Source organism: Caloenas nicobarica, chromosome 1, assembly GCF_036013445.1.
Source record: "Caloenas nicobarica isolate bCalNic1 chromosome 1, bCalNic1.hap1, whole genome shotgun sequence".
NCBI lineage: Eukaryota > Metazoa > Chordata > Aves > Columbiformes > Columbidae > Caloenas > Caloenas nicobarica.
In genome coordinates, this window is record NC_088245.1 from 65,272,906 (window position 1) to 65,406,921 (window position 134,016).

The 134,016-nt window shown below is 36.5% G+C and overlaps 4 protein-coding genes across 6 annotated transcripts; 1 reads left to right on the forward strand and 3 right to left on the reverse strand.

Annotated features, from left to right (window-relative positions):
* Positions 1 to 910: 910 nt before the first annotated feature.
* WASHC3 (WASH complex subunit 3) lies at positions 911 to 17,770 on the reverse strand. Of its 2 annotated transcripts, none has more exons than XM_065644357.1 (7): positions 17,610 to 17,770; positions 15,663 to 15,761; positions 13,275 to 13,340; positions 11,822 to 11,950; positions 9,999 to 10,109; positions 6,014 to 6,078; positions 911 to 2,700 (listed from the first exon to the last, which is right to left on the reverse strand). In XM_065644357.1, exons 1-7 carry the CDS (start codon positions 17,658 to 17,660, stop codon positions 2,616 to 2,618), a joined length of 606 nt encoding a protein of 201 aa, XP_065500429.1. In that variant the 5' UTR covers positions 17,661 to 17,770; the 3' UTR covers positions 911 to 2,615. The 2 variants fall into 2 exon arrangements, with proteins under 2 accessions (XP_065500429.1, XP_065500420.1); XM_065644348.1 differs by having other exon boundaries at positions 9,999 to 10,106; positions 17,610 to 17,748.
* Positions 17,771 to 26,670: 8,900 nt separating this feature from the next.
* NUP37 (nucleoporin 37) lies at positions 26,671 to 52,098 on the reverse strand. 2 transcript variants are annotated; one of them, XM_065652065.1, is made up of 10 exons: positions 52,043 to 52,098; positions 50,480 to 50,606; positions 48,012 to 48,136; positions 47,005 to 47,077; positions 41,596 to 41,690; positions 32,241 to 32,331; positions 29,548 to 29,729; positions 28,962 to 29,012; positions 28,467 to 28,560; positions 26,671 to 27,027 (listed from the first exon to the last, which is right to left on the reverse strand). In XM_065652065.1, the coding sequence occupies exons 2-10, from the start codon at positions 50,540 to 50,542 to the stop codon at positions 26,914 to 26,916; spliced, it is 888 nt and encodes a 295-aa protein (XP_065508137.1). In that variant the 5' UTR covers positions 50,543 to 50,606; positions 52,043 to 52,098; the 3' UTR covers positions 26,671 to 26,913. The 2 variants fall into 2 exon arrangements, with proteins under 2 accessions (XP_065508137.1, XP_065508126.1); XM_065652054.1 differs by having other exon boundaries at positions 50,387 to 50,606.
* Positions 52,099 to 53,591: 1,493 nt separating this feature from the next.
* Positions 53,592 to 97,029, forward strand: PARPBP (PARP1 binding protein). Its single transcript, XM_065637951.1, has 10 exons — positions 53,592 to 53,741; positions 58,645 to 58,875; positions 60,175 to 60,282; positions 61,691 to 61,861; positions 64,134 to 64,288; positions 75,852 to 76,035; positions 81,329 to 81,507; positions 85,848 to 85,929; positions 95,891 to 96,041; positions 96,695 to 97,029. Exons 1-10 carry the CDS (start codon positions 53,592 to 53,594, stop codon positions 97,027 to 97,029), a joined length of 1,746 nt encoding a protein of 581 aa, XP_065494023.1.
* A 365-nt stretch (positions 97,030 to 97,394) lies between these two features.
* PMCH (pro-melanin concentrating hormone) lies at positions 97,395 to 98,656 on the reverse strand. The gene is made up of 3 exons (XM_065626727.1): positions 98,408 to 98,656; positions 97,708 to 97,909; positions 97,395 to 97,444 (listed from the first exon to the last, which is right to left on the reverse strand). The coding sequence occupies exons 1-3, from the start codon at positions 98,654 to 98,656 to the stop codon at positions 97,395 to 97,397; spliced, it is 501 nt and encodes a 166-aa protein (XP_065482799.1).
* Between the last annotated feature and the right edge of the window lie 35,360 nt (positions 98,657 to 134,016).

Consider the following 134,016-nt stretch of genomic DNA (forward strand, 5'->3'; position numbering starts at 1 on the left):
TCAGATTGAACTTGGCTATGACCTAAGTGCACAGGGACCTGTTTAGCAGATGAGACTGGCAGCAACAGCGGAGCTTAATGCGGTCAGAGGTTCCGACAGCAGTGGAAGCGTTATGGCTGCTGATGCACTGAGGGTAAAAAGGGAAGGTTTTATCTTTTTCTCCCTGGCTCCTCACAGTTGAAACACTTGGATTTTTACTGTGCAATGTCCCACCACTCAAGCAGGAGAGGAGACAAAGTGGCAGGATTTTTCTTAATGTTTCTGCAAGCCTTCCAAGACTGCACTATTCCAAAATAAAATGCTACCCTGAAAAAAACCCCCAAGTCTTAAGCAATTAAATTCAGCATGCCTACTATTGAAATTGTTATTCTGCGACATACATAATTAGCAATTAATTATCCCTCATTTTAACAAGTGCAGTAGGCTAGGGGCTTTCCTTTTAATTCCACATACAAAAAAGATCTGTAGTGGTGTAAAGACAATTGATTTTAGGTTTTTCAGACTAAAAGTACACAAAAACCTTCTTCAAAACAATGAGCAATGGAAGTCCTACCTGCTTACATGCATTTTGGAAACCTGGTTTATTTCTTTAAAAAAAGAATTAACTACTTCCTTACATAGGTCAATATCAGTTCAAGAGTATTGAAAATACAGTCCTCATTAATTTCAGTCTTCCTTAAATGTTGGTGTTAGAATAGCAGCTATGGGATGTTCAGTTCTCCTCCAGTCAGAGTGTGAACATGGCTTAGGTTAAACTCCAATCCCCACTTTCCAAAACTCTCCCCTTCAGCTAGCGGATTGACCCAACTTTAGTATAACCAGTTTTGGATAAACATGAACTGCAGAGACTTCAGAAGAATTTTCATTGTCTTGTTTAAAACAACCTACGGGAATAAAATAGAAACACAACTTTGGTTTACAAAACATAGCTTTAATTATACAGACTGCTTCAATGAGTTTTCAAATATAGATTTCAAGAAGTCATCAGTTTTTTAATATATGCTTTCTGAAATAACGTTATAACATTTACTTGCGAAATAATTATTGCTAATGTGTTAGTATTTCCCTAATTTTACCAAGTGTTAAATATAAAATGCTTTTGTTTAAGTGTTCAATATTAATTAACTCATCATTGAAATGCCATCTCTAGACATTTGTTAGTGCCTATATGCTTTCATAGGGGTTCAGGTATTACTCTGATTTACAGGTTATGGAGAGCTTAAATACGCCTGCTAGACTCAAATAGGAGCCATGCTTAAATTACAGAAAAAAAAAAAAAGCAGCTAACCTACTTAAGTAGCATAAATAACTAAGAGAGAAGATAATGACTTGGTCATAAAATCTAACAAATTTATATACTTGGAGCTTCAGTTTTAAGTCTTTTTTTGGTCTCAGGCAGAATGTCAAATACCAGAAAGTAAATGATTGCCTTACCCACAGCATTCTGGTATAATCACAATAATCTGTGCAACTCAAATAGATTGTGAAGAATTTCATGTGAAACAAATTATGTTAAAGAAGATTCTTGAATATAATGTCATTTTTGACTCACGGAGTAGATTAAGTACTTTGGAGGGAAGTCTTCAGGGCCATTCAGACTCCAAGTGGATTTCCTCATATTGCCTCCCAATGCAAACCTCAAGAGGTAGCAAGGTAGTTTTATCATTAGTCAAGCTGAATTTTGGTTTCTTTGCTGAAATTATCAGCAAAGGCACAAACTTGGAGATGATTTCTTATCCTATGCAAACTGCTCAGTCCCAGTTCCTTTGGAATAAGCCCAACAGCACTCAGAAAGTGGCTTCTACTGACCCACGTGACAGTGAACATGCAGTGAGAATCTGGTATTCCAGTCATAATCTCCCAGACACTTGCTTCTTTCACAAGGTCGTTTTCAAACCAATCTTGCAATATTTGTAGCTTTATACAACACTGTAACCTGAATTTGAGAGATCAACTCTTCTACAGATCAAGAATTTCTTAAACAACTTTGTACAGACTCTAACATAAAATTGAATAGCCGTATATACATTGAAACCAGATTCAGATTGGTTTTTAATATATTTTTCACTAGCATTTTAGTTTCTTTCAAAACAGTGTTACTAATTTGCAATCACCATAAGATAGCTGACTTCTGTGTAATTATTTTTGAGTCATTTGAGAATATAGTACATTAGAAAAGAATACAGTTCATCAGATTAAACAATTTCACTTTGAAAAGTTACTTTTCCTGTATGTTATGGGACCGAAAGAAGGCAACTTAGGTTAAAAGTGTTACACAGAAAATCCAGTAATGATCAGAATGCAGTCTTACGACCTGGAGGTTTAAAGGTGTGGAATTTTTAGAGTTTTACAAAGTAACTTCAGCAGAATCAGAAAGGAATCTGAAATGATGCAGCACAAAATTTGCAAGGATCTCACAATTAATTTTCATGGTAGAAAGGTTCATGTTGAAATACGCTGCCTGTTCAAACTTTCTGGGAGAGAACACGGAGAATCTGAGTTCTTAAAAATGCTGTCAGATAAATCACGTCACCCATGTGACCCACAACAAATCATTGTCTGCTAAAGCTTCAAACACATTAGCACTGAAGAGAGGTTTTCCAAAATCAGTCTCTTTAGTCACTAAATGAAGATTCACTATCAGAACTGTCTTCTGCTTTCCCGTCATCTCCCCAAGCAGGCACAGGGGCATCTGGGGTCCTGCAGGCAACAAAAATATTGCATGTTGTAAATCCTGGAAGGCGGCTGAGAACACAAGCAATGTAGCATGTAATGCTAATAATGCCCTTTCACTGCAGTTGCGTGCAGTTTATATCCACAACATTTAACACATTAACTGTTTACAAACTCACACCTTATTGGTATTGCTTCACTTACAACTGAAAGATAAACCCTAGAAACTGTAACTTACTGGACATCAAAACTCTGTAGACATCGGTCTGAATGCACACCTTTGAGATTATTGGAAATAATGACAGATCACTAAGAAGTGGAGCTGAAAGCAGGCAACACTGATTAATTCAATTTTTTTCAATCTTCAGAGGTTCTAGGGCTGAAAGGAACATGCTGTACACCATTAAGTACATGAAAAAAAAAGACAGGAAATGAACAATATTGTATCCAACTAAAACTGCAGGGATAATTTAGAGAAGCAAAAAAGAATTACTCAGAGCGGAATTTGGCTAGAACACTGGGATTTTTATTGACTATAAATGATCAGATCTCTTGTGTTTAGTTTTGAAGAGAATATTTAAGATGGATCTTAACATCGTGTCAAAACATTTGCTCAGAGAATCTATTGGGAATGAAGTGGGAGAGAAGCAAGCCATCTAAAGAGTAACTAACACTACTGACTGAAAACGTTGGCTCTCCCCGGAGTCTCCGTCCTTGGTATGTCATGATTTGGACAATACAAGCAAGACTAGTAAATTCTGAAACCAAGGTAAGAAATATACATGCAATTGTACTTGGGGAAGAGGAAGAATGATCTGCACAGAAACTAGCTTCCTGTATGATACTTAACTGCTCTTTTTGGTAAAATACTATGTTTTAAACTAAGCTGACAATCATATTATTTGTCCCATTGTTATTTATCTTAGAGCTACCCCTTTTCGTCATGCCACAGAATTTATTTTCCAACTTTAGTTCTGTTTACTATAACTTCTCTGTTGGAAATCCCTACGGCACCTTGACGGTGTTTCTGAACATTCTGGGTGCAAAAATGAGAAGTGCCTTAAAGAACTGTAAGAGAGCCTTCTCCCTTTCCCCCACTGCACACCTCCAAAATAAATTAAGAAAGCATTTGCTTTCTCATGCAAATACCACTTCACAATATTATTGCTTGTTGCTGTGGTAATGACAAAACAGAAGAGCCGTGCAAAGACATGTGATCTGGAGAGACCAGTGCGAAAACTCTCCAGTAGTAAGGAGAGGAAGACGGCAAAAAATTCCTTTAGTTCATGAGGGCAGGACAAGCTCCCTGGGAATTGCAGACAGGCAAGAGAGGAAGGATAAGAATCAAAAGTTAAAAACAGATAAATTAGGAGCTTGATAGAATAGGCAGTTTTCACATTCTGTAAAAAGTTGAGAAAAGAGCGATAACAGAAGCAGAACAGTCAAAAGAAGAGACTATAAAGACCTCTGTATTATTAGAATTACCATCTCTGCAGCCACAGAAAAATGATGCTCAGTCACTGGCAAGTAGCTGGAAGAGTCTGCAGTAAGCGACTGAACATACAGCAATATCTACATTTCCCCAGTTTCCACTGGGACTGAGCAAGCAGGCCTAAGTAATCTGAAGACCCAAGAAATATGGTGTGAATGGCAAAATACATTTTAAAAAGGAAGTCGCTGATATACAGACAAGAAAGCAGTAAGATTAAAAGAAAGGTCACCCCTGAGTCCTTAAAATACTAAAAAACTAGTCAAAATAATACCAATTCTTCGAAGAGGCATTATGCACCTTGCCGCATCATTAGCTTTTTTAACCTGGTATATTTTCTATACAGTTTTCAAATCAATAATGTTTTAAAGAAAATCTGCTTCACACAGTTCTGTGTTGCACAGAATCTTTGAAGATGGACTTTGAGACAAAACCTCAAACATATTCTGTGAGCCCAAATCCAAAGTAATAATGTTTCTGTCTTAACCCAAAACAGACAATTCAAAAGCAGATACTTTTTTAAAAAAGCTTTTGAAATTTTAATCTATTTTCTTCTTTTTATCTACTATAAAAAACCATCCAAACACAAAGAAATAGCAGCATTTGCAGAAAAGTATGGACTAAAAATGCACATTAAGAAATACAACACATTTAACACATATAGTAAAACCATGTTTGATAACCCTGTCTCAGACTTGCACAGGTTCTTACTTGTGTTCTTTCTGTTATTTCTCATTTGATCAGTAGAAGTATCAAATGAGGAATAACTGCTTTAGGCTTATTTAGACACCAGGAAGTACCTCGGAGATAGAGAGACTCAACATATTACGATACTTCGGTTTTCCTATATTCATTTCATTAAACAAGTTGCTAGTTTCAGAATAAGCGTTTCCAAAATGTAAGAAGACTTCACTGGAAAGGAGTAGCGGGCTTTCTAATACATTGACAGTTTCTGAAGAGGATGCACAAGTATTTCAAACAGTTTAGTGGCTACAATGTAAGAATGAAAGTTCGTATTTTCATCAGTTTAACAAATTCTGTGAAATACTACAGTAAAACTAAATTACGTGTCAAATGTAAAATAAGCTTAAAATTCACACTTAAGGCCAGAAAAGTAGCTTTGAAAATCAGCATCTATTCTTAGTAGTCTTCACATCAGTTTAGCCCAATCAAAAGTCACAATTTCGAACTGCTGACTTCAATTTACACTGACAATGTTGAAGTCAAGTTGTACGCTCCATCTACTGGAACCTGAAGACAACTATGTTGTCTCTCATGCATCTAGCAAAATACATTTTGTTCTTATTATTCTACAATGAAGACATTTTGTTATTGATGCATTGGAAGAAAACATCTGGGAAAAACCTCCTGCTCTAAACAGTACAGTGAAAATGGCTACTGACGTACTATTTGATTCCTCATCACTAAATGCACATTGTCAAATGCTACGTTGTCATTGCTACATCCTTTTCCTTGAACTGCATCACCACTGCTTGGCTTGGAAGAAGCCCTTTCCTTTTCCTCTCAAGTCTGCAGCTTTCTGTTTGGGAGGGTGCAGTACCTACCCATTTATGTTCCAGTCTCTGTATTTCCCTGACCTTGCCTTGGACTAGACAATACTGAAAAAACAGCTGAGGCTTGGGACTGCATCCCTCCTCCTTTGGCACTGATGGGTCTCTTCAGACCTATAAAATGCTAAAAACGCCTTTCACGGAAGACTTCAAAACCTGTTTTAATGCTGATAATTTAAATTCACAATAACACAAACAAGCTTTTCTAAACACTTTTTTTCTCAAGTTTTTTAAGCACATGGTTGCATTCCAGCCCTACTGAAAGTTACAAATTACTTACTCAAGAAGATCTGGATTTAGCCCTTCAGAAATCATTTTGTTTCGTATTGCCATTACAGGAACACCCTGTGTAGGAGGAAAAATAATATGAAACTACCGGACACAAACAGGTGAACTAAAATCTACAGGTTCTTTTAGGCTACACTTTCATACAAATTTATGCATGTCACTTGTTGAGCAAGAGCACTTGCCATCAGTATGAACCTAGAAGCAAGAAATGACTGAGATCAAAGGCCCTTTTAATCCTTATATTTACGGCAAAATATCTAGAGAAAGGTGCAGGGAGAGAATCAGGAATGCACAGATATATTTGCAATTCATGCAGACAAAACCAGGAAGCTGAATTTATGTGTATGGATGAGAATGTGAAGAAAGCACAAAGCAGCACAAAGGCAGCAGAGAACAGTTGTGCTAGAAAGACGAAGAAGACTCGGACACGCTAAAGATATAGTCAAAGAGGGAGGAACACCAGCGAGTGCTCCTGCTAGAACTCCAGAAGGATACCTTAAGGTAGTGCTAAATATTGAAAAAGTCTTTAAAAAGCATGCAGAAAAAGGCAAACAGGACGTGAGAACAGAAGCACAATTTAAAAGTGATTCCTCTGAATACAAGTGCTTGTACAGTCGGGCTTGAATCTTCGATGACTTGTGGACAGAGCTCAGCCAACTATGTACACGTTGAAAAAAATTCCTTCCTTTCACTGCAAGTCCTTCCACAGCTTCTGCACTTTATTTTATTCAGCAACACCTAAACATCCCCTCATCTTGGATCGCATCTTACGAGATACATTCCAACAAACTGCTCCTGTGTTTCCACTAGCGCTGCTCAAAGACAACTTGTTGCCTTGCCATCCCCCACTGCAAACCATCAGAAACGCCACCTGCACCACTGTGTGGCAAGATAGGAGGGGGGAAGAAAAAAATATATATATACGATTTCTGATTTCCAAGGGACAAAGCTACTGGTGGTCTAGCAAAGTCATGAGAGGTGTCACAACCTAAATGAAGAGTAGTACAAGATTCTTTCAGCACAGGACAAATACTTTTTGTTCAAAGTAAGTAAAATAGGGATAAAATAAAGGGCAGCCATGACTATAATAATATTCCAGAGAAGCATGTGGTACGAATGACATTTGCAGTAGCTGACCTGTCAAAGTGAGAGCTAAGCTAGCTGTCTTACTGTGCTTTACTTCAGCATTTTCACAAAGAATCACAATTGAGTCTTTTGTTTGAAGATTCTAGAATAGCACAGAGAAAGGTGCATAATTTAGGAATATTTGCAAAAATGTGACTCAAATAGTGGTGAGGTATTACCTTGTACTAAAGAATTCTTCAGTAATTCACAACTACTGCACATTACAAAGAGAAAAGCATTTGAGTATTTCATGACAGTTTAAAATATTCACTTACTCTAGTATAGATTTGAACACCAGGGATCGTGTGTCTATACACTGTCTCATACTATCTAATGTTTTTTCTCTCGTTTGATTGCTCCTGGGGTTCCTTTCCCCAGATTAGAAATCACTGATGAAGTGTTTATGCATCAACTCAAGCCAAGTGAAAATAATATTGAGTCAGATCAGGCAAAGCAAAATTCATATTTCCTTTCGATGAAAGGGAGCTTGGTATATGAACTTCTAAGAATGGATTGGAAACTGTTATGTTTTTACATTCACACTTGGAAAAGTGTTTTATTCCAAAACTGTATGCATCAACAAAAGTACCTCTCAGTACGCTCATAAATCATAGATTTATAAAACTCATCAGAAGTTTAACCAAAATACCCTCTACCGGTGCACTTTTTTCCTGAAGGAAAATAAATAAGATTGTATCTCTGTTTATAATACAATTAAGGCATTGCAAATACTTTACCTCACATACTTTCCTAAATTTTAATCTGGAAAATCAGAGCCAAATACTGCTGTGACCCTAAATCTTACTAAAATAAACGAGACAACTACTTTTAAATCCAAACAGCAACTACACTGAGCATACAGGTCCACTGAAATGGCACAGGCGTACTTTGCTAAAATGGGAGCCAATACTAAATTTCCACCTCATTTATCTCTGCCCAGTTAAGATTTGAAATAATCCAAATCCCTACACATTCAGCTCCGCATACCCCAGCGCTGCTCCCAGCCTGGTCCTGCAGCTCGGGAAGGTCCTGGAGAAGCCACAGTGCAAGTAGCAATCTTGTGGCAAAATAGGTTTTGGTTCTCCATAGTGCAGAAATAGGTCACATTCCATCAGTGCTGGCAATCCCTGAAAACCAGTGCACTCTCCATGTTTGATTTTTATTTCAGTCCTTTAAAGCAAGGATCAATCTGTATCAGGCCAGCCAGTATCTTGGTGTCTATGAAGTCACGTTTGGTATTTAGAATGAAGAGTATTTGTACTTTAAACATTAAGTTTACCTGAAATCGTAGACTGCTTCTCTCATGCTGCCAATAGAAGTGTTCTGAACATTCATTGTAGCAAATATGATACTGCTTTTGTGAGGCTTCCTTGAATGTTATCGTTGTATATTTTTAAAATATTAATGTAGTATGCTCGACTGCACTCAGTTGAAATGAATTTGCTACTATTTCACAGAACAGCTATCTTTAATGTAAAATAAATACCTCTTCATGGTGCTAGTTCTTAAATCTACAAATATTGTGAGCAATAAATAAATGATCACTCCAAACAAATCTTCAGCTAGAAACTTAATTTGGGCAAATAAATGACACTAACTGAAATACTTGACTGGACAAGAAGACAAGTTTGGCAAATACAAAAATACACATTAACTTCTAGTATGTTAGTTTGACTTTCCTACCACAGTGTTTACAACTGGCAGAGGAGTCACTAGCAAGTGCCAGTACAAAGGATAAATGTGGAAAGTGAGATCTCACTCCTTTAGCAGTCACCGAAAAAAAAGTCCAAGTAATTAGACCATCCAGCACTTTCACATCCACTTTGAAGTCTGGCATGAAATCAAAACACTAACACAGTGTTCTGCTCTCTGCTACTACTCCACTGCTAAGTCTTCCAAATCATTTGTAATAAGCTACCCACGATGTGCCAATTTCTGATTCAAATGTAAAATAAGGTCTGGAACATCATCCAAAGTACAAGCACACCAATTGTAATAATTGCTCTGAAGAGGGAGTGAATCCACAAAGTTAGTTTTAACGTAAGCAACATCTTACTAGTACTATGACATAGTAATATTTTCCAGAATTATAACATATATTTCAGAGGAAAATTTCCACTGACAGCTTGAAAATAGAGACAGATTTTTTTATTTGTTTCCAATCTCATTTTTAATTTTGTGGACATGAAAAAAGAGCTCTTAAAAAATGTCACCGAGAGTCTCCCATTCACTTTTTCACCCCTTCATTAGTTTTCACTCATGTTAATATTGAGATCACATTCATTTATTTCCTATTTAGCTGTAGAACAGCCCACAGATAAAAAGGTAAACAAAACCTGCATAATGAATAACAGGAAACTGAAGTGGAATCAAGTAGTGAAGCAATTCTTGCATCTCTGTTTTGAACCCTACAGAAATATTAAATACTGCTGGCTCAGGATTATACTAGCAAAGCTGCATTTTGTACCCTACAACAAAACCAAACTGTAATCATGTCTGTTTGTAGGGAAAGATACCAATTCTGCCATAATAACTACACTTCCAGTGGCATCTTCTATGACTCCAGCTCATATCACTCTGCATTTACACATCTTCACACCTTCAGCTCACAAGTATATTATCAGAATTTCATAGAAAGATCTTGCCTGAAGATGTCTGAGGGAATATATTGCATCAACTCATTTATTAGAGAAGATGTGCTAGAAATATTGTGATGTTATCCTAGTTTACAGATTACTGATTCAATATATGTCTTCAAGACTTCAAGACATTTAACGTTCACTTAGAGCTGTGTGTGACATTCCACCTAAAAATAATGGAGCACCTAAAGAATGATAAGAGAACTGACTTACCACTTGTACCATTTTGAGGTATCTGGCGTATCTTGGATCCTTGGCCACAGTTCTGACATTTTCTGTTACTACGTCTGTTTTCTGTAACCCTTCTTCATGTATGTTGTTCTGCTGTATACGAACAATGTAACACTTCAATGGTTAGGTATGCAGACCAGAAGGATGGAAAGATTTCAATCCATAAAATTTGTAATTTAAGGGTAAAATGCAACTCTTCTTACATCAAGGTAATTCTCATCTACGCTCATACTATTAGAGACTTCCAGCATGTATGAATACACAAAACCCAGCTCTTTCTTTATTGACTATTACAAGTGTGACTTTCTACTTTTAGTCACAATTTTAAGTTATTGCACAATATGTGAAACAAAAATGTCTATAATAGCCCCATTAAGTTTATTGCGTTTAATGAATAAAACAGAACTACGTTTAAATGCTCACTTTATAAAAAATAATTTAAGTATTTTATCTATATACCTCTAGTGGTCCAATGCCTTTTTTCCTCAAAATATTTCATTCCCTGACAAATGTTTCATACAGATCATACGACTTTTAAACTATAATTTTTAGTATAAACCATTAACCTAAAGAATAACATAATGAAATCAAAGAATTCTTGAGGGTAATTAATTAAAAAATGAACAATTGCAAGAAGCTATAGTACTGTTTAAAGGACAACAGACAACTGCATATTTGCTGTTAAACTAATCATTTGAAAGCAGCATTGGAAACCTCCTTTCAGAAATACCTGTTCCTAGTGTAATATCTAAGAGAAGGAACATTTTAAAGAAAACAAAATAGCCAGGACTCATTCTCTAACATGACTGAATCACGCAATGTTAACTGTCTGTGCTGTCTCCCAGTTGCTGGCTGCAAATCAGAGTTAGAATTTTTAAGAGGCAGGGGAAGGCAGCAGAGTACTCCAGCTGTTGCTGCTCCACAGCAACTTCTACCAAATAAGAGAACGAGCAGAGACTGGAATTGGAGATTCCAAGTTAAGAAACTATAATAGGAAACTGGGGAAAGAACTCCATCTACAAATGAGCCAAAAAGCCTCACTTAGTGAAGTAGTGATCACAGGATCTAAGTCTGGGCTAAATCCTCCCCCCGCCCCCCCAAACCCAACCAACCAACCAACCAAATTGCAGGGATAGGATCTTAATGTCGATCACTTATAATAAACTGGCATTTTCTGTACATAGATGATAATATATAGAAAACATTCACTTTAACAACCTCTTTAAAATAAAGTATGCTAGAAATTCCAACTTGAGCTGAAAGCTCATATTTATAAAGGAAGGAGAAAGGAGTTAGAATTATGTGCTTCAAACTGTTATTTTCATTCACGACATTCCCAGTCTCCTGATGTAATTCACGTTAATATTTTACTGTGATTGAAGAATAGGAAGGAGTCATTTACCATTAGATTTGTATTAGTTTTAATTATTTAAGCCCCATATTCAAGAAAGGGTATACCCTTTTTTGTTTTAAGTCTCTCATTAGAACAGGTTCACTAGTGAAAAACTTACATTTTAGATCAGGGGTGTCAAACGCATTTTCGCCAGGGCCCACATCAGCCTCACAGTTGCCTTCAAAGGACTAAATGTAATTTTAGGACTGTATAAATGTAACTACTCCTCGGACAGGAGTAGTAGGAGGTAAGAGTAGTTACATTTATACAGTGTTTAGATCCTGGTTTAGATCTTTACAGTTGATTGCTCTCTTCCAATAGACTTGCTTCTTCTGTCTATTTCAAATGAGACTAGAAACTCGACACAGAGAGGTATATTCCTTCAGTCTATTACTTATGCTTCATTACTTACTCCAGATTGAGGTGATACAGCTGTGTCTTGATCCGTAGTACCTTGTGCCACAGGACCATTTGTAACACTATTCATATTTGCACTGGACACTTCAAATTTGACATCTTCTAGGCCAGGAATAGAAGACAACTGGATGTACAAAACAATATCAAATAAGCAATGTGAGTATCTTAAGTCTATGTGTACAATAAAATCTGCAGTATACTGCTTATCACATATTCCACAGGTAGTACGATTAGTAAAATAATAAAAGTTTTATCACTAGTTTTGGTATTTTGATTGGAAAAAAAACCCCTTCTATTCAGGTGGCTTCTACAAGAAAACCCCCAGAACACTCTACTGGATCTTTCACTGTTAACGCAGGGTTGCAGTGCAGGAAAGGCTTCAACACCTTCTCAGCATTTTGCTACTGCGCTTACGAGCCACACAAGAGCCAGGTCATCTTCCCTGCTACTTCGTCCGCAGCAAAAGAAATCATGAGAAGAATAGCTCTGTTACCTGACAGACGGGCAACTGGCTGCAGATTTTGCAATTTTCTACATCTTTCACTCTATTAAGGAAATGCTGAGAGTGGATATTAAACATGCTGCATAATTTGAAGGAAATTCTATTTAACATGATTTCTAAATATTTTGAAATAAATAAGAGTTAGTAATCACTGTTGTACTACTACAGTATTTTTGTCACAAAGATCTCAGTAAATGGTTTCAAAATGTCCTGCCACTGCTCTCAGAAAACCCAACTGAAATTGCTTCCATCATTATTGACAGAGGATTGGTTAAAACTGTACAGTGGGTGTTTTTTGGTTTTATGGTTTTTGTTTGGTTTTTGTTTTCTTCTTTCGTTTTTGTTTTGGTTGTGTTTGTTTTGTTTAAATGATAATACCACTATAGATTATATCCTTTTGTCATTTTAGCTAAAGAAGATATATTTGTATTAGTTTAGATCCAATTCAGGTCACATTACAACATCAAAAGGTTTCCAAGGCTTTTTGCTTTACAAAGGGGGCAAAAATTAAGAGTTTGCATGGCAAATGCAATTTCATACTGCAACCTCACGATAGAGGTTGCATATTTTAATACTAGAAAACTTCTCTCCATTTTCTTAAAACCAAACATTGCAATAAAATCAAGACAAGTAAGCTGCCAAGTAGTTCAGTTGCCCTTTCAAGGTCCAAGTGCTTCTTTTGTGTTCAATATGCTTGACAGAGACAAAAACAACATTTCCACTACGTGCTCTTGGTTCCTTTCTTCAGTGCCAACTACATGTTCAAATGTTACACAATATAAGTGGCGAGGCACGCAAAGAGAGAATTTGCCACGAGAGCATTTTGTATATGCCTTCAAATCACTGTAAAAACATGTTTGCTCAATTCCAACTATGAAAATGAAGTTAGTTAGTGTAATCTGGGAGGCTGTCACTGTTAGAAGACAAAGTCTGTACACATACAAACCTTTGCATCCAAAATGTTGAGTGTTGTTTCAATTTGTTGGATACGGAGAGAGAGTGCTGACAATTTCTAGAACAGAAAACAATTAGGATGTGAGAACACTCCCCTAGTCCACTTGCACATATGAAACAGTTCACATCTAGATAAACAAAATTACTTTTGTCTTCTACCTGTTGAAGGCAGAATAGAGTGTAAATGGGATAACATTATGAAATAAATGAAGCCATTACATCCCTTTTTAATACAGCATCAACAGTGGTTCAAATTTTAAATAATTTTACTAGGTAGGTAGTTTCCCCAAATTATGACTGACAGAAATTAAGGCAGACTATGTGCAAGGGAAGTCAAAGACAACAGGATATTACTTTGAGCAACCAGGGAATAATGGTAGACATATTGTACTCTTGCAGTTACCAAAACATCTTTCTTCAAAGCTTTTTCCAAATGTGGAAGATGAAAAGAAGTGATATGTGTGTGCGTGTAACTGAGCAAATAAAAAGTAGAAAGATCTGATAAAGAATACAGCAGGTGTTTGAAAGTCCTGTATAGTCAAAATGCACAGTGAATCAGAACTAACCAGAAGCTTTATGTGCTCCAGGTGCATCTCAATAAAACTTTGACACTTTTTTTTTTAAATACAACTTAGGGTTTTTTTTTTTTTCTTTTTCTAAATTACTCTAAAAGAACTGTCACTCTTTTAACCAATCGCTACCATACTCCACCGGACCTGTCTAAGAGAAGCTGGCTAGCGCGCTGGCTGGCAGGTATGTGCCACCCTGACAGTTTTCTGGCACGTTGGCAAGATTCTGCCTGGCTCTGAAGCAGAACTTTAACACCCTAAGAAAATGGCAGTTGTGCCAATATGCTAGAAAAAGTAAAAAGAGCCCAGCAGGAGTTAAGTCTTTTTGGATAGTGCACTGACTTGTTTACAGATGGTTCTTTGTTCATGAAGAGGAGGTAGCTCCCACTGAAAGGAACTATGAGCCCTGCATGTATTTGGAGAAAGGGCAGAAAAGATGCACAAAAGACAGTTATGTAACTTTATGGGTCAGTTTGACTAGACAGAAGCCAAGAAATTTAGAGTTAAAGATGGTGTCTGCCCTAATTTTGAATTCCTTGACTTCTGTTGATTTACACTGGGACCTTTCACATTAAAAATACTTCTGTACTTGATGAATACAAAAAACTTTTCACGGAGTTTATAAAGTGACTATTTAGTCTCTTGGGTAACAACACATTTAGGTTAACTAATAACTGTTTTATTAACTAGACTTCACGGCATTTCTGCATGCTTAAGATGGCTTTAAATGTATGAGTTCTGATTTCCATAGTGCCTGTGTAAGAGGTAATACTGAGATCACGTGACAACAGTTTTGGACAACTGACAACAGAATCACCAGGCAGTTAGACCATCCCACATATCAAGTTACAGTAAGTTCAAAAATGCAGAAAAAAATTACTTTTTTTTTTTTTCCTCTGAAGCTCCATAAGTTGATGTGGTAGCCAAATTTTATACTTGTCACTGGTCTGGCTCTAAACTTTAGTAATAAATAACAGAATTTCTCAGATTACACAGTTTAGTCTAATTGGACTTGACTGCTGCCCTAGCCCTGCTGGCTAGGGCTGCATAATAGTCTTTGTTGAATAAACTAGTGAACAGTTGCAAAAAACCCACTAATGACGAAAAGGTTAAGCTCAAACCACATTAGAAAGCACCCTTTCTACAAGGGAGGAAGCACTCTTGTCCTGTTCAGTGGACAATTCTAGTCCTGTCAGGCTGATATATTTCCATTGACAGTAAAGTCACCATAAAAACTTACTAACACTACGTATTTTTATTTTTGTCTTTTTTACAAGGTACTAAAATTTACTGCTTCATGTTCCATACCAATCACTTGCTAAAAATGTATTTTTCTCCACATCAAAATTATTTACATTCAGAGCTTAGTCTATCACGGTTTTAAATTAAAGATGCTAAAATCTGAAAGCAAGTTTTGATGCAATATCCTAGGACACAGATGCGGGGGATACTGACTGTCAAAATGAATTAACCACCATAGGATTATGGCATCCTTCTTCCAAAACAACACGATATCCACAGATGGAGCTGCTCAGAACAAATTCCATGGATCAAAAAGTCCAAAGATTGTGCCAGGCACACAAGTTTAAGGCAACAAGATTAAATGTGGTATAATCAGCAATTCATGTGGGTATCTTGGGGGAAAAAAAAAAAATCTGTCTTAAGCACTTACTCAAGAAAACTTTGAACAGAAAGTAGACTTTTGGTTTAAGCTACCAGTATGACTGCATCAAAAATATTGAAGTGAATGGTTCTCATTTCTAGGATTTTTTTCATTGTATAAATTGAAGCCAGGAAAATAACAAACATACCTCTTCACAAACAGTAGAAAAGCGGTTGAGAAACTGCACTGTATGAACCACAAACTGGTTCAGAAATGCTACCGTTCTTTTCTGCTGAATAGCGGGAACCTGCATTAAATAATATAAGAAAATTAGATTATACATAAATGTCAATTCTCACATTTGGATTCAAACACCTGTTAAAAATCCAAATGTTTTGGAAGAAATTATTTTAGAAATCTGCCTTAAGTCTGCTTGCTATGAATACATATATATATACACAAACAATTTAATAATATTTACAGGTATACATGTATGCAAATAATGTTTCACTAAAAATCTACTAACATGACAGCTGAAAAGTTGCAGGATATACAGAAAAGGCAACAAGATCCACATAAATGAAGGACTGTTACCTTACTTAAGAAAACACTTTTAGATGAAATTGTGAACATTCCTGAAAATCATTGTTAAAATTAAAAAAAAAAAAAAAAAAGAGGAAATCAGAATCTTTCCTTCTGAACCCTAGGAAGGAAAAGAAAACTTGGTCATCCACACAAATACTCAGTTAAAACCAACATCATCATCAAAACCAAGGAGCAGTAGAACTGCTGTCTCAGTCATTAGTGGCTACCTATACTTTTTCTTATTTGCAAGCCCAAACTATCCTAAAATTACATTTTAGCGTGTCTCCTCCAAGTCATATCCGATGCACACATACTTTTCAGACTAAAAGGTAGAATGTTATCTTTGTCAAAAAAAAGTTTGGTGCCCATAACATGACAGTTGGTATTTTTATTTAAACCATTATTCAAGACTGGAATCAGGAACAGTCACACAAATGTTTATTTATAAAATTATAGTGCCTCATTGCTAATTACCTTGGACAGCTGTTTAAGTCTTAAAATTCACACAGGAAATTATGGAATCATAATTGGTTAAAGTGAAGAATTTACAAGGAAAAATGTTTGCAGCTAAGTTTCAGCTGCACTGAAGAACAGTTTGTGAATATAGTGACTCTCTGGTCTTCACCTCTTCTTTGGTCTTCCATTTGCCAGTGTAGCCACTCACTACACTTTGCCAATCTTAAGACATCCTGATTTTCTGTAGGACTTTTGTTTCTTCTCTCTCAAGTTTTCAGTTTGTGCACATGTATAGCAGGGTTTGCTGAAGTTCAATTCTGTAGTCCCAGACCTGTCAAACTGTGCTTATGGCCTTACCAGAAATTTACAGGGTAGCACAGAGAATGGAAAGATCATTGGGGCAGCTGGAACTGTCCTATCATAATGCTCTATATTTGAGAAACAAAGCAAAAAAAAAAAATCTTTTTGCATCATTAAAAGATGTGAATGAGCAGCTTTGCACAAGATTTGCCTCATGGTTCTAAGGCTGAAACAGCTTGGCCTTTATGTACAATGTTATCATAGAATCATAGAATGTCCTGAGTTGGAAAGGACCCACAAGGACTGTCGAGTCCAACTCCTGTCCCTGCACAGGACAACCCCACAGGTCACACCATGTGTCTGAGGGCTTGTCCAGGCTCTTCTTGAACACTGTCAGGCTTGGGGCCGTGACACCTCCCTGGGGAGCCTGTTCCAGTGCTCCGCCACCCCCTGGGGAAAGAACATTTTCCTCATGTCCACTCTATCACAGAACTTGTAGCAAAACCCTTTTGGAAAACACCAACACCGCACTCCTGGAGGCACAGCTGAGGACACAACAAACCGCCTCGTCCGCCTGCGACCCCCTTGGCCGGCGCAAAGGCAGCGGGCGCTGCCGGCACCGCCCGGGCAGCCCCCGGCACGTCCCGCAGCCGAGCGCCCGCCTGCCCGAGGGCGCACGGGGTCCCCGGCGAGGCCGCGGGCGGGCTCAGGGTCTCGCCGCCCCCCCGGGCCGGGCCGCGGGGTGAGGCGGGAGGACACGGGGCTCGCCCAGCACCAGGGCCAGCTCCGGACCCCGGGCGACCGCAGCCCGTACCTTGGTGAGGTCAATGCCGGAGCCCACAATGGGCAGCCCGTCCTCGTCCATCCCCGCGGGGCCGGGGCCGGGGCCGAGGCCGCGGGACGGAGAGCGGCCCCGCACCCACCGGCCGCCTCCCGCCGCACCCCGGAAAAACCCGACGCTCCGTACGCGGCCTCTTGACCTTGGCCCGGAAACAAAACCTCCAGCCCGAGACGCGCGGGAGGGCGGGGTGTCGGCATCCACGGTTCTGCGCATGCGTAGTCTCCGCCCCCCCCAGCGCAAGGCATCATGGGAAACGTAGTCCGAGGACGGGAGGGCCGTGTCGGGCTCTCGCCGCCTCCTCCGGCCTCTGCAGTGTGGCTGGCGGGTCGGCAGCGGCGCAACGTGCGGAGCCGCCGCTCCGGGGCCTCAGGGCAGGGCCCTGGGCAATGCAGGTTGTGAAGACACAGTGTCTGCCCCAGCGCTCGGGCATCAAAGTAGTAAGGAGAAAAGCCGGTGCTGAAACTGCCCGTGTGCTCTTACACATTACTTGGGTGGTTAAGGGCTGCACTTTGAATACGAAGAATAGAAATAACAGGCACTGAATGACCCTGAAAGACAAAAGCATGGCTGTAATCACGTTAGGAAAGGTTCCTGTACCTTAATGCTTATGCAAAGTTAAAAAAAGGGGGCATGGTAAACCTAGCTGTGGCGTGTTGAACATTTTTGTTTTGTTCAGCGATACCCATCAGTGCTTCCACTTCATCCTCAAGCTTAGGGTATGAGCAGGTCTATTCCTTCTCAGCTGAGAAGCCTCAGAGATACCGGGCTCCAGGAAAAGGGGGAATAGTCTGTAGGTTTGCCAATGTTCCTCTGAAAGAATGCCCTAATTGGAAAATAACCAACCTGGGTTTTTTATCTTGTGAGTGGTTGCTTGTATTATTTTTCTCTACCACAGTTTCAAAGGACTGACCAGACCATTTAGAAGGGAGGTCCCAATACAGCAATAAGTTGAACAGCTCTAACGGGTTGCATCATCAGAAAGGATTTCCCATCTCTCCGTCCCCACTTAACATTTGCCGGCTGTAGATCACCGTGGTCCCTCCCGTAAGGCAGTTCAGGTTGCCATCTTGGCAGAGAACCAGCGTTAGAGGAGGGTCTGTTTTCTGCTTGGTTCATGTGTAGAATCAAACCAGCCACAGTGTGTGTTGAACACCAGAGCCTGGTGAGGAGGGTTACAGAGTAAGACCTTGCTGGCTTTGGTACCAAAAATACAGATAACTCTGCTACCTTGTGCAACTCAACCCATGACATTTCAGCAGAATGGCTACAGAAATACTTTGTCAGACACATCTGGTCTTCTGCGTTGTGCTTGATTGAGTTCTACTGGCTGAAACTGGTAGATGCCGTCAAGGCTTAGGAAAGAGAGCTCATCTCCTGGTGCTGCCCATTTGTCTACCATCTGTGCTGACAAAATTTGGAATGGGATATGTACAGCTATACACAGCTACGCGCAAGAGACTCTGAGCTGAACAGAAAGTACCTTTGGTGCCATCTTGTATAGTATTAAATAATCTGCTTTCTGCATCTTCAGGAGGTGTTCTCTGAGCCAAGACAACTATTCTCTGGGAAGCCAGACAACTGGTTGGGATCAAAACCACTGAAGAACATGTCATTAAACATTTCAGGACATGTTGCCTATATGGAGAGTCAGGAACAGCAATTGCATACAGATCATGCATTTAAACCCCAGGCTGATGATTAACCATGAATTAAAGATGAGAAATGACCTTTAAATCCCCAAAGACATGGCTCCAGACAGACCATTACACACATTCGCATTTGTTGGTAAACCTCAACTCGAACAGTATGTGGAAATTGCATCTCTTGGGTTATTCCATGAAAACTATTGTTGACTCTCAGAATTCATTCTCACGTTAGCCAGGAATAATCAATTCAGAAGAGAATCTGTCCTTTGAAAAAGGGATGGGATGTCAAACTGAACATGGAATTCCCAGTCCTGATATTTGGGCTAAGTTTTGGAGAGTCAAAAAATCCTAAAACGATGATGTGTGCTATGTTTGCTATAATATCAGAACGAAAGACTACCAACAGCTCAATCTGTTAAGTCAAACTTTACTTCATTTAAATTATAAGGCTGTGTAGTACTGGAAGGCAAGACAAATCAGGGTGATATGAGGTCCTTGTTTACAGCAGTGAATACAAATAGAGTGTAGTGGAAAAATATTTGGTGGAAATTCTTCATGGCTACATCTAAATACTGCTACCTTTAATTTAAAAAAAAAACAATCTTAAATTTAGAGCAGTTAAGAATCTGTCATACCATAGTCTGAGGCTATCAGTAGGAAGCTTCTCATGTGATGAGATGAATAAAAATGCACTAATTACTTTAATACCTTGAAGATTAGAACCCAAATGTGCTATGTCGTTTTTGGTTTAAAATTTCAAAATTATGAATTTACTTCCAAATTATTTTAGTTTGCTAAGCATTTTACAAACCCATATATGGAACCATGGTAGCTCTGCACGGAGCACTTAGATCTGCTACTCAAATTTACATAAAGTTCTCCTCTGTGTACTGAAGCAGCTTTTCTTTGATTTTGTACTTCTTACTTTCATGATATATTTATTAATAACCTGCTGTAATACGCACATAATTCTTACTCTCTTACTAAAATAGCATAGCAAAGTAATTTTGCCCACGCTGTTCGAATTATTCAACAACCTGTGTTTCATACTATGTTTTGGAGCAATGACATGTAGTTGGCGATTTCTCATATCTCCCAAAGGAAGGACAGGGGATTAGTTCAATAGGTTTAATCTAGTTTATAGCAAATGTGCCAATTTTTGTTGGGCAAAGGAGCTGTTTGTTTGAATTATCTAAATCATCTTGCCACCTTATTACCTCAAAAAACCCTCCTAAATTATATTCAAGAAGAATTAATCTCATTTACCAGAAAATGTCCATAATATAAATTTTCCAGGCAATGCCACAGAAATTTAATAATGCAAATGCTTTGTCAAATCTTATCTGAATCTCTTGGTCTGTAAAGCTGGACAAGAAATCTCACAATATGCCCTTCTATGAACTTTCTGGTACTTCCTGCTTTTAATTTGGCCAAAAATACTGCATAGAAAACTGCAACACAGCACTTTTCCTCCCAGCTGGAATTAGGAAATGCGGGGTATGAAAGTGAAAAACAGAGAGTAGAAGAAAATGATCCAAATTTTTCCAAAACCTCTTAAAAAAAAGTTTTAATTCAACAGGTTTGTTGAACTGGAACTATTAATGGCTGAACCCCCAATGGGAGGATTTATTAAAAAATATTTGAGTGATAATATCCAGACTTAGTGTGTTCAGTTTGAAAATGTACTTTGTACCAGCACCCATACCGCTTTATAAACGTCAAATTAAGGAATAAACACTGTACAGTCCCTCACTGCTGGCAGTTTATACCCTATGCATGTGTACATGTATGTGCAGGCATTTAAAGATACAGTCATGTAGCTCCACCTTTCAGTGAAGGGAAGATCAAAGACTGTTTAACAGTTACTGAAATGCAGGTCAGTTGAACATTAGCATTTTGAAGGTGTTAACCTTAGAGATGCTGAGGCCAACTTGGAGTGGAAAAGCTGTGTGTACAGAAAGCTGGTCAAAGCTTTTTCTTCATCATTAGCAAAACATATTTTGTCTTGTGCTTAGCATACGCTAAAAAGTAGAGGGAACAGCACGGGCTTCAAAGCACTGAAACTGATCTGCTACATAGATTTTTATACTGCACAAAATCAGAGCCTCTTGTCAACTGCAAAACAAAACTGCACAAGCTCAAAAAACTGGCAAGTGCTACTGTAACTTATAATGTTGGTATGCATTTTGTATGCTTATATACTGTTACAGGTCCCAAGACACAATATCCTGTTAGAATCAGCACAGAACTCAAATAGCTATACAATTGAGAGGCAAGTTAAACAGAAACAAAAAGCTGATCCAAAAAAAATTCAGACATAGTGTCACCTGATCCTCCATAGAGGCAATAGTTATTTTCACTAAGGTGGTCCAATGAACAGCTGAAAAGGTCAGAGCGTGGATTAACATATTTTTGATTTCCCATGGAGTCGTCTAAATCCACGCTTGCAAAGGGTACTCTGGCAAAGCTTTCTACATGAAACTGATATTGAATGCCTCAACAATTTTTCTCTCAACTGAATTTAAAAAAAAAAAGTCTGTCTCAATAATTTAAGTATGTCAGAATATGTACGAATTTAGCAAACAGAAGGTTCAGAGAATTATCAACCCTTGACAGTTAAGTAGACTGAGAAATACAAACGTCAGGTGTTATGTAGGTTCATTTAAAAAAAATACGGAAATTAAATGATAAATGGTTTGCAGTTCTCTGAAAATGGCTCTTCGAGTTTCACTTTTCCAACTACTTGTGCTAAGGCAACAGAACTAATTATTTTGTTCTGTATGGAAGAACATGGGGAACATGCTAAAAACATTAGCCACTCTTTTTCTTTTTTCCTAAATACCCATTTTATACTGGAAAGAAGTAATATGAAGAGCCTTGAACTTGGCAAGATTATTCCAATCCTTGGTAAATAGTTTTAAGTAGACCTTAAAAACAGAGTATTAAAAACAAGCATCCTGGCTTCTGAATTAACTACAGAACAAAAGAATTTCTGCCCTCTCCCCACTTGGGTTTTAAGCAATTCTGGAAAAAAAAAAAAAAGCACTTGCACATACTTGTGTCATGGGTACTGAGTATAGTGTATGACATTCTGCACAGGTACGTGCTATGTAAAGCTTTGCTCTGAGAGTGGGCAGAAAAAACACCAACCTGTCTCAGTTTCACTGCACATCCAGAAGGACAGGACAGCATTACCCCAGTCCAAGCCTTCTCAGACCCACGAAGATTTCTAGCTCTGTCTACAAGCCAATTAAACCTCCTGTTAAGCCTGTACTCTCTGGTCAAAATATGGATATGAGATAAACAAAGTGCTGTATCTTGAAACATTGTCCAGTCTGCTTATTTTGCAGTGTAAGCACACACCAGTCAAGACTGGAGTGTCTTCCAAACCCATCTTAAAAGTTGACAAGTTGTAGAAGTTCTAGCGCAGCATTTTCTAGTTTCCTACACACTGGGATTTCCTTTTGGTTGCATATAACTCAGGCAGTTGCTTTTAACCCTCTACCGCCCAAGCCAAAAAAGGGAAAACTTACTTTACAGCTCTTAGTTATCCAAGTCCAAATGGCAAACACTTTGTTTCTGGCAAACAGAACACACACAAGTTCTACATTATATGGACTCCAAGGACCTGAGTCTTCTAGTAACACCAGTTATTTGCACCACCCTGGAGACGGTCCCCAGGATGGTGGCAGAGAGGGGACGAGTCGGACCCCTGCTCAGCACAGGGAGTGTATTAGACACAGTAAGTCCATTTGCTGCATCGCAAGGGAAGAGCGGTGAAGGTCCCTACATCACACGGCGCTTACCTGCGTGGTGAACACTTCACCTGTACGCCGGTGCATCATTTGTGTGGGTTCTGCACCAAATAGCCAGCCTTCTGGATGGAAATAGTAATTTCAAGCACAAGTAATACATTTCATCTGGAAATATCTGTCTGTATTCATCACACTCACCTGTAATGAAGATTTCCACAGAACACAGGGCAAGTTCAAGGAGCAGTGAGCAGCTGGAGGCCTCCCATGAAAGGACGCCTCTGGCACATAGCAGCTAGAAGAGGGTGGTTGGGCCTGGTTAATTCATATTTGTTAACTGAAAGCTGAATGTAGTGGAAATTCCATCAGGATAATAGGAAGAAGCAGTCCAAAGTTTTCATCAGATATCAGACCAAGGCATGCTGTCTTAAAGTAATTTAAAAATATTGAAAAAAGGGTTTTACTGGGATTACCACCCCTTCCATTTTACAATGTAGTAATTTGAGACGGTTTTAGGATGCAATCTTTGCATTAGTTTTGGCCAAGAAAATGATCAGAAAGTTCTGAAATAGACCACTAAGCAAAGATTGAATAAAAACATTTTTCAAGTATTCACGTGCAGCTATGTAATGAAAATCAAATGAAGCCTATTTTTATGTCTCACTCCATGATGAAAAAATGAACATGTTGTTTCTTTTACTTCAGAAATCCTTCCTGTTCTGAGGGAGGAAGACATCTCCCCAGGAGTCTCAGGTGAAAGACATACACAGGTAAGGGAAAAGCTCAGATGAACTGCAGTGTGGTATTTTGGCTCAAAATTAATGACTAACTGGAAAGAGGATGAGATGTTGGAACATGATCAAAGGTGAATTGAGAAGATGATGACACCAAAGGCACAATGATGCTATTCGGGAAGATGCAGCTCCTAGCTCTTGCTCCAAGACCACTGCTTGTAAGTACAGCCCCCCACAAACTACTACAGGATAAAGCCAACAGGCACTGGACAACCCCAACATTAAGAAAATCAATGAGATTCTAAGGGAGGTGGCAAAGTCAAATGCAAACCACTCACTCCCATCCTGTACAACCAAACTGTCCACAGAAAACACGACAGCAAAGACAGTGATAACACTGCTATTCAATTCTTGGTTGCAGGCTAAATAGTTACTAACTTTTCAGACCCATTTGCACTTTTATCAACTTTTCTGTGCTCCTTTGCTTGTTCTGCACCTTTGAAATTTTCTTATAGCCAGCTGGGATAATCTCATAAAACCCTTTTGGGTATCTTCTTTTTAGTATTACATTGTTGTATGTGGGTGGGTGAAAGATTTGGAAAAAAAGAAGGGGGTCAAAAAGTTGCATGCAATTGATTGCAACTGGACACTACTGTAATACCAAAACATTTACCCTCATAGTAAGTCTGTTAGATACCCTTACACCAACACTACTTACTCTCTTAGTGGCACCCAGCTGTTGTATTTAATAATTTCCTTGCTTTCTGTGCAAGGATCTCAAATATCACTTTAATAATTACCTCTTTCATTGAAAGCCTAGAAAAGTGAGCGGTCTTTCAGATTTCAGTATTTTGGACTCCTCCCATTCATATCTACAGAAGTTTTAATTTGGGATTTGGAATTACTTCCCTCCAAAATTAGCAGAAATAAATTCTGTGATAATTTCAGGTTTTGTTTCCCTAGTAAGGATGACCAGAGATCAAGCTGCAGCTTGAAATTGTCCAATTATATCACAGTTTATGGAGCCAGGGATATTATCAGCTACACAAATGACAACTCATGATCTATGATAATTATTGCTTTTTTGGTCTGTTTTGTGGTAATATTAATGAAGAATAACGAGAATGTTAACATGGAAGAAAATGACGATAACATACAAACAGTATTTCTTGTTTAGAAGGGGGCAAACAAACTAAATTTAAAGTAAACTAAACAATCCTAAGAGGTTAAAAAGAACTTCCAGGGTTATAACAGTATCAATTTAATCACAATACACATTTTTCTAAGAGTACTCTACACTGACAAATACAATCCAATAATTATAGTATCTTGGAACAGATGGTAAGCAGCTTTTAGTTTGTTGGTAACTCATGTAAATCTACAAATGCACACAGTAAGAGTTCATCTTCATTTGCTTACTGGCAGGTATTAAATTTTTATTTGCATTAGAATGAATTTTTTTAAAAAATTAGTCCACAACCCAGGGTTACTTAGAAACTTTAACATGTACCACAACTAGAGGAACATGCTTTAAAAGTAGAATAGTACTTCAGAGAAAAAAAGGAATGTAACTTCTCCAGAAAAAGAAGCCTTAGAGAACTGCTTTACACATTTGACTTTTTAAAGTGGGCAGTCAGTAAAACACCTTCGTGACTAAATCAAACAGAACTTTAAACCTTGAGGAAATTACGTCCTGTCTCCTACAAAGGATGATATTAGAATCATAAGATCATAGACTTATTTTGGTTGGAAGAGATCCTCAAGATTACAGAGTCCAACCATAACCTAATTCTAGTACTAAACCATGTCCCTAAGAACCTCACCTTTTAAACATCTCCAGGGATGGTGACTCCACTACTTCCCTGGGCAGCCTGTTCCAATGTCTGACAACCCTTTCCATGAAGAAATTTTTCCTAATATCCAATCTAAACCTCCCCAGGTGCAACTTGAGGCCATTTCCTCCTGTCCTATCACGTGTTACCTGGCAGAAGAGACCAACACACTCCATGCTACAACCTCCTTTCAGGTAGTTGTAGAGAGTGATAAGGTCTCCTCTTCAACAGACAATACTGAAAATAGATTAATCTATGAAGAGCCTTATATTCATATTTTAGATAAATTTTGGTGGCAATTGGAAAGCAAAATTTCTCAAGGATAAGAAATGATGAGAATTAAAATATGGTCATATATTTATAAGCTGACTGTAATCTCAGTTTTTGCTGTCCTAATTCTGAATCGGTTGTATGTGTCCAGCATAAATAGAGACAAAAGAATATTTTAAAATCTAACTACTGCTAATGAGGATGGCTACAATGCTGTAAGGTGCTGAACATCTTGATATCACTTCACTTGCAAAAGCATGTGCAAAGGATACTAAAGACAGGAGTTGTATCTGTCTTTTAGTCTTTCCTCTCTTACTTAATTTCTGGGTCTTGTATGAGAAAGGCAAGAAAAATATGCTTCTAGAAAGCAGAATGTGTTTGGTTTTCCTGTAAAAGGCTGCAAGTAAAAGGCTGAAAACAGAGAAAACCCACACACTGTTTGGCATACTTGAAGTAAATCCCTCTGTCATCTTAAGAGAAATAATACTTCTTAAAATCATCATTCTGATTATACCATTAGTTTCTTCACTGTTAGTGGTAACTAGTTTATTCAGCAAATAGATTCACAGACAACATTTTATGACAGCACATTATTGCATCTCTTTCTTATAAGATAGTGATGGTTGGGAAAGTTAATACAGAGACAGGTGTTCTTTCTGTAGGTACTCAGGACAATTTCAAAGTATTCGAGCTGTGTTAACTGAGCAAGATTGCCAGACTGAGATTGCTGGACACAAAATCTCATTAAAAAAAAAAAAAACACAACCAAAAACTTTAAAAAATTCATTTCACACCAAATATCATGTTAAAAAGTGTAAACTTTATTTTAAGGAGAGTAACCAAGATTCGTATGTATGATAACCGCTTTTACAAAAGCTCTTGTATTCACAAGGTAAAAATCGAACACAAATGTTTTGTATTTTACTTGTTCCTTTCATACGTTCTCCAAGTGAATAAATACCAGTACAAAGAGTAAGTTCCTTTGCTTTACCAGAAAAAAGACATTATGCTGTAAAGTTCCATATTGAAGGCAAATGCTTATTTTACATTTCAGTTACCCAGAAGAAAATTTTATGGTCTCCTCCGACTGCACATAATGGAAGAGTTCTGTGCCACGTCAAACCAGATCCTACAGCTGCAGTGCCAGTAAGAATGGGCTTAAAAAAAAGAAAGAGAAATATCAATACAACTTACCATATAAATGATTTCTATACCACATTGTCCTGGTTTTGTTAAAAAAAACCAGTTTCTCTTGTAGTGAATTTCCCTGTCAGCTAAAGCCATCTAAATAACTGCAGTTTTCCTGACAGCTAGATACATGTTTTGGTAGACATAGCAATGGAATGCGAGGTCATTGATAAGGATGGATGATGCATCTCGCGAGATGTGCAAGCAGGAGGTGAACTAAAAATTGACCAACTAAATATTCCATCCCATTCACGTCATACTTCTTATAAAAGTGGGGGATCGCAAGGATCTCGTCCCTTTTCCTTATGGCCGACATTGGGAGAGGACCTTGTGAGTTGTCCCTGCGAACTGAGGCCTAGTGACAGACTGAATCCAGCTCCGGTGGGCTGGAGAGTCCAGTCCAGGACTTCGGGTGCCGGCCCTACACCTGCCGGAGCAGTTGCCGGGACTTTCAAGATTGGTTTTGTATATTTTGTATTATTTTCTCTATTTTTATTGGTAGCATTAGTAAAACATTTTTAATTTTTCCAACTCTCTTCTCTCTGTCCTTCTTTCCCTCCCAATCGCCTGTCCTTAGTAAGGAGGGGGGAGAGGGAGGGGCTGAAGGGGGAAGGAAGAGAGGGTTAACAATACATCTGCCACGGTTTTATTGTCACCCCGCAATCAAACCACGGCACACATATACCAATATGCATAGTCAAATAAACACCATGGATTTAGTGCTCCTTTAGTACAGTTAAAATACAACAGAAATCTAACAGAAAAAACAGATTATCTGCTACTTAGTTCCAGTAGCTACTTACTACATTTAAGTAAGATACAGCAAAATATTCCATGATAACTGTTTCAACTATTTTCATTATTATTATTTTAAAGGCATACTTTCAAACTTAGAAACCTTTTTTAATGAAATTACTTCCTGTTATTTAAGCATACTCACAACTAGTATGTTTGTAGGTAATATTTTTACTGTAAGCATTACAAATGTATACTAACTCCAACAAAACCAAAATATTTCCTATGCTTGGGGTTCATTGTTTCTGGATATACTTTCATTGATGATTTAAAATATAACTAGTTGAAGCCTGTAAAATACACAACCAGCTGTTTTTAGCCTCTTTAGAATTAGAAATACTGAAAAATTTATTAAATAAGAAGTTATATTTTTTTCCCCTTAGCACTGATAAGGCAAACCAAAATAAAGCATATAGATCAAGCAGCTTTTAAAACAGCAGGTTAAGTGTGATTTTTTTTTTCTTTAGCATGGAAGACACAAAACAAAATAAAATACGTAGACCAAGCAGCATTTCTAGAGTTTGAGCTATTTTTTAATTGTAGCTTTTAACTATAAGCCTGATTTGAAGAGAACAGATGCAATTCCAGTCATAAGCTGAACTCAGAAATTTACCTGGGGATGTCCTAAATGATGAACAAGCAGTTGAGTAGTTGTCTTCCCTGGATATCCAGTGGTTGCAAACAGATTTTCATTCACTCGGGACCACCTAAGAATAAAATTAATGTATTTTTCAAATATCCCCATTGGACTATCAGAAGTGCACACAAAGTGGAGTTGTCTCCCTTATGGTTAACTGCGTGAAGCTCTCAGATATTCCACTAACATCAGAGAAAGACATTCAGAGAAATGGCTTGTAAATGATTCGCCACCCACAGCCCCACATGTGTGTCACTGTAAAACAGAAAAAAATTATGGGAATGTTACACGTAACATGTTATATGTGTTACATGTTACACGTGGGCCATTCACAAATTTCACAAAGTTTATAGACCAGGTTCCCCTAAAAATTATTCAAGTGAGACACAATCAGGTCCCTAAACTCACAACTGCTTGCATATACACAGATTTATATAGACAAAAATCACAGAATCCAGACAACGCTTATACCTGAATAACCTGGCTCGATCAACATGGACAGGTCTCTTCTCCTGTGGATAACTAAAACAGACATTCAGGGTAAAAAACCGTTCTGCAAACAACTACAGCTCAAACTCTAAGTACCAAAAGCATCTATCATTTAAACAATGAAGGGGACACATTGTCTACTCCCTCTGAAGAAGCTGAGGGAAAACAAGAGCATTCCTGCAGCTTACATCTCAACTTGAAGTAGTAAAACTGAAATAGTTATCCAGTTTATTATGGCTCAATAATTATGTGTTTATGACTAAGAATGAAATTTTAACAAACACATAGAACTTACAGGGAGAGGTAAACAGTAGTGAGGTGCTGTCTCAAATGGACAAAAAGACAATGTGACTTCTAACAGATAAATACTGATAGATAAAGATGAAACAAAGAATGCCAGAGAATTATCTTTATTGATTTAATAATTCCTGATGAATGTTCATTTATTAACTCCATAGATGATACAATACACAGTGCATTTAAGCGCTATATTAGCAAAGTAGCCACATCTCTTTATCTACAGCTTAAGAAGAGAATAAAGAAACCTATCTCATGTGCATAAAAATACCTGGAGCGAGTGATATCCCAGATTAGCCAATCACTTCCAGCAACTGCTCCAATTTTAAGAGTATTTCTTAAACACCAGTCTGCTGACATTAACGGCGTTTGTTCACTCTCTAGGGAGAGAATGGCCTGCTGTGTAATTAAATCATAGAATCGTATTGTTCCATTCTTCTCCGCTACCATCAGCTGTTAAGAGAAATTAATAGAACATTGGAAATTTAGCATATAATGAATCTTAATTTTTTTATCAGAGCTGTTTAATATCTTCATTAATGACTTAGACAGTGGGATCAAGTGCACGTTTAGCAAATTTACAGATGACATCAAGCTGCGGTTGACATGTCTGAGGGCCAGGATGCCATCCAGAGGGACCTGGACAAGCTCGAGAAGTGGGCCCATGCGAACTTCATACGGTTCAACAAGGCCAAGTGCGAAGTCCTGCACCTGGGTCAGGGCAACCCCTGGTATCAATACAGGCTGGGGGATGAAGGGATTGAGAGCAGCTCTGCCGAGAAGGACTTGGGGGTACTATTGGATGAAAAACTGGACATGAGCCGGCAATGTGTGCTTGCAGCCCAGAAGCCAAATCGTATCTTGGGCTGCATCAAAAGAAAGATGACCAGCAGGTCGAGGGAGGTGATTCTGCCCCTCTGCTCCGCTCTGTTGAGACCCCACCTGGGTCCTGTGTCCAGCTCTGGAGCCCTCAGCACAGGAAAGACATGGATCTGTTGGAGAGAGGCCAGAGGAGCCACAGAAATGATCAGAGGGCTGGAACAGCTCTGCTGTGAGGACAGGCTGAGAGAGCTGGGGTTGTTCAGCCTGGAGAAGAGAAGGCTCTGGGGAGACCTTATTGTGGCCTTACAGTACTTAAAGGGGGCTCACTGCAGGAGGTTGGACTAAACGACCTTTAAAGGTCCCTTCCAAACCAAATAATTCTATGACTCTGTGATTCTACTCTATAGCAAACCCAGCATACCTTTAAGCAAATATTAATAACATAAAACTAGGTACAATTTTTCATTTTGTACCAGAAAACATCCTGAACACTCTTCTACCAATATATGAAAAGCACTTTAATCTATACTACTGTCATATTTTTATACATAGTGGTTACATTATTTTATCTATATATATCTTTAGATATCTATGTATGTAATTTTGGCACTTAGAAGCACCAATTCTTAACCACAGGTGCGCTGTGCTTTTAGAATTGTAAAGCAGAAAGTTATTCTTTCAAAATTAAAAAGTGCCTGTTCTGACTACAAAGAACTGGCTGACAGACATAGTGCTGTACAAGGAAACAACAGTATTGATCAGTGTAATTGTAGAATTTGCATTCACACTTACTGAATTTATATACCATCTCTTCCTTCATCCTGTAACAGTTTGCAACACATTTTATCTAAACTTTTTCTATTGAAGTAATATATTCAAGTAGTTGTTTATTAGGTATTGTAGAAAGAGCCTTCTGATTACATGATGAAAGAGCTTTTCTCTATGAGGAGATGATGGTTCTCATATAATAACAAACATTAAATAAGGAAGGCAAAGAAGCATTAAAAACAATACTCCAATGACATTGAAGTTTGTTTGGAAAAAGAGTTGTCACCCAAACATGCTCTTCTGCAAACTAAAGGACATGATGCAGTAAGCATTTTGACCTGCAATAAGCTGTTCAGCAACCACCAGTCTGTCAGGTGTTACTAGCTTTTTGAAGGGGTTTTTCTTTACAATAAAAACTAATCCCAAACTGTGCCTACTCTTTGATAAGGGTCAAAGAAAAGACAAGCTAATACGTGAGACTGGTGTAATATTGCAATATTTTGGGGTTAATCTAGTAATTTTGTTGCTAACAAAGTTGCCCAATAGCAAAGACTAGCAAACACATTCAATTGTGATACCACCTGAATCAACAGTTTTCCTAGTTTTCTTAGTAAGGACTAGATATTGATATTGGTGGAAAGTGTGGTGAGAATAGAGATCCTTCTTCCCTATTGCTACGTAAATATTTTGGTACCTTATTTGACTGCTTTTCTCTGTTTTAAGTGTGTGTTTTTGTGGTAATCTGAACAACTATTTGTAGCTGCTTAAGGCAGTTATTGACTGGCACAACAGGAATAATAAATCCAAAACTGCAAGCACTAGACCATTAATGAAGCTGAACATTTTGGTATATATCAGCTGGTTAATCCTCCCCAGTACAATAAACAGCTAAGTATAAAATCACAGTTTATTGATTTGTTTTGATCTTTCAGCACAGATTTCATATATTCCAAGCAAGAACAAAAACAAGAAAATCCCTTGCTAACTTCAAACGGATCCTTTTCAAAACTTGGCATGCTGTATAAGAGTCAATGTTATTGGTGAACCGTGTTACCACAACTGAGAAAAACTTGAACTTTTCTCTGGCAACTGTAAGTTAATATGCAATACGCAGAATAGTTATCAACAACAGTTGATGTATGTAATCAAGAAGGAATATTTCTGATGGGAGAAGTGAGTGACTGAGGGTAAATTACAAGAATGAGAATTCATTTACAGTGACTTTGCATTAGCAGATCCAACCAATATCCAGTTACAATGTACGCTAGCTCCCCAAACTTCAATCTTTCTACAGCATCAAAGATTCATAGATTAGATAAGTCCACCCTCCTGTTATTTTAAAGGTGGTGACAGTAAAGAGCTGGAAAACACAACCTTAAAAGCCTCCTCAGGATGCCAGCAAACACTCATTCCAGGAGAACGCAAAACAAAATGGGCCTTCTCACTTCCTTCCAAATCCCAGACCCTAAATAAACAAACAAAAAAGGCAAAGTATTAAACTACTTATTAGCATTTGACTGCAAATGCATTAACTTTCAGTGCCTCAATACATACATAAAGGAAGCGACCAAATGAAATAACATTTGTGCTTTATCACTTCAAGATGTCAGTAAAAGAGGTCAGTGCTGAAGATAATGTATTTTAACATTGACAAACTAGGCAGAGCCTCTGTTTAAAAGGGCAATATCCAAATAATTTGACACATTTAGTTGTCTAGATGTGAAATCGAGATGATACATTCCCGCTTTCTTCATAAGAAGACACTATAGCCTTTGTACTATACCGTAAGCAACAGTGAGACAATACAAAGCAGGAAGGTCAGCTGATACCAGCAACCTAAATCATCCACATTAACATGTAAAGGACAAGACCACGTACTAACATATTTTGTTTGTCTAATATAAAAATTTCCATTTTTTCCTGGTGTGACAAGATTGACTAATGGAAATACAAGAAACTAAAAATGAAGCTAAGGCAAACAAAAGGATCTATGGCAGAGATAACACTAACCCACAGAGGGTCTTGGCAAGCTTTCAAATAATAAATTGCATGTGCCACTTCAATCTTTTCCTTTAGAAGCACATACAGTACATATCAAGCATTTAAAAAAAAGAAAAAATCAATATTTGGTCAATATGGATTGACTGCGAAGCGTATGCTGAGACACCAAAACTAGGTTAGGTGATGAGTGAGTTTTCTTTGGATGCATTTGATAAGAGTGTTAACGAGCCATGAAGCTACTTCATTTATAAAATGCAACAAAACCAAAACCAAGACTATTTTACCTCACAGGCACTGTTCAACTGCCTCTTTTCCTACAAAATCAGTAGCTCAGTTGTAGAACAAAGACATCAGAGTTGTGAACATCAGTCTGAACCACAAGGTTGCATGGTGTTTATATGCATTTTCACACTGAAACATACACATATATCCTTCCTCCCTACAAGCAAAACCTTAGAAACAGCCAATTTTTAAAGTAGTGTTCTGCCCAGTCTTTTGAGTTAGATGAGTGGCTACGTACTATTATTGTTTATTCTAGAGGATTTTTGCTGACTTCCTCCAGACTTTTTCGGTTTATATCTCACCAGGGTGCTTAGAGCCTTAAATATAAGAGATTTCAAAAAACTCTTAATACATCATAAGTCTAGACAATATATATGGGAATAAAGTAAATATATTTAATGAACAACGTTGTTTTCTTATGCCAAACCACAACAGATCAAATATTTGTTTTCCCAGTGGAAAACACAGGGTCTCTAATCTTGAAGGATCAGTGTCCTTAGTTAAAAAAGTCAAAACAAAAACCTGACAACTGCTTAAAAAATGAAATATCTACTTGATTAGGTAATTTCGAAACATACAATACTTTCTTCTACTGCCAAAAATTTTGCCTTGTAGATTTGTCCAAGTCAAATCAACACTTTCCATGTGTATTTACTGTGCAGGGGAGAAAATTATGATATAACAGAAGACAGTGAATCATTTTGGCCAAAGGAGCATGCCATCGTGTTTCCTTCCCTGAAGTGAGTGAGGTTACTAGGTGTGGAGACAGAAATTTATGCTTTCTTGTTATTTATAAAATGCCAAAGCTGTATCTCTTACTTTGTAAGAATGGTAAGATTGTTAGTAACAAACCATATACGAGAGAGGGAAAAAAGGATAAATGCTCCTCTTAAATTTTCTTCTTTATTGATAACAAAGATGGTATCACAGTATTGAAAAGAAAAAAAAAACAGGCAATACATATAAAAATAGATCCTTGTCTGAACACATCAAGTCCATGCTGGTATGGAAATTTACAATTACATATGTGTTCAATTAACTCTTTTCAATATTTCTTTGTGACTAAAAAAAATGTGCAAATACTAAAAATTTAGCCAAACTGAATTTCAGTTACTCAATTACTCAGTAATCATGACCAAATCAGCTACAGATGCTAATAAAACCCTCTAGTTTTGTCCACATTCCTATCACATAAATCAGTCTAAAATGACTGAGCATTTTGTCTCCCATTCAAAGCCCTTGAAAGTTTACTAATATGACCATGATTTTATACCAATTTTTTCAATATTTAAAAAGCTTCCACAACAAATTTCAAGGAGAAAAGTTTGAATAACTGCAGCTGGTATAAGGGTCAAAGTTTGAATAGTGGAAAGCCTCAAAATAATCAGTAATCCGCTCAGTAAATTCATTATTTTTTAAGTAACTTAGGACAGAAAAACTATATGCTACAGTGCTCACAAAATTTAAACTAACACAAAATACATAGTTGCAAATGCCATTAAAGAAAATTGTTGAGATATTTGTACATTTCTCTTGACATTCACATCCTGTGATTAAACAAACAAAATGAACAACTACAGTTACCACAAAGCATGAAGATAAACTACACTGGAAGAACTTTATTTTATGTTTCATGCATGAATATGGATAATAACATACTATATATGTGCAGTAATTTTATCACACAATGGACTTTTATTAAAGTTGGCGAAGTATTCATTAGAATGTCTGAAAAGCTGTATTGTTGCAATGGAGATGATCCTTAGTCTATATTCTAACTTTCTGAATTTTGAATAAATCTAATTAGAGAGCAAAACCAAATCCTAACTGAATAAAACCTATCACTTGCAACCCCATATTGCAACCTTCAGGTATTTCTCCAGTCCCCTGAAGATGGAAGTAAAAAAGGTAGTTCTTCCACCATAAGTTTTCCAACAATTTTAGTGAATGGCGTGGGGGCTGGAATGAACCTTGACATCTGATACCATTCCCAACCAGAAAGCATGATCAACTCTACTTGTACTCACTGATTAGTGTCTGACCTACTCTTAAAAATGCCCAGTATGTGTATGTTGTTTTGTTTTGTTTTAAATATTATCTAACCCCTTCCACATATGAGGAAAATCCTGTCAACCCTGAAAAGCCTAGAAGGCTACAGAGAAAGGAGAGATTCCTGTTACAGGATCACACAATGAAGGTGAAGAGTGAAGTTCCTCACTGAGCACAAGGCATGGGGAGAGCAACATGTCAGAAAAGGAAAAAGATTCGTTAACACTGTGGAAAATACAACCAACACTGGCCTTGACTCAGGTCTTCTGCCAACTCCATAGGGGGGGTGGGTTATCAAAGATCCAAAGAGGATACTAGGTAGGACAGGAAAGAACAGAAGGCTGAAGTGGAACTGTAGAAATCCCTTCTAGCTGTTCAGAGGAAAAGGTGTAATATTAATTTCTAGTAATTTATTTTACTGACAAAATAAAGAATTTAAGTTTTTATAAATCAGGTAATGCGCTGACCAACTAAGAGGCTGTAGCAGAATGAGGTAGCAGAACTCCCTGTCCAGCACACTGTGCCAAAAAAGCCACAAAAATGGTTGCATGGGGAGAAAGTGGAAATTCATCTGTGCTGCCCAGCGCTAGTCCACCAGGCACAGCCATCTTACACTGTGCATACAGCTTCCTAAACTTGTGCCCATAGAGCATTTCCTTCAGTTATTTTTGATCCATGAAATAAAAGCCTTTTCATAGAGTAAACATGTAAATACTCTTTCAGAAAGCTCACCCATGTCCACCAGTTTCTTTTGGTGGTCAAAGGAAATGTCAATGTTATTAAAGAATTAGTAATTAGAATCTTTTGGATTTTGGCATTACAATCCATGTGACCAGTAGCTTCTTGTAATATCTACTTGGATATGCAGGCAGTGATCTGGTTTTCACTGGTAACTGTGGGATGTAATTCTGATTATCCCCTGCAATGTTGGTAGAGGTAGGAGAGGAGCTGCACATGTACTGTCTCAAGCATCTCAACTGAGTGTTCTTTGCTACCATGCACTTCAGAACATGCACACTCAGAAATAAATCCAAGAAATACACACTACTACTACTACTCAGCTACTCAAAGTTATCCAAAGCAAAGCCAGAGACTAAGCAGTATTTTTGCAAAAATGCGAAGCTTCAGTCATATCCTTTCAACCAAAGAAAAATTAGCTGTTAGAGTTTTTGGCTTATTGTTTCCAATGGAGACATAAAACTAAATGCTTCGGTTGGATGACTGGTACTGAGAAACCCAACTACAAACAAATCTAATGCAATGATTTCTATTTAGAACAATTCATAGATTAGCCTGTGTTGTAGGACTGTGTGACCCTTACTGTAAGTCATAATGCGTCACAGGGGAAATAGCTACCATTTCATCCACATATTTTGAAGACTTCCTAACTAAAGGCCTATTCACCCACACTTAAGGCCACACTGAAATAATGTTCCAAACATTTGATTCAGAAATTTTTTTTTTAAGCTGACTGGATCCTGTAACAGGAGCCTGGTTAATACTCGCATAGTGATTATGAAGTACAACAGAAATTGTTGGTTAATACTTGCAACGCGGCTGTAAAGTATGACAGAAATTGTGTAAGACTACATTTAGGGGGACACAGAGGGATGCCTACAAAAAGTGTGCGAAGTCAAAGACTAGACTGTTAAAAATAATCCTAGACTATCCTTTATTTTCATCAATTATAATGCATAACTAGAATTATACCTGTAATCAGCATACCTCAGAAATTTCAAATATTTTGCTATGACATTTCCTATATGAAGCAACATGGAGGAATTCTATTACAATGAACGGACGGAGTCAGAACATGAAATAAGATATCTTTTTTAAAAAAACTGGCAAATATCCATAATTGAGTGCACTATGAATGGGAAGATACAAATAAAATATAGTTTTGGAGGCAGGAAAAAATGAGAATAGCAACTTCTCAATACAGCTAAAACTGAGATATTTACTGAATTAACGAGGTAAGACTCAAGTGCAAGGAGTGCCAGCAAGACATTAAAGAACACGAGACAAAAAACAAACAAACAAGAGTTAGCATTGGCTTTCTTTTATATTGTCTAGCAAACAACCTACACAAGATATAAGAGTACTATGTAAACAAATACGCTACAGATTAAAAAACCCTAAAACCAGACTAAACACTACAATACGTTTTAAGACTCTAGTTAATTTAGTTTCCAGTGATATCAAATGTCCAGGGAGTGAAAGGAACCTTTTGATGGACTGGCATTTGTGATATGTGCAACAGAGAAGGCTGAACTTGACAAGTGACTGACAAAACAAAGGAAGTAACATACACAAAGTCCTTCTCTAGGAAGCAACAGGCACCATAGCATACGTAACCAAATAGAACTCAGAAAGGAATCAAATAGCAAGTACATTCACAGATCAAGTAAAAGATGAGTCAGCTGTACGTTCTTTTGTATTACACACTCAAAACAGAGGAAGATGATATAGTTTAAGGAATAATGAAAAAGAGAGAGGGAAGGAGAGAGATGGATGAGTCATTTCCATCCTTTTAAAATACAAGCCAATCCAGCACCTGATGACCATAAGAAATTGCCAGACTGCCATGATTAAGGGCCTCACACTGTCAGTGATCTTTCAGTTCAATGTGAGGATGGAGTATCAGGTGGTTATCAGCCCGACTGAATTAACCTTTTAACAGTCACAGGTTAATTTTTAGCACGCATATGAGACTAGTGGTTTTTACCAGGATGGTATTTTGCATGAAATACTTCAAGAAACATCAGATAGTGTCAAAAACTACCAACAGTGGAGGGCTGTCTGTTAAGCTCATGCTGTTTTTCAAACATTTCCTATGTTATTTTTGCAGAGGCTTCATTAATTATCAAACCAAAATGATTTGTACATCTGAATCCCTCCAGCCTCCTGTATGGTGTTTCCAAATCACAGCGAAAAAGCCAGCAATATATATATATATTTTTTTTTCTTAAGAGTGGTGCAGAGGGAGTTACTCAGTTCTCATTAGCGAAGCGGGACACATATGTTCCTTCGCATAACGTGAATGTTCAAAGAAGTGTATAATGCTTATAATGTTAGGGAATTAAATATTACTTAAAGCTCTCATAATTTTTTCTTATTTCTTAAACAGGCTCTTATGCTACCAAGAAACAGATAAGCAAACTACTTTAATTACACATAGACATTACACAGAATTTTGAAACTGACATATGGAAGGTAGATCCTGAAGAAAAAACAACTGGATTTGAAGGAAAACAGATTAAATCCAAGAGGTAATTTGCTTTTCTGCAATGACCAAGTTAGGCTTTTAGCAGAAATGTATGAATACCCTAAATTTGATTATTTTTAATGCACACACAAGATATTTACTTTTATTTATTTTTACTTCAATTGTACTCAGTATGTTAACACATATGACTTATAAAGAAAAAAACGGATTCAAATTTTTGTTTAATATAACAATAGTTATTTTAGCTGTTTCCTCCACCAGTCTTTTACCATTTTCTTTAGATTTTGCAATCAAACTTTAAAAATAATTTTATTTTCTATTTTTTATGAAAGAGTAAAGCAATTATGAAATGCATAAAAAAGTTAAACATAGGAAACCATCCTGCAAGTTCATCAATATTATTTTACTATACATTATCATATAAAATAAGCACGATTTGAAAATTACAATATCCAGCCAAAGATACAAATTACCTATATGCTTGTGAACAGCTTCATCCATCTTGTAACATAGCCATCCTTAGGACAAGATGAAGGAGGTAATATACAATACTTAGGACCCAGGATTTGAATTTTTTAATCAACTTTGCAACTGCAATTTTAGCTACATGAATTTTGATCTTTAATATAAATACAGTTGTGAGTAACTGCAACGTGTTGGGTTTTAAGACTCTTCCCAAGGTGTCTTCTTTCAGAAAAGCCATTCTTTTTAAGGTTATACTAGTTTTGACATTCTCAGTGCAGAGAAACACAAGAGTATTAAAGTGTACAGCATATTTACATAGCAACACCTCTTCATTTGTCTATGACTGCATGCAACACTTTCACAACTACATAACATAGATGGCTACTGCAATAATTTTTATGCAAGAGTATTTTTAATTCAATTCTCCTTCACAGCTCTGAAGTCGTCTTGTGTTTTGAGAACAACAAGGCCAACAAAGACTGCAAGAAACAAGAATTCCTGAATGACACAGTAGTAATTTAAAGGTAAGAACACTGAATATACCACCATAGCCTCTCCAACCAGTATCTGACTTACACTCTCTGTCTTCCAACCACAATGACTGAACTCAGCTCTGAGATATCACTTTTGCAGCAGCTTCTTGCACGAAACCTGAAAATTTGGGTGCATTAGAGATCTCTGCTAAACTTACTACTGAGTGAAAACGTGAGAAAATCTACATCTGTTTGTATATATTCTGTACACACTGAGGCCTTGTATTAAGGTATTATTGAGATTTTTGAAGTGCAACTCTAACAGAACACCCAAATACTCAAAACTTCATGTTCTTGTACTAATTGTTCTAGAACTTTATTCTAAAGGTATTAACAGATGATGTATTCTGAGAACAATTTCAGGATAGAAACGCAGTACAGACAGAAAAACTATTCCTCATCTTACATTACTGCTGAAACAAATTACAGAGTAAGTAAGGAATGATTTTAGTAAGTCCCGGGGAATGCATTTTCCATTAGTTTTGAAAGGGTAACCTTTAAATTCAATAAAAAAAGTCTTCATGCTCCACATGCATGAATGGAAAAAATAAGAACTCGAGTAGCCAAAAAAAATCCTACTTATTTCCCATGGCTTTTAACCAAAGACTTTATGGTTTACTGCATAAAATATCTTTCAGAGTTACTAAGTTGAAATCCTGATAGTATACCTTAATTATATCATTTTTATTTCCTTTTAATTTAGTATCAGTTAGACTACTGATTTTAAAAGAATTCTCTTGCATCCCAGAAACACTGAGCATTTCATAAAATAAACAAAAAAGGCCACACATTCAAACAGCTCTTTGCTGAGTAAGTCCAATATTAGTTTACATTTAATGAAGAAATCAAGGATAGGAAATAAATCAAAACGAGCTATGAGTAAGTCATATATTTCCACTATTCATTCCTAATGATTTTATTGGGAATATGGATAGGGCATCTATGAAAAATCTGCCTGCTCATCAAAGGAGTATTTCTGAATTCTCCAGGGGTATTAAAATCATAGGCCTCTTAGATTTTCCATTTATGTACGAGAGAGTAGACCAACTAAAGGTACTCAACTGTGATTTGTACGAATCGATGATCTAACCTTTAGAATTATTACTCTGTGTATGAGATTTTGTAAGAGCTATTCTCTTCTCTCGTAGCAGGTAGAAGATGGCTTAAGTGAAAAATAAGTTGTTGTTTTTGTCTTGTTTTGTTTTTTTTTCTCCTGATTACTACATTTATGTAAGAATTGATATGGTGGTAACTTCCAAGAGCAAATATATAATTTATGTAATCAGAGAAAAAACACAAACAGTTCCTTAATTGAGACAAGTTTTGAATTATCACAGCTATTACTAAGAGACTTTCCCAAGTCTCTTGCTGCTACTTTAATAATCTGCAAAGCCTACATAGCTGCCCTCCTGATCTCTCCAACTGTGAGCTGCATTGGAGGAATAAGAATAGCAGCTTTATAGATTCATGTGCACTACTAGAAGAGGAGGATGGGGACCTTTTGACAAGGAAAAACTCCTGTATTACAAAACGTGAACCAGTGTTTTTCAACATATTTAACCATGTTTCCCCTTTACTTCCAGCTACAAATAACTAAACACATGGGTTTGAAACAGCTACAGTAATGGTATTATGAGCTGCCAGTATGACTGTATTAGTATGGTATTGTCCTTAGGCTATGTAATCCCACCCCCTAGCAAGGCTAATACATTTGAGTAAGTGGACAAGTTCACGTATCTATATACTGGTTTTAAACTTGACTCATCTGATGACAGAATGGATGGAGGGTATGTACAGTTCAGTGCTGAGCTATGCATGTCTTCTCTCTCCTGTTCTCATGCCTTTTATTCCTGTCCCAGCAGGGGAAGTTGTAGTGTACGTAATTCCAAGAGAGAACAGCTTTCTTCACATTGTATCTACTTAGTTCAAAATATTTGAAAAAAAAAAAAAAAACCACAACCCATAAGTCACAACAAAAAGTCAGTCCACAACCCAGTTAACAAGACGAGTCCACTTGTTGCCTTGTTGGTGGACTAGTCTTGTTAGCGGGCTATGAAGGTCCACTAAAAAGAAACTAATAAAGGCTTATTTATTTAAGCAAGCATATAAAGAATACATAAACAGAAAAAGCCAAACATTACTATTTCAATAATGTTTTGAACAAAATGCATACCTGCAGGTGTGATCATCACTAACACTTGCAACTTCTTGACCATCTTTGGGAGCAAACACCAGATCATTAATATAATCTGAGTGGCCATCAAATGTCTGTCAACCAGAAAAAAGAAATACTTTTACCTTAGAGCTGATTGTTCCATCAGTTCACAATTGATTTAATAAACCCACTAAAAGGAAGATGTATGAGTGTTAAGACAAAGCTCTCACTCTACATGGAAGGTAAAAAAATATTTATTAGTAACTGGAGTTCTTTAAAATATCTATTAATAATTTCTGTGTAGATTCACAGCACAGGAGAAAAGACCCCCCCCATTATTCCTTGTAGTTACCACAGAGGTCAGCTTGATGCCATTGCTTGACAGAGATCAGTGAATTGCACCAGAACTTTTTATCTCCCTTTTAACCACTGAATTTTGAAGGTAGAAAATAATAAATCTCAGAAAGAAAGAGGAGAATGAGCAGCAAGTGAATGTATGCGTGATCTACCTATCTTAAAGAACTCAGATTACTGCTATGTAAATCTTTTCTCTGAACAGTAGCTTTTACTAGGGGTTCCTGCAAGCAGCAACAGTTTTGTTTCCTGAAGGAACAATAAACCAGCCATATGTCCACTATATGCCCATTTTCCAAGCAGTCAGCACACAAATTGCCCAAGAGGATACATTCACTAAGGATGGCAGACCAAAAGGCTACCTTCAGAAAAAAAAAAACACAACAGTGAAAAAACTCACAGTGAAAGGAGATGAAACAGAAGACAATGCACGCTGAAGACTTTAAGAAAACCAAAAATGAGGAACAACAGCACAAGCAAAACCAGGCAAGCCATACAACACCTTAGCAATTAAGCACAATTTCTATTAAGCATTTCAGAAGAACAGAGAAAGTGCTTTGAGCTCTCTGCTTTCTTTCCTCTTCAGCACAACAGCATATAAAATCGGGTACAGTGCATGCTCTTCTTTTACCATGAATTAATAGATCATCCATTCTCAAATAATGGGATATGAGCATTCATGGGGTGAATGTACATGTCAACTGTCACTCAAAAGCAAACATAGTTGTTTTAGAAAGGATGACGTGATTTCAAATGGAACCTTGTTACTGTGTCATTGTTCCCACCTGAAGCTTCTCAGTCATGACCTTTTCATTTCAAAGTATTGGGAATAATTTATAGCACAAACCAACTTCGCATAGCTTTTCCGAATTAAAGCGAAATCCCAGTTTTAGTAAAAATTAAAAAGTTAAATATTATTTCAAAGGCTTTTCAGTTATTTTGGCCATAATATCAAGACACTTTTTTTCTTCCTCAATTTTATTAAGTGTTTTGCACTTATCTACAGACACCAGTAATCTTTTGAGGTTTAAAATAGCCTCGAAAACTTAAGTGAAAGAACTTAAAACACATTTAGTATTAAGCAAGCATGTAGAACTCATCTCCTTTAGGGTCCAGTCAAAGTTTAAAGTACATTCAAATTCATTTACATGGTGGCTCGGTATGAATAAATCATTTCTGATCTCACTAGAAAATCTGTAGCTAGTTAAGATATCAGTTTGTTCCATCTGAGGATTTAAATGTATTTTCTCTCATTAACTACATCTATGTTCTTTTTGACAGAAATCTCCCTTAAAATTTTAAGTCGGGCAAATGTCCGCGTGTAGATGATGTATCTGTTACTGTTCCATCCTCTTCAGTCCCACTGATTAAGTTTCAAGGCATAGCTGCTCTTGCTTTGCCCAGCAAGGTATCATAAAAGGAGACAAAAATATCCTCTGTATAACAGCATGACACGGAGAGATTGCAGAGGAAAACAAGGTTGAATGAAAACAACCAGTTCCATATTTTCTGAAAGGAAAACACACTATCTCTTCTCTAAGTGTAGCTATTCCGAGGAACAAATGCAGAGCCAATTAAAAAAAAAAAAAACAAACCAACAACCCAATTCTCAAGCATGCACAATAACTTAAATCCCCTCTCTAAAACTTTTACGAATGCCTCATCAATTCAATACAGAAACATTTTCAGCAGCCAACTTATTTTTTTCCAATAGCTCATAATTTTATTGAAACCTAGTCGATATCCTAAGATGATGGTAAACTATTTAGACAGGAATGCCAAGCCTTTTGAAAATTTTCAGCATTCTGAATTCAAATATCCTGCCTCATTTTACTTCCACAGTTCTGATGAAATATGCTTTTTATTAAAGAAAATTTGAAGCAGGAGAAGGAAACCACAATTTGTTTCCAAATGAAAAGCTCCAAAGAAGAAAAATATTTCACGAAGATCCATCAGTCATATTTTACCTTTTGTTTGGTGTTCTGGATTTGATCCAACCCATAAATTTTGGATTAGTTGTGTTGACAAAGTAATGGAAAACTCAGTATGCTTCAAGTTCCTTGCTGATAATTACATCAAGACAGTTTTTCCACTGGGAAAACAGACTAAGTTACTCCATCTACCCCTCCAGAAGTAACACATCCTAATTGTTTACTATAAAAGACAAAATGTTCAGAGATTACATTTTAACTGTAATCACATAATTCCTTCAGCTTTGTTTGCACATTTTGTACCTCTCTTGGAAATCTCATGTGTAAAGTGTGTAAAGTGCGAGCTGTACAACGGGTCGAAGTCTTCCATGTGTTCTTTGTGAGTTCAACCTGAAGTTTATGAAATAGCTTTTCTGAGGTATCAATTGACTGTTACTAAGAAATCACTGTATCAAACTTTATTGAAAGCCAGCTCAGCATAGCTCTCCGAGTACTTGTGAACATTTAGGATTTTGCAAATACTTTAAATCAGATTATTTTTTTCTTTAAAAGAAGTATACAGTACAATGATCATCCAGGTATAAGAAACTGGTAAATTCAAGGCAACACTTCTCGTTTGCATTACATAAGCACCAAGCAATCTTTAGTCTTCTGCAGTGCCAAAAATGAAGAAGCATCCACAATTTCCTCAGCTGACAAAAATCAAATTCTATGATCCTTCTGTCTTCATTAGACACTGGAGGAGCTTATTCATATCAACTGATGTTGAATAATTCAGATATTGTAATTGCTTATTTCCTTCTGGAGCAAAATACCTTCTATACTTCTAATACTTAGAGCCGTGGCTGTTCAGCCTAAATACCACATTCTAATGTGCAACATGTGTTGTATTAATGCTCTGTGGTCTCTAATACTCACTACCTATCATAATGAAATAATTTTGATGTGTTATGCTATGAACACGCTTTTGCGGCAGAAGTTTATAACTTCAAGTCAGAGCATTCTGTGTAGAAAGAAGTCCTAAGGGCAGATGAATCAGTTCTCCAGTGAACTTTTTGTATGAAAAATAATTGCTATCTTAATGGAAATGTAAATGTGGCATTTCAAATTTATTTCTAGGCATCCAGTCAAAGCTACTGTGTAACAAATTCCCCTGAATTAGAAGTGCATGTTTTAAAGTCTCATTTGTGTTGGTCAGATACCAGAAAAAAATCTTGTCAGAACTGGGAAAATAATAACCCATCAGAGAAATTATGTTCTGAGAAAACAGCATTTAGCAGACCGTGCTACTGAGTTGCCCCCTTTGCTTCTCTGGTTGTAATACAGATCATGCATTGATAATAAGCTAGAAAACAATAATCTTATTTGGTATATTCAAAATCATTGTTATTTTTAAAGTGTGTTATTATCGCATTCTAATTCAGTAATAAACAGCTTACTAGAATCCTTTCATTAGAATAAACTTGCTTATTTGAACTTGTATGTTAAAAGTTTAAGCTCATGAATTATCCAAGGTGCGTTTGTGTGAGGTTATAAAACTGATTATTTCTCTGGAAGCAATTAGTTCCTAATGAGCAAAGTGGCAGATCCCATTGATAGTTCCTAGTGTTAAGCCTGGGCTGTATCCCACATCAATGTGGAGAGTCTGAAACCTGCTGTAGACATGAAGTCAATTCTGGAAGGTTTAGAAGGTTCTTTTGCTAAGAAGGTCCTTTTGCTAGAAGGTCCTGTTGTCTTCAATATCATCAAACTGTCAGGTATCATATAAATAGATACCTTTAATAAGGAATGACAGACATCAACTCACAAGCAAAGAGAATTAAGAACTTTTAGAAATACTGTGTCAGAAGCGTCACCCAAGTTGATTGTAACTGTCAGTTATCCCACTGCCTAGGTGACAAAGCCATTTGAGATGACCAAACATGAAAGAAGGAAATTAAGGGTGTGTGCATGTATGAAGTAACAGAATTATTTTCTTTAAAGAAAAGACATTCTATTTTTCAGTAACAGCCATCTTTACTTCTTATGCCATGCCTTTATCCATTCCATTATCAGTATGGCCACATAAGTGACATCTGTGATTCACTTAGTTTCTGTATGACAAATACCATTGTCTTACTAACACAAACTACCAAACCACAAATGAAAGTCCATTATTTTCTCCTTTATACTCAATACACAACACTAATCAAAAGAGGCATTATCGTATTCCAAAGCCCTAAAACAGAAGGGACACTCTCCTCTGATTTTTTAGTACTAATTAGCCTTGCTTATTCTTGGATGAGGACTTCAACAAAACAAATTCAAACTGGTTAGCACAAATATCCAATTAATATTATTATTTGGACTAGGACATTGTTTCAAAGGCAGAATTTTGAAATGTATGTACGTATCCAAATGACATAGCAGTTGACATGTCTTGCAAACAAAAGCAAACTCCAGAAAACCAAACATCAGCTTATAAAGCAATGAAAGCATTTATACCTGGCTTCTTTTATATCACTGAACAAGAACACTACCATCTTTACTGGAAGAAGGTGAAGTGAAATTGTATTTGAAGTAGACATTTGCTTTGAAGTAAACATTTCCTATGTTTCTATCTTAGAAATAAACAAGTGACAGCCTATGGGCATGTTTAGTGTACCTGTCTGCAGTTATGTACTAAATTCAGTATTCTTTCTTTAAATTTTCTACTGTTTGAAAGAGTTTAATTGCACCTTCCAGTTCTCCATGAAAGAGAAATTATTAAATTTGCTTTTCTTATAGAGGAGTTCAATAACCAACACCATATAAAATTTTACAGGTCTCTATACAAAGGAACATATCCAACATGGTACTTGAAATTCACCTGTAGAATATTCTGTTTATGATGCATAAGTCTCTACTTGCTCTTTTCCAATTTGGTTAGATTGTTACATAAATATTTTTAAATCAAAAGATCATGTAGCAGATAATTACAGTTATTCCCACTTGAAAGACAGAATGGTATATACAATACAATGGTGACAGATTTAGGATCTGTCGCAGTTTAGTGTTCTGTCTCGCAGTACATTAAGCAAAATGATGCAGAAGGGCAGTTAAAGAATAGATTTCACTAAAGACTAAATAATTTTTTTTAAAAAGTCAACTTAGTTACCCTTACCTTAAATTCATTCTTGTCCTGCAGGTCTGAAGTAAATAGCCTTAACTTCCTATCAGAAGCTGCAGTGCAAAACCTACACTCAAAGAAAAGCCTTTCGATTAATACTACAATATTTGACTTTTTAACAGTTTCCCCTCAGCTTAAACCTGCAAAGTGACATGTGAAGGAAAATTCAGATTTTGAAAAAAAAAAAATCAAAAGCTTCTATCTTTTCTGCTTTGGCAACAAGCACAATTATAATTGGAACTTATCTATAAAATAGTGTGTTTTAACTTCTGAGAACACTTTTTCATGGAAAGAAACACAAAATATTTTACAAAGCTAAATCTGAATCACCTCTCAATTCCCTGAAATATCTCTCAAAACTGCCACTGAAACTTCCCTTGGAAGAATTCAAGTGGTAGACCACAAAAAAGAACCCTCATTATCAGTGTTCTAAAATACTGAAACATAAATTCATAAAGCAATTTCTAATACATATTAAACAAAAGACTGTATAAAAATGCAGCACTAAGCAATCATCATAAGTTTGAAGAGGCTTACAACCTATTGAGAACATTTTAATTCTTAAGTGCATATTTAATAGGTAACTATCTTTCTAGATTTAAACCTCAATGGGTTGCACGAATATGATCTGACCTACTCCTAAACACAGCCCATACTATGCAGACCATTACAAATAGCTTTATAAAGCAGGCCATTACAACAGTCTTATCCTTAGTAAAATTCTTCACAGATGTACAAAGAAAGAATTAACTATATTTTAGGTCCATTAAAATAATGAATAAGGAAAAAAAATAGTTACTGCTAGTTCACTGGTGGGAGGGGCAAGGGCCACAAGTAGTACAACAACAAAATATACTGTAAGAATGAAATGTTGTACTACTGAAATGTTCCGAAATTCACCAGTGATTTCCATCCATAAGCTTTAAACTTAGCCCAATATTAAGGAATTGGGGGAAACAGATAAGCTACAAGGATTCATTGTACTCATTTATTATAAATACCTTATTTGGGGAGGTAAAGCATCAAGTCTAGTTTCTGGACTCCACGCTATGGCATCAACTCTGATTCCATGATGAAATGTTCTTAGTGTCTTATATTGTATACCTTCTACTTCCGCATCCTCCTCCTGTAGAAATACTGTAGTTAGCTAATCCAGAACATTATCTTGATGACTTCTAACAATTCTGATTGATAAGAAATTGAAAAGCTTCTAAAATTACATGTATGTGGGATCTTTTTAGACTGTAACACCCTCAAAGTGAAAACCTGGAACACAAAGCAAGTATTAACTTGAAATATATAAGTACTTAAAAATAGATGAAATGATTGCAGTTTCGAGCCAGAAGCCAATGCAAAGCACAAAAATCAAAACCGAGATGCAAAGCACAAAAATCAAAACCGAGATACAAAGATGCTGAGCCCATTCTTTGTACAAGTAATATATTCCCGGATATAAGTAAACCCACTTACAACAGCATGGTAAGTAAGTACACACTGCAATCTCATGAAACAATGGGAACAAAAGCAGGCATGTCATTTAAGCTATCTTTTCTCCGAGTTGTTTTTACACTATGGAAAAATGCTAGCACTTCCAGAACAACATTCTTCAATCAGCAGGAGCTAGAGGGGTATCCTCCATCCTCTAAAGATGACCAAAATTACTAACTGGTCTATTCTTCCCACTGGTGAGCACACTGGATGGTGGGAAAGATAAACCGAGAGCTGGGGTTGTGGTCTTAGTCAATTAGTTGACCTCTAAAAAACTTTTTTAAAGTTTTCAAAACATTTAATGGAGCACCTCAAAGGATATATCTACAAAATTTTCTTTATGTCACGATTCTGTTTTAAGGTGAAGAACCTTTGTGCATGGCCTCTGCATAATGTAGAGGCTAGGAAGAAACTAGTTTTTTTAATACTTCTGTAAGCAAGGAGGAAGATTAGCAGTTTCTTCCCCTACTCTGAAATACTCAATGACTCCACATGTGGAAGGCAGGATAATTAAATTATAGAAAAACTACCTTGTAGCAGTGATTAGAATTTTCATTAGTTTCATTTCAAGGTCTACACCAGAAACAAGATAGAGGGCAACAGAGATGACAATGGTTTTTGTGGTTAGTGCTAGGTGCTTTTCAAAAAATTTCCAACAGTAATACCCTGGGGAATAATAATAAGACCAGTTATGCTGTTATTCATATTAGATAAAGTACAAAAATAATACTGTATCATGGAGAAGTGAGTTAAGGAAAAAAGCTTAGAATAGATTAGAAAGATGACAGTTGTATCCTGTTGGTTTTTAAGCATCCAAGCAAAATAAAAGCTAATAAAAAATTTTATACAGTATAAAAATATAGAGCAGACAGTATTTTACATTTTAAAAACTTTCATAATAGAGTTACTCTACAATATTGCAAGGTAAGAAAACATATTTTATTGTTTCTAACAGTCTGTGAGAGAGATCCCATAAAACGATTGGGAAAGCAAAAACAATATTATGTAACTATTTATACAGTCCTTCCTTAAAAGAAATATCTATGAAATTAGCACAGATAGTTTAGCTGTAAAGTTGAAAGCAGTTGTAATCTCTGTTGTTTTGCAGGCTAGCTGAAAGATTTAGAAGATAATTTAATCTAGATAATGAATGTACAAAATATGAACAAAATATAACTGAGCAAAAAAAGGAGCCAATTACCCTGTGATGATAAAGAACAATGTACAGTAAATATTAAGTCATATATTTCCAAAGTTGTGCACTGGAGTTCTCAGATAGCAGCCACCAACATTAGCAAAAGATACTAAAACAGGATTACCTTTCTGGCAGAGCACTGCTGTTTTGTCTGCAGTCTATTCATGGAGTACAGTGACAGCACGAGAGGTAACAGGTGTAAACGAAAAGACAGTGGCTTTAAATTAGATATTAGGAAGAAATTCTTTACTGTGAGGGTGGTGAGACACTGGAACAGGCTGCCTGGAAAAGCTGTGAATGCCCCATCCCTGGAAGTGTTCCCAGGTCAGGTTGGATGGGGCTTCGAGCAACCTGGTCTAGTGGAAGGTGTCCCCGCCCATGGCAGCAATGTTGGAACTAGATGATCTCTAAGGTCCTTTCTAACCCAAACTATTCTATGACTCTATTCAAAATGAACTTTATACCAGCAGGATAGTAATTTATACCAATATGTATTTTATACAGATACTTACGTATGTATTTTCTTTAAGAACAAATATCTCAGACTTGTTAATGTAATAAACAAGCAAAACCCTCCCTTGCTTAGGTGAGGAGGGAAGGAAACAGGAAAGAGACCAGGGTCTTTGTGCAGTAGAGGTGCTGGAAAAGTAAGTTTCAGGAAAACTAATAAAATCAACAATAACACAAACGAACCTGAAATTTGCACGTCCCAACAACTACATAATTATTGCCACCATATGCAATGAGGGAACATGCATCTCCGCTATCAAATGGATTGAATTTTACCACATGTACATAATCTTCACAATCCACAGTGTAAGCAGTGTTTCTAGTAGAATCTTGCTTCATTTTCAGTGGACTAAGTCAAGGTATCATAGAAGTGATGTCTTCACCAGGATAAAAATCTACATTCCTACACAGAAAGTTTTAAAAAGCATGCATTACTCATTTGCATGAAGAAAAAATTTAAGACGTATTTGCAGTACAACAAAGCAAAATTTCCTGTAACATCATATTTAAGAACACAAACCCTGCACTTAAGCTCATTATTTTTAGATGTAGCATGTAGCTTCATCAATCAGAAGATTAACTAATCTAACTAACATATATTCAAAACTGTCTCCACAGGCTTCATCAATAACTGCAGATTCTGTGCTACAGTTGGCAACCCAACACCAAGACAATAAATTAAGTAACTGTACACACCAAAAAAGTCACATACGGAATTTTTAAATTTTCAACCAAATGACAAGAAATGATACTTTACTACTTTCAAATTCTCTTTACTTGTGTACTCTTTAAAGACTGTATGTGTCTAACAAAAAGCACAGTTAATCAAGGCTGCAAAACTCTAAATGAGAATACTGTCACGCACAATATTTAAAGATGGTTTCATAACTTAAGCCACCCCAACCGTAGAAAGAGCACCTATACCTCTGTGTACTAAAGAACTTGCACTTTATTGTATTCAACCAATTTTCAAGAATATTGGGTTGCTGTGCATGAGTACAAGAGGTCCAGATCCATAACTGATTTCAGAATCGGTCCTTTTAGTCCCAGTACAGATTTGCCACTAGTTTAAGCCTTTTTGGGAATTTAGACCTTTGATTACGCGCCAAATGGAAAAACAGAAGAGCTTTAAATCTCAGACCTCTGACAGATTTTGCTGTGTCAACAGTCTAAATGTCTCAGCATCCAAGACTGAATATTTCACTTGGGAGCCACCCAGGTTTGACACAAGCATCAGTGAGACGCAAAGAGGCTCTCCGTAGTTGCAGAATTTATTTATTAGTTAATACTACAAAACACCACATTAACATAAATACTTTAGCCATATAACTTGTATAGCTAGGCTCCTAAGGCCAAATAGAAATTTTACACCTATCCGTAGTTTTTTTCCTTTAAGGCTTCCCACAAACCCAGGCCACCACAGAATCGCAGAATGTTAGGGACTGGAAGGGACCTGGAAAGATCATCTAGTCCAATCCCCCTGTGAGAGCAGGAACACCTAGATCAGGTCAGCTCTAAGTGACAACACCAAGAATGCCATTGGCTTCCTTTTCCTTTAGGAAACACAATTCGGGCAACTGAGCCGTGTGGGTGCCCGCGACCGCCCTTCTTCCCCCCTGACCTCGTCCTCCCTCCTTTTCCCTTCAGGGCCCTGCTTGAGCTCCCGAGCGCGGCCGCCGGAGGCTCCGCATGTCCCACAGCGCTACCGGGCCTCGGGAAAGGGCGAAGGCCCGGGCTCATGGGTCTGACCGGACGAACCTCCGAGTTCCCCACCCCGGGACATCCCTCCCCCGCCAGCCCCCCGCTTCACAGCCATCTCTGCGGCCCCAAATCACCCACCGGCACCTCTCCCGCCAACGGCGAGCGTGAGCAGCGGCACCTCCCACCCCGGGAGCAGCAACCCTGTGCTTCCGGGGCAGCGGCTCCCCCGCTCTCATTGGGCCGCTGCGGAGGATTTAAATTTAAACCGCCGGTGAGGGCAGCGACAAGTTCCAACCGACTTCGCGGTGCGGGCGGCTCTGCCCTCCCGGGCACGCAGGTAGCCCCGCTGGGGGGACAGGAGCCGGTGGGGTGTCGAGGCCCCGGTCGTGCTCCGGGAGAGGCGGGGGCGCCGTGGCCTCGCCTTGTACCTGAGGGGGCTGGGGGGAGCTGCGCAGGGCTGAGCCGCGGGGAGGGGGGACCCCGGGGCGGCCACAGCCGGGGGTGCTCGGCTGGGGGAGCGGGACAGGGGCGGCGGCGGTGATGGTGGTGTCGGGTTTAGGGTTTGGGGCTCGTTTCTCAGGTTTTTTGGCTCGTTCGGGCTGTTAGGCTGGGCGCTCGCTCGGGGTGTCTGGTCTTGTCCCTTGGAAACCTCTCAGGGTGGGAGGAGACACAGAAACCCCTCCGGAGGGATTTTTTTGGCTGCCCCACACTGACTTGCAACTGCCCCACCTGTTTCATCCTCTGTGGCCCTCGTGTTTAGTTCATGTCAACGTAAAATAATAAAGTAGGTTGTCCCTTTCAAACGTTTTGGGGAGTAAGTAATTGCAGTCACTGTTACAGTCTTGCTTGTTACCTGGTGTCTCCGCTTTTCCCCTTATCTCTACCATGCTTCATCATTTTTTCTGCTCGCACCAGCTACCAAAAAAAAAAAATCAACTGTGGATTGTACCTTAGCTAAGTGAAATAAGGAGGAAAATTTGGTTTGTATTCTGAAGGTAAAATACTATAGGTATTGTTCCTGTACGGTATGCACTGTTAGTGAAGTGTTTCAGGGATTAAAAAAGGCAATTTTTTTTTAAAAGAGTCTTGTGTACCTGTGTCTCGACAAATGCAAGGAGGTGAAAAAGACTAAAGCATGAAGAAGTCAAATTCAAAACTGCTACTGAAATTTGTTGCCAAAGGAAATAGGGAAGCTAGTGACTTATGGAATGAAAAAAATAAACAAAAAAGACAAAAATACCCCCACCTATATAGATATGAAGCTTCTTGTCACTAGGTTTAAAACATTCTGATAGATGCTGGTCCGAATGTATAGTAAATATAGATAGTACAGAAGACACTCTTTGGGGCATTCAGACTGGCTATTTTCAGAGACAAAAGACTGTGAGATTTGTGATAACACTTCATCTTTTATGTTGGCATAATGTACAAGAAAAGTAAGGGCACTGTGAGGACGTGTCATAGGTAAGCACTTTTAGCCCCTTCTCTTCATAGTGGCTCTGTCATAGTGAGGTGAGTCACAACAGACTTTCAGTTTAGTGGGAAGAGTTTATTCTGGGAACTTGATCTGCAAGAAAATACAGGAGGATTTGTACAGTTTATTGGAAGGTAAAGATGTGTGTGGGACTCTTGCTTAGTTATATTTGCTTCTGTTTCTCTTAATTATTTCTGTTTTCTACTCTAGACAATGATTGCTTTTCAGCAAAAAGTTCTAAACTTGATCAAGTGTTTCAGAAGACAGTGGCCTTTATTTTCAAACTCTGACAGAACTACTGTATGTGGAGCAGACTGCATGTTAATGGCGTTACAACTGTCAATGGCTGAAGTCAATAAACAGGTTAGCATTCTTTCAGTATGTGCTTTGTCTTTATAACATCTGAAACTTGGTTCAGTTAGTGGACTTTTTGCCTAGGCACCTCCTTGAAACGGCAGTTTTGTCACTTTGTTGTAGTGAGGGTCAGATGCAGCAAGGCGCTAAAATATGTCTAAATGTTAAATATAAAACTGATCAATTCATCCCCACTGTAATAAACATTGCAGCAGAAATATTAGAATCCCAAGATTCTACATCTGTACTTCACAGAATGTGACATATTCCAGCCAGGATCCCAGTGTCCTCACAATACCCATATGGGAAAAACTAGAAGATGCTTGTGCATCAAAATGAACTCTCAGAGAACTGATAAAGGACAATAATGCAAAACTGCCTGTGGAGGCAATTGCCATTTGTTGTGATTCTCAAGGGAGAACTACAAACATTTTTCCAAAGCCAAGTCTGGGAAGTGAAATGTGTTATTCTGTTGGATGCCAAAAAGTACAGACATGATAAAGATGATATTTTTATGGTTCGTTATTACTTCTTTCCTAACAGCTCACAATAAGCTGTTTTCTTGTACTAAAGGTTTATTCTACTTTCTCCTTTTCTTTTCCCATCTATGAGTATCTTTTTTTTCAGAGATGATCTAACACAAATTAAAGCAATTATTTTAAACTCATTTAATTTTGAAATATTTTGCTTTTACTTGAAATCTGAAGAAAGACCTAAGTGCTCAAAACCTAATTTGCTTTTTTATGATTATACTAGTTGGTCTAAGAAGACAAATTGCCAGTAGGTATAAAGCTTGTCTTGCATATGTGGATTAAAACTATTTTAGTATTTTTATGTGCTGCCTCTGAAGTTCAGTTTCTTCGCTTGGATGTCTATTTTGATGTTTATAGTATTAGAGTAAAATATTGCTTCCAACTAAGATTCAGAGTATTACAGCTGTAGGCATGACCCTTGTTAGGTCTCCAATTTAAGTACAGTAATTTTGTATTTTTAACATAATACCTGTAGAATAGAAGTCTGTTATGATAAAGTACATTACTGCAATAAAAATAACTGTATTAACAGGCTATGACTGGCTGGGCAGAGGGAAAAAAAAAAAAGACACCCAATAACAATAACAAACTTACCATAAACAACAAAAACCTATTCTCTTTCTTTTGGAGCCTGGACAATTTTAATGTATTAGGTGTTTTAGCTGTTATCTACAAAGATGATTAGGTGACTTCAACATCTTTTTTACGAGGAAAGGCTGAGAGAGCTGGGACTGTTTGGCTTGGAGAAGAGAAGGCTGAAAGGGGATGTTACCAATGCTTATAAATATTTTAATGGGTGGTGTCAGGAGGATGTGGCCAGATTCTTTTCAGTGGTGCCCAGTGACAGGCTAAGAGGGAATGGGCACAAACTGAAACATGGGAAGTTCCATCTGAATATGAGGAGAAATTTTTTTGCTTTGATGGTGCCAGAGCCCTGGAACAGGCTTCCCAGAGAGATTGTGGAGTCTCCTTCTCTGGATATACTCAAAACTTTCCTGGATGTGTTCTTGAGCAACCTGTTCTGGGTGAACCTGCTTTAGCAGGTAGGTTGGACTGGATGATCTCCAGAGGTCCTTTCCAACCCCAACCACATGGTGATTCTGTGATCTGTATGTGCAGTAGAAATAAAAATAACAAAGCTTTTTGGAGAATTCCAGAAAAGTTTAAAGGTCTCATAATCGATTAGTCTTAGATTTCGCCAAGAATAAGCGCAGCAAACAGTGTGATAAACATTGATCAAATAGCGGGGATGAAAGGAACAACAAGAAGAAAAAATCTATGCCTTGAATTCCTCTGAAAATACTTTGTGTTGTAACATAATCGTAGCTATATGGCATAAAGACAAGTGGCATATGTTCTGTGGTGAAAGTTGATACCTTTTATACAGACAGAGTAGCATAGATCTAAAATCTAGGAAAACTTCTGAGAAGAACCTTTCTTAATGTTTGAAATAGAATATTATAATAGAAATAACAATTTTCAAATTGAAGTTCAGTTGAGGGTAGTTGCTTTAGGCTAACTCTGTTTGCACCTGTGGATGAGGAGGAGTAGAAGATTGGTTATTAGGATAAGTAATCACTTGTCATTTTCAGGCTGTGGCTGTTTTAGCTGGTAATGGGGGGAAACTGAGACATCATGTAAAACAACTGTTTTTCCTGAGTCTATGAATTTAAATTCTCAGACTTAAATGTTTTGGAAATGTCTCTTCTAGCACTAGAACTGTGAGACTAGAGGAAAAAGAGCTTCATTGTTGATTTTAGAAATACATTTTTCCCTTGAAAATTTGTGCTTGTCTCTTTCCAATTCTGGATGAAATCAGTTTTGGTGTGTGGTTTAGTTCTACTCTGTGCTACCATGAGTTATCCAGGGCTGTGTCCAGATGGCTTTCAAATGTTTCCAAGGATGGAGGTGCCATAACCTCCCTGAGCAACCTGGGCTAGTGCTGAGCCACCCTCACAGTAAAAAAAGTGTTGCCTGATGTTCAGAGGGAAGATCCTGTGTTTCCTTCAGTTTGTGCCCATTGCCTTTGGTCCTGTGACTGAGCACCTTAAGAAAGAGAGCCTGGCTCCATCTTTGCGCTCTCCCTTCAGGTATTTGTATACATTGATGAGATCCTTTCTGAGCATTCTTTTCTCTAGCCTAGACAGCCCCAGCTCTCAGCCTTTCCTCATGAGATGTTCCTGTCCCTTATTCATTTTTGTGGATGATCCACTGGACTTTGTTGGACACTTTCCAGTGTGTCTCTCTTGTACAGAGGAGCCCAGAACTGGCCGCAGTACTCAGATGTGGTCTCACCAGTGCTGAGTAGTCTTCTATACAAGGGACAGCCTCTTTTTTAGAACAAAGGTTGAAGTTTTGCAGAAAAGATTGAAGTAGTGAATATTTCATTGGATTTTTTAAAAAGTAAATTATATACCCCTACCCTGCATAACCAAATCAGTTCAGTCCCAAACAATTATCCATGCAAGATATACTGGCATTTCTCTAAGCTTGGGGTATTGGCCTGTAAGTTCACTGACTTTGCTTCTGGCATATTGCAATATAACAGCTATCAGATGCTTGTGTCTACATACTTGTGCTTAGATGAACCAGTTTCTAAATCTGTGCACAGCACTATCAGCATTCATTGGAATGGGAAACTTATTCAAAATGCTGCTTTATTCTACTTTAATATGCTTTATGTACCACTGTTTGGGAACTTATGTCTTGTACAAGAGCATGTGCAAGCAACAAAGACTCAGTAGGACCAGAGGTGACAAGACTGCAGAATCGCAAAACTTGAGGGCGATGCCAGGTGGCAATATGCAGTTTAGGACTATGCCTGAAAACAACAGAAATGGAGACAACAACAGTGTGGTGGTTAAGCACAGCAGTCTTGAGCACATATTTTAAAAATGATCAGTGACCATTTGTTTGGGGAAGGCAGGAGAAAAGATGACATTGCTGTTCTGTCACTGTCAAAATAGAAGCTGCTTTGCTATGCAGTTAACCCTAGAAAGCTTACAATACCTACAAATACTAAAAAAATTGTCTCTTTAGACATAAAATGTGGCTACTGGATTTCAGACATTCTAAAATAGAGAGTCCCAGGACACAACATACTGTGCTACTGAGAAGTGAAGACACTTTACAATACTTTATGGTTTCTATGCCTATGAACCAATAACTGCAATATCTGTCATGGAATGAAAGTGTGTAAGTTTTTGAACTTCCTTAAGCTATTAGCCAGTTGGCATATGCTTACTGCAAAACACCACATTGTTTGTTTTAATTAATTTTAAAACCAGAGACTCTGGACAAATTGACTTTATAAGTAATAGAATACACTGCCACAGTGAGCACCTGATCATGAAGGTTAATATCTGGATTGCAATTTTGTTTGGATTTAAAATATTTTTGCAGCACTAATATAAACTTTGCTAATTTCTGCAGATCCTTGGTCGGATGAGGAAGGGGTTTGATTTATTAAGTACCATATTGAAGTTGTACTTTTTTGTAGTCCTGAAGGATTTTGTTTCAAAACAAAGTGAAAAATCAGAATTTTTTTTTCTTTTTCCTGCAACCTACTGCTTTTTGATCTGTGTAAACTGGGTTATAAAATGATTACATATTTAATCTTTTGAAGGGCTGAAATGAAAAACAAGTGCTTTCCAGAAAACATATATGCCATTTCAATATTCTGGTGATCTGTGGGATAGCATGCAAGTTCATAGTGCTGGGTTATTGTAACCCAGGCACAAATTAGAAGGCAAAAAATTTGCTCTGATGGTAATATGCATGAGTACTCTTTCATTTTCACTCCTAGTTCTTTGTCTAGGCAACATCAAAATAATTGACTTTCAGGACTTTGGAATCATATATTTATCAGGCCTATCGAGAAAGTTGTGCTAAGTATGCTAGAACCCTAAGGGGAGGGATCTTTTGGACTGAAACAAATTACTAGAGACAGGAAAAAGGGCTCCTTTTTTTTGGATGTGGCATATGTCTTCCCAGGTTACTGCCTGAAGCAAGGTAAAAGAGCTAAACTCACTGCCTTTGTGATGTGATGCCTGCCATGCTGAAAACTATTTCTGCAAATAAATAACTTTATGTAAGCAGTAGTGCTGCAAAAGTCAACATGTCTTTTCTTATGAGTGAAGTTCAATATACATACTTGGTATTTTGAAGACCAGGATCAAACACTGGTAGGTAACAAAACTCAACTGAAAAGCCAAAGCACTGGAAGAACTTCAACCATAAGCAAGACTTTGTTTATTATAAACTTAAATTTTTATGTTATAGTAGTTTGTTGGTGTTTTTTTTTTTTAAAATACATGCAGCTTTTTTAAAGCAATGCTGAATACAAAACATAATATTTTTGCTGTTTTCTCTTCTATTAGCACCATGGAGATTTCACAGTTTCACTTAGTGATGTATTGGAAACTTGGAAATATTTGTTACATGACAAACTGGGATTATCATATGAAAACATGAAAGAACCTGAAAATTATGCTGACCTAAAAAAGGCCTATGATGCCTTCTTAGCAAGAAGCAATATGTTAGATCTAATAGACATATGTCAGAAGTGCTCTGGTCTTGGACTTATATCTGAAGATGAAAGCATAGCCCCGGTAAGTATTTTATTTGTTTGATCTCTGATATTGCTTTGACATATTTTTGGTTCCAGTTATATACGCAGGAGCTTTGAATTATTCACAAACTGGTTCGCTTTTCCATTGAGGAAGTAGATGAGTTTAAATTAGTAAATCTTAGAGAGATCTTAAATTCACTCAAAAATGACTTTTCGGTTGTTTTGCTGGATGGGTGGGTCCCACAGCTCTTCAATGAGAATATCACTCTTTGCCAGGAATGGCGCTGAAAAATGAACTGTAGAGATTTGATAAGGCAGAACAAAGCTTAGTGTTTAACATGTGTCATGGAGTTTTGGCTGTATGTTGATATGCAGTCAAAATATTTTTAATGGTTATCATACCACATGCTTAAAAGCAAAACCCTCCCTATCCTACATCTAGTTCCATGTTAGATTTTTGCAGAAACCAGAAGAGGTTCCAGTTCAGCTACTCAGTTAACATTCATTGAACTGAGGTACATTGTGAACATACCATGAATTACTAGTTACAGCATGATTAAAACTGTTTACCTTCTAGCCCTAGTAAAAATGAGAAGCTTTTACCACAAAAAGTGGTCAAATATTGGAACAGGTTACCCAGAGAGGATATAGAATCTCTTTGGAGATATTGAAAACTTGACTCAGCATATCACTGAGCAACATGGTCAAACTGGTCCTGCTTCAAGCATGGGTTTGTACTAGATGATCTCTACAGGTCCCTTTTAACCTAAATTATTGTATGATCCTATGACAAGTATGCTTGAAACCAGCTTGCCGACTTCCTTGAAGTTTGAGAGAACCTACACTCAAACACTCATGTGATTATTAGACACAAAAGAGATTATAAGGAAAACTGAAGTTCAGGAAGGGCATGGAAAACTGCATCTTGGTTTTAGTGTTTTGTGGGATTTTTGTTGTTGATGGTTTGGTTTTTTGTTTGTTTGTTTTTCCTTCCTGTTTTCATGGGGAAGATAGAGAACTTGGGTGGGTTAATGAGCTTTTCTTAAACATAGTATAACATATGAAATGTTCTCCAAAACATAAGCAGCTGCTTTTAGTGCAATTGTCTAACATAACTGTTTTTAATATATTTGCTAAGTTAACTTGAATCTTACACCCCACTTCTCTACTAAACAGTTGTAGTTTTAAAGACTAAAATGAAAAGTAGGTTGTAAGGGCTACTCTAAGTTCAAAACCTTAGCAAACTGGTAGAGACATAGTTTCACCAGGTTTTAATAGTACTTTTGCTTTTCAGTCCTCCTCATATTTAAGTTTATTCTATCTAATCTTTTTATTAAAGGTTCAGCTGTTAGAATTTATTTCTGGCATAATGAATGTACAAGAAAATGATGGTTCTGTTCTTTCTACTCCTACATCAGTCAACAGACAGTGCCAGGAGAATGTGAAGGTAAAAATTATTTCTATCTCTTTTGTAATGTTCTGGATTTATTGAAAACTTAACATGAAATATAACATAGTTCCTTTTTCCAATTATTGGTATTCAAATGTTACTGATTTAAAAAAACAGAAGATGTGTATTCCAACTCTATCGCTTGAGTATATTGTAGGTGTGTGTATGGGGCTAAGTGCAGAAACTTCTATTCTGGAAGGCAGTCCTTTTATGGCAGGCACTTGATGTAAACTTAATCTGCCTTGAAACACCAGGGAACGAATTTTTCTACAAGTACACCATCACTCAAACATTGTCTTGAGTAAGAGTTAAATGATTTGCCCAATGCTGCGAAGTGAAGTGGTAGGTGAAGTAAACTTCATTTTGTTAGCTTGTACTCCCTTACATACAGAAAAAATCTGAATAGCCACTTTAGTGGTAGCTGTAGCAAAGTAAACAAGGTTTGTTCCAGTAGAGGACTTGAGGACTTTCTGGGAATACTGGATTCTTTCATTTTACTCTTTCAGTCCCCAAAACAAGAATCTCAGAATACTATATAACAATGCTTGAAATGCTGGAGCTTTAATTATTTCCAAACTTGCTTTTCTCATGATAAGCGGCAATTTCAATTCAATATTGGGGTACAAATCAAAGTGTTTCTGAACAAGAAAAATATTTTCTGAACTAAGGTTCTACCCTAGACAGCACTTCTATCACTAACATAATGGCTGTCTTGCTGCTATGACCTGTGTAGCAAAAATATGCCTTGCTCTTTTTTCCTTCTCTTGAATCTCTCTTTTCAGACTGTCATACATACATGTTTGTTCGTGTGGTTTTCTGGTGGTTGTGTTGGTTGGTTTTTTTACTGCCTACTTTTATGTTCTATACATCCCATTGTATAAGATGAAATTCCATAGCATATATAGGTTTTCTCATTACCTTTCCTTTCATTAATGGCCCCTTTTTATCTTTGTGGTTTTTTTCTTGTGACAAAGCTGTAAATTCTTCAGTTCAGGGACTGTTCTTACAGGGTTCACAACAGTGCTGCAATACAAGCAATTGTAATGTATCGTGAGGGTTGAGCTGGGTCACAATTTATGTCCAAAGTCAATCGGTGTTTTTTCTATGACTGAAATTCCCTGGGAGCCAAGGGGTTATTGAATCTGGCACAGAGATAGTAAGTTGTTTAAAATCTTAGCCTATTTGAAGTTAATGGCAAATCCTTATGTGATTTAATAATGCTAGTATTTTGCCTTTGATAGAAAAAGAATATCTGTGAAGAGGTTTCTAAGTAGAAATTGATAGCCAATTTTAATAGATAGAGATCCAAAAATCATATCAGTACAGGTTTAGTTAGCATTGTCAAAAACAAAGGAACATAATTTAGTAGCAGGATGACCAATTTGTGTAATGTTTTCTTATATAGGTAACAATCTTGGCAAAGAAGTGTGTATATTCGTATTTAAGCCTGTTGGTGAATTCTAAGGATGATCTGGCATTGGCTCATATTCTAAATGTTCCTGACAGAGGACTTGGTAGAGAAGCCTTCACTGCCCTAAAACATGCCTCACAGAAGAGAAAAATGTCCATTTTCCTGGTATGTGTGTCAATTGAAACTCACTGTAGATCAGAGGCAATGAAATAGATCTATAAACGTAAAATGTTGCTTTAATCTCATATGCAAGACTGACATTTGCAAGCCACATCAAATACCACCATAAACATGGTTTCTAAGTTAAATTTGCAACAGAGATTTCATGTGAAGAAATGGGTGCTTGTTTGGTCATGAGATCTAAAGACACATGGAAAAATAATTGTGTGTGTGACTCTAGGCTCTAAAAGGTAAAACAGTTAAAACGGGCATCGCAGCTGTTCATCCCAAACAGTGACTGAAATCCCGAAAAAGTTTACTGTCTTAAATAAGAGTATAAGATATGCTTTTTATTATTGCTTTTAAAATTTTGAAATCTTGATAAATATTGTGAAATGAAGTAATGAGTATTCATATCAAAGAAAAAAGATGAAGAAAAAATGGCATTAGACTTGATGTTGCTGCTTACCGAACACCTCTAAAAGCAATGAGGTTGGGTTAAATAAATTTCACAAAGCAGTATTAACATTAACAAAACCAAGCCTGTAACAATCCATTACAGTGTTCCAAAGTGCTGTAAGTAAGTATTTTGGTTAAATAGTAAACAAGCATTTTTCAGTGCATTTGTTAAACTTGAGACGTCTGGAACCCCAACTGTGTACAAATTGCTTTTCTTAGAGCAACCTGGTGACAAATCCATGCCTTTGACATGTGCACTAAAACAGAGGCCAAAATTCAAAATGAGACTATTTGTAGGGGTTTTAGTTTTCTTTTTTCAGTTTTGACTTGGAATTTGGGGAAGGTAATGCTTTCCAGTCATTTGCAGCTTGACCAGTCTTGAAATACTCTTCAGGATGTGACTGATATGGGACATTCCTGCTCATTTTATTCTCAAAGACACAGAGCTGGAAAAAAACTTAAGACGGTATAGTCTTTCCCCAATACCCTTAAATAGGAATATAAAAAGCTATGGCATCAATATGCAGTGCTCCCATAGACTTGCTGCTGAAGAATCTAGTTTGGAATGTGAGGTGCATTTGTACTTATAGTAGTCAGCACAGAGTCATCTCAAAAGTAGTTGAGTAGGATTTCTTTCTCCAAAGAACCACTGTAGTCCCTTTATATTCAAAATAATCAAATTTTGCATGCGTGGCAGCCTCAGTGCACACAACAGCAGACCAAGGAAAAACTGTATGGATATGTAAGAGTCACCCAAGCAGTTGAATAAATGTGGAAAATTTGTGAAATCTCAGTTGCAGGATTAATTATTTTAGCTCCTAATGCTCTGTTAGCATTGTATGAAAAAATATGTGTCTCGACTGGATTTATTACCTCTTCCTCACAGTTGCCAGAGGGGAAACTTCTCTACCATGTAAAGAAGTCCTCTTTTCTGGCATTTGTATCTTGTAGAAGTCCTGCAAAGCGAGAATATTTTCCATTGAGAAGGCAAGGTCATATCAACTGTACTTGATCCACAGAAAATCTTTAGCACACAGGCAGGAATACTTTCTTTGCTAGACTAAAGGCAGGTTTACTTTCTTTGCTAGAGTAAATTCCAGTTTTACTTTTTCCAGCCCTAAGAGCTTTCATGATTTAACTGTATAGCCTGAAATTAAAACTTATATGTAGAATTAATCTTGCTGCATCTCTGTCAAGTGTGTTGGATTGTTATCTTTACTTTGACCTTTCTGGAGAACTCCTAAGCTTTTTATTCTGACTGTTGCCTTAAAATTTGAGAGATTGTCCTCTAAGGCATACTGCTTTTGGGACATCTCTTGTTTTCAGTGTCTTTATGACATCTAAAATGTACAAAAACTTTCAGAATTGAGTACCTGTGATGATAGAAGCCTTAACCGCCATAATTTTTAAGAAGTTTTAAGTATACATTATTTTAATTTGCACCTCTGGAAATAAATATACTACTGAAGTTAACTTTTATGTGCTTTTGTTAAATTTGTTCCTGGGTCATAGAAAGCCCTCTATATGCTGCGTTAATAAATGTTTTTCTAAGTTATTAAAAGGCCAATGTAAATATCAAACTAGCTGGGTCATTTTTGCTTTGTCTTTTTTTAAATACTACTGCACTATTTTAGTATTGATCTTGCAAATATATATAGTGAGATGTACAAAGCTTGCTATTAAGAGGCATTTTAGTGATTTCAGTTAGATTATTTATGCTTTCAACCACTGTTTTGCAAATCTATAGGAGAGGCTCACTTCAACATGTGCATTTCACGTATGTCTACAGTTTCATATTTCTGAATATTTCTCCTAATAGATGGCAACATCTTTTATCCGAACCGTAGAACTTGGAGGAAGAGGCTGTTCGTCTTCATTATTTGATCCTTTAAAAGCCCATGTAAAAGGACTTTCAAACTTTGTTAATTTCATTGACAAGCTGCAAGAAATTGTTGGTGAAATCTTAAATCCAAGGTAATAGAATTTCTGTTATATTTCTGTCTTATTACACACCTTTTTTCCTTGTGCATGCATCTTGCACAGGGGGAATGAAAGAAAATATAATAATTATTTAATACTTCAGAGTACATGTCTACAACTTAAACTTTATGAGAAAATATAAATATTTGAAAAGCAATTGGGGTAAGCTTATAGATTTTTTTTTTTCTTTTTGAGCCTATTCTTTGTATTAAATTTTACCAAATAACCGAACAACCTACCTGCAGTATTGCTGTTACTCTGATATAGAGATTAGCCAAGCTGCAAAAAACAGGTCTCAGAATTTGCTATGCCACAAGAAAAATGCAGTATTTTTGGTTGTTTACTTGATGATTACAAGTCTGTTATTTCAGTCTGATCTTGTTAGAATGGAGATCTTATGAAACTTGAACTTTGTATTTTATCCAAGTAGCCAAATAAATGCTGGGTCATTGTGGAGCACGTGTTGGAAAGAGGCTTTCTTCATCTGCCTGAGTCAAGTTCCTTTGCACTGGAGACCTTGAAACTGATTTGAAGATGTTGGACATGGATGGGATGTACTTAAAAATATTTTGAACATAGCAGGAGATATGGTGCAATCGAATATCTGCTAACCTATAGAGAATAACAAAAATTTATTTCTCATCACCGAGTCATTCAGCTAAGGATAGATGAGATGAAGGAAGGTAAAGCTGTCAAACAGAGTGGAAATTTAATGATGCTATGATGATTTGATTCAAATATGGCACAAAGTGTAAGCAGACCTGATAGCAGGAGAAATGGAAAAATATAATGAACTTTGGTAGTTTCAAGACTTATTCACTGAGCAGAATGAACATTCTTACATTCTTACAAATCTCTGGAATTTTGAAATAGTTCAAGTTTGCCTCTCCTCATTCTTCAGATGTCTAAAATTAGAAGAAATCGCTGATCTTTCAAGAATCACTAGCATGAAAAGTCCTTAAAGTTTGGGGATGCTGTAAAACTTGTAACCCTAAAACTATTTATAAAATCTGCACATATAAGACTTGAAAAATATTTATGAAGTAAATAGAGTTTGGATGTTATACTTTTTATGCCTTTTTCTTGACAAGAAACAAATCAATGTTGTATTTGTCAGTGAAGTTGAGTAATTATTACACACCAGCGGATCTGGAAACTCTTTTCTGTTGGTATAAATGAAAAAGTGCAATACTAATCCTTCATTCTGGAAATCCTTCTCTTTTAGACCAGACAACAATGTTTCTTACATCTGGAAACAACTTATTCTATTTCTGGAATGACTTCTTTCAAGTTTGTAGATATGTGTGTGACTTAAAATTGAATGATGGAAAGGCATTTGTGTTATTGGTTACTGCACTTGTTGGGTCATATAGAGGCATGTGTATATATATATATATGTATATTTAAAAGTCCTCACAGATTTTGTAGAGTAGCAAAGTTGGCAGATGGGCAGTAAAATTTCTTCTTGAATTGGGCCTTGACTTTGCTGTAAGCACTGACCGCTAGGTGACACTATTGCACAGCTCACATTAGTAGCTGTTTAAAGTTAGCTGTACTGTTCCATTCAACACACTTGAGTGAGTGTGATGATTAAGAATGGGTCTTCATTTGAGGTCCATGAGCAGTTTCTACAGTCAATTGTAGAAATCATACTGCTTGACTTGGTCATGCACTTGAACATTATGAAAGGCAGATCCAGCTTGACCAGCCTGCTTCCTCCTATGATGTGACCCTATTAGTGGGTGAGGGAAAGGCTGTGGACGTTGTCTACCTAGACTTCAGTAAAGTCTTTGACACTGTTCCCCACAGCATTCTCTTAGAGAAACTGGCTGCTCGTGGCTTGGGCGTGTGTACTCTTTGCTGGTTAAAAACCTGGCTGGATGGCTGGGCCCAAAGAGTTCTACTGAATGGACTCAAATCCAGTCTGCAGCTGGATGCAAGTAGTGTTCCACATGGCTCAGTATTTGGGCCAGTTCTCTTTAATATCTTTATCAATTATCTGGATGAGGAGATTGAGTGCACCCTCAGTAAGTTTGCAGATGACACCAAATTGGGTGGGAGTGTTGATCTGTTGGAGGGTAGGAAGGCCATACAGAGGGATCTGGACCAGCTAGATTGATGGGCTGAGGCCATTTGTATGAGGTTCCACAAGACCAAGTGCCAGGTCCTGCACTTGCATCACAACAACTCCAGGCAACAGTACAGACTCAGGGAAGAGTGGCTGGAAAGCCACCTGGCGGAAAAGGACCTGAGGGTGTTTGACAGCCGGCTGAACATGAGCCAGCAGTGTCCCCAGGTGGCCAAGAAGGCCAACAGCATCATTGTATCAGGAATAGTGTGGCCAGCAGGACTAGAGGAGTGATCATCCCACTCTACTCAGCGCTAATGAGGCTGCATCTCAAATCCTGTGTTCAGTTTTGGGCTCCTCACTACAAGAAAGACATTGAGGTACTGGAGAGAGTTCAGAGAAGGGCAACAAAGGTGGTGAGGGGTCTGGAGCACAAGTTTGAGGAGTGGTTGAGGGAGCTGGGGCTGTTTAGCCTGGGGAAAAGCAGCCTGAGGGGAGACCTTATCGCTGTCCACAACCACCTGAAAGGAGGCTGTAGCATGGAGGGTGTTGTTTTCTTCTCCCAAGTAGCAAGTGATAGGACGAGAGGAAATGGCCTCAAGTTGCACCAGGGGAGGTTTAGATTGGGTATTAGCAAAAAAATTCTTCATGGGAAGGATTGTCAGGTGCTGGAACAGGCTGCCCAGAGGAAGGGGTTGAGTCACCATCCCTGGAGGTGTTTAAAAGATGCATAGATAAGGTTCTTAAAGACATGGTTTAAAGGTGAACTTGGCAGTGTTAGGTTAATGGTTGAACTTGATGATCTTAAAGGTTTTTTTCCAACCAAAATGCTTCTATGATTAGTGCCTTGATCTTTCCCTTGACAGGCAAAATGCTATTTCTTATGTATTGCTTTTGTGAAGTTGTGATTACATCTGGAGATGCAGTAATATTTTGGGAGAAAATGCATGTAAGACTTTATCTCGTCTTGTACTGAGTGTTTGAGTTAATTGGATAGCTTTCACACAGCCCTGGAGATTTGTGTTTTAAAATTGCTGGAAAGTTGTGCAAGCGCGTGCAAAACATTGTCTACTGGACTCCTTAAATTTAGGATCATAGAATAATTCAAGTTGGAAAGAACATTGGGAAGTTTTTGGTTCAACACCCTGCTCGAAGCAGGGTCAATTATGGGTTCAGCCTAGGTTAATCAGGGCTCTATCCAACCAAGCTCTGAAAACTCCAAGGATGGAGACTGCGGAGTCTCCCTCTTGCAACCTGCTCCACTGCTTGAGTGTCCTCATGGTGAAGTTTTTATTTTTCCTTGTATCAATCTGGATTCTTTCTTGTTTCAATTTATGCCTGTTATCTCTTTTCCTTCCACTAACTGTCAACATGAGAAGCCTGGCTTCCAGCTTCTTGGTTACCTTCTTGTAGGTATTGGAAAGCTGTTAGTAGATCCCTCTGAAGCCTTCTCTTCTCCAGACTGAACAAGCTGTTCTCTTAGCTGCTTCTCACAGGGCATATCTCCCTGACCATCTTGGCAGCCCTCTGCTGGACTTGCTCTGGTTTATCAGTGTATTTCCTGGATTGGGGGGCCCAAAACTGGATGCAGTATTCCAAATTTGATCCAACGAGTGCTGATTAGAGAGGAATAATCGCATTCCTCAGACTACTGGCTACACTACTGTTGATGCAGCCAAGGATACTGTTGGCCTTCTTTACTGCCAAAGCACACTCCTGGCTCACAGTTAGCTTGCTGAACATGTACCCAGAGTCCCGGGTTCTTTTACATAGAGCTGCTCTGCAGCTTGTATCATTGCAAAGGTTTCTTTCTTTCCAGGACTTTGTATGTCCTGTTGAATTTCATATGGTTCCTGTCAGCCCATTCCTTTTGCCTGTTTAGGTATCTCTACATGGCAACTCTGCCCTCAAGTATATTGACAATTCCGTCCAATTTGGTGTCATCTGTAAACTTGATAAACATGTATTTTTATCAGAGAATCTCTGCCAAAAATATTTAAAAGAAACAAACAGGTTCCAGGATAGGCCCCTGTGGTACTCCATTTGTTACTGGCCTCCACATACAGTACATTTACTGCCTTCTGAGCCTGACCATCCAACCAGTTTCGAACTCTAGTTATCCATCCAGTCTGCAACAGCCAAACTTGTATGTTTAGAGTATTTTCTGACAGTGTTGAAAGCCTTGCTACAATCAAGGTAAATGGCATCCACCATTCTTCCCTGGTCTGCAAAGCCAGTCATTTTATTATAGGAGGCAAACAGTTTGGTCAGGCATAATTTACACTTGATAAATCCATGCTTACAGTTACCAGTCACCACTGAATCCTTCACGTGCCCAGAAATGTTTTCCCAGAGGACTTTTTACATTATTTTATTAGAGAACACACTGAGGCTGATGAACCTGTGATTTCCCCAAACTGTCCTTAGTTTCTCAACTCATTGCATTGTTGAAATGAAGAATAAATGTGTGGTTTTAAAATATTAACTGGTTATATAGAATGAACCAAATTAAGACTGTATTAGCATTCTAGCATGTTAACAAACATTGGGCTTGTGACTTAGTTAAAAATGATCTCGCATTTTGAAGAAATATTAAAATATCAGAAAGGACTTTGTAAGAAAATAATTATTTTTTTAAGAACAAAAAATGAGGATTAAACCAGTCTTAAATTTTTTTCCCTGAAAATGCCTGCCACTTCAAAGACTAACATGCTTTAACATAACTTTGAAGTAAATTATCTGCTTTACATACACATTTAACATTATAATGGAAATACTGATATTCTTTAGTCTGATAGATGTCATTTAAACTTAATGTTGAGAATGTTTCAAAATATTTAGAAGTAATTCTAAAATAGACCAAATTGTGGTTTAAATTAGATTTGCAAGAAAACTAAAAAGAAAAAAATTGTTGAAAAAGCTGATCTTTTGAGAGTGTCTGACTTAAGACATCACAGTTGAAGTGTAGTATTTTAAGTGTTCCAGTTGTACAATACTGCATTTAATTAAATTGCGAGTTTTGTAATTTGCTATCCATTTCCTTAACTTCCTAATTTAGGCTGGTGCGAGAGAATACACTGACCATTATGTCCTAGATATTGAAATTCAAGTGTAGTCCCTTAATTAAAAAGAAGACATGGAGGCTGTGGTTCTATGGCACTTTGATATTGGTGCTGGACAGAAAAATCTTGCCCTTATGCCATTATACAGATATTGAACTACTAGTTCATCTGTTTCCATGGCCTCCCTTTAATCCAGATTTGAGCAGCAGCAGTCTGGCAGCTCCCTGCCCATAATTCCGGTTCTGATAACTTTCAGTAAATGGTAGAAGAATGACTATGTCTAGAGGGAACTATTACATTGGATATGTTACGATGGAACAATGGAACTGTAGCATGGAACGCACGTGGCTACTGATCAAGAATCTTATTCTGAGAAGAATACATATTTAGTTTTATAGTACCTACATCACAGGACTTAAGGAGCATTGCCTGCTATGGAGAATATCCAAAATTAGCCTTGGTGAGAGCAGACACTGACAACACCAGTTTTGTTTTTTGCAGTAGGTTCTTGGTAAGGTACCAGGTCTTTTAGATGGTGGCACTTTCTGACAAGAGTCACTCTTATCTTGGTGGAAGAAATCAGAGGTAGAAATTTTTTGGCAATACAACAAAAGTGGCAGTGGCAACACAGGAAAATACTTAGCAACAGGATTTTTTTTTTTTTTGCTGTGCTTTTATTTTGGATATAATAAACTGCAAAACTCTGAAGGGCTTAAGGTAGGGTCTTCACCTAATTTTTAGTTCTGTATGGTTTAAAAAATTGGAGAAATAATGCATGTTTCCGTTGTTCGAAGTGAAATTTTTGAGTACTATGAATGTTTTGATATAGTTACTTATTTCTTTTACAAATACATCTAAAATCTAGATAAGTTGACTGATACAGTTTTATTGTTGAAATTTTGAAATGCAGATTAAAGTGAACTACTGATTTTTTTTTCTTAATTTATGCGTATAACATAATTAGAAAAAACATTGGATTTGTTTTAAAGGCACAGTTACTGCTCTGCGAAGAGCATTTGTATTTTATATGGTTTCTTAGGTAAATTTTTCCCTGCTTTTCAACCCAGGTAGATAAAGCTCTAGTTGACATCCTGCTTCTTTGCATTTGAGAACAGAATTAGATTGGTACTCTATTCATATAGTTCTAAATTCAGAAATTGGATAAATGTTCAGTTCTTATCAAGTTCTAAAACACCTTCCTAAATCCATAACAAACAAAACCGCTGTGATTCCCTCCCATCCCATCATCATTGAGTGTTTACAGTCTGTTTTAAGACATTTGTTCCCGCTACAAAAGTTAGATAGCTATATATTTGTCATCAATTTTTAACCTCTGGAGAAGTTGAAATGAGTGAATAAAAATGTTGACCTTAGTATAACAGAATTTTGATACATTCTTTTCTATTCTTGGAACAGGCTTCAGGAGTCTGTTCTGCTTTTTATCAGGTTTTGAATATTGTCCATATGCTCAACTCTTTTTTTTAAATTTTTTTTCTTCTCTGTGCTACTTTAGTCGTTTCCAAAAAATATATATATATATCCAGAAAATAAATAGAAATGCTTCTGCAACATATTAACTTTGCTCACTAAGGCCCCAGTTCTGTAAGAAGTCGTCTTGCTGATGTAATTTAAATTTTAGGTAGGCAGAGGAGCTTGTTTATGTGATAATCTCAATAGGAACAAAATAGACAAGGCATGCAATTACTTACAAATTAGTTACCTCAACATGAGAAAAAATGGTTTGATAAGGAAAATGAGATAGAAATAGATAGGACTGGGATGCAGATGATATAAGGCAAAAGGGTTCAAGCAGGCACAAGATCTGAAAATATTTTTAGTAGAAGCAGCCATTGACAGAAGATACGATTTATACAATGCTTAGTTAACAAGTAAAGTTTTACATTGTACTATTTTCTTTTAAATTCCCTTTAGAAGCACTGATGCAAATAAGGCATTGTTAGCATGTGATTCATTTTATCTTCATGTAGATATCTCTTTTTCTCTCTGGCTATAAGACAGATGAGATGAATCCCACCTGAACTGTTTACTGCTCTTGTAATGCCAGTTCATGCTGGAGATAGTGAGCCATTCATCCCATCAGCTCATCTACATTGTTTGGAAACTTGTTAATTTTTTTTTTTTTTTTAAAAAAAGGTAACTGAACATTGTCTGTAAAACTAAACACTGAAAAGCTTCCAGTTCAGTTGCCTGAGATGCATCCCTTAACATAGTCTTTAATTGTGCACCCAGTTTTCCCCTCACCCAGCCACTGGGCAGCCCTGGCTTTTGTGAATAGGAAATAAGAGAGTAAATTGAGACTGAGTAATGGAAGATGGTAGGGTTTGTTGGACCCTTCCCAGCTGCTGAAGCAAATGAAGAATAGTGCAGGCTATCAAAGAAGGGAAAAACAAACAGACAAAAGACCCAAACAAAGAACAAACCAAACTCAAACAATGAAACAAAACAAAAGCAAAACCTAAGTTGCACTTTTACCACGTTTTCTTTTTATCTTCATGCTTTAATTAACCTTTTAAACCTCACTAACAATGAAGTCCTACTGGTGGATCTTAAGTTGCTCGGATAACTTATTTGATTGCTTTAAGTAGAACTGTTATGTTTGTTACTGAGTTAATTTATAGTTTCATGTTTAAGATCATTATTTCTTGAGTTGTTTTTTGACCTGGTGAATTGTCTTTTCTGGGAAAAGGATGATATTCTTTTTGCTACAAAAAGGACTGTATGAGCATGGACAGAGCTCTAGCCATCTCCATTTGTGCTCCAGATGGCACATATAAAGAGATTAAAAAAAATGCCTCTCCTATTGAGATTTGCTTGACTGTACTTTTTGAAACTGCTAGACATGGCTAGTTAGGACTTTCTGTAGTAAGCTATGAAATATTAATGAAATCACAAATGAGGTGGATTCAACATTTTATAAATATATTCAAGACTAATAAAACAAACTTCACAAGATACCTTATTTTGTTATATCATATCCTGATGTAGAATGGCATGAGCTATGGCACAGTGTTTCAGTACTAATCCACACACATTAGATCAGCATTCCATGTCTTGGCCTGTTTATATAAATTCTAGTTGAAGCATGAATAAACTTTTCCTTTTCCTTGCTCCAGTTAGTACTGTGTATATCTGATGGTGAACTGGAACTCTTTCCTGGAAAAGAAAAAGGAATATGGGGAGAAAAAGAGATTAAATGAACTTTCCTTCTAATAGCAAATATCCTTAGTTGGCATTGGGTAGTAGAGGCAAAAAAAAATAAACATAGAAAAAGTTTTTATCACTTTTCTTTTTCTTACTCAAAAGCTACAAGGTAATCGAGTCACATACACTGTATAGTATTTCAGTTAAGACCATGAATATCATAATTGACTGATGCTCATTGCCATATGTATAATAATACTTTTTATTCCAGCATACGTATATGTATGTAAAATGTGTGGAAATTATAATGATGTAGATAAGCTTGAGAAATCTGTAGACAGAAAGGACTGAACCTGGTTTTCAAAGGCAACTTCAGTCAATCCCTTCACCTGCTTGTTTGTTTTAGAGTTCGAAGTTCAGCACAGTATTTATGGAACAGATACTACTAATTTAATACAGTGCTTTTCTCGTTTGAGGGTATTATTTTGGAAAGTGTCAGTTTAGGGCTGAGGGAAATAAAGCAAATTGGCAAGAAGCATCAGGAGACTTGGCTATAGTTCCTATATGCATCTCTCAGACAGAACTTAAGCAGTGCTCTCTTCTTACCTCTTGACAACTTGTACTGGATGATTTTTTTTTTTTTTTTCCTTCCCCTTGAACTTTTCATTCTCTTGTGGTTAGAGTGAATTGTGGTTTTTGGAGCAGAGATATACCACAATCTCTCTTTTTTTTTTTTTTTTTAAAAAAAAAACCCCTAGCGTTTCTAAGATCTGGACGATTTGTGACCTGTACATAGAGAGACTTCACATGGTGACTTTTCTTTTGACTAGGTGCATGCATTATGCAAAGCACGAGTTTTTCTGTTTAACCCAGCCTGCAAATCTATTGTGAATTAAACAATCTATAATCTGTAAAAGTTAAAGCTGGGAATTGTGTGGAAATACTTGGTTTTGACCTGGAAAAAAGCCAAAAGTTTCACCTTCAGGTTTTCTAAGTTATTTATGGGAGTCTTGTTCAGCCAGAATAAGCTAAAACAGCAAGGCCTCCGGCCTGTTCCCTTCATGTGTTTTAACAGGGAACAATATAAACAAACTAGTTTTCCTTTGACTCAATTCCTATTCTTACCTAGCCCTGTCTTCTTATTTTATATTAATAGTTTTTATGAATGTAAATACAGCTTCATTTGATGGAGGTTCTTCCAACTAGAACTCTAAAATTAATCTTCAGAATTTGGTATGTACAAAATATACTTTTCTTTCAATTTGCAAGGTATCCTTTTAGGCTTAGTAGGCAGGAGCATGGAGAAACATGCATTATCAACTGATATTCAAAGGCGAAAGTAAGTCTGCACATGAAAATGTAAAATGGAAAGAAATCGATTTTAAAAAACCCCTATAAATTAGAGCTTAAAGTAAAATATAGACTACCTCACTCTGAAAAGCTTGAGGAAAATAAGCAGAAGGAGAAGGAAATTGAAGACAAAATGTCCCAGGGAAATAATGAAGTACCTATATGTATGTGATGTTAAACAGAAGATAAATGATTGCTCGGTGGGGCAAGAGGAATCTTGATTATAATCAACTTTGTTGGTCTGGATGATGGGTTCCTGTTCTGAGAAGACTGGAGAATCGATGATGAAGTTTCCAAACAACATGCAACTTCAAAATGCTTCTCGGAAGAGATACATTATCATGTAGGAGAGCTGAAAGGTTCTTGTAATGCTTTTTTTATTTGCCTGAACTCAAGTGATGGTAAAACATGCAGTCTAGTGCTTTGTGGTTCATGTAGGTACTAGGTGAAATTATTAAGCTTTTAACTCAAGTTTATTCTGTCTTTCACTATGTCTTCATTAAAGTAGTTGGGACACATTTGCTGTCTCAATATAGTTTATCATCTTTGAGATAAGATCTGTGATCTTCTAGCTAATTTACTTAACCTGGTTCATAGTAACAATTCCTACTTTTGTACCTCCATATGCTTTTGCAACTACTTGCCACACACTATACTTGCAAAATAAGTAATTAACTCCTAACACTTGCATTCTCCATTCTTGTGATGGGACTATGCTCACTCTAATTCTAAGCTTTAGGTTCTTTTATTCATTTTGGGCAGCATTGTTCAGGCCAGCACTTTCAACCCCTGAGTGGAAAAGATGTACTTACAAATGACCAGTGGGATTCTTGAAACTGCTGCTTCTCATTCATCAGGTCTGGGGTAAATCAAGGTGCATTGTCCCAAGAGCCTCAGGCCCTGTAACCATTTTTTGCGCACAAGATCTTTGCGTTTTCTCGTGATTCTGTAATAATTATTTCTTTTTCTTACATGCTCAGGATAATACAGTCTACCTGGCAGCCTGTTATATTTCTATAGACTATGTGGATCTTGCAAGTCTGAGGGAACAAGACATGGTCTAGTTCTCTCAGTACTACCTATTGGAGTGTCATCTGTACAACTGTAACTGTTAATCATTCAAGAGTTTTGCTGGGAACAGACCCAGTAGTTCTAATCCAAAAGTGATCTCAAAAGTAGTATATCGTACATGCAATTTGCATGGTTCAAGGTACAGGGCCATGAAATGAAATTCATGATCTAAATATAGTTTAGGTGCACTCACAAATTCCTTCTTATCTTTCTATAAGAAGAGCTGAAATAAATCCCCTGTATCTGTCAGATCCAATTATTTATGTTTTTGTTGTCAAACTGCATGGACTTTTCATAATTAAACTGCTAAGTTTTTGCTCAGAAGGCATTTTTTCTAGTTGATTGAAAAAAAGACATTAATAGTGTGTGCCTTTATGGCAAACAATGGTGTTCATCTAGTCTAATTACTATCTATTTAAATAAAATTGAAAGCAGATTGATATTTTCAAGCACTTTCATGAAGCACGAAAGACTCAAAATCTAATAGGCTGTTAAATTGGAATGTGTGTTTCAGTGAAACATTTTGTTTAGACTTACTAGCTTATGAGCAAAAGAGTAACTGTAGGTTTAAAGAAAGTACTTTTCTTTGAGCTTTTATGGAGAAGTTAGTTTTGTGTTGCAGCTCAGTGTTACTAAATGCTGAATTCATTACCTTTCTTTATAATCTCTTCTTTAGCAAACTATTATGTTGGACAATACTTCTACACTGCTGTTTCATTTAAAAGATAAAAGCAGTTCTCTGAAGAGTTTTGAGTAGCTGTGAAGACTGGCTACATTCGGCACTCATAAGTATACTAAAGTACTGCCAGGATTAATGTGGAGATGACCCTGTGCCTATTTTCAGAATCTCAGGGGGGCAAATTCTGTCAACAATGAAGATGCATATGATAAAAGGCCGAAGCAATGGGGATCCTTTCTGTCAGGCGGTAGAGGAAGTTGTAGAAGATTTGGATTTGAAGATTAAAAATATTATCGATTCACAACATGAAGTCATGACTGTCAGCACTACTGGAGTCAGTCCAGCACGGGTAATGTGACTTCTTCTTTTTTTTTTTTTTTTTTTTTTACTATATAGCTTTACAAGAAAGCAAATGTCTTTTGTCTGTTTTGTTTCCTTTTTATTTTGTAAAGGATTTTCTACAGAGTATTGTCTTTTCCTATACAGTACAGAGCAGTGTCACTTCCTCTACTCTGTTGTTTTAAACTTGTTGAAAGACTTATAGTTGAGGATTACAGTGTGAATTTAAAAAAGTTGATTTACTTAAACAAAATTTCTTACCTCAAAATTATAAATAAAACACTCTTCAAAATTTAATTTATTTGTGCAGTTGTTATAGATGTAGATACTTATAACTGTGAGGTTCACCACTAATTTCAAGGCAGTACAGCTATAACAAATTTCCAAATAAATAAACTTATGAAGGTGGAATTAAGATTTGAGAACAAGTATCAGTAATTATGAATAAAATACATGGGTTTTAATTGGCTCAGCATCAAGTATTTCTAAGGATAAGGCATTCCAAATAAGGGTAAATATGAAAAGTCCAAAATGCGGTAAAATGTGGAGTGTGAGGGGAATAAAAATAAAACCCCAATCAGTGTGAGTTTTTCTTTTAGTGTTTCAAGACACTAATGAAATTAGTAATTATTTTAGTTTCATGGAAGGAATCAGAATATTTAAAGTTCTTTAAGTCAGGTGTGCAGAGCAGAAAACAGGCTTTCTATTTGTGGTTTCTGTACTCTGAATCTACTCAGACTTATATTACAGTCTTCTTTGTGATGGAAACAACTTTTATTTTACATTGTTGATATATAAAATGTCTAACGTCACATTTTTGCCTAGGAAACTTTTAAAAACTTATGGATGCTTTGAATGTGTGCACTTTGTTAGAATCCTTTATTTTATGAGATTACTGGAATTACCCCATGGCAACATAAGATATTAAGCAACTTTTAATCAGACTTCCTTATGCCTTTTTTTTTTATGAGTGCCAGACCCTAGTGGCTAGTTAAACTGGTTAAAATCTGTGTTTCCACTGAGCAGTTGGAGTATATATTTCATCCTCATTTTCCTGTTTCCCCTGAATCTTTCATCACTGTATTTCCCCGTTTCCCTTTCATATACTTCTATTTCTTTCTCTTGCCCATCTGAAAAATTGATCACTGTTATCAGTTCTGCCTGTATTTAGCTACTTGTATTACTGGTAAAATTGTTGAAAATTTAGATCATTATAAGCTAGGTAAAACTATTTTAATAAAACTTCATTCTTCGGAGACATTCACAAAAAAAATAGTTTTCCAAAATGGTTTGTGTTTCTTATTTTCCTCCATAGGCCATATTAATAGTCTAATTACTCTATAAAATTTTTTGCCAGTATCCTTGTCGAGGAAGAAGGTAGCAAGGATGTTTGTATCCTAGTGTTGTTAAGAAATGTGATTAAATACTTAAGCCCATTGAGAACAGTGTGAAGTTAATATTTTTCTCAAAATGGGCACCTGAAGGCAGCTTATGAACTTAATTATGTTACTGTGAGTCTCATTCTGTGTTGAATTTTTTTGCTGATTCTTGAGGTAAGTTAATTGATTGCTGGAACATCCCATCTACTTGTGGATGGGCAGATTCTACCATAGTTCTAAGTGGAGAACCTTGAGTACAACAGGATGATGGGCTTTAAGTTAGTCCTTTTCACCATACTTGCTACAGTACTCACCGTACTCACCACAGTATGGATGTAACTGAGAGCCATTAGAGATGACTGTGGCCTGGATGTGATTGATGTGCCACTTGGCTTGACAAATCTACTGCTATACTGGGTTTATGTGGCAAGGTTTTGGTAGTGGGAAGGGCTGCAGGGGTGGCTTCTTTGAAAAGACACCAGAAGCTGCCTCCGTGTTGGCTGCCTCCGTGTTGGACAGAGCCAGTTCTAGACAGCTCCGAGATGGACCCATTGCTGGCCAAAGCTGAACCAATCAGTGATGGTGGTAGCATCTCTGCGATAATACATTTAAGAAAGAGTAAAAAATGCTGTGCAACAGCAGTTGGGAGAGAGGAGTAGGAGTACATAAGAAAAGTATGCAGCCACCAAGCTCAGTGAAGAAGGATGGGGAGGAGGTGCTTCAGGCGTGGAGCAGAGGTTCCCCATCAGCCTGTGATGAAGATTGTCATGCAGGTTGTCCCTCTGCAGCCCATGAAGATCCACAGTGGAGCAGAGATCCACCTGCAGCGTATGGAGGACCCTATGCATGAGCAGATGGATGTGCTCTGAAGGAGGCTGTGACCCTGTGGAGACCCCATGCTAGAGCAGGTTCCCGGCAGAAACTGAAGCCCATGCAGCAGCATATTTTCTGGTAGGACCTGTGACCTCATGGGGACCCAGGCTGGAGCAGCCTGTTCCTGAAGGACTGCACCCTGTGGAAAGGACCCATGCTGGAGCAATTCTAGAAGAACTACAGCCTGTGGGAAGGACCAGCACCAGAAAAGTTCATGGAGGACTCCTCCTATGGGAGGCACCTCGCACAGAAGCAGAGGAAGAGTGTAAGAAAAAAGGAGCAGCAGAGATAAAGCGTTAGGAACTGACCACAACCATCATTCCTCATCCTTCTGTGCCACTCAGGGGAAGGAGGTAGAAGAGTTGGGAGTGAAGCAGAGTCTGGGAAGAAGGGAAGGATCCTCTTCTGATTAACTGGCAATGAATTACCTTGATTTCCTTAAGTCTGGCTTGCCAGTGATGGTAATTGGTAAGTGAACTCCCTGTCCTCATCTTGACTCCACAAGCTTTTCATCATATTTCCTCTCCCTGTCTTGTTGAAAAGGGGGGGTGATAGAGCACCTGGGTGGGCACCTGGTGGCTAGCCAAAATCAACCCACTACAGTCCTTTCTGGTGCTCAGTGCAGGGCCTGAGGAATTAGAGATAAGGATGGTAATTGGGAGAGGTAACAGGCAAAATGTGGACTGAACATTGCTAGAGAGTGGAAAAAGTGTGGGGAAATTTTGTTTTTATAATTGTGATGAAGCCATGAGGCATGGAGTGTGTGTAAATTGTCTACATTTGTTGGTGTTGTGGTGTTGCTATTTTGATTTTGGTGTGGGTAATTTTTTTTTCTTGATGTAAATGAAGTTTGTGAAGACTTTGTAATGAATGCATATTTTAATGATAATACTTAAATATGTGATTCAGAGTCAAAGGGTGGAAAAGGAAGCTTAGCAACTATTAAGAGACTGAGAACAAGTTGTATATTTTAGTGGAGCCTGATGCAGAAGAACATTTTATGAAGCATATAGAAGCGTACATTACCACTACTAATTAAAACAAAACAAAATCGCATCAGCTTTCCAAATGAATTTAAGGTGTATAAAAAAAAAATTGGAGCACCTGTGTTGTACCACTGAGATCTCAGGACAGCAAAGATTAATGCTTTGTGCTTAGTTTCCCATATAGCTTTTTTTTTTAAATTAGTTTTGTTTTTTACTTTATAAAGAAACCTCCAAAGTCTGCTATAATTTTTCAGAAAAAAAAGGTTCTATATTCAGAGTAACTCTGATTCTGATAGATGTTGTTTTTCGTATGTAAGAAGCTGAATCACTTCTTTGAGTGCAGGTGTAAAACATTATCTTAACTATAGAGCTGAAAACAATACCTCTGCTATCTCTTGGGAAGACTGCTTCCTCATAAAATGTACATGAAAAGAGTTAATTTGTTAGAAAAATATTTGCTTTCCTCCTGACAGTGGCCATTTTCTTCTGTCATTGCTCAGTTTTCCTGCAAATACCTGTTTTATAAGAATCTAGAGCTCTGGGAAAAGTTATTTATGTAGCAGGAAGCACTACTTTGTATTGAAGACTGCATGAGTGACTAATAGGAATTATGATAAATTTCTTCCTGAGAAAATTACTACTGTAAATGGAATCTGGCTGATGTTTCTGGAACTAACCAGAATAGTCTGGAGTAGCTAATGGTCACTACCCTTGAAAGACTGGTCAACTCTTTTCTCAAAAAAATAATTTGAGTAATGATTTTAAGCTTGCTAATAAACAAGATTTTTATGGCAGGGATTGTTGTTTTACCTAAATTTCTTATTGTGCCTTGTACAACATGATTTTAGACCATGGGTAGTCTACCAGGTCATTGTTGTTGTACATGAGATTTCTGAAGGTCATCCTTAGGCAGTTAGGAGGTTATGTTACATTCTAAAAATTATTTTTTTCCTTTGTGTATAATCAGTCAAGATGATACCAAATTTGTACTTTTCTCATTAAGACAAATTTGCTGTGACACACATGACATTTTATAAAAATCTATGATGTGGTGATGTAACGACTGAAGAAGTTCGGAATAAATTTTGAGGAAATTAAATGGTACTGAAATAGGCCAATTCTGTAAAGCCAAGTAACAACCATTTCTGTAATTGCTATTTCTAGCTATTGATTATAACTTATAGTAACTGACTGACGTGTTGCTATGGTTTCTTGAAAGCTACATACACTAATTGATGTAATCAAATAGAGAGAGAAATAGAACTTGATCTTTTCAAGACTGTGTTTAAAAGCAGTTAACTGATTAGATAAATGCAGTTCTTCCTGTCCTTCTGAACAAAGTCAGGCTATTTAACGTTTCTGTGTATTGGTAAATAAGAAAGCCTGTAGTTTTTAAAATCTACTACTGTGTATTAAGTCCTAACTTTCTCTATGGAAGTCCTAGTACTTTTGAAGAAAAATGTAGCAAACTTGCAATTCTTGCAGTCCCATAGTGGCTATGGAGTTCTATAATACATCTATACTGCTGACTGTAGCATTGAGTACTTCCAGATGTGGATTATTATTTTCTTTAAGGAATTCTTTATTTTTGTGGAAAATTGTGAGGAGTTAATCTTGTTCCAAACAAAAGGAGATTGTACCAAGTACCCGTATTGTCAAATCTTGACGGAAATCTCAGTTTTAACCAACTACTTTAGCAGATTCAGTTAGTCAAATGAGTTGAACTTCATCAGAATGTGTTTGTGTATCACATAGCACTCAAATTGGTTGTGAGAAAATAATACGTTAATATCTGTTGCATGGTTTCATCGCAGATTTGTATATGTATCTGTGTGACTTGCTCATCAGTGTATACCTCCAGCTGGCAGGGATCTAAACTCTAATAGTTGCTTGGAATGAGGAAGAAACTTTCCCATGGGCAGGTTCCACATAAATGCTTATTGGGAAGGAGGAGGAAGGGATTCTCACACCTTGTGCTGATATGAGTTGGTTTTGGAGGTGAGCTATTGGTCTGGCTTGCTGACGTTCCCTGTTGTCTGTTCATTTTAATTTTATTTACTTTCAGCCAAAATTGCATTCCATAAATCATGGCACTGCATATTGTGGCAGAGATACTGTAAAGGTCTTATTAGTTCTTCTGGATGAAGAAGCTGTCAATTCTCCTACCCAGAACAAAGCAGAACTATTATATGACGATGAAAACTTAAATTTGTTTGGAATCTCCTCTGTTTTGACACTCTTCAGGTGAGCTCTAGAAGGGTTTTTTTGTGTTTGTTTTGTATTTGTTTATTGTGCGGTGGTGTTGTGGGTTTTTTTGTTTGGTTGGTTTTTTAGGAATTCTTATACTGAGTGGCAAACAAAGCATTAATAGTACTTACACAAAGCAAAGGAACAAAGTGTGATCTGTTGTGAGGTTGGGTGTAAAGGGAAAGCATTTTTACAACAGTCTCAAAAGTATTCTGCATCCTCATTCACATTTGCTCTATCTTCAAGATACTTTTGTAATATGGACTTTTTGAGCTAGTACATTTCTGGGCTGCACAAAACCCATGAGGAAATATCCTTTGCAACAAGCCTTCCGAATATTCACCTCTTAAATTGAATTTTAACACCTAGGTTCAAATACTGTCTGTTCAGTAGCTAACTAGATTACCATTCATTTTGAAGATGCCTCCTTTGTCTAGCTATGACACAAGAGATTTTTTTGGATTATATCCCATTTTCTTCCTACGTAATAATTATTTTGTGAAAGCAGTTTTAAATAGTTAAATAGTTTTTCCTATTATGATCCACCAATCAGGATAGTATTGCACAAAGGATCTTGAAACAAATTCATATGCGTGGAGGTTTATTAGTAGGGTAAGTAGGTGATGGCATACATTGACTCTAATGGTGAAAGGTGCTTTGGGGAAGAATAAAATCAGAAGAGGAGGGAGAGGAAAGAAAAAACTCTCCCTGGTGGCCAGCAGGGAAGTAAAGCAGCGAGGGCTCCCAGATGAGCATCGTCTGTAGTACAGTGGTTGTTTCCCCATTAGTGTTTTTCTCAGGGTAATGAAATTGTCTTCATAAGGACCTGCTCAAACCCCTTTTGATTGTCCTTGCTTTTGGTGCCTTTAGCAGTGATTGGAGCGCCTGTTCATCACGGCAGGGGCTGTGTGGCCTCTTATTAAGCTCTGTGCATGCACATATATGGGTTCTCTGACATAAAAGAAGAGCTAAAATGAAAAGGGTAGGAAAAGCGAAGAAGGGGTGTTTCTTATGCTGGTGGCAGTCGTTTCCCATGAGAGCCTACCAGAACACTACCGGAGTGTGCAGGTGGAAGGCTGTGTGGTTAACAGCAAGGAAAGAGAAAACCAGTGATAGGTCCTAAATTGGAACGTGGAGGATCCTGAAAGTCGAAGAATTTAAGGGTTCTATTAGATTTATCATTTGATGTCTTTGAGGAAGCCAAAGGAACAAGCGCATTCTAATAAAACTTAAAAATACTTTCAGTAATAAGTTTAAATAAACCTGTAAATTTGAATATAAAAGGCAGTGTATAACAACATATTGTGGAATATTTATTTCACCTCAAATATCTGAGAATAGCTGTAGCTATACATTTGTTTCGTTATATAACAAGCTTTAAATAAGTCTGATTTCAGTCTTTTATTTTTCTGATACTTCGGATTCAGGAAAATTGATCCACGTTACTTTTTAAATAGTTTCGTGAATTTAATAAACCACACTGTGTTTGTATTTTTGTCAGAAGGAAAAAGAGCTTAATAGGATTTAGGTTAATCCTCTATGTAAATGGAATCAAGGCTCACCTGAATTATTCTTCTGATTTAAATACTACTATTAATCACAGCTGTAGATCTTGATTTTCTTTTTTTTTTTTTTTTTTCTTTAAAGTAACTCTTTAATTTAAAATGGGTTTTAAACCACTTCTGAATAAGAGTGCCCACTGAGAGCTTTGGTTTCACTTACCTCATTTGATTTTTCAGCTGAATTAATTTTCTTGAATTTTCCTCAAAAGGATAAGACATTGTTTGACTTAAAATCTTCTCAGTGCAGGTGTAAACAGGTACTGCTATCTGGGAATTTATATTATAATCTACACAATTCTTGTGTTTTCCTTAGTAATTCTTAGTGATCCATTTGTTTTAGATTTTATTTTCCACTATATAGTTTTTTGAATAAATTAATTCTAAATCAAATTTTTGAATGTAAGCAAGCACACAGATAATATTAAAATTATCAAATTTATGATCCTAAATTATTGTTTTAGGAACAAAAAACTTTGTAAGAGCTGAAACTTGCAAACAAAGCTGGTTCTCAATTTTTATCGGATCTTTGTGTTCTGCATTTCTCAAGCAGCTTTACTGTAAGGCTCCTGTTGCTTTATGAATGCTGAACACCTTAATAGACGCAGGGTAGAAGCTAATGTGTTGCTCTGATTTGCATTGGTGTACAGGTACCTGATGGTGCAGCACTTTTTTGGTAGTTTTTGTGTCTCAAATATTTGATCTACAGCATTTGTAGTCTTCTTGCCAATCTATTGTTAATAGTAAATCTGGACCAGTTTGCAGGATAAATGGCAATACAGTGAATGTCACTGCAGTTTTGAGATTCTTTTTACTAATCTGATTCTGTGCATCAGATTGTTGGTCACCTCATATAATAGTTATTGGTTTATGGTTTTGGATCACATTGTAGTTTTTCACAATGCTTTTTGTTATTTCTAGAGATTTCATTACTAATGAATCCCCAAATATGTTTAAAGTTCGTGAGTAGTTTTGTCTGGGTTCAGGTCAGTTTGAGAAAGCAGTGTTAATGTTTCAGGTGTAGACTGAGGTTAAATGACAGCACCTCTCTTTCAAAACTTCAGCATTTCAGGAATTTTTCTTGCTTTGTTCTACTGTTCTTTCAATAAACTTCTAGATTATTTGGATAGATATATCTCTCTGCACTGAAATCCCGCAAAAAAGCTACTGCTGAGAAGCAGCAATCCTATTGTTCAACTTTTGGTTGGCTTTCTTTAATTAAAATATTTTCATTTTAATTTATTAAATACATGCATTTTGGGAACTGAATGTAAGCACTGACAATACATCCTCAGTGTTTTAGAACATCCTAACCAAGCTTAGGTTTTTCTTACTTTATTTGTCCTTTAGTTTATCTGTCAAATATTTTCCTTCTGTTAGCACCTCATTTCAATCTTCTGGAAAATACTCTTTTTAGACTTGCATTATAGAAGTTCAATTTTTTCTTGCTATTTTTTTATATTTTGAAGCTCCATGCAAGGCAGAAGTATGTTCAAATTTTTTAAGCAAACACAAAAATGTAGTGATGCTACTGAAATCAAAATAAGGTAATTCTGATATCATTAATTATATTATTTATGTTTTAGAGTTAAATTTTGCATGATCATGGATTAAGTATTTTCATAACTTTTTGGAATGAAGGATCTCTTTTTCTGGTTTTGCAGGTTCAACAGGTATTCGGTGTTTGGGGCAACTTGTTTCCTGGTGTGTTTTATATCATTCTCATCATCTTCCCATCCTAGTAATGTTTAAGCTAGTCATTACTACTTTCTCATTTGTTTTCTTGCTTTAAAAATTTCTTTCTATTCAAGGAATACCCATGTTGATCTGGTGTACAAAACAAAGAATCTCTTAAAGCCATTTCTGTGGGCACTGAAAAGGAAACTAACCTGTCCATGCACTGAAGAGCAGTGATGATTTAAAGTTGCTCATCTTGAGGAATCATCATTTGTTGGAATAGTGGGGTGCTGAGAATTTTGTCATTACGGGTTACAAAGAGGACTCACGAAGCAGAACAACAGTCTAGACAGGAGTATGCCGAAGCCACATATTTTGGCAATTTAAATAGCAAAAACATTGCAAGGTCCTGCAGGAATGTTGCACCAGAGACAAACAGAAATGAATAAAATGATGAATGAACTAAACAAAATAAATTTTATTCATGGAATAATTGAATAGAATGAGCGAAATAAAAAAAGAGTTATTTTTGGAATAACTGTCCTCATATGCACACTGGCCTGACATGAGCATAAACAGACAAGTTATTATTTACAGATGCATGGATTATTTATTTTTATTTCAAAACGAGAAAATCCCCTCTTGTATGCATAAATTACGTTTTGCGTTACATACATCAAAATTTTTCATCCATGTAGGTAACTATTCACATACTCAAATATAGGAGGGTGGAAGCATTTTGTGTGTGTGAGTACTTCTATTGAAAAGTCTCTAAATATGAGGAAAATTATTTTGGATGTCAACCAGATGCTATTCAAGGGGTATGAGTAGAATAGTGACTTGGTAACTCACTACCAGCTGCAGAACTGCATATTGTAAACATACTGCAAAATGATACCAGAAGTCTGAACTGTAGGTTTGTTTTCATTATGCTGTCTTCAGTTGTCACAGTACATGTGGTTACTTAAGAAGGGAGAAAACAAAGTAAAGCTTGGAGAGTGAAGATACCTTCCTGTTTCTGAGGAACTTGGTGTGGTAGTTATTTTTCTTAACTAATCGCTTTTACATGTTTTAAATACTTCTTATCTCTTTTAAGTATAGATCTCCAGCACAATCCAGTGGTTCTTCTGCAAAGCCTCTTAGACAACGTATTCAGAAATCTATGGATGAAAAAAAAATTGAGGTACTGTGTAGGAATTGCTATGCGACTCTAGATGTACTGATATAATAACGCTAAAATGAAAATAAGTGTTAAAATTCTCAAATACTTGCCTGGAATGTGTCACATAGCTAAAGAAATATAATTATGATTCACTAGTGATTAACTGGCCCAACTTGAACAGTGTTGTAATATGAATGGAAATATCTAAAACTCCAAGTGGGAAAGACTTTAAACTTAGAAGTACTTCCTAATGAAGATCCCTTAATGGAGATGTACTGAGTTAATCTGTATCGCTTCATTTAACCATCTGTGTATTTTGGGACTATAGAAATAAAACTGAAGCTATGTGAAAACAGCGATAAAACTGAACGCGGGCACCTGATTTCAGTTCTGATATAGGCATTCTAAAAGTGTAATAATTTTTTGTTGCATTTTTTGGGAATGCTTTTTATTTGTAACATTCTGAGGACATTTCCATAACATTTCTTTGTGAGCAATAAAATAAAGCTGCTAATGTTTGCTAGTTTGTAGGTGAAATGGAACATTACAAGAGTATGTTGGTATTGTGAGTTGCACTATTCAAAAGAACAACTTAACTGTTTCTGAAAATTGCAGTCTTCCAGTGTACTGTATTTTATGTAGTCTTTTTTCCTCAAAATTGTCAGACTTGAACGTTAGGACTATGGAAGGAGTCAGAGCTTTTATCTTCCACGGCATTTCAATAGAGCACTAAATAAAAGTAGTGACTTAATATTTTTTCCAAACTTAGTCCTGACAGCAGGTAAAAACACAAATGTAATTATTAAATAAAGAAGAAAACAGATATGTTTTAAGCCATCTAGAACAGCCATGCTGTTCTAGAACAGCAAGATGCAAAATATGTTTCTGCCACTGGACATGAGGGGAACTTTATCGTATTACATGTTTGAGAAGTAGAAAGACATTAAAAGGGAGTAAAATTAAAAGCACTGTCAATATTTGAAGTATGTGTTTTAAATATACTCCAACTTCATTCTGAGTGTTTTTTTTGGAATGGGGTTTTGGATAAATGCATTAATTATGGTGAAATTTAGCTTAAAACTCATAGGCAAATTATGAAAGATCAAAGCTGATGAAGGATCTGCATTATATTAATTTGACAATAAACAGATCATTTAAATTGCAGTGTTACTCATCAAATATTTAAAATGTGATATGCTGTTCACATAACATATTGGAAGAGACAGTTTTCTTATCTAAGTGGAGGTTTTGTAATTGGAGTCACGAGCAGCTGAGTTCAGTACCAAAGCAAAAAAATTATTATCTGAAATAATTGCCTGTCACATTTTGGGACCTTTACTGGAAACTTACAAGGTTTTTGACACAAACTATCAAAAATACGAGTCTTGAGGTCGATTCGTATTATGAAACTATTTTTACTTTTTCTGAAATACTTGTTTGCTAATCAAAAATACCAGATTAGCTACCATAATTTCTATGCAAACAGTAGTTCTTTCAGAGGTCTCTGAATAATTGAACAAGTTCTAATTCAGCAGCAGGAATTGCATGCAAAGGTCCATCATGATACTGCTGCTTTTATAGTGCCTAAATCTAAAAGGATTCTGTTACTCCTATGATCCTTGTTAATACAATACAGCAGGGGTGTCCAACTCATTTTCACTGGGAGCTACATCAGCCTCGCGGTTGCCTTCAAAGGGCCGAATGTAATTTTAGGACTCAATAAATGTGGGAGTGGTTTGACACCCCTGTCTTAGAGCAACATTCAGGATGCTAAACTGCCGCTAGTAATGACAATCAGACTTCACAGCTTTCTTCCAGTGTCTCCTATGGTACCAGAGAGACAAAGTACAGCATGGAACTGAGGTCAAGTATCTCAAGATGTTTTTCCATTTTAAAAAAAGTGAAAAAAATCGTGCAGTTCAGAGTGTAAATGTTCCTTAATTATGTATCAGCATAGCGTCGTCTTAAGCAAGATAAGATGTCTGGGTGTTTCACACTATGTTTGCAGTTCTCTTTTCTGTGTATCAGCTGAACATTGCCATCTAAACTACACTATATTTCTGTGAAGTCTGGAGTTGTTCTGGTATTCCTATGTTCACTTTAGTCTTGCTTCTCCTTCCAGTCAACTAAAATCACTGTACCTGAGCAACTAGTAACTTTTTTAACTGAAACTCAGATAGTTCTCTGCGTTGAACTTTGGTTGCCATCCGCTCACATAAAATTCTGCTGTCTTTCTTGAAATATTAATTTTTCATTTTGTCTTTCTCTGGCTTACTTTGTACCTTTCTAACAATTTCTACAGTTTCTTTTGTGTGTTTCTACTCCTTCCTTTTCTTCCTTTTTCTCTTTCCATACCTTCTTTGTGGATGAATACTTCTACAAACGGAAGTTCAGCTGTCATTGTTATATGAACAGTTCACAGATCTATACGAGACCTAAGTGTCCTTAGTGACACCTAAGTGTCAAAACTGACATCTTTTGTTATTTCTATACCATCCTGTGAATACCCAGCTGTTGATTTTTGAGGTGGTATGTCCGTCTTTCCTGGTGTATTCAACATTGAGGGCAGTATCCTGTTACTTTTTCGCTCATAGCACCTCTGGAATATATTCTTCTCTATTTGTATGTCCACTCAACTGCAATTTATTAAACGTTTATTAAATGTTTATTTTGGCTTTTGGTGTGCTGCTGCGTATTTTTCTTCGACTTGATAGTTGCAGCTTTGCCTTGTCTTTCTTCACTGAGATGGCTGTACAAAATGTTGTTATCAAAATTATTAGATGCTAGATGCTATTCTTCTGTTTGCATCTCAATCTGTTACTTTAAGTTGTAGTCGATGTAAACTGCTTGTTTTAACCTATCCCAACCCAATGATGATTTCTAATTTGCTGACTTGAGACATCTGTCCTTGCTTAAATTCAGCCTGCACTACCAATTTTCATTGTTTGTTTGTTAATTTTCAGACTAGCTCTTTCAGCTCTCTGGTTTGTACTGTTTCTTATGGCTGAAGAGATTTCCTATAAGTGTCTGCAGAACTCATTATCCTCCTTCAAAACCTCTTTCTGTGCCTTTAAATGGACCTCTCTCCAAAATTTAGAAGTGCTTTGTGTTGAGATGGGTGTCCATTACAATGACAGTATCAGTTCCATTCTCTATGAACCCATGTATTTCTTGTCTTGGATCGTAATGTCTCTTGGTAGTAATAAATTTTGTTCTGTCTTTACTGTGGAGCACCTAGGACAATGAACTGCTTGTGCATGACCATAGATCTCATATGCTGTAGTAATATTTATCACCTCCTTACACTGAATACCAGTTTTCATTATTATTTAATACAACCATCTTGAAATGACAATAACAACATGATGTTTCTTCTCAATGTTGGTGATTCTTCTGAGAAGTTTCTTGTGCAGTATGTGTGATGGTAGCACTAGTTCCATAAAATTGTTCTAAGGACTTTTTTACCATACTGCCTTGATGGTTAGTCTATAATACAAACTTGTGATCTCTCATTAGTGCTTGTCCCATAAAAGTCATCTTTTCTGTATTTGAGAGGGAAAGAAAAACACAGTAGTGGTAATTAGGTTGGTTGTATACTGAATCCCATCAGGATGCGTGTGTTGAATAAAGAACTATAGGACAGCCTAGGAAGTGAAAGGAGAAACACTTCTCTAAATTAAAAAAAAAAAAAAAAAAAAAAAATCATTATGCCCTCTCCTTCCCTAAGAGGGGAACTGATCTCTCACAAGAATTCTGCAGAATTATGTGGAGGAATGGAGATTGATAATGTTTAGACCTAGGGCACAACAACATGCATATGTGTTTAATATCTAAAAATATGGAAAGTGGATAAAGTAAAAGGGTAGTCACAAATTGGAATTGGTGTTTAAAAATAAAATAAATCTATGGGTATTTCTGTTGTGCCAAAACAAATTCCTGGCAACAGTGCAAGGCAAAGAAATATTTTTGTCTTTCGATCCTCATTAAATACTGGAAGAGATGCAGAAAGATCACCTAACTGTAACAGCATTTGTCAGGAGACAAAGCTGTTGCTCTTATCCCTTGAGGAGAAAGTCAGCTGGGGAACTAGCATGTTGCATTTTTTCATTGCCTCTAGCAGAAGCAGGTAAGAATAATAATAAGAAGAAACTCAGTCTTCCTTTGAGAGACAATTTAGAGTTTCAAGTTTGCAATACATTGTTTAAGTGAAGTGTCTTCTGGTGAATGGTGTTTTGTGGAAGGAGTCTTTAATTCAGAAAGGTCCATAGAACACCTACTGAGTTATGTCTTTTGTTGTCAGTTGTCCTTATCACTCCTTTCTGCTTTATAAAAATATGTAGAAAGTTTAACTGGACAGGAGAGAGGTACTTTATCTAAAAAGGGTTTGTCTAACCTTATGTTTGTTTCTTTGACCTGTACTTCCATTTATCTAAAATAGGTACATACCCTATTGTTTGGTTTCAATGGGATTATGTAAATCCTTCTTATTGGTGAGAGAGGGGAATGGAAGGGCTGTTTAGAGTCACCTGCTTCTTTTAGGCTAAAGAGCAACTTAAGAGAATAAAAATCTTACACAATTAGATTTTCACACTTCTTCTGCACCAAATTTCAAATTGTAGGTAAAATACTGTTCCTGAACTAATGAACTAATGGGATTGGGTACAACTAGAGAAATTTAGGACTTAAGAACAAAAGAACAAAAGGTATTAGGCTGTGAGCATGCAATATATGAGAGATCTCCGGAGTTGGTGTTTGGTGTTTTTTGTTTGTTTGTTTGGGTTTTTTTGTTTTGGTTTGGGGTTTTTTTTGGTTTTTGTTTTTTGTAGATTTAGGATTGCTTTGGCCTTTTGATATGTTGCTTTAGAAATCCTATGGCATTGTTAACACATTTACCCTGAAACAGCTGCAAGGACTTTCAGTAGTTTGGCGTGGTTTTTTCGTAATGTAACTGTAGACAACCTTTCCTGCATGAGGTACTGTTCCCTTCCAATTGGGAACATAACTGTAGCTCTAGTTTTAAAAAGAATTTGTGGCTTAAGCAATCTAACAAATCTTGGCATGCTTGAAGTTCATTGTAATTTTACTGTGTATAGAAATCCTTCCAAGGAAAAAGCTCCATGAAGTAAAAAAATCCCAGTCTGCCTTTCTCATGTGACTTGTTCGTGCCTATATAAAATGGCTTAATATCTAGCTTCATGCACTGCTTTTATTTTTCATTGCTTAGTTCTCTAAATGCTGTTACTTGAGAGAATTGTTTTGCCTGTTGGTGATTCCATTACAAATAAACTGTGACTTGGAAAACTATCAACAGGAAGTTATCAAGAATTTTCTGTATGCCCATGATAATTGTGAGCAGAAAATTCATAGTAATAGAGAAAAGAATCTTTTTCAGGTAGTAGTCCCATCTATTTAATCAAGAAATATTTGTTTGTAAGTGGAGAATAATTATGGAGAATACTAAGCTGACTAGTAGTTTTGGTGTGTATGGAGTATGCTAAAAATGAGTATCGAGATGGGAGGAAAAGGTTATGTTCAGCATAAAATCTGAAGAAAGACTTTATTAGTGTCAGTTGATAAACCACACTTGTATAGAAAATATCTTTTTTTGTAGGGGAAAAAAAAAAAAAGACTCCTAAACTACTTTCCTAGGATCTGTAGCTATGAGTTTTGAGTACTTTTAAACCCAATAATGAGGTGATTTGGGGTTAAATGTTCTCAAAACAGTAATAGGTTAATTTAGGATAACAAAAGCCTGGTAAAATGTCATGCTAAAAAAATTCGATCATTTCAGTACAATAAAAGCTTTCTATTACCTGAACTATTCAGGACATTTTTCATGTTTGAATAACATGATGCCTTGGTTTGGCAATAATACTAACCATTTATTGTTTTGTTACTCTTCCCTTTGCACTCCCTTCCCTTTTTCAACTTTCTCTTTCAGCTTATTTTTAATATTTTGTTGTTGTTGTTTTAAAAGGACAGGGATAAAGGTGGAGAAAAGACATTTTCTCTTTTTATCTCTTTTCCTCTTCCAAATAGTACTCTAATTGTTTGGTTAGAAAATAAAAACATGTGTTTGTTGTTACTGATGTAGGTTTTCGAATTCTATTATGCCATTCCAGTGTATAAAAACCAAATCTCAACATTCTTACTGACTAAATATTGGCAGTACTGTCTGTATGCAGATGCTGGAAGGAGATCTGGAATAGATTATCAACTAGACTTTTAGAAATAAATAGAGCATGCACCATTGATATTTCATATAAAAGTGAATATTTTATATTGACATCTCGAACAACTGAAAAACTTTTCTAGATATAGAAGTCAAGGTGGGAGGGTGTTCTGCTTTATCTACTTATTACCACTAGTAATTGACCTATGTGTGCCGAAACACTGTCCTAAATTCTGTCATGCTTTCTTCCAGCTGAATGGGACTAACAGCAGACTCCTTTTTCTGAAATGCAGTAGAATTTCTTTCTTTGTATAGGGATAACAGCAACATCCCACTTGCTTGTGAATAGGAGAGGGGATAGTAAGTTTGAGTTATTTGTATGCCATTTGTGCAACTACTTGATTAGCAAATTCAGCTCCTCATGTCTTTTTGCTCTCCTGAGCTGTGGGACATTGGGATGGTGCCCTCAAAACAGTGGATTTTGGGGAATTTAGTGTGAAGTAACTCTAATTTCTAAGAGCTGTTTCAAACTCTTGACAGGCTGTATTATGTGTGCCTCAATCAAGTTTTAAGTTGCCTTTTTTTCTTTAAAAACATTTCAGTGAAGCTCTGCTTTATAATTCAACACTAGACTTGTGCTCTTTTGCTCTGCCTTCAGGCTATTAAAATTTACCTATTGCTACCTCACTTATGTAATACGGTTGTTTTTACTAGTGAATATACATTTCTAGAGCAGTTGGGAAGTTTGCCTCAACAAATGTAGTCTTGCTCTCTTGATTTATATATACCCTCTATATTAGTACAAGCATCAGCGGAAAAAGTCATATTTCGTAGAGCTTCATATACTATTTCCAATGACTAAATGGTATGTGATGCAATACAGAGTGAAGTTCTGAGACATATTTCAAGCTTCAGTGAAGTTGAAGCAGACAGATGGGTTTGTGCTGCAAGTTTTTCAGTATTTGATCTTCCGTCCTTTGACTCCACATATTCCAATCTCTGCAAACTGAATTAGTGAAGTGTCAGATGAGGGTGGTAAAAAAACCCCTGGTGTCCCAAAAACTAATTGAATTTATTGTTGGGTATAGAATGCTAGTTATCAGGCTTTCTTACTCAAGTTTGTTCCTTATGCTGTGTTTATTATATCTTGAAGTCAGCATGAATTGTAGCTTATTTGCCCCTTGCAATATGAATGTGACTGAACTCTGTGCAAGTTATTGTTGCATAATTTTTAAAGTGTGTCATTTGCTGAACAATAAAGAATTGAGGGAATTTTAAAGCATTAAAAGGAAGCATTTAAGAAACAGCAAATACAGGAAATTGTTTTTCATTACTATTACAGAAACAGCTTAAAGAAAGGGTAAGCCCCTTATGTTCTGAATCTTGTAACAGTACAATAGGTTGTTGATTAAATTTAAACTAGATTTGAGTGGCATTATTAGTTATTCCAAATTTTAAAGCTTATTCTGAGTATAACTTCTCTATCCTCCAAAACACTTTCTGAAAAGAGTATAAAGTTAACAACATACACTTAATGACTTGGTGAGCTCAGACATAAACTTGAAGCACACAGAACCTTGTGAATGTCTATGTGTACAGTCTTACCTTATGGTAAATATTTTAAGTACAGAGTAGATTAACACTTTAAAAATATTAGAATTGTTGAGAGTCAGGCTGGTTAGTTGTCCCTGGTAAATCTGCCTGTCTTTCTCAGGCTGTTATCTGGCATGGCGAAATTATGGTTTGGGAGTGATGCACAGTTGGGAAAATTGGGTCTCTTTAACTTTTGAAGAGAATACTGAGTTTAAAATAAAACTATATATGTACAGACATATTAACTCAGAAAGAAGATCTTAGTTTCTGAAAATATCCCATTTATTTATTTCCAAAAAGGCTTTAGGTGTGTTCACCTGGCCAGCTGCAGTATCATGAAGAGATACTTAGGTTGCACCTGAATGATAAGAAGCTAGAGTCTGTTAGCTTATATAGATGAAAACAGTATCAGATGAAAGTGGCATAAATCATGACTGAATTTTCTGGCTAAAGGCCCCTGTGAAAAGAGGTTTCTGGGAAGATTTTATTTTCTTTCTTTCCTGTCGCCACTCCCTTCCTTTCCTTTCTCTCACTGAGTTTTTGAGTTGGAAGAAAAGCATATCTATAAGGGTGAAGCCTGAACTGTAAATTTAAACATGCTTGTTTTAAGAAGAAAAGTAGACTTACGTAATGCAAACTTCTTAATCAGAAAAGTGCTGTAAACCTCTTATTTGACAAATATTTCCTGCTGTCTATGTATATCACAACCTTTATTTTGTGACGAATTTTCTTGCTTTTCTCTTTCCTGATGTATTTGTACTGTGTAGCACCTGTTCAGCTCAAATTTATTTGATTTCATCTCTGCTGTTGTAATAGAATTATTAGCTAAAAATCCTAATATAATTACTTGCCTTGCACTGTATCTTTCAACATATTTTGTGTAATCCAGTAGTCTTTCAAGTGGAAGTGAGGGCAGCATTTGTCTTGCAGAGTCTATAGCATCTGTGATAAATCGGCTGGAAAGTACTAAGCTTGGACCCTGAAAGTCTAAGCTGATGTGAAGCTGTAACTTAAGTGTAAACAGTGGAAGTTTGATGTGTAAACCATTGATTCCATTAAATACAGATATATTGAAAAATTTTATTTTTTGTAGTGGAACCAAATGTTTTGATTTACCTATACTATGAGTCTAGGTTTCCTGCTTCCAAAACTAGGAGGCAGGGATGAGCAATGGAGAAACAGATACAATAGTGTTCTCTGAAACTGTAGATTTCTGGCAACTTGTACTATATGGATATAGCCTCACCTGGAGTCCTGCATGCAGTTCTGAGCGCCACAATATAAAAAGGATATAAAGCTACTGGAGAGTGTCCAGAGGAGGGCTAACAAATTGGTGAAGGGTTTGAAGGGAAAGCCAGATGAGGAGCGGCTAAAGTCACTGGGTTTGTCCAGCCTGGAGAAGAGGAGACTGAGGGGAGAGCTCATGGCGGCTCCAGCTTCCTCACAAGGGGAGGAGGAGGGGCAGGTGCTGAGCTCTTCTCTCTGGTGACCAGTGACAGAACCCAAGAGGAATGTCAGGAAGATGTGCCAGGGGAGGTTTAGGTTGGACATCAGGAAAAGGTTCTTCCCTCAGAGGGTGGTGGAGCACTGGAACAGGCTCCCCAGGGAGGTGTCACGGCCCCAAGCCTGACAGTGTTCAAGAAGAGACTGGACAAGCCCTCAGACACATGGTGTGAACTGCGGGGTTGTCCTGTGCAGGGACAGGAGTTGGACTCGATGATCCTTGTGAGTCCTTTCCAACTCAGAACGTTCTATGATTCTATGACAAATGTGGAGTTAGACATTGGCATTCAAGGAGAAAATGGCTTTATTTCATGAGTAAATGGGAAATCTGAAATTTGCCAAAGATCAATCTGAAATAATGTTCTATATTCCAGGTTTAGGTATATTGAAGCTTAGTTTATATTATCTATCATTCCTTTTCAATGTTGCTATTATGCAGTCCTCTGTATAGATTGGTTAAGTGGTGAGTTTCATCCTGTACTTGCCATTTATGAGCTGACCTCTCAAAAATAATGACTTGTAGAATTATAATAATTGACTGTAGTAGCTATGACAGCTACTCAAAATGATAGAGTCTGCAGTCTATCAAAAGAGGGGACTTTGACAGAACATCTGAGGTTGAAGAATCAGGAAACTTATTATTTCACTAGTCTTACAAGTGTTGTCTTTTACTTTTGTAAATAATTCAAGGTAATACCAGATTGCTGTCTACAGATGAAGCAATCTTCAATCAAATCTCAGTTCGCATGCACATATAAAAATGACTTGAGTGAAAGAAATGGTCGGCAGTTCCTCAGCAGTAACCAAGTTCCAACCTGCATGCATCCTGCACCAAAGCGACATTTAAAAGCTGGATCTCTCACAGGTGAGCTGTAGTAGGTTCAAATAAGTAAATGTGATACTAATATTTCTAATTATTCAAATATGTCAAACAAGGCTTTAGTAAAACTCAAATGTAAATATGTTTTCAAGAAAAAAATAGACGTCTCATTGCTCTGTGTATGCTATGATCAGTTAAATGTATTTGCATTAAAATTGCCATGCTAATGCTTTGAAAATACCAGTTTGAAAAATACGTATTGATGTTATCTTTAGGTAAAAAAATAATACGTTTTACATACATTACATAATGTTACTTATTGTAGAAAAGTAAGCTGAGTGAAATTTGTATTTTTGCCATTAACAAAGGGAAAAAATTAATTTACTCCACTATAAATCATATCATGTATATAAGTTATAGGCCCTTTAAGCATCTTTTCCAATATCTTGAAGTAATAAGTCAAATTCTAAGTTAAGTTGCTATTAAATGTTTTTGAGCAATGTCATTTTAAATTGGTAGTGCACTTATGAACACATAGCAAATGTAACTGCAATGACCAGCAGAAGATTTTTTTACTGATAAAGCACTAGTTTTGATTTAAAATAATCACATGATAGTTCTATGATAGAAAAAAAGATGAATAATCCCAGGTAACTTTTTATTTTTTCACATATAATTTTGATATTCTTACATGACAGAAGGTATGAATTCATGTCTCGATGTACCAGTGCTTGGAACTATTTCTGAAAATGTTCAGCAGACTAGAAGTTTTACAGAAATGAGAAAGCTGAGTTGTCAGCCAAGAAACAAGAACTCCAAGAATGAACAGATGGATTTGAATAAAGACAAAGTAATCTGTGGTAAGGAAAATGAACCATTTTTGAAAAAAAATGCTAAAAGACCTAGGACTTCAAACAACCCTCAGGAGGAGTTGAACAGCAAAATCAGTGAAAAAAGAAAACGCAGCAAAACTGCGAGCAAGAATAAATTGATTGCTGGTCAGGCAAAATTAACTGATTTTTTTCAACTATAAGTTTTTATTTTGACATACATGGTACATTGACTGGTTCAGAAGTTGTAAAATTTTGCAAGAAAAGGGTGAAATTTATTAATTGCTTCCTTTCATACTCAAATAAGTGGAAGTAGCTTGTGTGTAATAAAACAAATACTTACAAGTCTGGATTATGCAGAAGTCTTTTATTTTTCGATAACAATACAATGTTAGTAATTACAGCTATGTTCTTTTTTGGTAATTAATTATGTTTCCCTCTGCAGTGTGATGGCAATGTATTTTTGGATGCATATATATAGCCACACTTAAACACAGGAACTTCAAATTACATTAAATTCATAATAAAATGTTTAATCTTCAAAGAAGGTCATGTAGATCAGTAGTTTTCAGACTTGCCAACAAGGTCGATAGACTCTTCCCAGCATACACCTGAGAGCTACAGGAAAAAAATCTGAAAGTTTAAATCACCAGAAAACTAGAAGACTTAATGGTCTCTGAAAATATTATTTTAACAAATGCTCCCTCCCCTGTGGACTGAATATAATAGGCGTAAAATGGAAATCCAAGATTTCATCAGCCTTAGGAAATCCCAAACATGACATGGGGTTTTTATATGAATCTTTATTAAATTGCTATATAGAAACTGCAATTCTTTACCTGAATTAAATAATTTTTGTGTAAAAGTGAAAATACACTTACTGTCAAAATCTCTTCTTCCTATAGGGAACTTAGCTGAATCTTCTTCATCTGCAGTTTCTCTTTCCTGTATTGATTCAATATTTTGAATTTCAGTGTCAGCTGGAAGAGCCATGGCTCCCTTCAGTGCAAGATAAGGCAGTTGCTTTCTACCTAAGTTGATTGGCATAACATGATTTAAGAAATCATGTCTCGAACCTGTGTCCTGTTTTAAGGGGAAACAAGAGTAGCAGTTTAAAGTCAGTTATGTTCACTTTTTATACTTGACTTTTCATACTTGATACTTAGCAGTGCAAGTATTTTATCTTTCAAGATGCTATTTTGAAAGTAATGGCTGAAATGGTATTATGGTAAAGAACATGAGAAAATGATGAGTCTTGTATTTGGTGGACTTAAAAACCTGTTGCTGCATATGGGACATGCTGAAACAAACATAAATATAGGCTTTTCCCCCCAACAAGTTTTGGCTACATATTGTTCTATAAAAATCAGGTTTCTTTTATTCAACTGTCCAAGTTACACATTTTAAAATCTTGGAATTAGATAATTACAACTGAAAATTTGTTCTTAACTATAGTATGCTAAACTGATATTTTTGTATATTCACCAGGTTATTATTTTAAATTAATGTACTGTTTTCTAAGGGATTATAAAGAAAATGTCCATTTTACAGGCAAGCCAAAACGTAAAATTGAAAACTCACCAAAAACTTCATGTTTCTGTCATCCTCTTCATTCAAAACACTGCTATCTTCAGTCAGATAATGCTTCAGCAAAGGTATAGCAACTCTGTTCGCAGTTCTATCTTTATTTTGAAGAGATTTTCCTAGATTTAATGTGGTTAGTAACATATCTTCATCTTCGATCTTTTGCAGAGATTTTGAAACTGAGAGTAGAAAACCTTGAGAAAAAAGAGAGAGAGAGAGAATTAACATATATGATGAGACACACATTCTTAGTTACTTAATGTGTGCATGGAAGTTAAACAGTTTTCAAATGTTAAGAAAGCTTTTCCAGTTGTAAATGAGTATGTTCTCCTTCTGTGCCCACTTTATATATTTTACAGATTGAATAGAAACCACTTCAATGGCTGAGTTCAGTCTTTTAAAATGACTCATATTAAGGAGTAATCTTTTCTATAATCCTTCTAATCCCATCTGTTGTTTAGAACTACTTAAACATTTCTTTAGCATGGATAATTTGTTTCTTTGTATGCTTTTAGAACAGCACAGATTAGTTCCTTTTGATGGATCAGTGTAACAAAGTTCCCAGAAGAAGTTATGTACATTTGTGGTGTTTATAAAGCCTTACCTCCCATTAAGGCAATTTGAAGAAAAGGAACTAATCTATCTAAGCAAGTAGGATTGCTGTAAAGGTGTGATCTATCATTGTTTTTGATAAAAACTGATTCACAAAAGAGTTGAAAAGCGTGAAATTTAACAATAGCTTAGACTACTACTGTTTTACAGCTGAAATCATTAATTTGTATTTTGATGTCTGTTATAGCAGGTTACATTATTCAGAACTCATATCTAGAAATCTTTATTATTATATTACCCAAGTAATTATATTTGTCTGCATTTTCTCTGTGAAAATGGACTTTTCCTAGCTACAAATATAATATAGTCAGATATGCTTGCTAAGAATGTAGAAAGAAAATTAAGTCAGTTTTTCATTTATTTTGAATTCTACCTATTACTCTGTGGAAGAAAACGTAGGAATTTCTGCATAACATTTTTTTAACCTTATCTGGAAAGCAAATGGGGCCAGCTGAAATTTAGCTAATCTCTTAATGTCAGTGATTTGAGCCACTCATTCAGTGGCTGTGTACCTCTTACATAGTTCCCATCTCTTAATTTCGTGTTTGTTTTAACCTTTAGGCTGGTGCAGGGAGGCAAACATCCTCCTAGTCAAGACAAACCACTAGGGAGTTGACCAAGAACCTGACTAAGCAGAAAGAGCACCGGTTTCCCCTTGTTTTCCTCCCTCACTCTGCATTTTGCTTTTTCTGCTTTTTCTCTGTACTGTCATACACTAGGAACAAAGTGTAGATTTTTAGTAGCAAAAGTGATTTTGTGCAGTGGTTTATTTTTTTTCTTTTACTGGTGTGGTATGAAGGAGAAAGTAAGATTCCTATTTAATAGTCTAGACAAGTCTACAATACATCATAGTCGTGGGTGGCAAGTATACATTTTGTCTTTAAACCTGTTACAAGAAGTCAAAGGAAGGAATATGAGTGCTGCTGAGAGATGTCGCATAGTCTTGGGGAAGTACAGGAAGAGTAGTAACAATTCCTGCTGGAACAGGCAGTGATACAACACTAATCCATGGACTGAGGATGTTATGTAGAAGAGCTGACCAGCACTGTTGGAACTGCAGGTTTTTTAATCACTGCTCACTGCTAAACTTCACAGAAAAGCAAACTGCCTTGCCAAAGTAACTTCTTGATAAGAAGTTTCATGGGAAAGTATCTCTTGCTGGACTAAGCAGATCTCGATTAAAAGACATTTTGGGTATACCAACTTTTCCCCAAATGAGGAAAGTGCATTTAATGCTTTCCTTGTAGACCATCTCTGACAAATAGAATTATTGCTTCTCGTTCTTTACATTTCCTTGCTGTGGAGCTTGTACTTGCCTCTGGGCAATTGAAGTGGTTTCTTTACTTGGATTTCGGTTGCCTGGCTACAGAGAAGACGAACTTGAAAGTCAATTGTATATGGTTTTGCACTTCTCATCCAACCTCTATTTACTAATTTGTTTTCTTCCCTCGCATTCAGTATTTGAACAGTTTTGTTTAATTAATAAAGCAAAAGTCATGTATGATCTGTAATGGTACTCTTCATTTAGCTCAGCCTAGGTAGAACAGGAGGAGTGTTTTTGAGTTTTCTCTTTATATGTTGGTATATGCATTAAGAGTTGGGGAACAAGCTATCCACCCAATAATTGTGTATGTGGCAAGAGTTTCTGTTTCTCTGAAGCTATAGTACCCACAGGTATGCAGCCTATATCACACATGGCTTGCTTTCAAATGTTCTCTTTCATTTAGTAAAAAGCACAGTTAAAATAAGAACTGACCTGGATCAATTGGAAATTCCATCTACAGTGTTTCTTTAGTTTTCTACTGTGTCTATAAGCTGATGTCTACAGAAGAATGTAAGTTCAGGGCAAACTTATGGTACTCTCCCAGTATCCTCTAGTGTTTCTTGAGCTGGCTGTTAATTTTTAAGGATTGTTAAGATCTGAGGTCATTCTAGTGATAATTAGAACAACCTCCTAATTAGACTGTTAAGGAATCAATAGCGTATGTCTCTAAATTCAGTGAATTTTCTGCCTGTGCAGAGCAATAGACAACATTTGTACACCTGCAGATTTGCAGTGCACTGTGTAAATCTGTTCATAATGCCTTTGAGAATCCTGCCACTCTAATGTTTACATTTTTTTCCTTTTCATCTTGAAATTTTTAATTGTAGTAAAAATGTAAAATGTTTTAATATACCAGCTTCTACATTTCATTATTGTTTATCAAGTTGGCTTTTTATTTTTATAGTAATTAATAACCTAGTCCTTCTTACAGAGCAATAACTATTTTGAGAAGCATTTTTGCTTCTATGTTGTGTCTTGTTACAATGAAATACGAACTCCTAACACCTGAAATCTGATGTGGTATATGTGAGTAAACAAAATCTAGGTGATAATGTTCCTGGAATTTTTCTCACACTCATTTTGAATTCTAGGCATGAGTTATGAAACAACTGTAATAACTTTATTTGGTGTTGTAACTACTGTAATTGCCGCGTACAAGTGTTTGAGCCTAATGCCTAGTATTGACTGAACAGTAAATGAAACAGCCGTACCTTACCTAAAAGTCAAACTTTTTTTTACTGTTATCAAAATTGAAAAGCTTCACAATGCAAGAGACTATTTAAGCAACCTTAACAAATCATTTTAGTAAATCCTAAAAGGGCACAGAAATATTCCACTAACCCTTAGTGAATCAAGTACTCTACAGGACAGTGAATACTATTGTTGATACACAATGGTTGTAATACTGATGATGGTTTGCATTTGAGAGAAGCAGCAGTTATTCTATTTGTAACTTTATGTGAAAGGAGTCTGGGTAAGGTCAAGGAATGTTATTACCAATATTGTCACAGGTCGCATCCATAAATCCTACTGATGATTTATTTTTGTTCTACACATCAGTACAGATTTCCTTAGTGAGCTGAATCCTCTGGGTGTGTTTGCATGATGAGAGTTGACATACTCCTTTTCACAGACCAGGTGTACAATAAATCAGCACTTTGTAAAAATCCAAACACTGGGTTGTTTATTACCTGATTTTTTTTTTAATCAATAATGTTAAATTTTTAGTGTGGTTTTTTCCTTTTTTTTAATTTTTAACATTTCGTTCACTTTTTAAAAGAATTGCATTTTTATCTGAGTTGTTTCTACCAAAGTTTTATTCTTATGACAGAGTATAAGCCTCAGATTTTAGGTATCTTGTTTCTTGTGAAGCAGTAAGTAACACTGCATTATGAGTCCACAAAGTATTTTCACACTGCTTTCGATGTGAGGTACATTCTTGAGATATGCTATTTTGTAAGTAATTCTTGAAATGAAAACAAAGGTCAGAGGTGCTTACAAGAAGCTGCGATGCCTAAAAAGAACACAGAAATGCTCTAGCATACTTTTTATGTGATAAGATGAGCCATATACCTGAGGTGTAGGTCTGGGTTTCTCCTCCTGGGACCTAGCCGGAGGAATCGGGTATCTTTTCATTCTGTTATTGTGAAGTAAAACTTAAAACCTACAAAGGACCCACCTCATATTCTGTCTTTTGTTTGCCATACCAGTCCTTGATACTGACTATTCTACTGTTTCCTCCTGCCATTCATATGGTATAAGCACTGTGGTGTACAGAACCTTACAATATTTGATCTGTTAATTGCAGCAGTAGAATATTATTGCAATGCTTGTGATTTGTTATCCAAGATTTAGGGGTGATATTATGATTTAGTGACTATTGTAACCTTGCAATGCTTTTTCTTTACTATTATGTATGCCAGGAAACTAGCTGAATTGTACCTGCTCCTGTTATATGAATTATAGTTGGGTCTTTTTCATCACAAGCATGTGAACTTTTATATGTTTGAAACATCTGTCTCACAGACTCTAAGGAGGAGGAGTTGCAGGCCATTAATCATACAGTTTCTACTCTGTATTACCTTTGTCTGCAGATGAGACTGTGCTACCACTCATTCTCAAAAGTATAGCCAGATACTTATGAAAGTTTTCAAGACTTGCTGTACAGAATGTCAGTCACACTGAAGATCCCAATGAAAGCTGTCCAGAAGAAATCACAGAATATTAGGGATTGGAAGGGACCTCAGAAGATCATCTAGTCCAATCCCCCTGCCAGAGCAGGAGCACCTAGATGAGGTTACACAGGAAGGCGTCCAGGCGGGTTTTGAATATCTCCAGAGAAGGAGACTCCACAACCCCCCTGGGCAGCCTGTTCCAGTGCTCTGTCACCCTCACTGTGAAGAAGTTTCTTCTCAAATTTAAGTGGAACACATAAAGTTCTGGATATATTATGTACCTTCATGACAGCATGCCTCGTAGATCTCATAGATGAGGACCTGTTGGAGTCAGCCAAATTACTCTGGCAGATGTCTGCTGCTTTAGTTTTGACAATCCAGATGGGTGGATTGTTGTTATCCAGTGCTTTCAGTGATCTTTGAACAAGTCTATAAACACAGGCGCCAGGGTGGTTAACTGTGGCAGCAGTTGAGCACCAATGTCTACAAAGATCAATGCCATAAGATAAATTACAAATAAATTTAGTTAGTTAGAAGGAAAAAAACCACCTGCTTTTAAAGTATCTCATTCTAGTTATGAGCTAATGCTGTTTTAATCAGGGATGTCTTTCATGGAAGATAGTGGTGTTGTCAGTGAAATATCAAGAATTATTTGCATTGATATCAAATCATGAAAGATTTGCCTTAGCCAGAGTTATATTTTGTTAGACTCAGTTAAATTCCCAGTAAAAAATTAAAACAGCTTAGCATATTCCTGCGTTTAGCACTTGTTTGGCATCCCTCATATTTTGAATATTAAGTGTAATTTTGCCCAAAGGCAAGAAACATCAGCTATCTTCTTTGTGAAATGTACTGCTGCAATGATTTTTGCCAAACTTGGACTTCTACTTGGTCATTCATTTAGATGCCAAGTTTTGGATGAAAGTGGTGTTTGCAGCTGAAATTGCTCTGTCTCACCATTTTGGGGGATGTTCTCTGCCATTCATAGTTACATCCAAATTGTTTCACATTCAAAGAATAATTACTTGCTGACAGTATGTCTGATTCTCTGTGATGTTTTCAGCATGCGTCCTATAACATATTCTGTTTTCATTTCTGCTGACCCTGGCTGCTATGGACATAGATTTGTATGTGACTTTTAAAGGAGCAAGGGTTCCTTGCCCTTTATGCTATACACGTATGAGGCAGCTGAGTACACATGATATTTATATAAGAGATCTTCTTTTTTTTTTTTTTTTTTTTTTTTAAATGGAAGTGGTACATATACACAAAGAATAGAACCAATATAGTTTACAGCTTCAGCTGGATGAGTCGTTGCTACTTTGCATGGGTAGTGATTCTTTTTGGCTATATAGTGATTTGCCAGTGTTGTTCTACTTAGGATCTGAATTCAGAGATTGATTTTGTTCCTCACCATCTACTGAACTCTTTGTTTACACTATCACAGTTCACACCAGCTTGCCATTCAAAATAATGGGCCTATTGAAAGAAAAACAAACAAACCAACCTTTAGAAAATTATCAAAATCTCCAGCACAGTCTTTATTATTATGTTGGGATCTTTAAATCTCATCTATGTTTTTGACATATGTTTTTCTTGAACAAAATGGAAGACAGAGGTCACATTTACCCATTGCTTACCCAAGCCTAATTCAATTTTTTTTTTTTGAAACTGGAGCTACTAATTATTTCACAGATTTCATGCTTAAAAATTGCTGTTTAATGAAATTTTGGTTATTAGCTGTAATTGGTTGCCTATCTGTTGATTCAGAGATGCCATCTATAATTACAATAATTAATTTTAAATGAACATGCTAGGTAATTCCTGGCAAGAAATGATCAGGTTTTAAGATTGGATTTTATCATTAAAAAAAAAAATCTATAAATTCCTGCCTGCTAGAAGGGCAACACAGCAGGTCACAAACAGTCCAGGAGACATCTGGAATCCACCGATGATGACTTCTTGATGCAGGCTGACTGAAAAGCTGATGAGGGGAGAGAAGCACTCTGGACCTGGTATCAATAATTGGTAAATGGATATGAAGAGTGGCCAGGCTGTGGCTGCAGTGACTATGAAATGATGGAGTTCAGGATCCTGAGAGAAGAGAATAGGGCAAATAGCATCACAGATTTGAATTTCAGAAGAACAAACTTTGCTCTGTTTAGGGTTCTACTTGGGCCAAACCTGTGGGATGAAGGGTCCAGGATTGCAGGGTCACCTCCTCTAAACTCAAGATTCGTCCATCTGAAACTCAAGGCGAGGTTGACAGGAGGCCTGTGTTGATCAACAAGAAGCTCCTGACAAAACTCAAACACATTCACAAGGGTTGTGGAAGTAGGGACAAGTAACCTGTGAGACTATAGACACACACTCGCTGGGTGTGTGGGACTACCTTAGAAAAACCAAAGATCAGATGGAATTAAATCTGGTGAGGGGTGCGAAGGGCAAAAATGAGTTCTACTACTCTACCAGCAGAAAAAGGAAGAATTTGGAAAATGTGACCCTGCTGCTGAGTGGGACGGGAGACTGGGCCCCAAAGGACATGAAAGGCTGGGGTACTCAGTGCTGATTTTGCCTTTGTCTCTACTGGTAGGATTTGTATTCAAGAATCCCACATCCCTGAGTCCAGAGGGAGCCACTGGAGTAATAAGGAGATTCCGTCAGTAGAGGAGGATCAGATTAGGGGGTAATTAAACAAACTGGACATACATAAGTGGGATGTCCCTGCTTTGGGCATTGAGTTGGACTAGAAGATCGCATGAGGTCTTTTCTAACCTCAACAACTCTGTGTTTTATAATTTGCATTCTTTTTTATATCTCAGTGGAATCTCATGTTTGCTAAATTTACGTATTCCTAAACATTAGTATGCCATTACTTTATTTTAATTTATATCTCCTGCTTCAGTAGATGTATATTTAATGTGCATTATCTACCTGATTTATTAGTTCATTTACCAAATAATCTGGAATATTCAACAAAAATGCTTTCTTCAGGATGTAAAAATGGGTAGGGACAAGCTTAATAACAACATGATCTGTAAGTGATCAGAGTGAACTGATTTTCTTTCTGATATTTTGTAATGAAAGTTATTCTTATTCATTTACTTAATAAATGTGTCTATTTTTAACATTTAAGTGTTTTTAACCTGAAGTGATGAACTTGTTTTTTCTGTCTTGCAAGTCAAAAATATCTGTTCTGCAATATCACTGCTTTTTGCAACAACAATTTCAATCACTAACGACTCTTCTCGGTATTTGTGACTTCTACTTCATACAAGTTCATGATGACTTTTAATTCTAAAAGGTAATTACATTAACTTATTTGACATCAATATGCTTAATAAAAACATAGAACATCCCAGAAAATGTAATACAAGACTTTTGAATATGGTGACATATTTATTGGTGGCAAATGATGGAAAGCTGTATAGTCATTGGTGGAACGTAGTGGAGAGTCATTTTTCTCTTCATATTTAATAAATGGGCAACAAGCGTGTGTTTATTACATTCCATAGGGTTTTTAAGCATGAATAGAAACAGATGTTGGAGGCAATACAGAGAGGTCAACTCATACGATATAGTTCCACGCCTCTTGACAGTTCTGTACAAAGAATATGACCTACTTGACTTCAGAATCTGACTTTCTGATTTAGGTATATGTGTACACATACGCAGGCACATCACAAGAAGAGCCAGAGGCCACGAATGCATTGCAAAGAGCAAGTTTTATTTTAGTTACCTCTCTACTGGGGAATCTCCGAAGTCGCACCTGAGCTCCCGGGCAGAGGTGACACAAGCGGGGACGCAGGCGCTGGTAAGTTCAGCCCTGCTGGAAGATCGCTGGGCCTGCTGAGCTCGCCTGGATTTCAAGGCTTCAGGCAGGCGCAGCATCCCGCTCTTTCTCACAACAAAGCAGGAACCTCAGACATAGTGATAAGGTGCCTAGAGTTTCTCACAGGCCTGTGTTATCTAACACAGAGGTTCTACTCATCAAGCACACAAGGCCAGTAAAACAATTAGTGTGATGTATGTGCTTTTTCTACAGACAGGTGCAAGTCACTTTGAGCGTATTTACATTTAACTAACCTCCTCGCCAAATCTTCCGCTACGTTCCCATACAGTATAATATATAATATTTGCTCTAAACTGAATGTATATGTTATCTAAGTCATGGAGTAATATGTGAAGAACTGTGTGGCAAGACATGAAGATGTCCAGGGTAGATGCCAAGCCGGTTCATTTGTCTTCTCCTCAGATATGTAAGTTGAGACAGAAAAATAATGTATCTTACCATTATTGTGATATTTTTATAGTAAACTGGTGCTTAAGAGCACTTATGTATGGGTCCTTATTTAGTACTCTCCTTACACCATCATTTCTAATTAAATAATCTCTTGAATATTTTTGTAGATGAAGTCATAGATAATCTTAAAAGCCAACAGTGTTTTGATGTTAAAAAAAAATGTGTCAATTGCAATCATCTGTACTTTTTCCTGTTGTGGAATTTGCTTTCATAAACAGGCAAACATTTCTAGAATGGTAAGGAAATCGTTTATCATCAGCATACTAAAATGGGTGCAAAAGCTAAACGGTTACATGACATTGATTATATTGAATAAGATTGTCGCTGTAATATTTCCCACATGATGATCGTGCAAAATCATGCTTCCGATGACGTAGTTAATTGCAGTCCTTTAAGTGCTTTTTCATTAGAAATAGACAAGCTCTACATTTTGCTAGGTATTGCCATTAACTTGACATATTTTTGTGACAGCTGAGGTGCTTAATGAAATATTGATCTTTATTATCAAGTGAAGCTTATGTAATATTTTCTTCCCATTTTAAACACTAAATTGTTACTTCTTGTAACATAGTTTAGAGATGAAGCTTGTTAAATCAGTAAGCATTTTATCAACAAAAGAGATCACTGAAGTTTAATTTATAATTGGACTTAGACATATACATGTTGTAGGAAACAGCAGAATTTGGTCATCAGATGATAAGCTAGAATAGAGAAAATATGGTCAAATAGAAAGCACGTTGTTTTTATATCAGAAATAATTGTTAATTATAGTTTTAAATATAAAGGTAAGAAATTTATGTTAATGATGTATTCCATTGGGATTTTTTTGAAAAGTATGATATATGTTGAACTAAGCCTGCAAATGAAAATGCAGTGTTTTGTTACCTGTGTGTATGTGCCTAGGATTACAATAGTTTCAAAACATAGTGGGTCTTTGTCACACAGAAATTTGTGGGAGGTTGAGGTCTTATGCTCTCACATATATGAAATCCACAACATATATATTATAAAGTGTCATTGAATACATTCTGTATATATAATCTGCTATAGAACAATTGTTTTTAGAATTAAAAAGTCTGAATGGAACTTTCTGATATTCCTTGTTCAAATCCAGCCAGAATATTTAGTTACTATTAGTCCAAACGAGCTCATAGGTAGAACAGAATGAATATAAATGCAAAACACTTCTGGTATTGACCAGCAATAGCTATTCATTAAAGTAAAAATATCTGTATAAATGTATACATAGACAGAAACATAGTAAAGTCTGTTACCTTTGAGTATTCTGGGACTGGGAAATGGGTCTCATTGAGATCTTTGCATTGACTTGACATTTCCAGCTCAACCAGACCATGAAATACATGATCTTACATGTTAAAATGTCACAAGCTTAAATTAAAGTGTTGCTGACATATGACTGAGTAGAACTCAGCCTAGAGCTGGAGTATATGGGGAAAAATTCAAAGGGAGAAATGTAAATATTTCTCCGTCAAGTTATTTATAATACTAACAACAGCAGTTACCAGTATTAGTTACCAGCTTGTTGGAATCCATAATTGCTAGGCATTTTAGTCTTGGCAAAGGGTGACAAAAGGCAGGTAGTGCAGTCAAAGATCAATAATAACAAATTTTGCAATATTACATCGCCTTTAAGTGTCTAGCAATACCAGATCTCAGGGACAGCTGTCTGCCTTTATAAAAGAAGAATAAGAAAGTCAGCTATGTATGTCAATATTAATTCTAACTGTGAGCACTCTTGTTTCCAAGAGAAAAGGGATTTGGTCACTACTCTGGGCAGAAGAACATATGTCCTTGGATGCTTCCAAAGGGAAAGTCTAAAAGATCACTACTGCCAGATGGTGAAGATGGAAAGCATCAAGTCAACAGAATTTAAGACTGGTCCTTGATTTAGAGATGTTCGTAGGTCCTGCTGGTGGCAAAAGGGAGTGCTGTGAACTAAACGGACCTTTTGTCTTTCAGGCTGATCATATGCCGTGTCCTGTTTGGAGAAGGGTGCTCACATGTTTTGCTTGTTTGAGCAAGAGTGGTTCCCTTCATTACTGCTAAATATTTGTGTTCATTTGTGTCAGAAACTCTCTCCATTTACCGATTGTATCTTTCACCTGCATGTCTAGCATCATTTTTGCAACTGAAAAGAGGATCATCGCTCCTCTTTTCTTCACCTTCACAAAAATCATCATCCTCATTCATTTTGCTGTAATCGTTTCTTAAAACACAGCTTGTTTTTAAATTGTGTGTTCTTTCCTAAGATGCATAGTCTGTAAATTAAACCCAAGCATGTTTATTAGCTCCTGTATCAATAGAACTGTATCTTGTTTAATGATATTCTGTCTGTAGAACCTATGAAAGGAATGCAGTTTTTGAATCTATATTGAGTTGAAAATGGAAGATAACTCTGGTAGTTCACAGGAGCTGGATCTGTGCTTTTGGGAATAAGTGAGATATCAGTTCTTTCTTCAGTATGTAAGTTTCAGTTTAATCAGAGGTTCATATAGACACCTATGGTAAATTATGAACTTTCTGTTCATTTAGGTTTTCAAAATAGGAAGAAGATTTAATCAGTAGGTAAAGAATCAACTGTAACGCCTAAAACAAAAAGAAAGTCTATGCAGAATAAATTTTTTTTCTGTGTTTTGCTCTATAAAGCTTGGGTCAGCATGAAACATATTATATACAGTTTTTCATATGGTGCTTCATAGTCATAAAACTAATGAGAAATCATCTCTCTTCAGTCTTTACAGTCTCCTGTGAACTCTCCAAAAGGCGATACTAAGAGCAAGAAACTGCAACTGCACAGTAGTTGCCTAAGAATCACATTTAAGCATGGCTGGCTATATATTCAGCCATTGAAGAAATGTGTCCTGATAACAAAAGAAATAACTGCATAGGTGATTAGGTTCATGCACATGTATCTGAGCATGTGACTGGAGCCCAGAATTTGATCTTTGATATAAGCAAAAAAATCTTTGTACTGAAGAGAATAGAAGCTATATTTTTTAATTGTAACACTAACAACTAATAAGGCAATGAGTAGTAATCCAACTGTAGGAGCTTAAGCTATAAATAGAGAAGTTGGAAAGAGGAGCTGGAGCTGTAGTTAGCTAATAAGACAAACTTTGAGCTAAATCCTGTACCTTCATCCTTTTAATCGGCACTTTCCTGATGTGTGTGGTGATTTGGGATTGGGATGAGGTAAATAATGTAACTAGATTTTGTGTAATTTATTCATGGGGTTCATTTGTCACTTCCAGAAGTGAAATGTGTTAGTTAAGCACTTAATAAGAAAGTCAAAATAAGGCCTGTCTGAAGCATTCACAGGTATACAGTTATGACATTTTAACTAGAAAACTTGTTAAAGTGTGACCTTTCCTGTGAAATACATATATATGCAGCCATAAAAATAGTATTTGTTAAGAATTTATCCTGTGGAAGTATATTTGTGCTAAGTGCTTCTGAAAGTGAGAGACTACTGGTAGCAGGAATACTATTCATGGAAGGGGTGACAAACAACTGCAGCAACTGAGACTTCGTAAATAATCACATTTGCTTCGTCCTGTTTAGAGAATAAAAAATGGATTGATATCAACAAAGCACTTAACCCCATTTCTAACTTAAGCATGACAACAGTATAGCCAGTGATTAACTCGAGCAGCTCTTGCATTTTGTAGCACTGGCTCTGTGTTACAATGATTATACTGTTCTGTTGCCATCAAGGTCATTAAAATGGTTTTTAACATCATCGTGTGTCTATTGGTCAACTGCTGATACATAAATGGGGCAGGTGATATACTACAGTAGGATTGCCAGTAATATAACATCTCTTTCCCAGTTCTAGTTTGGTGATTTCATGTGTAATCAGGGAAATTTAGTGTGATGACGGGGAGTATTAATTATTGTCACTGGCACTTAATTTTGCCCTCCAATGAGAACACTACATTAGTGTAATTCAACTGTATTACAACTCTATGCTGATTTGGAAAAAAAACCCCTATTCTTTAATAGAATGCTGGAGAACAAGTACTTCTCTCTGACAGACACATCTTACTCAGTTCTTAGTTTTATATCTGGCTGGCTCCAGAAACTGATAGTAAGAAAGAGCGTTTGCACTGCATATTTTACATGTGCCTCACCAGACCTAGGTAATTTATTCACCTGTAGATTATTCACTGAGAAATGTACTTGTGGCTTAACATAGTATCTGAATAGAAGCTGAATTTATTACCTAACCTTATCTGATCTGCAAATAGGGGTCAAAATTCACAAAATGATTGTGATGCTTTTCTCCTTCTACCCCATGAAGGAGTCAGGCAATTTGTATACTATTTGTTTTTGATGGAACATCTTTTAGTTTTCCCTGAGTGAAAATGGTACAGCTGATCACAGCTCCTGTGAACAGCTTGTCCTATGCTCCCCTTAGGATTATTGTATATAATAGTGAGATGAACAAAAAAAGGCCAACAAACTTGAGGTTGATTGAGAACAAGAAGCATGTTCCAGAAGAAATTTAAATGTTCTCTAACCCAAAAAGGAATTTTGAAATTTCTGACATATGCCTGATGTTTTTTACCCCGACTCCTTAAGGAAATGAGACTTAGGCAGTCACACTGAGTATCCAGATTTTCTAAAACTGTGTTTTCAGCTTCTGCAACTCTGCCAATTTCAAACAAATTTGTTTGGGCTGTGGAAGAAACGTAGGGGTCTTGCAGATAAGTAACTTCATATCAGTTTCAGTAAACTAAGTGGTTAGAAGAAGAGAGACCCCTTAAGTTTCCCAGCTGAAAGGCAAGCTTCTGTCTCAGTTCATGCTTTCTTAGGCTCTAGGGAATGAACGTGGTTGAGTGTTCCAACTACAGGAAAAACTTCAACTCTTTGTATTCTGTTGATACCCATTCAAATACATAAAAGGTATGTTAGCTTTGTGAAGTAGTGTACCATATGCAAGAATGCCTCTGTTTTCCAAATATTACATTGTATCTATTCAGTATGACAATAACTTTGGGCATGAAAGTAAACTTTGTTTGCCATTATTCTAGACTTACGTGGAAAGATGTTTATGGTACTCTCGGAAGTGCTGCATTGAATTACACTTATTTCCCAGATTTATATCGGGCTAAAAGAAGTCATTAGCAATTTGCATTTTGAGAGCATTGTTGGTGCAATATGGTGGTGTGAGTCACCAGAAGCTTAGTGACATAAAGAATTGCAGCCTGAAGGAAAAAAATATAATTTTCCCAGAGTACTGCATCTGATTTAGTATATTATGATCAGAGATTTTAATTGCCTTTTTATATCTCATTTTTCAAAATATGAATTTAGTACTTGTAAAAGGTACTGACTTGGAGTTTTGAAACAATTCCTGTGTGTCCTTGTACGGACACAGCACAGGCAGGAGCAATTTGTGTCTGCGAACAGATGTAACACAGGGAGCAGAATTATGATCTTCCCCACACGATTCAACTATGTACCTCGAATATGACTTCGGAACAGCGATGGCAAGTTTCTGGGTCTGCGTGTTGAAATTGTTGTGTGTTCCCATTGTCAACAGAACAGAAAATTGCTGTTTGGTGCCGTTACTGCTGCTGTGCCAGAGTGCACTTTTCCCTTGCCTGTTGCTCTCATAGGCAATATTAGCAGGTGATCAAAAAAGTTAGTTGTTATTTAACCCTTAGTTCCTTTATAAGGCAAGATAACACTTTAAGGAGACTGGGCTTATCTCAAGTTCTGACTGACTTATCAACTTACTTGTCAATTTAAGTTTGCTTTTTAGGAAGCCTTAACTGGGGATATAAGAAGTGTAAGCTCCAGTGCTTTCCGATATATACAGATCCTTCAGAATTAACTATGTATATAGCTTTCCATAGAAGAATATTTGAAAACAAGGAAGAAAGCACTAATTTGGAACTGAAGAAGTGGAAGAGACTGTGATTTAATTTATGGGGAGCAAATAATTAATTTAGCATATATCCCATGGAAAGATAGTTTCTGTTAATTGACTTAATTACAATATTTTGGCCAAATATGAATAAAACAAATTCTTTTGACAGAATAATAGGCTTTCACTGTCCTACACTAAAATTGACACAACAGTTCTGAGCAGTAGTTTTTTATTTACGCGAGGAATTTTCAGAATAAGTAGATGTGAACATGTTTTAGCAGCAGAAGATTTGGGACCTTTAATATTGATAAAGTGACATCTAGAGTTTTGTTTAGTGGGAGTTATTACATATGAATGTATTTATTATTCACTTATTGTGGAAACCAGGGAGGGGGGATCCTCCATGCCAATTTTAACCTTTCAGTTGTTTCTACTTCAAACTGCATGAACTCTTATTCTACCCAGTGTTCACAACGCTGTCGTGGTTAGTGATTTTTTCCTGGAGATTTCTTGTGTTTGTAGCCACATGGAGCATGAAAAAGAAGGAATAGTATCAGCCTTTATAGCACAGGCTCACCAGACTGCACAGTAATAGGAAAGGCTGCTGCTATAAACCTCTGCTGCTGGGAGGCCTCATATATTAAAATGAGCATTGTTCAACTCCAACATTGACTTTGCAGATTCAGTGGTGTCAGCAGCATTGAATCTACGTATTCATTGATGCTTTTGTATTCAATAATAATGATATACAGTGATACTGCTTATAATGATATCATATTTTACAACAATTTTTGATTAATGTTTCATGTTTAATTTTTCATAAACATAGGCACTATCATAAGCATTTAATGGAGGGGGAATGTTCATTGGATAGCTTTATTTATTTTTTTTTACTGGAAAATGCAGATGGCTGGAGGACGCAGAAACTCCTAGCATTCAGATACAGGATAGTAGTGAGACCTCCAGTTTAAAACCTGATCTTAAATTGTTTTGACAAAAAGTGCTGTAATGCTTGGAAAGTACATAGCCTTTAAAAGACAGAACTTGTAAAACTTTAACTGAACAGTTTGGAACAGAATAAGGTACTGGTTCCTACTTTGTATTTTAACAGTAGTATCATGAAGACCCTTCAATACTGTAGACTACACAGGAAAAAAGAAAAACAAATTGTTCTATGAAAACTTTTCCATTTTTGTTTATAGTTCAGACTATAGCCTTTCTTTCTGTGGGAGCATTAAGAGCATCACATTCTTCTACCAATTATTATTACATAAAACTTGTAAAAACTTGGAAGCATAAATACTTACTCCTACTGAAGCTACTATGATTTTTAAATATATTGCCTTTACAAGAAAGTGTATTAACTTTTCTGTAGTTGCTTGCTGCTATTTACTAGTGAATCTGGATGACTGTCAGAAATCTAGAAAGCTACTAGAAGTCTGAGCAGGAAAAAAGAGTACTTAAACTACAGCTGAGTTTTTCTGTGTAATATCAGCTGCCAAAATGGAAAATCTGCACCAGCTCTTTTTTGAAAGTTCTATGTAAGACTTAAGACTGTGGGTCTACTTGATCTAGGTGATGAAACTAATTTTCTTCATGAAATGTTTTCTTTTGCTTTTTACGGTGTTAGCATTTTGATAGCAACAAAAATGAGGGGTTTATTTTTTTTATTTGGTAATTTCTATTTAACACCAAAGAGCTAGTCAGAAGAGCATTTGCACTGTCTGGATATTTTGTAATTAGTAGAATAACCTATTTGTTTTCTCAGAATATTGTGGATTCCAGTGTGATGCAAAAAACACTGAAAAAGATTGCTAGAGAAGCTGAGTCAATGACCTTCCCCTACAATCTCTAAGTCAGTCATGGTTATACCATTTAGTGCCTTTTATTTTTGCTTGTCTTTGCTTTAATGTAATAAATGTCTGATCCCATTACGGTCTTATTTTTTTAATTGTTTTATGCTAGAGAGGTTGCTGTTTCTTATCTAGATGAATGCATAGTTAGGACAATTCATTAATAAATAATTAGTCATATTTTGTGGAAAAAAAACCCCTCTTGCTAGAATGTGGAACCAACTACTAGATTTATTTTCTTGCATTATTTAATCATTCTCACTTCTGCCCTTCTTTCTTTAATCTTAGAATACATACATTAGAGGACTGTCTCTTTTGTCTGCACATAATAATCTTTACTAAGCAACTTTCCTAATCACTGAAAGTGTGAGAATCAACTAAAGCAGTAAACAATTCCAGACATGGTAAGAATGAATTATGTGTGTATATAAAAAGATAAAACATGGTTTGATTGAAATCTTGACTTTTATGAAAATGTAGTAAGAAACTTGTGATAAGAAAAAGTATTTTAAAGCATTTTAAAATAGACCATCATAAGGGAAAAGCTATCTTTGACAGTTTTTCGTCTAGAGTTACCATGTAGAACTTTGTCAGGATCCTAGGTAGTTCATTTCTTTATAGCAGCTGAGATTCATTTAACTTCTGCTGCATGATCGGGTTTTGGCTGGCAGCATGGGGACTTGGGTCCCCAGGTGGAAGGCAGGCTCTGCACTCATACTACATTTGAGAAAGAATCCCATGGTAAAGCTAATTAAATGACAGAAAGCACATAAAGGGTATAAAAATCAGGGTTCATTTTTTAATCAGCTATTTTACTTTTAGATTTTAGGATATAGCCCACCTGCGAAGAGAGAAGTCAGCAAGTTGGAACTTGTGCTTTGAAATCCTTCAGCTGGTGGTGTGTGGAGATGCCAAGGTGGAATTTTCCTGAGTGAAGCAAAGTTACTTAAGGTCACTGAAGTTTTATTGCATCTCTTATACCATCAGAATATGGAAAAAAAGATTGTCAGGAAAAGAGGAACATAAGGTCAAGTGAGCCCTATCAAAGAGTGTCTAGTGCAATATGATGGCCAAGTACAGTCCTTACAACTAAGAAGTGGAAGGAAGTTGTAAGACCTTAAATCAAGGTTCAGCTGATTCTTGTATCTGTCAAGATTTGTATAAAGTCTGGCGGCAACTTTGGCCTTGGTGATCGTGGAAAGATACCTGCAGACCCAACAAAACTTATCTTGTTTTGGAGGTTCATATATCACCTATCACGAACCAGGCACAGAGAGCCCAGAGAAGTGATATTTGTCTCAGAGTTAGCAGTACAGTCACTGCATCTCATTTCAGCCCAAAGGGTCTCTGACACCTTTACCTGTTGTCAAAGTCAGTGAATTAAGTGTTAAGGGATTGAAATTGCTGCTGCAGTGAGACAGCTCAGTGACAACAAAGTTGAAAGCTCCTTTTCTTTATCTGCTAAACTCAACTACTAACAAGAATTACATCTTGGACTTTGATAAGCTTTGAAGACTGTTTTCACTTTTGCCAGTAATTTCAAAACTGCCTTTTTTTAAAAAAAAAAAATATTTTTAACAGAGAGTATTCCTAGTTTTTAATGGCTTGATTCACCCTAGAAAGGTTAGACTGAGTGATGATATTGCTCAGTCATGCAGATCATCCTATCAGTTTTGAGTAATATCAACTAGGCTAAACATATATTCAGAAATGAAAAATTCTGACTGTAGATTATATCAGAGTTCTAAGAGCCTAAGTGATAGGCAGATGAACTCTTTACATGTCTTTTGGTGACATGATCTTGTTCTTGGTGATTTGAGTGTGCCTTAAGCAAGTGCTCATTTATTCTCACATTTTACCCTCCCTTTTTGTTATTAAATCCATTGCTCTCTAGTTTAGTAAATAGTCCTTGGCTATTCAAACTGAGGAGATCCAAACTGTGTAATCATCTCACACCAATGAATGAGAACTTCTTTTCTATAAAAGTATTTACCTACTGTTACTCGTCCACAGCACCTACCCAGTGATTCACTTCTGAAAGTTTTTTTTCTTTGTACAGAATGTAAGATCTATGTTTAGAATGTAAGATCTATGTTCCCTGTTTATAAGTTATAGATTTATTCAGGGAACTGTCACAGAAATCAGCAGTGCTTTGCATGTTTCTCTTCATTGTACAAATCTGATAAATTTCAAGAGACTCCACAAAAGTTTAGTTCAGTATAACTAATTTTTTTTAATTAAGTGTTACTATCAATGTCAGTATTTCCGTATGCAGAATATTTGGTGATGACATTCAATTACTTATTTCTCCTAAGATGTCTCATGTCTCTCAACATCCTATATTTCCTCCTAGATTAGTATGAGTTCATTCTGCACCGTGTCAAATTATGTTTCTAATCTAGGCCAACAAGCACTTCTGTAAGAATACTTTTTCTCTAGTGGAAAAATGAAATATTTACTAACTCTTGACTGGTATTTAGTTTGTTTTTTGCCTGGATTTGTTTTTCCATTTTTTTGGTATTGACATTTTCCGTGAAGCAGGAAATCTCCAGTTTTCAATCAAATATACTTGCATGTTTAAAGAAAAATTGGTAGTCTTTTTGAGCTGAGGAAGTTAGCTTTATTTAAAAGTAAGATCCATAGCTGTCAGTGGAAGTTAGTCTCAAGCTGCAGAAGTTAAGGAAAATAAAATAACTTCAGCAAATTAACTTAAATTCAAGAAATCTGTACTTGGATGTTGTCTGATTGCAATTCTTATGTCCTACTAGCTAACTGAAAGTTTTATGTAATTTCCACTATCACAGGAGTCTTAGCTCATATTGTTTGTCCCTTTGCTGGGTTTCTTCTAATTTCTTTTCAATTTTAGTCATAAACCCTATTGGCATTTTAAGAGATTTGCAATCTGTAGCAAAACAAGAGGAAGAGTCTGTGCTTGGTCTTCTGTTTAACAGGAAGGCTGCCTTCAACAGAAGTGCTCCAGTGCTATTGCTTTTGCAACATATCATTACAATCAGTATCATTTGTTCTACGCTTTTTAGCATCTGTGAAGCAGCAGCTGGTTACTGCTTTCTTCATCATCAAAGTGCTTTCAAGGACATTGGACTAGAAACTTCTAGGAGAATTTATTAATTTGCAAACACAGAAATATGAGTATATCAATATCGGTTTCAAATGTAGGTCAAGTAAGATGTTAAAAAAAATATTGGAGGAGGCTCATCCACCATGGGAATGTGCGTGTTGATCAAATATGAAAAATCTTGGAAGCAATGGAATTTTCTTTTTACAATTTTGATGATTCTTGGTTATTTCAATAATTTTAATTTTCTTCTTTATAATTGCCTTTTATTTTGCTAGGGATACCAGAAATATAATTGGACCCTCTAAATCTTCATGTTGACATAAAATGTCAACACTTGACTCATGGGATTTACATAGCTCTAACGCGAATCTTCTTCAAACAGAAATCTAGACACATTCTAGCCACCTCTACTCTTTCTGTAACATTAAACATATACAAATTGCACTTAAGTGTAGACTGGTGGCTATAAATTATGTGAAGTTTGGCAATAAAAGCAAAAAGATTTGGACTTTTTGATTTAGAAGGCATCATGCTATTGGCACGTCCTTTACTTATTTGTTCTTACATGTAAGTGGGATTCCATTTTTGTGGTAAAGCTATCAGGAAATGTATCATGAAGTGATAGGCAGTTGCTGTCTTAGCTAATCAGCAATTTTATTTAATTTTATTTTTTTTAATAATAAATAAACTTGGGGAAGAGAAGATCCAAAATGATCAACACTTAAATGTTTTAAAAAGGTAAGAAACAGTGGTAGAGACACTATGGGACATAAGAATACTAGATCATCTCAGTGCTCTGTCATATTCTTAATTTACTTAAGGCCAACCCATTGCAAATGTTGTTAACAATAGCTAAAGTCTGATAAAATCAAATATACAGCTAAATTGTTTTGATGACACTATAAGATGACATCTTGAAATGCAAATTAATTCTTGCTTTCAAAGTTCTTTTAGAATGGGTGAGACTGGTGATTTTTGGAAAGTGACATAGCAAACTGCTGTTTGGATTTCTCCAGCTATCAACATATTGTTAAAGTATCTGTAATTCCATTGCACTTCGTTTGGTGAATATAAATTCAAGGATGTACTTTAATTAGTTACTATGATTTTCCCCAACCTCATTAATTTTGTTCCATTGTTACGAACTCACGGAATCATTGAGATGGGAAGGGACCAACCTCCTTGCTCAAAGCAGGGTCAACTACAACATATTGTTCAGGAGCATGTCTAGTTGGGTTTGAATATCTCCAAGGGTGGAGACTTCACAACGTCTCTGGACTACCTGTTCTGGTATTTGAGTACCCTTACAGTAAAAAGAAAATTGTTACATTTGAGTACAAATTCTATTCTTTTGCATTCCAATGTCCCCTTCACTGCTTACCACTGAAAATAGTCTGGCTTTGTCTTCTTTACTGCCTTGCATCTGATAGTTACACACATTCATAAGTTCTCCCCTGAACCTTTCTTCTAGTGGCTAAACAATCCCAGCTCTCTCACCTCCTCTCTCATGTCAGAAATTGGAAATTATTTTGGATAGGTGAGGAAACCATCTTTTATATCTTTCTAATACAATTCTAAAGCTTATTTCAACTCCCTTATTGATGTATCTTTGTTATTCCTAATACCACTGCTGATCATAACATCACATTCTTCCCCCCTCACCACTTCCGAAAATCTCATGTGTCCTCTGTATGTCTCTTGCGTATGAAAGTGAAAGAATATGTCATTCTCATTATAGTTTGAAAAATTAAAATATTACCATAAATGTCTGCAGTTGTACTACATTTAAGGCGTAATGATTGGAACTAATATTGTGGAACAGTAATGTACATTTATTTCGAAAGTCTACTCTGCTTTTGATTTCTGCCACTAGGAAGTGAAAGTGGGCCTTTCACCACCACTAGAACAATTGTGTCTTGTTCAGTGCCTTTGGAACTTGCAATCCTTTTTTTTTTTTTTTTTTGTACAGTCATATATTGTGTTGGTTTTCTTTCTATAATGCTTCCTTAATGTTTGTGGCTCACTCTGTTCACACAGTCATTTCCTCTTGGTTGATAATCTCTTTTTTCTCTTCTTCTGCACCCCCACCCCCCAAATTGCTTCCCTTTGCCTTTTCCAACCAAACAAAAAACAACAACATGCAAAATAAATAAACAAGACAAAACACCAACAAAAGCTCTGAAAAACAACAAGCAAACTTGAAAAAATGTCCAAGTTAGCTCCCAATGGGCAGCCTGGTTGCTGTAGCCCTGAATCCCCTTACAGCCAATGATTTAAGGCCACTTGAATTTAGAGAGTTGAAACTGCCCAGTAAATGCCAAGAGCTGGGGTTATTCAAATAGCCCTAGGGAGTTAGGCTCTCATTTGTTACTAAAAAACTTTGTGAGTTCAGCACCTCTAGTTCTTGGCCCTTCAAATTTGTCACGGTTAATATTTCTGAAATTGTTCTTTATTTAAGGACATTAAAATTCCAGCAAAACCTCTGACAGAAGCTATATATGGTTTTCCCCAGTTTATTTTTTCAGTAACACTATCAGATTTCTAACTAGCTTTCCTTCTTCGAAATTTCTGTCTTCTGAATTATTTGTGTAATAGCTTCTCAGGGTAAGTGTTCCCCAATTTTATTAAATGCTGGAAGTCTGCACTATTAACTATTCTTCTCTCTGCACTCTCAACAGAGGAAGGTCAGTGAGGGACAAGAAATGTGATCTCAGAAAGAAAGACGATGCAAAAGGAATTTCATGGAGCTTGCATGCAGTAGCAAGTGCTAAATGTTGGTATTTTTATTCTGATTCAGGTGTTTACTTGGAAATGTCTCATTCTGCTCAAGCATATTAGAATCCCATTCTGCAGAATTGTATAAGAGCTTTTCAGTCTCTGTCTTGCAAATGTTTACACCCACAAATAAAAACACAAAAATTGAATAGCAAAACACTTCCCCCCAAATAGAATTCTTTCATGCAAATTTCAGGATATAAAAATAAATAATAAAATATACAATTATGAAATAAGTCAAGGTATCCTAAGTACTCAAGTTCAGAGATACCACATCTTAAGTCTTTTTTTCTCATCGATTTGAAAATGAAGAAAGATGCACTCCCTTTCTCCTTACTGTTGCTATATTCCTGCACATTCTGATAGTAACTGAAATTAGGTCAGTTCATCATGTCTCTGCCATAGGTTACCAGGGAACACAGCAAGGATAAAGTAATGTAGAAGGAACTTCAGTTTTCTTATTCTTGATTCAAGTGCAGAGTATTTAGCAAATTATTAGAATTTATCATCTTTCTTTCTCTCTGTTTTCTTTCAAAAATTACACTTTTCCTTTTGCTGAAGTATTGGATGTACATGTCTCAAGCACACCAAAACAATTCTTGTTTTGCAGTCTTTTTATGTCCATAGTGTCTCTCCACCCCCATGGTGGACTTTCCTACCCTTTTTTAATTCTTAGCTTTATAAGAATGATGAACAGTTTTTTAATTAAGCAAACTTATCTATGGAGATAAAGGGTTTTTTTCCTAACTTATTTGTTCCTGCCATCTACTGTTCTTCTTCCTATTAACTTTAAGATAGCATTTTCATTTATCAAATATCACTTTAATATTTTCTTTTTCTTCCCTTTCCACTTGTGTATGTGTTTATAAGCTTTTTACAGTAACTGCACAACACCTCAAATCTGTTTTACATCAATCACATTGAGCCAAAATCTATGATTTCTAATCAGTAAAGTTCTAGAATATAGTAGGAGTTTTGCTCAATTTAAGACCCTACAGCATTTACCCTGTAGTTTTTCCTGTACTAAAAGAACTCGATCATGTTTTCATGGAATAAACCTAGTGTTCTTTTCTATTGATTTTTCTTTCCAGGATTTAATTTCCTCTAAGACATCTGGCATGTAAAATTGGCTGACAGGAATGTTGCCTGGTGCATGAGCCTTGGAATCTTAGCACTCTAAAGCTCAGTGCCATATCGTAAGTGTGTTTTTCATCATGTCAGAAAGGATGAGTTTCCAGTTTATTCTTGTGCACAAACTGAGGATTTTTCTTTTAACAGTGCCTTGACCAGTTGTTCTGTGTAGGAGTTGGAGCTCAAGCCAGTAACATAAGGAGAGCAATAAGCTTTTCAAGTAATCAGCTCAAAACAAGGCACCAAAACTGAAAAGTTTGTTTTCCTCTCTGAATTTTATGACATTAACACATTCAGAGTGATTGTAGATGATTTTTCCTCAACTTGTGTTTTGAGTTATCTGTTACAATGTTGATGGACTGTAAAAATATTTGCTTTGCAGAATAGTCATGCTTTATGTCTTTCTCATAAAACAAACAAAACCCAACTCCAGTCAGCCTAAAATCATTCTTTAGTTCCATTAATATGAAAGGAGAGGTTTCCATTGATCATACTAGACTTTGGATAGGGCTCTTTGTCAGGCTAATAGCTGAACTATTTTTGGTTTTCTAATCTAGGGAATGTATAATTGAAATGTTCAGAGCTGCTGTCACCTACTGCACGCAGCACATATGAGTGGTATTATTCTGTTAGTCAGACCTATATCACATTTGGGCTGTCATACATCCAAACTATACTAAAGTCAGGGAGCTGCAGCTCCTCTCAAAATCTTCTAAAGGTTCCGTGTCTGTCATGCTAGGCAGGTGAGTGCCAAACTTGTTGAGTTCACCGAGCTGGATATATTGAGGCTACAATGGCTGCAACAAGTTAGGAGAAGTGAAGCTACAGAGCAAATGGGGGTAGGGTGGAGGAGAAGGCAGAAAACAAGAAGACAGGACTGAAAGCAAACAAGCAAAAAAGGATTTGTCAAAATCAATGAGGAGAGGAACCAGATGTGCACTGCTTAAGTTTCCTCAGAGATTCTGTGGTCAGCTATCCCTGGTACACTTTGACTATCCATCGGTTTCTCAGACTCTTTTTCCCCTGCTCCTCCTCCTTGTTCATAGCAGCCTCATGCTTTCTAACGTATAGGTTCCCACTTCACTGACATATTTGACTTTCCTGTATCGTTGTCCTTAATTCTGCATTATGTAAAAAATATCTGTCTTGTGGCTGCTTCACTTCACATCTCTGAAATTCCAAACGGAGAAGTCAGATTATTATTTTTTTTTTTGATCAACAACAAATATAACAGTGAAGTACCCTACTAGCTGTGAATATCTTCACACTGGCACTGTAATAAGTGTGTTTAAACTTTTAGGATTTCTGTTGCTATGAAGGTAGAGAGTTTGTCTTGATTTCTGTGTTATTGAAAGATACCGAGCCGTCAAAATTATGCATTTTTTAAAAAGTCATATTGTAGGGAGCAGAACATTTTGCATGCTGAGCATAGCGCCGAGTGTCTGCTGAGAATTTGAACCAGAGACAGAATCTAAAATAATATAGCCATAGAACGGATACTGAATGAATCTGAAATCTGTACCTGTTTCAAATTTCAGCTGCTGCTTTTTCTTGTTTCTCAGATATAAAATAAGGCTTACTGTTTTACAAAAATGTCCAGTTTAGAGGAATGTTTAAGGCTTCGAAGCTAGGTTATTTATAATTTTCAGCAAATTGCATAGTTTTGTCGGAATGCCATGTGCATAATGAATTTCAAAATTTACAGTGAAACTAGATTTCAACATTGCCTATGCAGAATTAAAAAGAAATGTGCAGAATATAAATTTTGAACTCAACTATGCGTGTCTGTAACATTCTGCTAAATGTTCAATATTTATGTTTCGAACTATACGGACTCATTAATATCACTTGCTGGTAAGACAGTGCAGTTAATGGAATGCAACAATCTTTTGGTGTGTCTTATTTCTTCTGCCATCATTTTCCAAAACTGAAAGAACCTAAGCCTTTTATGCTTCCTTGTTTTTCATGTTTTCTAGACCTCTGGTAGTTTTTGCATCCCTTTGGATACTTTGCATTCAACACCATTGATGGAATTTGATGCAAAAATTGTTCCAATATTCCAGTGGAAATTTTAACACTTCTGAAATTGTTATCTGTTCTATCTTCCACTCCTCCTCCCCTAATTTGGAAGATGAATTTTACAATGAATTAGCTCCTTTAGAAATGGAAAATAGTTAAGTAAATTTTGTTTAAGATTAAGAGTATTTCATCTGTAACATTGAATCTATGTGTAAAGTATTAGAAGAGCCTCTTTTTTCCCCCACTGTGATCTTTTGTATTAGGATGTGAGAAACTCCTCAGCAGAGAAGTGGTAATTTTGGATCCATAGCATCATCTTACCTGAGTGACAAGGCATTCTCAACTGCTATATGAGAAGGCTTGTCACAATTTCTTAGTCCTAGATATTGTGCTAATGGAAAGTTGAAACATTAATATTTAAAATATTAAGTATCTACTAAGTTCATCCTATGTATGGTAGGACAAAATGATGATATTTTCAGAGGACATTTTTTTTCTCCACTGCTTAAAGGGAAGGACTGGAAACTAAATTTTTCAATAGCTACATCTAGATATGCTGAATGAGTGCAAATACACAGCGGAGAAAGATGAAAACTTCTTGGAAATTCCTCTATTTCTCCCTAGTGAGTCAAGTGGACGGATGCTAAGGTAAAGTTAGAAATTAAAGTTAGCCAAAATTAATAGTAATATAGAAATGAGAAATGGCTTGTTCAGTGTCTCATGCTGTCTAAAATTCTACAGTGAGGCTGGTGTGCATTTGTTAATATGGATGACAAAAATTAGTACTTTAACATCAAAGCTGCAACTTGACATTTAGAGGTGACCCTGGGTCTGCTGGTGTTCCTCTTCAAGTTTCTAATGTGGATTAGCTCCCTGCATGCCCTAGAACATAAAATTTTCACCTCAAAATACTGCTTTGTGAATACATAAACTACATGCCTAATCTTCTAAATTGAAACTTTTTTCCAATGACAAGTTTAAATCCATACTATATTTTCCAAGTACAAGTTTGAGGCAGTCATCCGACTTTTTCTTAAAGTAGGAAAATATGCACTATAATTTCTTAGTTATGAAGCTGATCTTCTTCAGATCTTGAATTTACGGTGGGATGAATGGTTTTCTTCAATCAATAATCAGATGCTTACATGCTTTCACTGCTTTCTTCTTGACATTTTATGTAAACAGAGATGTCATTACCAAGCCTTCAAAATCTTAGTCCTCTTCTGAGCGAAGTGCATGACAAATGATTGGCACATGAATTTAGCATATTGTCTTTCCCAGACTCAAAACCTGTCCAAAGCATTAAAAAAACCTCTGTGAATGCTATTAGGAGTATTGATGAATATTCAGTTTGTCATAGTCTCCTTTTGCTTTTGATAAGACATTGTTAAATTGCGTGTTAGTCTTTCCTCTTATATGAATACAGTTCTATTCTGTAGAGACTGAAGGAATTGTTTTCACAGTGAGTTTTTTTAGAGCATTTCCTTTTTCAATCAAAGTTGGAAACTTTAATCAGCTGGGTAAGTTAGTGTGTGTTTGTTACAGCTGTTTTGTCTGATGCTTTTGTTTCCCTCATAAATATGTTACAAGACTCCTAAAGCTTACCAGCCACATGGTGGTTAGAAGAGGTGTGTCACTTGGCAGTGTTTCGAAAAGTATTGGTTTGTTATCTTCTTGAATTAACTTGTTTTTCTTGTTTGTCTGTTTTGAAGTCTTTTGACAAAGAGTAATGTCTATTGTGCAGCCCTGCTGACAGAACAAGTGTTGAGAAATATGTAGCAATTGCTGATCTCTCCTGATTCAATATCACTTGGCTGCTTACATGAAATAAATTCGTGTTTTGATCCCATCTAGGCATTGATTTCTCGAGAGATTATCAGAGAGAGGTATGAAAACACTTTACAGTCTCTGTTGGTAGCTGAATATCTGTGGCTGTTTTTTGAGGAGAGCCATGAGACTACGTTTTGGTAGAAGAAGAATAAAAATAAACCCGTTAGGACTACATATATAGTTTAGATTGCAGTTGAAACTTCTACATATAAGTACATACAGTGTTTATAGAAACCTGTATCTGTTTTTAATTTGTAGGACTTTTTAGGAGTCTGTGATGTCTGAGGACTGCATTATATGGTGTTTTCAGTAAGACTCCTAGGCTGATGTCAGGATACTAGGTTACTATCGCCTTCTGAATTTGCAGTCTTGTGGATTCTGATGTCTGAGAGTTCCATGTATAAATTTTAGGTTGAAATGTTAAAAGTGGGACAAATATATTCCCTATATATATACATGATATCTTTACCTAACACTATGTTCAAATAAATGTAATAGCTTAATTTTTCTTTGAAGTGTCTCTGAAAAGTCTGGGTTGACTTCATGTATGTATTTTAGTACACAGGTTAAATTCTTCATCAATGAAGACAGAATTTGAAACAGTTACTAGGAAAGATTAAAAGTAAAACTTAAAGAAACAGGCAACAAACTTAAATGTATGAAGTAGCATTGTCCCATGACATTAAAGACAGGTAATCTTTTTGCAACTGGAAAAGAATGTCATAAACATTTCAAAGGTCTAGACAGTACTTCCCATTGATTTCAGTAGCTTTCTCATCAGATCTATCCTAGACTTGATGCTTTATTTCCCGAATCTAGAATAATAGAATGTCTGTAGTAAGATACTTGCTTTTAAATGTGAATATAAAAACAGAGTTAGAATTCTTGAGTGCTGCTCTTGATTGTGTTATGGACTAGCTGTATGTTTTTTGCAAGTTAGATGGAATTTGGTCTTTTACTTTCATCTGATGCAAAACGAAGATAATTCTGCTTCATTTTCTTCTGAAAAACAAGATGAGATATTCCATAAGTAGAAAGAATTATTCATTCATGATCTCATAACGTAATTATCTGTACTAGCTACTGTCAATTTTTTGTGTTATGTTCAAATTATATGGCACACCACCTTGATAATGTGTTCAGGCTTCAGTAATCTGAGGCACCACACGACACATTTCTAAACGGAGAGTTTTAGAGGGGCCTTCATCATAGAGTATTATATAATTACTGTTATGTTTCAACTTTTACATTTTTGCCTTTTGCCATTCAGTTTCCTGAAACTTTTCAGGTTAAAATTTTGCAAATTTATTCTCTTCCTGAGTAGTATCTCTAATTGTATGTACACTCTGAAATTGGGCATGTAATAAACTTTCTGCATAAAGGGGGCAAGCAGGATAGGAAAGAATCCACTGCATTATAAATTACTGATTATTGCTTCTAGCCAAATATTGAACAGAAACTTTTAGAATGGGAGAGATATTCCAAAGTTGCTTTTGTTTGTTCCATTGTTTGCCTTGATAGATTTATGAACCTTGCAAAATGTTGTATGGCACATTAAGTCAGCTTTTTGTGCAGCTAGAAGATCTCTCATCTATACAAGGTTGTGTTGCATATGTCTGGGTACTTCTAATGATTCTCACACTTCCTGGTGCTTGAGAGAATTTAAGAAACTAATATAACAGGTTGAGAAGAAATCACAAGACGCTGGAGAAACACTGTGGTGTCATCAGATTAAACTCTGTCTTTTTAATCAACCTCCCAGGGACAATTTACCTGTATCTGACACTAGTGTTCTGAGCCATATTGCAGAAATTATTCTGTCCAACACATGTTAAATGAAAACATCACCATTCACTTCCCACATTTGAGGATGTGAAAACCTTAATGAGGGGAGGTTTTGTTGGCATTCTTTTGAAATTTTCAGCTTTAAGCAAATAAATTACTGTGTTTATCTGCTGCTGGGAAGCTTGAAGGAATAGTGAGCTGCAAAGGGGGGGACTAAGTTTCTTCCTCATGGCCTACACTTACTCTCACACAGAGGCCAAATAGCATGGAAAATGCTTCCAGAGAGATTCTTTGGATGTATAATTACTAGAACATGAGGGATGGGGAAAAAATGTTTAGCACTGATATTTTTTTGTACAAAGAAACTTGTGCATGCACAAAATGACAGTTGAAAAAGAAACAGAGAGGGAAAGAAGGCACTTAGAGTACTGATGAATGTTCAAGATATGCCAGAAAGGATAGGTTTAGAATAAGATATGTAATAAATGACATTTTCTGAAGTAATAATTTGTCAGTACATTTGAAAGTACTTTCAGATGAAAATTGAAACACACATTTACAGAATATTCTTATTTTGGATATATTGTGTTAGTTAAACATGATTATATGGATACTTTCTAGGAAGCTAACTTTAACAAATGGTGGTGGCAGCTCTTTAATGAACGGTGTTCCCTGAAAAGCAAAGACCCAGCCGCATGAAGAAAACCAGAGAGTGTAAGAGAATAAAATCTGTCTGTTGTTAGGAGACAGTGAAAGACCTTACTCTATGAGAATCCTCTTTCGAACTCAGAGAAAGAATATGTGGATTTGATAGTTTTCACATTGGATAAGGGAATAGAAAGAAGGAAGAAGTAAAGGAATGGAGAAAGAAGCTAAGACAGCATATATAAAGAAGGTAACTAGCAGAACATAATCAAATCAAGGGATTTGTACTCTGACAGGGGAAAGAATCAGAGCTGCATGCAATATAGGAAGCCTGAAGATTATATTTTGTTATTTATTTTAGAAGCATATATTAATTTAAAATCCTTAAATAAAATTAGGTTTAAACATACCTCTTGTTAAATATTGTTGAAAAATGTCAGTGAAGGAAGTAAAAAAAGTATCCAGAGAGAGAAAGTAAAAAAGACAAAAACCCATTGCATAGCTTTCTGTTGAAGTAGCAAAATGCATATCAGTTGTTAATCAAGACAAAAAAATAGTCCATCTACATCAATAGACTTACATTACATAGAAAAATACATTTGGTTGTAGAATTATAATGATTTTATTAATATAACTTTGATTAATGAGAAACATTTTAAATGGGCCTACTTACAGTACATATTTATGTAATGCTTCAAGTACCTCATAGAATCTTGGCCAAAGACTCAGATGGCGTTTCTATACTGGTAATTCTGTTACTGCACTCGCTCTTAGAGCAAATAAGCTTGAAGAACCAGTAAATTTCCTCACTGGAGTCCCTGGGTAGTGAGAGTGAACTTGCATCCTGCAAGTTCAGCTGTTAAGTTATCTTGATTTTATGATTACACAGTATAGACACTGGAATTGAAAGAGCAAAAAGTGAAATTAAGGAAATGTTTCAATACTAACTGGTGCTGTTCTGGCTGGCATAGCAGAGAACATAGAATATTTGAACTACATAAAAAAGCTGGGTTAAAAAGTTGATTGCTGTTTAGACAGGACAAGAGCAGCAGGAGATGCATTTGATATAAGTTATATTTGCAGAAAAGACTAATTTAGGTGTTTTGTCTGAAGTCAGTCACTGATTTATTGATTACTTAAACAATGAGATGTGCTTAGAGCAATATCGTGTTCAACATGTCAAATTACCAAGAAATTTGCGGACTGAGTTGGCTCTAAGAGCTAGGAATGAGTTACGTGTATGAAAAAATATTTGAAGCTGGGAAGTACCGACAGTGGTAACAACATACAGATGAAGATCTGCAGGAAAGGCAATGATATAAAGTATTTTCAGAAAAGCAAGGATTTGAAGAATATGAAATGGAGAAAACTATGTCCCTTGCACAGAATGAATACAGATTTTGGTAGGGATTCTGAAGTCAAGTAATTTCAATAAAATTGCTGTAAATCCAAGCGCAGGTAACAGACTGATACCTCTGTAATGTGAACTGGAACACCAAATGATGGATGTGACAGGAACATGAACTATTGAAAAGAATTAAAGAAAATATTTATCTGAAATACCAAAGCCTAGTCCAAAACGGAGCAAAAAATAGCAGCTTCTCTGTGGCCTGTTAATGGTGCAAATAACTGTTTTTCCCTGCTCTATCTGCTTTTAAACCTAAAAGTTCTTTCAATGATTAGAGTTGTGTAGTATATTGTGTGTCCAGAGTTGTTCCACCTGAAGAATTAAAATATCTCCCTGTTCTGTAAGCCACACTTGGATCTGGAATCCATCCTACATAGCATTTAAGTCTTCAAAGGAGTTGATATCACCAGGAAAGCGAGGGCGTGCTTAATGGTGTAGTATCAGGCACCCAAAAAATGCTGGCATTGTTGCTTTTTTTTCCTTTCCCAAATTGCAACCAAATGCAGTATGTATCAAATCAATGGGAGATCTCATTTGATTCCATTTTCAGTCTGATGGCATTTAAGCCTGTATCTCTCACTTCTTGACAGTGTGCCCAAATCAGTAGACTTACCAGCTATTTTTGTTGGAAGGACTGGGAAGGCATTTGCTGATTCTTCTATTGCACTAGGTCACTATGTAGCAAAGAATATGTGATATCTGGAACAGAAGGGAAAAAAAATCCTAAACCAAACCAAAGGGTGAAAACATTACTTAGTGGAGAGAGCACATGCTGAGAAGACGAGTCCTGGAGGGCTTGGAGTCTGGTCCAAAGACAGCGCATTTTAATTGAAATAGTTGTTGTATTAAAGGGTAATCCAAGTACTCCCCAAACAAACAAAAACAACCCAGTGGTAATCTGGAAATCCTGCTTTAAACTTCATTTTATCTCGGTTTGACTAATACTTTTCTTTCTGTTCTGTTCAATTTCTTCTCAATGTTTTGGTTGTCAAAATACAGAGATGACAAATGACTTCTTTTCAGAAAACCAGCAGAAAAATTTGTGTACCACTGATGCATAGTGCAATGTGCAAACTCTTATGAATGTTACTTTCTCAGTCACCCTCTCAGTTGGTAAAACATACTTCTCGGAAGTAGCTCCTTTTCTCAGAGATGAAAGATTTGCTTAGAATGACCACTAATCAACTTTATCTAAAAAGCATGTGCAAGACATATAATAAGTAAAAATATATGCAGTCGTAAGCCAAAATTAAGGCAACGATGTGTGAATGAAGGTATTTTTAACCAAGTGTAAAACAGTATGAAAATATAAGACAAAGACACACATGGCTGAAAGAAGTCATCTAAGTAAAAAAAAAAAAAAATCAGTTTAATTCTCCACACACAATGTCAACTTTGCACTAATAAAATAAAAAATTATTCCATGACATTTTTAATAGCTGCTGCTAGTCCTAATTTTTACTAACCTTCCAGAAGTCCTACTGGCCTTTACGTTGCAGTGGATTTCTAGATTGATTTTTCTCTTCAACTGTGATCCAGAACCAGTTCCAAGTTAGGGCAATAAGATAATTTCCCAGTAAGTCAATATCCAGGCTTGGTTAACCTGCAGCAACTCTGTGATCAAAAGGTTCTATAAATTAAATGATCTGCATCTGAGGAAGAGCACAACTGAAGAAAGGAGCTGGCCCCTAAAGTTTTGATTTTTTTTTTTTTCTGAATTATTAGTAATTTCTTGAGGAGTGCTCTTATTTTGTTTGTGTTACCATAGAATTGTGTTTAATAAAAAGTGTATGTTTCTCATGCAAGACTGAAGACTCGTGGTAATGCATGCAATATATATTATTAAAAGCTTAAAAATTGTAATTAAAATTGCAAATGAATAGATTTTTAAAAAATATTTCTTGGCCATGTAACCAAATCCACAAGTTGTTGTGGTCTCTGTTAGCTGTGTCTCAGCATCAGAAAGTAAGAATGAAAATATATTTATTATTGTTGAGTGATTATTTTTGAACTGAAATCTCCATAAATTGCTCAGTTATTATGAGAAGACAGTGTGAGTTTAAAAATTTTTGGCTATGAATATTTAAATATAGAAGATTTTGCATGAAAGATATAACTTAAGGGATTAGGCACTTTGAGTTTAGAATGACTACTATGCCAGCAGGATAAAAATACAAGAAATCAGAGTAAAGATAAGATGTGAAACCAGTCCAGGAAACTGTTTTGCAGTGTAGCCAAAATCAATATCTAGGGAAAAACACTTGAACAAGGCAACGTATTCAAACTGCCCTATACTCCATTGATTTACAATTTAGGGACTTTCTAGGCCAGAGGGCTGTTTTGTGTCTGTTTACATTTGCAGTGGTAAGGCTGTCCTCAGGTCTCCTAGAACTCTAAGTTCACTCGTAGAGTGAAGTACTGCCCACAACAAAAGACAGAATTATGGAGTATTTAAGCCAAATGGAGATACACAAGTTCTCAGGACCACAAGGGATACACATGAGGGTGATGAGGGAGCTATGCAGTTTTGTTGTGAGGTTACTCTCTATCATACCCAGATGAAGAGACTGGGTGCACCCTCAGCAAGTTTGCTGATGATACCGAATGGTGAGGAAGGGTTGACACACCAAAAGGCTGTACTGCCTTTCAGTGAGACCTGGATGGGCTGGAGGACTGGGCAGAGAAGAACCTGATGAAATTCAACAAGGGCAAGTGTAGGGTCCTGCACCTGGGGAGGAATAACCCCAGGAACCAGTACAGGTTAGGGGTGGACCAGCTGCCCCCTGATTAGGGGCCTAGAGCACCTTTCTTATGAAGAGAGACTGAGCGAGCTGGGTCTGTTCAGCCTGGAGAAGAGAAGGCTGAGAGGGGATCTTATCAGTGCTTATAAATATCTCAAGGGTGGGTGTCAAGCGAATGGGACCAGACTTCTTTCAGTGGTGCCCAATGATGGGATGAGGGGCAATGGGCACAGGCTGAAGCACAGGAGGTTCCATCTAAACATGAGGAGAAACTTCTTTACTTTGAGGGTGCCAGAGCACTGGAATAGGCTGCCCAGAGAGGTGGTGGAGTCTCCTTCTCTGGACACATTCAAAACCTGCCTGGATGCATTCCTGTGCCATCTACTCAGGTGAACTTGCTTTAGCAAGTGAGTTGGACTAAATAATCTCCAGAGGTCCCTTCCAAACCCAACCATTCTGCAATTCTGTGATATTAGAGAGGTTATGGCAACTATAGGAGTTTAGAGACTGAAAAAAGGCAAACATTGAGCACATCCAAGAGGGCCAAGATCTGTGGAGATACAAGTTGGCCTCAGTACCTAGAAAGGCATAGAGAAAAAAAATCTTCCTGGAAGCTGTTTCCAAGCACATCCTATTAAGGTATGTCATGTTTTTGATATATTCTGAGAACTGAAATGTGTATGCCAGTAAAGAGAAAGAAAGAATGCAAATTACTGCAAAATCTTTGTGGATGAGGAAATTGCAACACATTTTTAATTAACCATAATCCTTTATTAGACCTCACAGAGGTGTAAACTATACATACAAATACATTAGAAAGATACCCTCTTAACAGTAATGCTTCACATTTTGGACCTGATACCAAGAGGGCTGCAAACATTTCAGTACATTCTACAAACCAAAGGGTGCATTAGCCTTTATGTATACAGAGTGACAAAGCCCTTTACTGAAATCAAAGTAGATAAAAGTGAAAATCAGTCAACTACCTTTTCCAACCTTTACCTACCATAAATGCATATAAAAGCATGAATACACTATTATTTATGGAGCAAAGTTTACTGTTCTAGACAGCTTGTACAGAGAGGGGAAGAGAATGGTCAAGATGACATTACGTGAACTGCAAACTAGCAAAAATTCTAATTTTTTTAATATTTGTACATATTGAGAGCTCTGTTTTTTGATTTATTGGTTGTTACCAGAAAAGCTTATAAGTGCTAAATGGGGAGAATAGCGCAACAAAGACATTGTTGAGGTATTTGGGGGATTCTGCAACACAATGATGTTACATACACAGTATGAAATATTATTTGTCATCAAGTAGTGACATTGTATTATGAGTAAGCACAAGAAAACAAAAAAAAGAATAAATCCAGTTAGAACTTTAATAGAGAGTTTAAATGGTTTTTAGTGAATTAACATCTAACACTTGCCACTGTTTGATTATAATGACTTGAAATGTTAATAGTAGCATTATTCAGTAGTGAAATGAGAAATTCATGTATCCACATTCATGCTTACATCATGGAAACC

Excerpts from the sequence above, each read along its gene's own strand:
- WASHC3 (XM_065644357.1), bottom strand. The coding sequence starts at position 17,660 with ATGGACGAGGACGGGCTGCCCATTGTGGGCTCCGGCATTGACCTCACC. Across the intron at positions 15,762-17,609 it reads CCGGCATTGACCTCACCAAG|GTTCCCGCTATTCAGCAGAA; the intron begins GTACGGGCTGCG and ends TATTTAATGCAG. Across the intron at positions 13,341-15,662 it reads TTTCTACTGTTTGTGAAGAG|AAATTGTCAGCACTCTCTCT; the intron begins GTATGTTTGTTA and ends TTTCTGTTCTAG.
- NUP37 (XM_065652054.1), bottom strand. The coding sequence starts at position 50,542 with ATGAAGCAAGATTCTACTAGAAACACTGCTTACACTGTGGATTGTGAA. Across the intron at positions 32,332-41,595 it reads AGTGATGATCACACCTGCAG|GGTCTGGGATTTGGAAGGAA; the intron begins GTATGCATTTTG and ends TTGTTTATTTAG. Across the intron at positions 28,561-28,961 it reads GATCGAGCCAGGTTATTCAG|GTGGTCCCGAGTGAATGAAA; the intron begins GTATAAGCGTTG and ends TTTTATTCTTAG.
- PARPBP (XM_065637951.1), top strand. The coding sequence starts at position 53,592 with ATGATTGCTTTTCAGCAAAAAGTTCTAAACTTGATCAAGTGTTTCAGA. Across the intron at positions 53,742-58,644 it reads TGGCTGAAGTCAATAAACAG|CACCATGGAGATTTCACAGT; the intron begins GTTAGCATTCTT and ends CTCTTCTATTAG. Across the intron at positions 60,283-61,690 it reads AGTGCCAGGAGAATGTGAAG|GTAACAATCTTGGCAAAGAA; the intron begins GTAAAAATTATT and ends TTTCTTATATAG.
- PMCH (XM_065626727.1), bottom strand. The coding sequence starts at position 98,656 with ATGTGTGTCTCATCATATATGTTAATTCTCTCTCTCTCTCTTTTTTCT. Across the intron at positions 97,910-98,407 it reads ACAGAAACATGAAGTTTTTG|GACACAGGTTCGAGACATGA; the intron begins GTGAGTTTTCAA and ends CCCTTAAAACAG. Across the intron at positions 97,445-97,707 it reads AGGAAGAAGAGATTTTGACA|CTCTCAGGTGTATGCTGGGA; the intron begins GTAAGTGTATTT and ends TTTTTCCTGTAG.